This window comes from Battus philenor, unplaced genomic scaffold (assembly GCF_028537555.1).
Source record: "Battus philenor isolate CCGP_79_NKW_IND1 unplaced genomic scaffold, ilBatPhil1.0.hap1 SCAF_3, whole genome shotgun sequence".
Classification (NCBI taxonomy): Eukaryota; Metazoa; Arthropoda; class Insecta; order Lepidoptera; family Papilionidae; genus Battus; species Battus philenor.
Window position 1 is genome coordinate 6822688 of NW_027181693.1, and position 119493 is coordinate 6942180.

At 31.8% G+C, this 119493-nt stretch overlaps 11 protein-coding genes across 18 annotated transcripts in view; 7 read left to right on the forward strand and 4 right to left on the reverse strand.

Moving 5' to 3' along the window:
* The window catches only part of LOC137926548 (facilitated trehalose transporter Tret1-like), an 18247-nt gene extending 14115 nt beyond the window's left edge, over nucleotides 1-4132 (forward strand). Inside the window, exons 3-4 of the mRNA XM_068770182.1 lie at nucleotides 754-1010; nucleotides 2372-4132. Of these exons, the coding sequence (XP_068626283.1) occupies nucleotides 754-1010; nucleotides 2372-3340 (1226 nt within the window). The 3' untranslated portion in view covers nucleotides 3341-4132. The remainder of the gene's footprint in view (nucleotides 1-753; nucleotides 1011-2371) is intronic.
* A 7371-nt stretch (nucleotides 4133-11503) lies between these two features.
* Nucleotides 11504-26245, forward strand: LOC137927137 (facilitated trehalose transporter Tret1-2 homolog). The gene is made up of 4 exons (XM_068770953.1): nucleotides 11504-11958; nucleotides 23224-23621; nucleotides 24445-25206; nucleotides 25658-26245. The coding sequence occupies exons 1-4, from the start codon at nucleotides 11907-11909 to the stop codon at nucleotides 25844-25846; spliced, it is 1401 nt and encodes a 466-aa protein (XP_068627054.1). The 5' UTR covers nucleotides 11504-11906; the 3' UTR covers nucleotides 25847-26245.
* Nucleotides 25432-42404, reverse strand: LOC137927136 (myrosinase 1-like). The gene is made up of 7 exons (XM_068770952.1): nucleotides 42138-42404; nucleotides 35828-35946; nucleotides 34629-35204; nucleotides 34291-34385; nucleotides 31015-31320; nucleotides 29578-29819; nucleotides 25432-26187 (listed from the first exon to the last, which is right to left on the reverse strand). Exons 1-7 carry the CDS (start codon nucleotides 42185-42187, stop codon nucleotides 25980-25982), a joined length of 1596 nt encoding a protein of 531 aa, XP_068627053.1. The 5' UTR covers nucleotides 42188-42404; the 3' UTR covers nucleotides 25432-25979.
* A 10775-nt stretch (nucleotides 42405-53179) lies between these two features.
* On the forward strand, nucleotides 53180-67186 carry Nhe3 (Na[+]/H[+] hydrogen exchanger 3). Its single transcript, XM_068770528.1, has 16 exons — nucleotides 53180-53511; nucleotides 53581-53736; nucleotides 53914-54074; nucleotides 55049-55264; nucleotides 55346-55419; nucleotides 56039-56180; nucleotides 56719-56824; nucleotides 57665-57867; nucleotides 58549-58660; nucleotides 59282-59441; nucleotides 60003-60054; nucleotides 62350-62379; nucleotides 63389-63463; nucleotides 64197-64385; nucleotides 65816-65899; nucleotides 66251-67186. The coding sequence occupies exons 1-16, from the start codon at nucleotides 53286-53288 to the stop codon at nucleotides 66314-66316; spliced, it is 2052 nt and encodes a 683-aa protein (XP_068626629.1). The 5' UTR covers nucleotides 53180-53285; the 3' UTR covers nucleotides 66317-67186.
* A 2070-nt stretch (nucleotides 67187-69256) lies between these two features.
* On the reverse strand, nucleotides 69257-72305 carry LOC137926991 (metallo-beta-lactamase domain-containing protein 1). Its single transcript, XM_068770755.1, has 4 exons — nucleotides 72086-72305; nucleotides 70874-71038; nucleotides 70695-70808; nucleotides 69257-69496 (listed from the first exon to the last, which is right to left on the reverse strand). The coding sequence occupies exons 1-4, from the start codon at nucleotides 72234-72236 to the stop codon at nucleotides 69303-69305; spliced, it is 624 nt and encodes a 207-aa protein (XP_068626856.1). The 5' UTR covers nucleotides 72237-72305; the 3' UTR covers nucleotides 69257-69302.
* A 621-nt stretch (nucleotides 72306-72926) lies between these two features.
* On the forward strand, nucleotides 72927-85405 carry Asph (Aspartyl beta-hydroxylase). 6 transcript variants are annotated; one of them, XM_068770875.1, is made up of 17 exons: nucleotides 72927-73025; nucleotides 73153-73264; nucleotides 73338-73526; nucleotides 74038-74147; nucleotides 74310-74585; nucleotides 74730-74975; nucleotides 75567-75699; nucleotides 76119-76234; nucleotides 76317-76428; nucleotides 78545-78622; nucleotides 79187-79410; nucleotides 79506-79830; nucleotides 80219-80316; nucleotides 81723-81957; nucleotides 83057-83162; nucleotides 83677-84387; nucleotides 84793-85405. In XM_068770875.1, the coding sequence occupies exons 2-17, from the start codon at nucleotides 73213-73215 to the stop codon at nucleotides 84941-84943; spliced, it is 3162 nt and encodes a 1053-aa protein (XP_068626976.1). In that variant the 5' UTR covers nucleotides 72927-73025; nucleotides 73153-73212; the 3' UTR covers nucleotides 84944-85405. The 6 variants fall into 6 exon arrangements, with proteins under 6 accessions (XP_068626976.1, XP_068626978.1, XP_068626977.1 ...); XM_068770877.1 differs by having other exon boundaries at nucleotides 74820-74975; XM_068770876.1 differs by lacking the exon at nucleotides 78545-78622.
* Nucleotides 85406-85598: 193 nt separating this feature from the next.
* NKAIN (Sodium/potassium-transporting ATPase subunit beta-1-interacting protein) lies at nucleotides 85599-92982 on the reverse strand. The gene is made up of 5 exons (XM_068770881.1): nucleotides 92835-92982; nucleotides 92480-92617; nucleotides 91841-91921; nucleotides 87680-87932; nucleotides 85599-87450 (listed from the first exon to the last, which is right to left on the reverse strand). Exons 1-5 carry the CDS (start codon nucleotides 92886-92888, stop codon nucleotides 86720-86722), a joined length of 1257 nt encoding a protein of 418 aa, XP_068626982.1. The 5' UTR covers nucleotides 92889-92982; the 3' UTR covers nucleotides 85599-86719.
* A 441-nt stretch (nucleotides 92983-93423) lies between these two features.
* Uch (Ubiquitin carboxyl-terminal hydrolase) lies at nucleotides 93424-94508 on the forward strand. Its single transcript, XM_068770668.1, has 2 exons — nucleotides 93424-93555; nucleotides 93642-94508. The coding sequence occupies exon 2, from the start codon at nucleotides 93648-93650 to the stop codon at nucleotides 94338-94340; it is 693 nt and encodes a 230-aa protein (XP_068626769.1). The 5' UTR covers nucleotides 93424-93555; nucleotides 93642-93647; the 3' UTR covers nucleotides 94341-94508.
* A 2614-nt stretch (nucleotides 94509-97122) lies between these two features.
* On the reverse strand, nucleotides 97123-102022 carry LOC137926528 (major facilitator superfamily domain-containing protein 12-like). The gene is made up of 8 exons (XM_068770150.1): nucleotides 101621-102022; nucleotides 101338-101545; nucleotides 100937-101021; nucleotides 100522-100716; nucleotides 99394-99691; nucleotides 98956-99106; nucleotides 98237-98364; nucleotides 97123-98066 (listed from the first exon to the last, which is right to left on the reverse strand). Exons 1-8 carry the CDS (start codon nucleotides 101898-101900, stop codon nucleotides 98008-98010), a joined length of 1404 nt encoding a protein of 467 aa, XP_068626251.1. The 5' UTR covers nucleotides 101901-102022; the 3' UTR covers nucleotides 97123-98007.
* A 468-nt stretch (nucleotides 102023-102490) lies between these two features.
* Nucleotides 102491-104529, forward strand: PIG-T (phosphatidylinositol glycan anchor biosynthesis class T). Its single transcript, XM_068770571.1, has 3 exons — nucleotides 102491-102789; nucleotides 102863-104149; nucleotides 104231-104529. Exons 1-3 carry the CDS (start codon nucleotides 102642-102644, stop codon nucleotides 104449-104451), a joined length of 1656 nt encoding a protein of 551 aa, XP_068626672.1. The 5' UTR covers nucleotides 102491-102641; the 3' UTR covers nucleotides 104452-104529.
* Nucleotides 104530-107191: 2662 nt separating this feature from the next.
* On the forward strand, nucleotides 107192-117952 carry LOC137927133 (probable DNA double-strand break repair Rad50 ATPase). 3 transcript variants are annotated; one of them, XM_068770946.1, is made up of 10 exons: nucleotides 107192-107262; nucleotides 107336-107594; nucleotides 107682-107813; nucleotides 108046-108129; nucleotides 108216-109401; nucleotides 111314-111841; nucleotides 114506-114607; nucleotides 115706-115883; nucleotides 116517-116655; nucleotides 116971-117952. In XM_068770946.1, the coding sequence occupies exons 2-10, from the start codon at nucleotides 107470-107472 to the stop codon at nucleotides 117656-117658; spliced, it is 3162 nt and encodes a 1053-aa protein (XP_068627047.1). In that variant the 5' UTR covers nucleotides 107192-107262; nucleotides 107336-107469; the 3' UTR covers nucleotides 117659-117952. The 3 variants fall into 3 exon arrangements, with proteins under 3 accessions (XP_068627047.1, XP_068627049.1, XP_068627048.1); XM_068770948.1 differs by lacking the exon at nucleotides 111314-111841; XM_068770947.1 differs by lacking the exons at nucleotides 107192-107262; nucleotides 107336-107594 and having other exon boundaries at nucleotides 107746-107838; nucleotides 108197-109401.
* Nucleotides 117953-119493: the final 1541 nt, after the last annotated feature.

Below are 119493 nucleotides of genomic sequence, written 5' to 3' on the forward strand. Positions count from 1 at the left end.
TCAGTTGGAATTCCACTATCATGGCATTCCTTCCTCTTAAGGCTACAATGGTTCCAAACCTTAACAAAGTAGTAGAGCAACTCATTCTGATGATTTATTATTACTTAAAAAATCCTTTAATAACATTTATTACAAGTTTTCGTTTATTATACTATTTAAATTTATAATTATTTATATACACATAGACCAAATGGTCATACATATTTTGACTATGTAATGTAACTTATATAACATACAGTTAATATTTAATTAACTAAAGTTCTCTCTATGAGAGAACATTAACATTACACAACATTACGGGGAAGAGTATATTTAACAGCTGTAAGTTCAATAATGGTATCAAGATTTCTTCTTTCTATTAATAATTATATTCTTATAATTTACGTCCTTTGCTCATTTAATAGAAAAAAGCCATGGTATATCAGGCTATTCAGTAATAACCAGAATTATATCTATTTAAACCGTTTTCTCTATTCTAAACTAAAACTTTGGTTGCATGTTACTTGATTATTCAGACGTGATATTCTTTTTTATTTCAAATGTAAAATATCCTCTGCTGGACATGGCATTCCTCAGAGATTTCCAATAGAATGGGTTAGAAGCGTCTCGCGTCTTCTAATAACCTTAAAAAGATCTGTCTTTTTGGTTGTGTTATATATATATATATATATGTGTATATATATATATATATATATATATATAGTGCTATTCGATAGCCAATCGTCACTAGATCATAAAATATCTCTATTTCAGCTGCAAGCCCGATCCCCGCTTCGTATCTCGCTGATAGAATAGGTACGAAGAAAACTCTTCTGTTAGCCGCGTTACCTTACATCATTGGATGGATAATGGTGATGCTCGCTGGCAATGTACCGACTATCTACGTGTCGCGGCTCATCTCAGGACTCGGATACGGCATCGCTTACACGGCCGCGCCTATGTACCTGGGAGAGATTGCATCAAACGAGGTCCGAGGAGCGATGGCAACATTGATAACTGTGATGTCAAAGGTGAGCGTACATACAATAAAACACAATGAGTATTGACAAAAATTTACTAATACAAAATATATTCATATGTATAAAAATTAAGAACAAAGAACATTGGCCGGTTTGGATATATTTTATTGTAATATTGCTTAAACTAAAGTTATTCACAGTCATAACATTAATTACTTACCAGTAAGTTAAAACAGAATGCTTGATTGCTATATTTGAATAATTGCTTAAAAATTGTAGACTGCATTTATTCACCTTTTTTTTAAAGCCACTCCCAATACCACTTTACTAAAGTTTCAATTATTCTGGATAGAAGATGTCATAAGCGTCTTCGTCTCATAGAAGACTACCATAGATACCACAAATGACAATTTTTTAATTGCTTAAAGGCTCTAATCCCAACGAGGGGCCAATGCCCCACAGAGGGGCAATTTGATTGTTAAGTGGGGCAATTCGAAAATGGATTTTAATCCTTTCGCTCTAATATAAAAATTATATATGATACACAGGGGGGCGCACGAATTTAAAAAAGGGTTAAGTAGGGCATGGCACAAATAAGGTTAGGAAACACTGCTCTAATCTCTTCAAAGCAAACAGTTGGAAAATTTAGGATTTTTTTTCTAATGAAAGAATAAATCATACGATAAAAAAAATAAACGCGCTTCCTGAGAAAGTGGTAATGGTTAAGCACTATTTACTATCTAAAACTGCATAATATTAAAAAAATATGAGTTAATAATGCAGCGTTAGCGTCTTCGTTCGTTCGTTATTTATCCAAAAATAAAAAATACATAAACACATCGCATTGATGATATTGCTACGGGTGTTTATTTTCTAATTTATCCTAATATACGTAGAGATAAATTTAATTAACCTTTATGTGAAAGAAGTAATAAACTATATAGTATAAGCCGCCTTATATAAGCAGCTTATTTTATAACATGGGGAAGTTATTATAGGGAATTTGCGTTTTATCATTTTATTCATTACTTTAAAATAACTGAGCGACCAGAACGAGATGTGGTTATGAGATCAAAATTCATGGACTGAAAACTCTTAATTCAACCTTGCGCTAGTCTTACTGACACTGCATTATTTCTATGGAAGTGTATGTAGTTTTTTTTGCCACTACTGTTGAATTTTTTCCTTTTTTATGTATAATTTTAAAATTTGTCTTCACAAGATTAGACTGTTTTGACAGTAACAAAAACTGATAAAAATTTGCTTGAAAACAAATTTTAGTAACTTAATTTTTAAAGCCAAGATACAAATAGAGATGATATTTTATTACAAGTTTCTACATACTTTTTGCAAAATGTCTATTATATTTACGTAATATAAAAATCGTTTAATTTACATATTTTCAATTTCAGTTCGGAATCCTCTCACAGTATTGCATCGGGCCGTACGTGTCGATGCTCGGACTGGCGAGCTTCAATATCGCGATACCTATACTTTTCGTTGTAACGTTCAGTGCAATGCCGGAATCTCCATACTATTATCTGAAATCGGGACAGCAAAATTTAGCTGAAATATCGTTAAAGAAACTCCGAGGCAAAGGATACATAAGAGAAGAGTTAGATAGTATGACGCACTTAGTTAATGAAAATATGAAAGAGAAAAGCAGATGGAAAGATCTTGTCGCAGTTGGTGGAAACAAAAAAGGACTAATTATTTTGTTAGGTATATACTTCACGCAACAGTTTTGCGGGAGCACGGCTGTAATAGCTTACGCTCAACAAATATTCGGAGCTGCCGAAGGCGGATTAGGACCTAAAGAATCTTGTATTTTATTTGGGACGGTACAATTATTAACATCTGCAATATCTTCACAGCTAGTCGATAGATTAGGGAGAAAACCATTACTACTAGTTTCATCGTGTGGTGTTGGCCTGGCCAATATTATAATAGGAGCATATTTTTTTATGAAACATGAAAATAATGATTATGTAGTAAATTTAAGCTTTATACCTATTGTTGTGATACCTATTTTTATATTTTCTTATACTATAGGATTAGCTACAGTGCCATTCGCAATAACTTCAGAAATATTTCCTACTAATATTAAATCAAAAGCTACTTGTGTAATACAAATTTTTGTCGCCTTGATGACATTTGCCGTTACAAAATTATATCAAGTGATCGCAGATAATTTAGGAAACTACGTTGCGTTCTGGTGTTTCGGTGTGTTATCTGTGGGTGGCGTAATATTTATACTGGTGTTATTACCGGAAACAAAAGGACAATCATTTGCCGCAATTCAAGATAAACTTTACTCAAACGAAAAAGTTTTGTACGAAAAACAGGACGATCATATGAGCAGGGTACGAATTAATATTTAATAACTATGTAAGTAACTTAAGTCCATCGAATTCTAAATAGGAAATTTTATAACAAAAATATTATAATTAATATTTTGTGATTTCTGTACTTAAATTTATGTACTCAATATTTATACATTCCGTGACCACGATTATTGCCGATATTTACTTCAATATATTAAATCAAATTGCAAAATACTTTTACAAATCGAATATTGAAAAGGTTTTAATTTTTTTTTCTTATTTGTTTTTTACCGATTTTATGGCATCTAATACCGTTGTATAATTATTAAGGTATTAATATATATTATTGTAAAATTAACTCCAGTCAATTTCTAAAGCCTACTTTAAAAATAATATCTTAACTTAAACCCCCAATCTTTCAAACATAATCATAAAGATACGAGAATACAAAATTGTTATTTAGTTTTCCAGTAATTACATTTACACTTTTTCAAAGTTCGAATCTCCCGTATCTTTTATAGGGAAATTAGTAAAAATAATTATTGAAAAATATTGATAAAAATACCAAATAATAAATAACATCACAGTAATGTTAAGTAATTATTTCTACTTTTAATAGAAGCGAAAGCGCCTTGTTATAAATCAAATGTAATTATATATTCATTAACAAAAACTAATTAAATAATAATTCACAACTCGCTTAGCGAATGTATACATGTAAACTATGAATGTTTTATATTATATTGTGATAAGCGCTAACATTCCGAGTGCCTTAACTTGTCTTATGCTATCGATTGATTATTGGCAATTTGTCATAGAATGCTAGTTTTGTAAACATATATTACTTAGTACAAGATTTAAATTGTTTTATTTATATTAATAATTGCTTAGGTTATATTTGCTCTAACCTTCTGTTATTTTAAAACAATTACAATATTACTTGAAGAAATAAAAAAACCAACTATCCTAAAATGATGTCTGCTCAATTGAAAATTATTCGAAATTTAATAAATACTGGTTCAAGTGACGTACTAAAATATGAAAAAAATTACAAAATTAGTGCGGGATTTTAATGCAATTCCTTATTAACAGAGAACAGAAATTTAATTTTTGCTCCTTTTGGATATGACACTTTAAAAAATCTATGTAATCCTCAAAAATTTTTTTTCCAATTTAAGTTAAAAATCGATGTTTATAAATCAATGTATTAACCATCCTTCCTGCATGCTTTCACTGTTCCGATTTGATAAATGTAATGTTTTTATACAGATACGTGTGTATAGCGTTAAAAGATTAAAAAATACATCTTTTAAAAATGGAACACATTATAATGCAACAGAATTTCAAGTAAGTTTTTAAAACTCTTCTATTGTTATTAACTATAAGTATAACTGGTGCTAGCGTTTCTTATTTAATAGTTTTAGTTGAAGTATTAACTAATATTTGATTTAATACACATAATTTTTGATTTAAATAAATATTCCAATAGAAATTGATTCCATAAACCATTAAAAACACTTCAAAAACCTAGAGGAAACGATTTCTTGCTTAAAATTAAACCCCGAAACGCTCTCACATTTCCAATTCTTTTATAATAGGCAAACTAGACATTACAGTTTATATATTTCAATGAGGATCGCTTTTCAAAAACATAGGTTATTTAATTTTTACAAACATTAAACTAAAAGGAGAATAATAATAGTCTGTGGTCTATAAAATCAAATAAAACTTGTATTTGTTTTTAATTCAAGTCTAACGGAAAATTTAATCACAACAACCCATCTTTTTGTCTTGTTAGGAAATTCTAGGTAGCATAGACTTCCGTTGCAGGATCAACGAGGTGGGTATACTAGACTCCTTTCGGAGAAAACTCGTCTTTGTGGCCTTTTGACAAAACTACAGAAACGCCTTCGCATGTCACCGTAATTTAAACTGCGGTGGCCTAGTGCCTCAATGTCTTAAAAAAATGTAGCGACCCTGGTCTCGTTATCATGAAAATGTGAGGTGAATTAGCTCGCGCGTCCTCACGGCGCCAGATCATATGTGCGGCTTATCTCCCCGAATCCGAAGCTAAAGCCTTTTTATGGGGATTGAAGGAGGGGGTGGTATAACCTCCTCCGACGTCAAAGTCTCTGGCTGCGGTGAGGAGCTTTGACGATCTTTCTCCCTCCTTCTCCGCAACGTCTTTCTGTCAGGTTCAGGCAGTTTTTCGTAGAAGGTTATTCCAGCATTAGTCAAAAGATCAGGCAGTTTTTAGTAGGTTATTCCAGCTTTAGCTGTCGTTCTGCACTATGGCCTTAGAAATGGATAACAAAAAAAACTGCCTGATCTTTAGTGATCTTAAATTTTTAGATATCTTAAACAAATTAGAACATACAGGTACAGGTGAGACAAGAGGTCTCAGATACGAGCTGCAGTATTCAGGATTTACGGCGCCAGCTAGTGTGTATTTTATTATTTTTAATTGCTTTTAATTATACGTAACTGAGCTATAAATCTCATGTTCTAACCATCCATATTTACCATCAGATGAACGCTGAGGTCGCTTTATCTCGTCTGGTATAAATAAAATTAAGTCTTTGGTGCTATTAACATTATTTTTTAGATAAATCAGATTATGATACATTATCAAAAAAACATATGACATTAAGATTATAGAACTAAATAGAAATATTAAATAAAAAAAATGTTTTAATTAGTCGTCTTTTATGAAGATCATTAATTATTTGGAAAAAAAATAATTGCAGCTGTCTGTAAATACCCATAAGACGAAATAATAAGATATAATATAATTAAATAAAAATTTGCGAAAAGCGAAATGACGAATCATTGTCTTTTCAATAAATATAGTATATGTGTGTGTAAGACAATACTTTCACATATCTTTCTTTAATTTGACTGTACAACTTTCAAGAAAATTTAAAGTTGGTGACTGAATACGCCTGACAACTTCATGTTAACCTTGGTGCCTCAATTCAATACTAAAATACAACAACAACCTTTAAATTTACGTCTTATCACTGCGGGTGTGTACATACGCGTCAGTAATATTTTTACACGCACCTACATACTCTTTTATCACGACACAAACATCGTAAACATTAATGGACAAGAAAATCAACAATCATTGAAGTTTTGTCAACTCCGTTAGCACATTTTTAGCACATAACCTGTAGTCAAAGAAATATCAATTTAAATTTGATATCCTTTAACATCGAAAACTATAAATGGTTTTAACTAATAATTGTGATAAAAAAGGCGAATTACGGGGTAACCACAATTTTTAACAAATAGTTACAAGAAGAACTGAGACGTCTTTTTATCCATACGAACTTATATATCTTTTGGAAAGATTTTTACTAAACAACTTCTTTTCTTACAATATATCGAAGTATGATGCGTTCATTTGTAACCGAGTGTGACTTTTAGAAATAAGTTTGGTAAACCTTTGCTAATGTTTAAAATGCTTAAATTGTTAAGTTATTTTTAGTAATGTTATCGAAATTTCTAACAAAATATAGGAGATTTCATAGTAAGCCGTTATATATCACATGTAGATAGTTACGAAAACACTCACAACGACTTGCCAATATCAATGATTATGGCTATACTGCACACATGCTCATATATCGCTGTGTGCGTACAAACATACTTCACGCGTTGGACGCCTGATCACGTGTCCACATTCCGACTTGATTGTAAATGAAGTGAAAAAGAACGCAGTGTCTTTTAAACCGACTTTATCACGAGATAACATTTACAGCTTGACCTACATTCTAATTTGATTTTAGAAGAAAATCTTGTTGACTTTAAAGTAAATAATTATGGAGCCGAATAATAAATGTAACACGTTTGTTGCCGTTTCACACATGGATTAAAATATCTAGCAATGTCGCGGTAAATCTTAAGTGCGGTCTATGAACCAAGCCAAACGTTTGCGTAACTTCTAACTCGATAGTTATTATGATAACTATTTGATATTTAATTTTAATTAGTACAGTATCGTTACACTCATGCAAATAGTTATACATCCTGCCCAATAGAAATCAGTCGCTGCAACCCATCATTGCCTTCATGCCGAGATATATTACAATTATCGAATCAAAGAAAACTTTTTAAACTCATTGACAATACCTGTGCTTGTATAGTTAATTTAATGCAAGCATCCTTGACATTAAAATTTGCTTAACGTACAAGTTGCCTTCTTTTTTAAATATTAATCACACTATAATTTAATAAAACTAATCTTAGTATAATATACGCAGTGATGCCATTTAGAAATAACTTGATTTCGTTGTTTTCAAACTCAGAAAGCTAATATCATTTTCAAAGTTAATTACAAACAGAAACTATGAAATTAAATGTATATGTCACCGTCTAATTGTAATTTTTTTAATGTTATATCAACAAAATTATGTAAGTCACTTCAAAATACACTCATATTAACATTGACTTGACCACAAACTTAGTACCACACAAAGTAACTATGAAAAACTTTCTTGTAAATTCGGCGCTTTATGACGTCTCTTCATTAAATAATTTGACTGTGCAACTTTTCTTTTAGTTCCATGTAGTTTCCTAATTTATAAAACCATAAACTTTTTTCTAATTTGTATTACAGTGTTCAAGCGCCAGAGCTTCACAAATTTTGCACGGATTTTTACAAAAATAAATAAAATCGATATTGAAAATAACAGTTAAATTTTAATAAGTAGATTTGGCTTGGGGTCATTCAGCATTACTCACTGAATTTTAAAAAAAGGAATTATTCTAATATCACAATTTTAAGTTTTTGTTTCCAATTCGGACTTCTATATTAATTGGTATGACTTGATTTGAATTAAAATATTTCATAATCTTACTAGATCAATATATAGTATGTCAATGACAGCTAGATGACATTTTAATCAATAGTTTTTAAAACTATATACTAATGTGGTCTAATCATATCATCAGGAAATTATAGGTTATTATCAAAAATACAAGTTAATATGAAAAACTTATTAACGTGACAGATAAATTAAAGTGGCAGATAAGCAAACAATTTGTAAAAAACACAAATTATAGAAATGAGCGCACGCTAATGTTTTCAGAGTCGCTGTTATTTCTTAAATCATCCTTGTAATTAATATAATACAAATAATTGTTCTAGCATTCATATCAACAAGCAATTATGAAACTGTTACAGTTTTGAAATTTTTATTTTTTTTCTAAAGCAATATATCAAAGAATATACTCAAATATTGTGTAACTATTTAGTATTTAACTGCGCAGCGTACTATATATAATATATAATATATATATAATACTGTAAAAAATATTCTCACTTCAAGTTTATTCCATCGAACAAACAAGTCAACCTGCTTTGTACTTAAAATAGACAAGTCTTATTTTAAACGGCGTTCTATGCGACGTAATCGTATCAGCAGGAAATCGCATTCACTTAAGTATGAAACGAAATATACGTCTTAATTATTTAAAAAACCATATACATTTATGAATTTTTTTTCTTATGATAGATCATAAAAAAATTGACAATCACTTATTACTTATTAAAAAACCATTTAAACCAAGCATTTATCTGCTTTTTATTTATGCAATTGCAATTGCAATGGCAAAGTTATTTCTTAATACAAACGAGCATTTAATAAAAGATTGTTTACAATGCTACAATCCCGCCTTAAAACGTCGTGCCATGCATCAGTTGATTATTAATTGTTAATAATTTATTACCAAAGTTGTAAACAACTTTCAATTTAAATAACAAAAGATAATAATACACATTAATGATATACTGACATCGATTTTATAAAACGATGGTAAATACTATTGAATAGGGTTTCAATTAATAAAGTCTAAAGTAGCAAATCACGATTTATATTCGTGAAGCGGGCCTCCATAATTTGATAGTGACATTCGCATAATTTTATAATTTCTTTATCCTCTCCAAGTATTAAGTAATTTTATGAGAAAAACTTAAATAATATGTAATGTAAATTTTTTCTCTACGATTTAAACATTCATGTTCATTTACTCTCCCCATCCTTAACGGTCAATGATTCCTGTGCTTAAACATTCATGTACTAAATTTCAATGACAGTTTAAAAGTATATATACAACACTGAGTGAAAGAATGTTAGAAACGTGTCACTATCAGACGAATAGCATAATCAATAAGTTTTTTTCGATTTAAAAAAATAAACAAAATTTTTAAAAAGCTTTCGATGTCTAATTTGTAACCTGAATTAATTATTGGAAATCTTAACCACGACTAAAATTACAATGATTAAAACCTGATAGAAATATATGAATGTGCCCATTAAGCCTTCCATTTTATTAGAACATTGTCGATGCATAAGGCCATGTATGTCCCATCGCAGCGTCTGTTCACATCGCGATTCTTATTTAAAGCTATCTCCAATACTACGCTTTGATATTAAAGCTAGTTCCGATAATATGCTATCGTTGGTTATTATCTTGTATCTCAAGTGAAGGGATGTAAAAAATATTTGTAATCAACTTTTTCAACAAAAGAATAGAATATAGTATAGTTTTATAATAAAATTACCACGTGTTTTGTACCATTTTGCTATGGAAGCATTGTCTTTTATAACAAAACGTGATTATCAACTTCATATAACAATAACTACGTGTTATTAGAGTAAACTAATTATTGACGCGTTTTATTTCACACCCAATTTGCCACTGAAGCTCATCTAATCAATTCAACCGTATTTTGCTTACAGTAATTTTATGCCCGAGATATTTGTTTTTCCGTAAAATAATATATATACACATAGTACTTTAAATCATCAATACCGTCATCATTATCATCATGTCAGTCGATTAACGCCCGTTGCAAAGCATAGGCTTTCCCCAAAGATTGCCACAATGGCAAGTCCTGCGCTTCCCACACCCTGGACTTCCCATGACCTTGACCATATCGTCTGTCCACAGTTTAAATCCTAAAGTGTATTGCAATGTCGTTTAAACCTAACAATATATCATCTCATAAAATGTTTATCCTTTAAAACACTTTATTACATTGCATAACAATTTCTTAGCGTTGTAAAGATAAGGGTTGAATCGTCGCTGTAAACACGTCGTCTTCAAATGTTATACGATGACTAACACTTTAACGATTAAAATTCGCTTAAATTTTAATTTGTCCTTCGGTCCTATTACTAATTCGCGATGATTAAGAAAAACTGAAGCGAATTATTACGGGGAAAGTTTACTATAAAACAGAACTCAATTACAAATAATTTAAAGTAATTTAAACCATTTTATAACAATTATTTATTAAATTATAAAACAGGTTTCAAATTACGAGATCAAACTACAATCAAACGTTTGTTAATTCTAATAAATAAATAAAAAATATTTATACACGACTTCTTTTAAGAATGTTCCAAAATATTTTGGGCTTTTCCTTTAAATCTTTTATTCAAAACCTCTCTTTGAAAAACCTTATTTTTTTGTTATTTACGCAGTGACTATGAAAATAATAATCAAAACGTTTTATTTTATTCCTACGCGCTAACGTCAACTCATTAGCCCGTTTTTTAGTTTTGGACTGTGAATACCTGTAGGGTACAGGCGCGTACCTATGACACTTTACTTCATAAAATTTTGATTAATTTCATATTACGGCTATCATGACTCATACATTTATAAATATTGCTGTGAACACATACAAAAATGCTACGAATTTCTGTTGCAACGCAATCATTTTTATGGAGGTGTAAATACGCCACTAAGTCGAAACAAACTGAGATTTTGTCCAATATTTAATAACTTATATAAACAATATTATGTTTTGTGTTCTATAATTGCAACGTAATGTATAATAACACTTTTCCTAAAAATTGATGTTTGAAAACGTGTGTGAAACAAATGAATAAATTGTTAAAATCATTGAATGCAAATGACATATTCAGCGAAGCAAAGTTCAATTCACTGTCCTTCTTATTTTTAGCAATACATGGGCTAAAAATACAAATGTCTCCTTAGATTTTTAGGAGAACAACAGCGCCATCACTTTGGTATTCTCAATAGCAGCGGATAACGCGTGGCTGAAGCACACATGTGCAACGTAAGCGTAACCGCATGCATTCTCTTAAATGTAACAACCTTATTTTCACTACAATAAGAACTACTTGATGTGACGCCGAACTAATCTAACCGATAAACACAGAGCAAAAGCGTGCGCCCGCGCCGTTTTGCGTCATTCCATTCCGCTCCGAGTGTGCTCAATAGTTCGTTCGCCTCGATTCGTTCAGCGTTTCGTTCAGTTCTTCACTCGCTGCCGTCGCGTTAATACTTCTCGCACGCGTCACCTCGCATTATGTACCAGCAAACCAACAACACATAAATCTTCCAAAATGAAGCCGAATCGGTTATAACATTATTATTAAAAACCCATTAAATTTTAGATCGAATATTATTATTTTTGTGATATTTAGTTAGTATCCGCTGTTATTATTTATATTATTACCATGGGTTCGAATTTTGTTATATAGTTTCTGTAATTATTAAAATAAAGCTGTGCTCAATATAATCTCATTCCAAGACATCTGTAATTAAATTTTAGTCTGAATATAAAGATATTTTATCGTTTGCAATGACAGCCAAAACTCGCTCACATTGGAAGGAATATGGAACAGCACTATGTGGTAAGTTAATTTCTAACCTATCTGTAACATTAGCGAACCATGCGTCAACCTAATATCCATTATAACATTAATTTTCTCTTTACGCATTTCAACGCGCATTTAAGGTAAAATAATTTGCACATGATAAATGCTTGTTTAAATATTAAATGATAAAGTGTATTTCCTGAAACGTGATCATGTCGTCGGTATGATTATAAGTTGTCATAAGTATTATCCAAGTTTTGACCCGAGCGGAAAAAACTTGCTTTTATTTTAGACACGCTTTCATTTTTACTCGCAAAACATAACCTATATTGCTTGACCTCTATACCGTTCTAAAACTTTTTGTAGACAAAATCCAGTAAAAACTCTTAAGCTATATATATATATATTTAGTTTATATTAGTTAAATTTAATTACTTGTGGGACTGTATTCCTTCCATATACATACTACGTGAAGGATAAAAATTTAATTATCATGTAAATATATTTTAGTGTTGTCCGGAATGCTCTAACATTTCAAATATAATTGACATATTTATACGTTAAATATTTTTATTGTAGTAATATTTGTATTGTAGTAATAATCAATTTTAGAAAATATTTATTCTGTCGAAGTCCTCTTTATAAAAATGTGAAAATATATTTAATTTCACAATCTTTCGACGGCAATAATAAAACTTTATCATTTTGCTTGATGCAATTAGTTATAATGACATGACGACTTACGCAAATACACAATACACACAATCAAGCCTTGTCATAAAACAGCCATATCTGCACCATTCTGTTTTAAGCATTAATAAATTCTTTTTATGAATTAAGTTGACTAGTAGAAAAAGCGCATAACGAATTAAGTTTGCCATTGCACATTAAAAAGTGCAAATGATAAGTCGCAAAGCTTCTCAACGTTATAACGTAGATCTATCATAATTCAATATACATTCATACATCAATTATGCAGTAAAAATACATATAAAAGGTTTTAATTACAGATAAAATAAAGTAAATTCGTTCAACTGACATAAACATAGTCAATGCTTTAAATAATCTAAGTCGATAGTTTCGTTTTATAAGCTCATAAAATATATATAGACTTTTCCTCATTTATTACTTAATATAAAAAAGAGACGATAACTGTTATTTCGCTTAACAAGGTCCAAGCTATTTTGAACAACACATCACCATTTTTCTAACCTCAAACATGTCGCCTATTATCTCGTTTTTAACGCCATGTTTAAAATTCGTGGTTGCATTATTCACGTTTGGAATAATTAAATAGATATATGTATGATTGTTCCTAAAGCATACCTAAAATAAAATGTTGGTAGTCCTCTATGAATTTTGATATTAGCTTAAACAGGACGAATATATTCCATAATTTACAAAAATAAAAAAAACTTAACATGATTTAAAAAGTATCTATTAACAAATAAATAACAAAACCCTTTCATTATAACTAAAAGACACAAAATATCACTATAATTTAAAGGATTTCAAATCCCTATTAAATCTATTGTTTTGAAATAAGACCCAAAAAGGCTTTCTCTCAGGTAAACAAGTATTAATAACCATATAGATAGATAGAATAGAACCATAGAACCTTTTTTCGGCAAACAAACCCGAAATGATACGATGTCATAGTACGAAGCATTGTCTTTCTAATTCTTTGTCAATGTATTCAAAAAAAAGGATAAACAAAATTATTTAAGATTTCTTGTTTGTTACTTTTTACAGTTAAGTTTTTGGAAAAAAAATATTTAAGAGTAAAAAAAACTTCTAAGTTACGCTCAAAGAAAAAAAATGTTTCCAGATTGGAGTAATGATTAGTAGAATTAATTAAAAAAAACTAGCTTCATCCATTATTTATAATTAACGTCAAATAGAGTTGTTTAAAAACATTTTAAATAGTAAAAACTATTTAGTGATTAAACTTATATGATCCTCGGTCCTCATTACTAAAAAACAAAACAAAAGCTTTTAGTAGTTTCCTTCGACTTTAACCACCTAACAATAATGTGTTGGTTAAAAATATTTGTTACAATCTTTTTGTCTAACAAATTATTGTTAATTTTATGTTATACAGACCAAGTATTTAAAACGCCGTGTATTATAAATAATGACATTAAAAATACAGAGTTGTTAGATAATTATAAGTTTTAACCTTTATTTCCATATCAGGCGGCGGCAGCACCGGACCATATTAGCTAGAAGTGTTGAAATAATTTCCTCTGTCATAATGATCGATTAAGTACTGTTCTGGATTCTCGGGCATACTCTCAACTAAATAGGTATCGAGAAACAGTCCAAGCCGTGGTTCCCACTCGAGGCCCTTCTGCCAAATCACTCCATGAAGCGCTTGCCTGAGCGATTTTAGATCTCAGCGGCCTTCTAACATAGCATAATAGTATATAGCGGCCTGAAGCGTTCATCTGATGGCAATTGATACTCATTATACCCAGCTACTTACTGTTTAATAATTACAAGATCTTGCTCAAAATATTAGCAAACTAACATTGCGGTGTAAATAAATTCCGCGGAGCGGGTTTTTGTCTGTTAATTGCTAACCGAGGTGGTGGTGAAATTAGCTGGAACAATTCTCCCGGTAATAAATAAAATCAGTTCAATGCTACCGGGCAACCGCGAATCGAAATGCTAAACACATACGTGACAGCCTAAGTCACTAGGCGGAGGATTCTCCTAAACGGCCTACAGCTAGGCGACCTCCTGTTCCTGTGATACCAACAACGTTACAAACTGACTCAATGCTCCGAGGAAGCACTGCAAATGTCAAGAAGTATTAATAAAATAAAAGCCACTGTATGTTATATAACTATAAACTTTTTTTTAATCTGTAGCACAGTGAATACAGATTCGGGCAGCACGGTTTTTAAAACATTTTTTTTTAATAAAAATAATATTATTTATCCTAACATTTAAATAAAGGAATTTCGGCTTAATGTCATTCATTATCATTCAGCGAATTTAATAAAGCAACATTTTAATATCAGATTTTTTATGTTTTGGTTTTCTTTTTTAATCATTTGTACGATGTTAATATTTATTAAAATGCTATATAATCTAAAATCAGTGTAAAAGTCGATACCATCCTGATAGTATCTTGATTAGTAGTTATTAAGACTAATCAAAAAATGTGATCTGTTCATATAGAAATTAAAAAACAAATGGTAGAAATATAAGCCAGGGTGACCACACGACCACTAGATAGAGTAATTCACACAAAAACTGAAGTTTGCAGATAGCTATCGTTTAGCCATTTCTTATACTTTCATAAAACAAATGTATGATGTAACGTTTGAATGACACGCGGTTATCCGTGTCCGGGTAGTCTTTGTAACATAAGAAGTTGGATAAACGGTGCTAGAAAGTATACTTTCCACCGAAAGATAAGTTGCAGGTTATAATAAAATATATCACAATAATCAATTGTTATTAAACTGACAATAATTACAAATCAATAGTCTTATCTAATTGATATAAACTTGATATATAGCTGGATAATATGATAAGTAAATATTAAACAGAAATGCAGAGAAATGACAACTATTACAGTGTTTATATTCATAATAAATTATAATTTATAACAAGACCAATTGTCTGCCCGATTTGCTTGGCCTGCGCTGCCTTTTGCGGATTAAGTTTCATTAGATCCATTCTTAAAAAATAAAAAGCAAAAAAAAATGTCGGGACTAGTTTAAGTTTAATGTACGTTTCCTCAACCGCCATGCAGGTAACAAGACGAATAGAATAATTCTTTCAAATTTCTATCGTCTAATCTTTTTGTTTCCAGAGATATATCATGACATACTACTTTAATCAGTAATATATGAACATATATTACTGATTGAATTAATATATAAACTTTGCAATAATTTTAATGAAAGTGTTCATTATAATAATCATAATAATGTTAAGTATAGATTCACGATAATTTATGTACCCATTTGTTTACTTGAGTTTTAACCAAAAATAATTGAAACTGTATAAAAAACGAACGTTACAATATTTATAACAAATTTTATCAGGCTATCAATTCGTTTTCATATTATGTTCATTTTTGTATTCATATTAAAGCATATCATTAATTACGTCACATTGGACATGGTATTGTCATAACGTAATGTAATGGAAAAATTGTTAATTACCTTTTATGTTATTACTTCATTGTTCACCATAGCGCGCCGTATATGTAAATCTTTAATGTTAAATACAACCATACAGGGAATTAAATAATTAACGGTTGTATTTAATAATCGTTTAATGATATAAACTCATTATGAAATATATTCACCAAAAAATAAAACTTGTCTATCAATCTCATTAACCAGGTGGTCATTTGCGCAATATTATTAAATTATTTAACTTCATTTCGTATACATTATTACGGGAGGGATTTTTCTGAGTAATCGTTTCTTTTTATAAAGTTTTACGTATTTAATCTATTTATATTTCGTAGTTTCAGTAAATAGACTCCCACTGCAAGGCATAGACTTCCCACAAAGATATCTATGGGGGGAATAACATAATCGCCACGTTTCGCAGGCGAGTTGGCGATCGCTGTATTGTATTGTGCAAATCTTCTGAAAACTTGTTTATAACCTGTGGCAATCCTTTACAAATATTGTACATAATGTGACTCAAACATAAGACTGTATCTCGAGAATCGAATCCGCAACCTACGATGCAAGTCTTAGTCCTCTGGGCTGCCACTGCTCGACTATTTGTATTTACTTACTTAAAATTTAAAATACAGTAGCAAATTTTTTTTACAACAAACATCTATAATAATAAGGAATAAGATATCTCTGTGATAACCCTTTAAACAAACGACCCGTCACATGGCTTTTTGCTCAAATAAAACGACATACAAATCTCATAAACCATTTATATTTATAGAAACTTCTGTATATTTATCTATATGTGGATCATGGGACATTTTTGACGACAAAACATGATAGTTTTTTAATTTTAATAAAAACAGGAAAAATAACAACACTCAATGGTTCATAATAAATCCAAGCCATAATACCTTTTTATTCAAGGCAATTGCAAAATTATTGTAGATTCTTAAGCTTATAATTAATTTAATTGTAGATCTATAGGGCTTTGCTTAATTCTATACACGAGAGAAAAAGAATTATAACAAGCCAGGTGATGTTTTTATTTCGAAATGTGTGTTAACTTTGGGTAAATAATGTATTTCTTATACATATTTATTATACATTTCCTAATATTTTACGATTAGCAGTCGTGAAACTTTGTCTTTGTATCAGATAAGTGGTGCGCGACAAACAGAGTAAATCTAATGTCAATGACATCTGATATAGTCGTGTGACGATTTTCTATACTCCGCCTGTTCGCACAAGAGAGAGCAGCTCATACGGTCGCAGTTTATAAACATCGCTCCTGCCTACATTGTTTACACTCCGACGGTTTGTTCGTGGAAACGTCAAGCTGTAAGACGGGCACAATTTTGCAAACACAACAAACATAATAAACTTTATTCTCTCTCGTTACAAACGCACATTATTGCTGGAAGTATCATATTAACACTGTTTTATGACCTCAGCGCAAAATATATACGATATAGTTGTGTCATTGATATACACATTCTGAAATATATAATGACAAGTATGTTTGGGCTGAAATGTATCAAGCGAGCCTGGTGGTAATAAAGGGGCTTCGCGTAATTATCAAAATTGTAATTAATGAAAACCACAATTTTCCTACGATCTACAAATTTACATTAATTAATAAAATATAAAAACGAACAAACGAAGAAGTCTGTGTTTTATATCGAAAGTTCATATCTATGACTTATGATTATTATTTGAAAAAATTTTAATAATAAAAACTGTTACATCCTACCTGAGACTGTAAGTACACACGTGTCGATATCTGCAGTCAAACGGTGCTCAATAAGCATTATCGTCTTTCTTTGATGACCGCAGATACTAAGTTCTAAGGCTTATAATACACCTCATGTTTCAAAGTGATAAGTGCCAATACGATATTACACAGGATATAACTACATTTTATTAGCTTTATAAAACACTAGTATTATTTATCATCTGGTTCTGTTCATTATTTAGTGGTATGGGAAAAAAGCAAGAAAATTGCAGCTAAGTGAGCGAAATTACTGTACCGCTTTTGTCGTCAAAGCAAATTTCGAAATTATTTTATTACCGTTTATTGTCAACGCGATTATCTTGTTAATCAATTGAACTACTCTCTTAGCTACTTTGACCTCAAGCCAAAGGGTAAAGAGCAAATACAACAGCTGTCCGTCTGAATACAATTATCTATCCGTTCAAGTCTGCCAATTTAATAGTCACTAAATATGTTATTAACTAGTAATGTAATGTTAACACTATAATAATATTTGATGTCAACTCTGCGATTATATCGAAAATTTCAAACGTACATGAATGTGTATAGTTCTTGACACGTCTCTTCTTACGTCTTTCATAATTAATTAAATATTTAACATGATAACATGCAACTTGAAGTAAGATTTACTTGAGTCATTCAGACTGCCAAGCCTTTATAATAAATAAGTTGCATTTAAATAAACATCAATGAGTAACTATAAATAATTAATAAAGACAATTAAATGACAAGAATAAATACACTTTATGTACAATATAAAATGATAGGCGTCAGTGGAATTGCAAGTTACAAATAAAGATTACGAATGCACGGGTATAATATCAATATTTTGCCGTCATGTCATCATCATTTCATTTGATGATATTTTTATCATGCTATTTTGTCCGTTGGCATTTACAGTCTTCTGTACTCGAGGTGGCATATCGTAAAAGAAAGCACCGATCTACACTTCTTTGCAGGAACTATGCTCGAGGACTCCTTCAGAAATCTTGGCACGAGTCGATACATCATTTATTTTATAGGAATTTAATTCAGGCGATGAATATTAACTAAATGAATGTAGAAATAAAATATCACTACAAGTCTTTTAGGAATTTCTTCAACACGTAGCCTTGCGCTATCTTAGTCTAGTAACGTCTTTATGTAATCTATTTGGTTGATGACGTTGCGTTTTTTAGTGCTTTCTTTCATTTACAAGCAATAAGGAGTTTTAGTCGAGAATGTAACGCTCTCCAATCGAAATGAAGTTAGCGATTAACTCTCTTAATTGGCTCCGAATAACTGAAGCAAACGTTGTCGAATTTAATTTATCGCAATTATTAGCAAAGTTACTCGACTTATTTATAACTTATTTATTATAGTTCAGCTTACAAACGTTATTTCATAGAAATGACCTAATACTATTCTATTTTCCAAATTAGTTATCGCCCTTTATAGTCTTTCTCCTGGGCCACCCTCTTCTGGTCACATGTCGTTTAAAATTTTAATTTCATATTCGAGTTCTAACTAGGTAAATAGTTGTAGTGTTCAATTCAACATATGTGCCATTTAGATCTGAAGCTCGAGGTTCAATTTGAATGTTATTATAAGGTGAATGCTACCAATTTCAGCCTGTTATGTTGTGTAGAGATATTGAATATTGCGCTATGTCAGTATCAGTCGATGTTATTGTAGATTAGTTCTACGTATATTAGAATATAAGTATATATAGTAAATAGATATTAAGGTCCATTTCCTGTATGATTTTCTCTTTCTGAGATTCTCAAGGGACTTCATACTTTTCCAAGAAATCTATCCGCATCTACCCCGTAATGTTGAAAAATGTTAGTAAGCCAAAGTAGGTTTTACATGACATTAAAAGATTAACCATAGTAATTAAAAAAAAATTTAACTTTACCCAATATTCAGTATGTTCCAAAATGAAAGTAAAATAATTTGTTGTTATTTATAATTACCCATAGTAATTTTAAAATAAATAATTTTATTTGTAATAGAAAATAAATATCCAAAAAATAAAATAAGAACATCTAAAGATAGTATTGTTAGCTTTCGTTAGCACATCGGCACGTGATCCTGGCACGTGCACAAGGTCTATTTATAAATCGTATTCCTTCAGCAATACCAAATTTACTTTTGTGCTTCGTAATTTCGTAAGATATATTGTTCTTAAAGTGAAATTACTTTCACAGCAGCAACTTTATTAGTTGCGCACGCTCAATATGTCTTTTATTATAAAAAAAACTGCATGCGCGTTTAATAACTAACGAAATCTTCTGTATTTAAGATTTTCTCTTTTATCATCATCGTCTAGTCAGCTGATACACGTCTACTGCATGGCATGGATCTCATATATATAATCATTCCCAAATAAAATTTCTTTTGAAAATATTTAAAGTTTAAATATATATCTTTACTAAATATAAACGTATTTAAATAGAAAAAAATTGATAAGGGAGTATAAATGGTACAAAAACGAGCGCATGTTAAGCCGGGCTGCTTGCGTCACCAACTCGCAACGCGCCATCACCTCTCCCCGTCGCGCGCGCACCCCTTTGTCGCCCACTCCAACGACCTAGCGCACAGGTCACATACAAACAATTTATTTGAATCTAGGGTTCCCAACTATGTATAAAAATTACAAAAAGAAAACAATTATAGTTTAATATTAGTAACATAATATAAATAATATTAAAAGTATTGTTTATTTTTTATATTAAAAAAATAATTATTGTATACAGGCTAGAATATTATGAGAGAATTTAACAAAAAATGTTTTACTACATAAATTTACATAGATATTAGTAGCCCTTGATAATTTATTACTTGTTTTACAACGAATACATAGGTATTTATTTATTACAATAATTATCACTGTGATGTTTCTAATATATTTTAAATAGTTACTGCTATTGTATATTTTTGAGCAACTTGTTGTATCCAATTCAGTATTTAATATATTCTGATTCATTAAGTTGATATCTTTGGACCAAATAATTAAAAAAAAATGTAAAAAGAATTACACATTGTAACAATTAGTAATTCGGAAAGAAAATTGTTCAAAACCTCTTTAGTCTTAACACTGGAGAAACTTTCAATATTATTTGTTTATCTGTGTGTTGTCTAAGTTTTCTAGTTTTTATTGCCACAAGATAATATAATAAATTAAAAAATATACAAAGGTAAAATGAATTTAAAAAAATGTAAAACCTAATATACCTAAAACGTAATATTTACTATACATAATACTATAACATATATTTTGTGGACAACAAATTGATTCAGTGCCAGTTGGCATCCATTGAAATTTACCTATGTTGTATCTGAAAGTAATCTGTACTATGTTATACATGATTTTCTGTGACATTATCAGAATTATTTTATTTAAGTCTAATAACAACAATTTATAATTCCAAATCATTAAAATTTATTGATATCTAGAAATAATTAATATTTACTTTAAATGGTAATACCTTATTAATATTAGTTATTCCAATATTATTTCGCCACATAAATATAAAGGCATTCCCTGTAAAATATCAACATATTTACTCTGCCAAATTTTTCACTTACAACAAAAATCATGTTTCAAAAATAATTTGTTACCTCGATTTTTCAAATAACTCAATTGTTCTGTGAAGACTTGCCGGTGTTAAAAAATTTAAGCGTTTACCACAATTACGTTTTAACTTCTTTGTGACATACTCGCATTTTTTCATTTTTACAGTTTCAACCTACATGTTTAATGCTTTAAACTATTCTACCGCCAAGACTGGCAAATAAAATAGCTTAAACGAATCTTGTTTTCCTCTTTCTAATGATCCATACGTCTTTATTTTTTATCATGACTTAATACGTATTTCCGCGTATCTACTTTGTTATTGTTCATAAAATAACTGGGGAATAATTCAACCGGAGTGGTTATGGTCAGAAGTTTCCGTAAGTGTAGAGATAAGAAGCCAACAAGATAACTATTCGATTTTAAAACGGTGCTAACAACGTCATGTTTTCAGTATACTTCAAAAACCTGTATATGTTGCGTAATGTTTTAATTTTATAAAAATAAAACACTATAATAGTATACGTCATGACACTACAAAATGATACAGTTATAACAGCATTCTGCTCTCCGGTATCATCAACATTTTAGCCGTAGGAAATCCATAGGCCTCTCCCATAGGTTTCCAATAGGACCGGTGATAAATGGTCTACATCCTAGCGTCTTCCGACGATCTTAACTGGGTAGTCAGTCCAACTCTCTTTCCAAGATATCAAATTTAAATCATATAAAGTTTTAGTTCATACCGCTAGATCGTCATTTACACACAAACCAGTAATATCAACAGTTACAGCACCATATTATCAATATCAGTCTTAATTAATAGTTCACACCATTTTCGCAGGATAAGAGTTGTCTACATTAAAAAAAAATAAAAACTACGATAACAACAGTTAAACATACGGTAAAAACTTTAAAAACCTCAAAATAGATGTTTTAGAACATAAATCGATGGGTGATCATTTTCCACTTGAAAATCGATTATGTATTTTATCTAAAGATAAACTAAGATAGACACGTTAAATAGTTACAAAAAAGTAAAGGATATTGCTCTTTAATTAATAATACGCTAAAACGTATTAGTGAGAGTGTAATTATTGCCCATTATTAAGTATCTAACATATTGTTAGACATTTTTTTTAAATTGCAATTTTTTACTTTATTTTGTTTTTACTTTTTAATAAAAGTAAAAACTTTAAACTTTTATAGATTTTTATTGGTTCAATTTATGTAGTGATCGAATGTACAAATATTATTTTTATTATTATTTCATATTTACGTAAAGTTACTTTTCGATCGTAAATTATGAACGCGTATTCAGTGAGAGATTGTTCAATAAACTAACTAAATAATGTACTACTGTTTTGGACAATGTCCATGCTGTTAGCCTTATACTCTTACAGCTTTATCTGAATACTTCAACAGTTAGCCAGATGCATAGCCGCGAGCAACTGTTTAGTCTGATGTCAAAGTGAAAGGTTAAGAACGGTTATGTTAATAGCCAAGAGCAAGTAGCGATGGTCGAAGAGGAGTATGGACCCTTCGACCACCCTCGCTAAGATCGGATAGAGAGATCCAAAAAATACATTTTCAAAAACAGTACTTGCTTGAGTAACTTGATGAATTCAACACTTGTGCAAGTGCAGTTTCTCGCTTTTTTGGATACTTAGGTGCTTTCCATAATAATCCAACACTTTCACTTTACATGAAATGATTAATAATTGACAATACTTATAAAATATAGAAAGTTCATTTTTTCGCCGACCTTCGCCTAAAATTAAATTGACTGAATAATAATGTTTAAATATTTTCTATTTCAGCAACACTCATTACCGCTACAGCTGGAACCTGCTACGGCTGGCCATCGCCGACCTTAGACTACTTACAATCATCGGCAAGTTCCATACCAACTTCACGGGACGAGGGATCATGGATAGTATCGATTATGATCCTCTGCTCAGCGCTCACGCCTATTCCATCTGCGTACTTCGCCGATCGATTTGGTCGCAAAACAACGTTGCTTCTGGGAGCGATCCCGTTCATCCTCGGCTGGGTATTGGTTATAGTAGCCAAGTCCGTCGCAGTGTTGTACGTCGCCAGAATGTTCTCAGGCTTGGGATACGGGATAGTATACACCGTCGCTCCCATGTACACTGGAGAGATAGCTACAAACGAAGTCAGAGGCGCCCTTTCCACTCTCATTACATTAATGAATAAGGTAATCAAACAACTGTTACTACAATTTAGGTTAAAGATACAACACCTGTACATACAATGTTGAATACGTCATTTGTCCGATTGCCTGTACTTGGTAAATGCAATATCAAATTACGTTTTAGCTACAGTTAAAAGGAAAATAGTAATAACAATTTTAATTATGAATTATTTAGACCCAAATTGTTGCGTTATATGTATTCTATTTCCTTGTTGTATGTATTTAAACTGAACAAATTTAAATAAGTTATACGCTATTATGCATATTATTTCACAGTCTTGTGAAAAGCGTGGCTAATTAAATTAATAATATCGAAGAGCATTTTATTACACAGACATCACGAAGTAACGTTACCATTCTGTCGATTAAACACGACCAATGTTTGTTTTTTTTTTTTTTCTGTCATTGAAATCATATTAGGGGTTCACCTTTTACTGAAGTGTCAGTGTCTAAGCCCCGTTATATTTACTCGTGCTCGATAATGTCGATAAAGCACTATCATTCTAGCGCAAACAAGCGAAATGGAAGAATTGAGAAAATATATAAAACCTCTTTTCGTTTACAAGCATTTGTAAAAAAACAAACCTGAGTTTTTAAAATATTTATTAGTAACAAAAATCTAATATAGCAGATTAAAAATACATCTTGTCTATTCTGTTGTATTGCCTAAAAGTTACTAAAAGCCTTAATGTACATTGAAATATTACATTACTTATCTGCATCAAAGACACTCTTCTAACGACTGTGGCTATTAATAGAATTTACCCACAGCATTGCTTGTAACGACTTGGGAGATTCGACTAATTAATTTCTTTTCTAATTTCAGGTCGGTATTCTCGCTCAATACTGCATTGGACCTTTCGTCACGATGCGAACTTTGGCCGCTATCAACTTGATCCTACCGATTTCTTTCGTACTCACCTTTATCTTTTTACCCGAATCGCCTTATTACTATTTGAAGTTTGAACGCACAGAGAGAGCTGAACGTTCTCTCAGAAGCCTCCGCTCTGGTGACATAAGGCTAGAACTTAAAAACATAGAAATAAACGTTCAAGAGGATATGAAGAATAAAGGTTCTTGGGGCGATCTAATTTTCGAAGCTACAAACAGGAAAGCTATGTGGATAAGCATAGGGGTATTCACCATACAACAACTGTGCGGCAGTGCCGCGGTCGTAGCGTACGCCCAAACAATATTTAAGAGCACAGACAGTAAGATCGAGCCATATCTAGAATCCATTATTATAGGAAGCGTACAAGTGGCAACATGTGTTCTCTCAGTGATACTAGTAGACCGTGTCGGAAGAAAACCTCTTTTGCTGTTGTCGGCACTTGGGGTGGGTTTAATGAATGGCACCATTGGAACCTACTTTTACTTCAGCACTTGGCATAAATCTGCAGTTGAGCATCTTCATTGGCTACCTTTAGCAGCAATTGTTATTTACATTGTGTGTTACGCTATCGGTCTATCTACGGTACCTTACGTCATCATTGGAGAAATGTTTCCCACTAACGTCAAACTGTACGCTTCCTGCGTCGCCCACATCTATACCGGCATTTCTATGTTTGCTGTTCAGAAATTATTTCAGGTAATTACTATATCACTAATTTTTCCACTTGAAATAATTAAATATCTCAATTAAATTCGGCAATGTTCCTGTAATTATTTTGCAAGTTCATGATAAAATTTTAATATTTGATCATTAAGAAATTCAGGCATTGTTACCATAACCAGACGAATTAGTGCATCTAATCTTCATGGTTTATGAAAGTCTGATTCAATTTTTTCTTACAAAAATAAAATAAAACAAATGTTAAAATTGAAATAATTTTAATACACACAATTATAAATAACCTAATGTCTATTCAAAAAATAATATTTTGGATACATGTAATCGTTTTTACCTTATCAATTATCACTAACAATACAACAACAGATTTTGTGTAATGCTGATAACTTGTTAGATGAGTCATATAAATGACTAAATGTGTAGTGTCGATTAGATCATTTCTTTATTTTGTGTTTGTGTCTCATTTCAGGTTGTGAAAGATTCCTGGGGTATTTACACTGCTTTTTGGGGATTTGCGGCATTCTCCCTCCTCGGCCTCGTATACATGCTCATAGCGTTGCCAGAGACGAAAGGAAAATCTTTTACGAACATCCAAGCCGGACTCAGAAGAGACGTTGCTCGCGACAACGCCAGCAAACTAATGACCGTCGAGTATTAGGCGATAGCAGCAAGATATAGGGATCAAGTTGAAAGTGTTAAGAATATTTGATACTTAAGATTTAATGATAGTTTTACGAACGTACTTAGCGTATTATATACAACAAAAAAAACTATAGCGCCGATAAGGAACGTTAAACAATCAGCCTGTAGAGTGATATCAGGGGTAGGGCGGTTGGAATAAGTAGGCTGGCGCCAGAAAAGGCAGTAAAGTCTTCTGGATCGTAATCAGCGGGCAGGCCCCGTGACGTCACCACGCTTGCATACAACTTAGCTGAGTTTTTCGCCGTCCTCGTCTTGTTCGGACTCTTAAAATCGACCAAGTAAAGACCAAAGCGGGACCTGCAAAATGCATTTACATTATCATGACGAGTGAAAATTATATCGCGGTTTTGACAGATCTTGTGTTTCATTTCATTATCCCGTTGTTGCTTATTGTTTAAAATTATTTAGTTATTAATAAACTGCTTGTTAACCATTAATATTAGTAAATAATATTATTCAACTTAATACGCCAATTAATAGCAAAGCGTATGAATTAGGCGAACTAACATTTTATTTCTCAAACGTTAAAGAATTAAGAAAATTCTTTCATCCTCTTGTATAAGAAATGTATATTCATTGTATGCAATTATTTTACTAAGGTGAAAGTTAATTATCTGACTAAAAACAGGGGTATTCGAGTATCAAAAAATAAATATCAAGATTGTGTAGGACAATTAACTGAAATAAACACTTTATCAATCAATGCCATAAAGTAAATTTCCATTGTTACATGACAACACTAAATTATTAATTAAACACATTGACAACGTTTTATGACTTCTGAGATTTTTATCTAACATGTGATGTAATACACATTTTATGAATATTTACACAAATTACATCTCATAACACATTCATCAAAATATATTTGAATGTGTTAAAAAATTAAACAACTGATTACGGAAGCTGTTTATAACATTATACCGTTAACAACTGTTTATCTTTAATAGATCACCAAATTGAAATTTGTCATTCAATAATTTTAAAAATTTAACGAATTATTTTAACGATAAATACAGCTTTTAAAATATATGTTTCGTTCTCTACTTTAATGTTCAAATATTGGAAAAAAATCTTTCATTTTCTCTTTACATCACTAGTTATCAATGATGATGATTTAAAAAAAATCTAGAACATCAGATCTCTCTTTTGAGTATATATGAAGTTTTTTTTTTATATACAGATCCTTAAATAAACAAGACATATTAGATCAAGGACGATAGCTAAATGACCTCTGCTTAAAATTATGGAGATAATAATACCAAGCAAAGTATTTTTTTTATTTATGTGAAGACAGAGAATTGAAAATATCAATGTCAGATTACACACGCACTATTTTGTGCTTCGAAAATCGAATTCGTAATTCAATACCTAACATCTATACTTTGCTTATCTATGTTCAAATTTCATTTCTCAGCATAAATAATGTCGCATAACTCAACGAGTGAAGAGAAATTATTAAGCAACTATACAATGGACCATTAATTCTGTACCATAATGAATGAAAACCACAGTTTTAATTTATAAGTATTCTTAAATAATAAACTAAATAAATAGTAACTTGAAAACTTCATGTTCAATTTATAAAGAAAACTAAGAAATAATATTTGTCAGATTTCCTTCCTGAAGTTTCTCAAGAATCTAATGGTTGGCATATAAAAGATATAATCTTAAATTTCAATTATGATACACCGCAGTAACGCGTGGATTTACTAACTATAAAATTCTTTCGAATAAATATCGGAATGTTTAAAATGCTCATTTTAAGGTATGAAAGTAAATCTGTGTTTATGTTGCATAAGATGAATATACAAGTACACTACCATATATCAACATCACGGAACATTGAGTGATATATGGAAGGTAGTATTAGATCATGATTAGTAGTACGATCAATGTCCCGTTCCAATTTTGAATTTGTGTTTTTGTTAACAGGATAGCATTTTGCGTTTCAGTCGGCGTTGTAGTTAAGACTGTCCTGTGGTTTTTAATATGTATATGATGATGGTTTGGTTTCAATTTTCTCTTTTACCATAACATTGCTGGTCATTATGTATTTATTCGTTAGTCACGAACCATGAGACATTTGTAATTATTCTCAGCGTGTTATTTTAATAGAGTTAGATATCTCTCTGTTGTAATTGGAAATCAATCCTCGTAATTGAATGCCGTAGATCGACACTGGTTTATTAAACATATAACAAATAAATGAACACAAAACAATGAGAGGTGTAGACCAAATATAAGGATTGGCCCGATCGCATTGCCTTGTGGAATACCCGCTGATATTTTACCGAATATAGTAAACACTTCATCATCATACTAAACCATAAATACGTTAAAAAAACCTTAATAGTGATGTGAAAAATAACATAGCAGACCCTCGTGCCATGCTGTCGAAAACTTAAGATGTAATACAAAATATTGAAGTGATTTTTGACTACAAATCTCTTTATAATATAAATTCGCTAGTTTTTCTGTAAATTTGATTCTGATCGAGTGCTTGTTTCGAATACAAATTCTCATTCTCATATCTATGATGTCTATCCTTTATTATTGGCGTCAATGATGCGATTTACAGAACTGATGTGTCTGTAAGACAGAGTTTTGTTCTGTTTATCAGGTTTATGCAAGTTAATTATTTTTGCCACCTCTCATTGAAGTGGAAAGGATTTTAACATGGCGTTAATTTCGTAGGCAAGAAATTTTATTCGCGACGGCTGTAGTCCTGAAGCATTTTTAAGATGACTTATTTTATTGCTTTTTATTCAAAAGACGTCTAAATTTAGGTATCCATTTCGAACTAATTCGTTTAGTTTGGAATTCGAAGATTTTCTTTTTGTGTTCAGGTAGATATTTATTGCCGTGGGGCTTAAAAACTGACAACAAATTTGTGAGTTTTGCACCGCCTTGTACAGGCCATCTCACAACTGGTTTTCACAATGGTGGCGCAGCAGATGTGGGACGTATTAATTTTCATGAAACCTTTCATGGATGCATTTGAAGTATTAGAAACACAGTGCTTAAGCAGGAATCCAAAGTTGTATTATGGTCTTGATTGAGCGTCTTAAGCTTTTTGTTGTTGTAATTTAGCTTTTTTAATGTTGTTTCTTGCTACCGCTTCCGCAGTTTTCTTTTCTTTCATTAATGATGGAGTATACTCCTAAGACGCTTATTCAACAATTCAATTGAAGAATTCTACAGTATTAATACTAGTATCAAGTTTCGGTTTCACGCTGACTATGAAAAAAGGGTGCGTACTTACTTCTACCTTGTGCTAGATAGTGAATGAAATTATGTCGAGAAAATATTAATCGTCAATGAGAAATAGCATATTCATGGCTAAAGTCCGTTACGTTAACAATGAACGGTCATAATTTGGTAAACGGCAGACAGAATAAATAGCAGAAAATTTGACGCTTATCTTTTGATTAGTAAAAGCCAAGGAATACACGCATGTAACGTTCACACTGTGCATTTACAGCAACTGCGAAGACGATAAAAAAATAAGTACTTAAAATTCCTTTCCGCATGTGTGTGTAAATGCATCTATAGAAATAAAAGGTAACGTGATAGAATTTATTACACTCCCTACAATCGTCTCATGCTTTCTCTTATTTACAAATGTGCGATTAATGAATATTGTAATATCTTTTCTGGCACATGAATTATAAAAAAAATACTTACACATAACCGTCATCCCATTCGAAATTGTCCATCAAACTCCAGGCGAAGTAACCGTGTACATTACTATGATCTTCATGTATAGCGTGTAGCAACGCGTTTAAATAATGATTGTAGTATGATACTCGGGCGACATCGTTTATGCCACTGAAATCCGCATAACCATTTTCTGTTACTATGATAGGTATATTGTTATAAGTTTTAGTAATCCATTTCAATAGTCGACGAAAACCAAACGGCACGACCTGAAATTTTTCAAAATATTAAAATTCAGTGCCTGAACTGTCTTATATGTTCAAAAAAAAAAGAAATAATATTTACATACAATATGAAATTATATGTTTGATGGCAAAATATACTATTGTTACCGTGCCGCGGCACTTAGTTCAGTGACCAACGGTAAAGTGCGTCGGTTGTTAAGCAGTGCCTGGCATTTTCGACTGATTTGTAGAGCACTGTACTTTTTTTCTCACATCCTTCACAAAATATTACATTCTTCACGGTCTGGTCTTCTTTCACACGTCACCTTTCTTCCCTCGTCTACATTCCTAATTACATCAATTCTTATTTCGTAGCATATATTCATTTGCTTTCTTTATTTGCAATTTCTGTGCCTATTTATTTATTCAATGGCACAGATAACGGATCTTACTATTTTTATTTTTATTACCATTTACGTTTTGTTTTCTTGTAGTCAGGCTTTATCCAATCCTTTATTTTATTTTTGTTTTTGTTCCCAGCAACGGTCTGCTGCACCATTTCTCTGGAGAACATTCGGACCTAACTCCGGAAAGTACGACGACATTTGTCGTCGCCCATGAGAGAGGCGACCCTTTCCTCTTCTACTTTCTTACCTGTCTCAACCTCGAGATCAAGGCGGTCTAGAGCGCTGGACTTAACGATTTTACTCGGCTAAGAGAATGTCACATCATCAACGTTTCAGAAATGTATCAGAATTAATATTCGTAAGTTTGAGCGGAATTCTGTATCCTAAAATCTGAACAGTATCGTACTAATGAAGGAAATCCGAATACTTCACTCATCATCAACCTAATGTCTGATGTCAAATATTTATAATATATAAACCAGAATAATAACACACGACAAAGTTATAACAAATTGTATATATAAGCAATATCTTCACCATTATCATTATTTCGACATCTACAGTCTACAGAAACGTAGGCCTAGGCTATAGCCTATAAGCTATAGCTTATATTTCCAAGAAGATCGGTTAAAAGCGGTTTGAATCCTATAACCAGTGATACAATAACATTTAGAGCTCGATACGTATAAAAAAAATATATACAGAAATTGAGTTCAAATTGTTTGACTTTTAACTCAAACTGAATACTGTTTAGAATACCTCACCTTTTACCATGGTGAAGATGACTTTGTCTGACTTTTAACTCAAACTGAATACTGTTTAGAATACCTCACCTTTAACCATGTTGAAGATGACTTTGAAGGCCATTTTGGGTCTTGAACTCTGACAATGCCTACATCATTTTCATGGGATGGGATCAAACCCACTTCTTTATCAGCCATACTAAGAAGGTACGTCGTATAATGGTTGAGTCCGAAGAAATCAGCTGTTCCTCTAATGTACGCAATTTCTTCAGGCGTAAATTTCGGTAATCGTGATCGTGTATAATTTTGCTGGCGACTTTTTTCATCCACAAGCTTAATAAGCTCAGGAGGATAGTTACCTTCTGCTGAATAAATCGGATGTGCGTACCAGCCCACCTATAACGTAAATATACAGTGTGATTATAGGCGTAAAAGCTTTAAAGGGAATGGATGTATTGCTGTTAATGAATGGCACACCCTATCCAAAAGGAAATGGTTTCGGAAATTATAAATAACGTAATGATAATATTGTAAGTAAAAGTTCTCAAAATTTTGATTACTACTATATATCATCATCATATTAAAATTTATTTCGCTATCTGTTCCTGCAGACTTTGTACTGACAGAAATTATTGGCTCGCCCCATTGCAATAGAAAAAAGAAATTAATGTAACATACTACAGAGCTATCACTTTATAAATTGTGATTGTAAGTAGGTGTTAAAGATTGAAGCTTTTTGCTGTCGAATGAGCTATACATTCACCCTTCAAAAGCTTTTAGACCCATAATCAATCAGCCATTTAAACACCACGTACATCCTATTGATTTATAAAAATTATATACAAATCAGAACTCTTACACATACATATAGGTATAATATTTTTATATGACAATATGCACAATATTTTTATTAACACAAGCGTCGCTGGGCAATAATTAACATTCCTACTCTCAATGTCGGCACGTAGCAAGCGTATAAATTGCGATTTCTAATGATTGCGAAACAATTAAAATGAACATAATTGCATAGAACACTTAAACTAGCATTAGGGAATTACAAATAACTTCTGCGACACTGGGTTGGTCTAAAAGATCTAAAAGGATGAAGATATAGTCCATTTGCAGTTTACTAATGTTTAATACAACCTGTACAAAAATCAATGGTTATGTGAAATAATAAATAACATGACGAATCACTGTTACATATTAAAATTAATTATTGTTAACTATCTGTTCTTGTAGACTTTGTCCTGCCAGAAGTTACTGGCCTGTCCCATTCCAATGGTTTCTGAGTAATTATGTTATACAGACTGCGCTTTTAATTTCATATCTTCAAAGCTTTTACACCTATATACCATTATATACCAATTACACTGTATAATTTTGTAAAAGATTTATGACATTTTTATCTTTCGTCAATAATCATTTGTCGATAATATGGAAACTTGTGCGAGTAATCAATAACTGTGGTCGGTTGTTAGTAACAAGGCTTTATAGATTTATTACACAAATTAAATGTATGAGTGTTTATTAATGCTTTGAAAAAATGGTATATATGTACATACATACATCTTTATGAACGTATTTACTAATTTTCAATTATGGCTAGCGTAAGAATCAACATCAATGAAATCAAATGTTATGTAAATTTAGGTTACTAACTGGTTTTTTTTTCCGATAAGCTTTTTCTTGATCTTTATTAATGAAATTATTCCTTCTTATGAGCGGTAGTCAACAATTTTCAAAGGAAGTTCGCGATGAAAAATTTTTACACTCATGTGTATTTTTTTCTTTGTAGATGGGTAAAAGAGTAAAAATAAATGTACATTAATGCTATAAAGTAAATTTAAAATTTAAGTGCATCGTAAATGATAATAATGTAATAAACTTGTAAAATTTTGTAATCTTGCAGCGGGCGCATAACAAATAAACCGAGAGCGTGAGATTGGCCGCTAAAGTTTTAAATGATACTAAAAAAGAAAAAATTTAGCGTAGATCCGGTGGCGTGCGATAAAGTCGAAGATTTCATCCACAATTTACGCCCGCCTAAGTGGCCAAACTCCTCTCGACTGACATATTCCTTATTCTAGCCCTTATTTTAAACGCAGCCATGACCTACAGATAATTCCTCAAACAGTGAAAGAATGCGAGTGTCATATGGTTCTTGAAGCCCTCCAAAACAGCAATCAATCCCACATCCTTTCGGCCTACTAGTCTCCTAAAATCTTTTGGGAAAAACTAGGAAAGATTAATCTTTGTTCTAATTATAACATTCACGGAGGCGAAAGAACTTCCTATTCCTGGACAGTTTGGTCGAAAACCAAAGCATTTATGCACTCATCAAGTGCAGCGTACCATGGAGCTCATACTCTCAAAGAGATCCAATACGAAAGTTATCTTTATCGATATGGCTAAAGCGTTCGACAAAATCTGGCATAATGGATTCGTGTACAACCGTCTCGTATGCACAATACGATCTGAGATCTGATTTTGAGCGATCGAACGTTTGAATATCGCGTCGAGTGAGTCTGCATCCGACCACGTCCGATTCAGTTGAGCGTGGCCCAATACGTAGTACTGTAGTAACACGTGCAGTTGCCATGTGGGTGCAACGTGGAATGGACAATGCGAAGTATCTCTAAGAAGTTTGATACTAAGATTTAACGATTTCTTCCAGATTACAAAGTAGTAATTGTAGTATTACATTGACTTTTTTTATTAGTATTAATGTTTTTTTTTAAATAACCGTCCGAATTCACGTGCATATATCTATTGACTTACTAACAAAACTACTATTTTTTATACTTTATATGTTAAATACCTTCATACCATACATTATATTAACGTTATCGACCCAAACAAAACGCATGAAATCAGTTAGAGGTCATGGCGTAAGTTGTTCACGATGCGGTAGTGATATAAATTGGAATCAGGTTTTGAAGTTACCTTTTAATTAATACAATCATCACTGTTTTATTATATATTACAAATTAAATAAAGACAAAGCAATGAGCATTGAAAAAAAATTCATAAAAATAAATTATCTGTACATTGTATGTGTACTTCAATGATATCTTTAACCACAAACAAATATTAGCTAGCAAAATACCATTTATTTTTTATAATACAAACATTTAATTCGCGTGTAAGGCATGCAAGGTGAATTCATATGATAAAACTATTATGATCGAACTATGCTTTGATTGATAGATTGTAGCTGCCAGTTTTTCAAGGATGTCAAGCTAATAATCAACCGTAAAAGGTAATTGTCTTTGCAGCTTTTTATTGTGTACAATATGATTAACGGACTTTAACCCACGCTGCAATCAATAAAACTATTACGGTTGTATCTATGATAAAACTTACATGAGTTTTCAAATACAATTCGGCGGCTTCACGATCCTTGGAAGTTTCGGTTTTTGGTTCTGCCCAATTTGAATCAAGCGACATTCCAATTTTGCCTGCAAAGTTAGTAAACATGTTTTCCTAATTGTTCAAATAGATTGCTTTTAATAGAACTTTATAAACCGAAACCGCTGTACCCCGCCTTAGGAAGCGCTTTAAGGTGGGGGCCGAGGAAAAAGGAATATAAGCTTTACCGCCGCGACTATTGATTACGCTATTGCCGTACGCATACCTAAGGCGTGGTGGAGTGGTTCTGACAGCACTGTAGTACTGAAACATTGTTTATATTTAACATTTACCTCCGGCAATTGATCGATAAGTAGTGTCGTATAAATGATAAACATTTGCATGGGCTTTTAGAAGATTATGTGTGCATAAATATTCTGCAATTCCGTGACGATTCAGCGCAGGTGCTCTATAAGTACCGCCGTAACCTTCTAAGCAAGTCTGCATCGGTTCATTGAAAGTCACCCAATATTTCACTTTATCACCAAAACTATCAAACAATATTTTAGCGTAATCTGTGTAGTAATCGACAATGTGGGCATTGGTCCACCCGCCAATATCTTGTAATTTCTGGGGTAAGTCCCAATGGTATATCGTAACCATGGGTGTAATATTGTATTTTAAAAGTTCGTCGATAAGATTTTTGTAATACTGAATACCCAAGGGATTTATGTAATTAGCAAGTCCATTAGGCAATATTCTTGACCACGATATTGAAAATCTGTATACATCCACGCCCAACTCGTGAACCATTTCAGCATCACGCTTATATAAATGATACGAATCGGCTGCAACATCGGCGTTGGATCCGTCCTTCACAAAACTTAAATTTGTATGTATTAAGTGGTCCCATATGCTCTCAGATCGCCCTGCAAAAATACAAGTCTGTGTTAATCCAAAAATATTCGAATTTATTTTTACTATTCACCACCTTTAGTTTGCATGCCTTTGTCTGATGCGTATTCTATTAAGATCAACATTGTAAACATCACCAATAAACAAGGAACATGATTTAATGGAATCAGGCGTTACCTTACGGAAGTCCATCCTAAGTAAGAAAATTACCAATATTTAGCCACTTCCGCACATGCAGTGCTGCATATGCGGAAGTGGCTAAATATTAGTCCTTTTCTTACTAAGGAACAAAGAGTATTTTATTCGTGTTCATATTTAAAAATAAATAACATTGATCCAAACAGGAAGTAACAATGATGTACATTGGTAAAATAACGTACAAATTTTAATCGTTTTGTAGATAATAGTACTTTAACTTGTTCGTGGTGAGTAGTTTTTAAGGTTAAGGCCATTTAAAGTTTAAAAAGGAATTAAAATAAATTTTATAAAACCAAAACAATGAGACAAAGTTCTTTAAGTTTTCATATAGTAAATCTGCAATATTTATCCCGTAGAACTATACCTACATTAAAATATATATAGTAACCTACGTACATAAGTAAGAAATAATATAAAACTAAATTAAAACTGATTTTACCGTCTTCATTCCAACCTCCTTCTATTTGACCAGCTGCAGTAGATACACCGAATATAAAGTTCAAAGGAAAGGTGTAATTCGACTTAGAACCTCCAGCTAAGTTGATTATTTCAGTATTTCTGAAAGAAAATTAACACAAACGTTAAAATTGCTAGCATACACTTAAAGACAATGGAAAATACGCAACGTTTAATGTTAAACAATATTTATCTTTATTTAAAATAAATTGTACGTTATTTACCAAAGCCATTTCGTAAATATCATTATTATTACAGCCATATTACGTTACTGCTGGACATTTGACATGAAAACGTTTACTTTGGTCCAATTTTTATTAAATTTTTAACGCCATTCATTATGGTTTGTAAAGGTAACTTGTGCGACATTTATGTCACTATAAGTAAAAAAAAGTGTTTTCAATGCGTATTATATATCCCTCATAACTTTATATTTAATACGCATTGGTCTGTAAGACTCTTTCTAGAGGCCGTTTTTGAATGTACAACGCAGTGCCGCAATACTGGTATTATACATAGGTGTCATTATTAGAACAACCTAACTAGTGAAATGGATAGGCTATTCAAACGTACATTATATCATTTCACGTCTCAAGGTAATAAGCAAAAATGTGGTGTTACAGGGTTTTTTTAACATTGACTAATACTCTTTGCTTTCGAAAACAAACCGATCTCATTTGAAACGAGGCTGGTTCTTCTTCTCCTAGCGCTACCGTTATTCGAAGTAGATGTATTAGAAGTAGTGCTATTGTTATTAGCCTGGTAATAACAACAGACCAATACTAATGCTCCTCTCTTTATATCGGAATGCTAAACGGGTATTATAGACGAGTGCCACTTCAAACCAAGGGCTCCTCGAGGAAGCCCTCCATGATGCCACTTGGGTTACAGTGCAAGGTTGGTCGAATAGCAGTTATACTCTTGGCCCGTTGGTATTTAAAGTTACAATGGGTTTACCACGGTTTCGCGCTGAACGCGAAGTTAAACTCCATGGCTTTGTCGGGAACTTCTAGGCTCAGATACAACACCGCGAAAGGCCTCTAAATTAAGTTCTTCGGAAAAAAGCTAAAGTAATGAGCCGTTATGTATGTGGTATGACCTCGCGGGCTCTAAGCTATTGATTATTTTCCATTTGGGAGGTAGGACGTTCCACGGTATGCATAAGTTGGGACTCTTGAATTTTTCCAACTGGACTGGTTTGTAAGCGGCTCCAAGAGCTAGTACAGAGTCCTACGCCTTAGATATATGTAGGTGCGAGACGGGAGAGAGTATCGGCCATTCCTATGTATTAGTCTGCTATCAATACTTGATGCAACGGCGCTCATGTTCTTTTATTCACGGTCCCCTAGTCGCCGCGATTTCCTAAGACTTGGTACAGCGGTCTCAATACAGCGGTCTCGATATCACTGTAGAATTATAGTTGTTATAGCTGAACCGTATTACTTAGCATCAAGTGCTCTTCTTATGTTATCAAATTCCGATTGAATGAACACGTTATTTATTTATTTATTTTATATATACCGCCCCTCTTTAATGCCAAGCGTTACTACATTATAACTTAACATGTTTAATGTTGCGATATCGGCCATCGAATTCAAATCACTGCCAATGACTTGCAGCGAGATTCAATTTACGTGTCTTCACTTCTATGTATGTATAACTTTTAAGCAATACGTTAAATAGATTCTTTGAATAAAATTACGAAACGTTATTAAGCAATCAAATATATGTTAGATATTAATAATGTGATATATCCTTGACCAAGATCAGTCACACGGAACAAGACGTTGAACTAGACCTGTTTTTAAAACGGAAACAATGTTCATGTCAGCCGAATAAGGAAACGACTCTAGTTTCTTCTCGTTTGCTTGAGTAAAATTGTATAAAAGGTGATACGTAGTTTAATATGTAAGGTAATATAAAAAAGGAAAACATTCCCATGTTTAAATGTAAGAAAAAGCTATAAAACTATGATATTAACTATGTATATAATGCTACTAAATATATAATGAATATTAATAGATGCTTTTATATGCAAAAAAACACAACAGTAACACCAGTAATTTTTATAGGATATGCATTTCCTGCTCTTTAAAAGAATTTATAAAATATATAAGAACAGCAATTTAAAATATTTTGCTAAGCATTTATACACATTTTATTGTAGCGTTTATTAAATGCACCATAAAAATGTAATTTAATTCCTTATTTGTCGATTTCCATTATTTTCCTTTACAATAGAACTTAATACATTATCAATTAACCGTGTAAGTGGCTCGAATATTATCACTGTACTCGAGAATTTCACCGTTCAGTGAACTACAGCGAAATATTATTATAGTAATTTAAGTTTCCAATTGATAAAGAAAATGCAAAATGTTATTCCGTATATTTATAAATCTCTCGAATCAATATTATAATAATGTATATTATCGATCTTTAAGAATTTTCGAGCATTTTGATCCTATTTCATCATTTTATGTAATATTTCATATTGACGTTGCACGGCTAATGTATGAAATTATACAATAGTTAATGGCGGAAAAATCCCGTGATCAATAAACGGGATTTTACGCGAACGGCATCTGCCATGCAATGTAGGAAACAAGGTATGTTTAAACTTTGTAAATGGTCACGACTTAAATTATAAATAAACCCAGCTATTGGAAAGTAAGAGATTCCTTCTTAGGCTCCAACATATTATACAGGGTGAGTGCTTACAAGTGGCTATTGCTTAATTAATGTATGGTATACTCTATCTAAAAATTAATATCTACAAAAATATAAACAACGTAATAATAATATTGTAAGGAAAAGCGGTTTCAAAATTTTGATTACTGCGTATTAAAATTGTTTTTTGTTTACTATCTGCTCCTGCGGATAGATATTATTGGCCTGGTGAGTTCCGATAGAAAAAAAAAATAGAATGAGACTTTATACAGGATAATCGGAAATAGCTGTAAAAGTTAATTACTGACAAATGAACTATACATTAACCACTTTAACGTTTTTACATCTATCACCAATCATATCATTTATAAATATATATGTAATCATTTATAAAGTAATAAGTCGCTGCAATAATTTAGTCAACTAAATATTATGATACCTTTTAGCGTTTAACCTTTACGTTAAAATGCAATATACTGTCATGACTTTCTTTGAAACTAGAGTAGATGCTCACAACAAAAGTTCATCTTGTGTTCAAAAATTAACAAAAAAATTATCAACGACAAATCATTAGAAGCGTCTACGTCAATGTAAAGTGTTAAATCAATCCGGAATAATTAGTTGCAAGGCATTCCAAGTCTATCATAAAATGAGTTATATAATTGCTATTGAGCCTGTGTCAGTTAAATGAGTAGAATTCGTTTTATTGCAGCGTCGTGACTTTAATTCTATAAGTCAACAAGATTCTTTAATTATTGTTACAGTTTGCCGTTTCTGTGTACAAAAGGTTTGAGATAACTGCTAAAACCTGTTTACTATAACATACATCATAATAAAACCAATTCACAATAATGTAGTTTAATTTACAGGATAAGCTATTATAAAGTTCGTGTATTGTAAATTAATCCCAATGGCGGACAGGTTAATTACCGCAAACATATTAAATTTATCACACTTTCATAGCACAAAAGGTAATTTTTATGATGGCAATACCATCAGAATGTACACTTTTCAAATGATTTTTTTCCTTGTCGTTTTCCTTTATAGCAAATAAGCATGTGGTTTATTCATCTGCATTCATATTGTCGCTTATTACTATACAATATAAATATAGGTATAGTATGCCTTATGTTTATATATTAACTTTATGTATTTAAACATTTAATTTTGGCTATCATTAGACAAACTTGATTTTAATTGTAACAAAATTACTTCTTTTGTATTTTGTCATACATTATTTTTATAGTAACACCATTATATTAAAATGTTACAACAAAAGATTTTACTTTTGATCAATGTATAAAAGTGATATAAGATAAACCTACCCAAAAATCAGTGGTTTTAGAAATTATAAATAACCTAATGATAACATAACAAGTAATAACGTATTCAAAATTTAAAAGTATTTGCCTGTCGCATTTCAATAGAAAAAATAAATATTCAAGAGTGATCACTTTATACAGTTAATTTGTTAATTGTAAATAAAACAAACAAGTTTATTGCAGACATACCCAACCATCCTATATATAAGTATTCTAACGGTCATGTTTTCTAAATAAACATGGGAAATCACATGAGAATATTGTAACAATAACTGTCACTGTTCAAGTTTGCGTAGGGCGTTGATATTTCCGCGAGGAAAACCTATCACGCATAACATAGACCTTTTACGAGGAACGAATATCGAAAATACCTAAACACCATATCGAATGAATTTTATCGACCGCATTCGTACCGCACAATTTTAGCACCATATTTTATATCTCGAACAAACATTTATAATTTTAACTTTACCCTTCTAATAAAAATGCCGTATTTTAATAACTTGTTGACAGAAATAAAATGTTTTGTAGCAACGTAAATGATCTTTAATAAAGACAAAATATTAATTGATTATGACGTTAATACGTGTCATACTTTAAACTAATGTAAAAAATAAATTTATCGCAGAAAGATTCATATATTATTAGTATTTCGAATCATAAATAAACGTTGCAATAAAAGTTTACATCAAATAAACTAATTAAATTCAAAATTGTGACTGTTATGTTATTTTAAAATAGATACAGTGATAAGGTTTATATCTTTTTCATGCGTTCTGATAACTAATTATCTGCGACTTCTCTTTACGACTTGCAATTACCTGATATGCATTTATTAATTAAGCTGTAACAATTATGTACGTGCATATGCATAATAGTGCAATGTATGAATGCATAAATAAACAGTGGCTTTAACCCTTATTCAGATTTATTATTATATAATAATATTTATACTTTTATCTGTACCGTTTACGATAACGATGTAATTTGCGGTCAATAAATTCTATATCAGCCGAATATATAGTCGATTTAATGACCATCACGAGTTTAAATTTAAAAACTGTTACTTTAAATAACAATGAGAATATCATATATTTATTTAATTATCTTCGACACGAGCCTTACGCGTAATAGGACGGATTAGACAAAGTTTTTGTAAATGCAACTTCTGCAGAATATTGCCTACAGGATCAACACCTTGAAACATAATACAATAATTTCTCTCTTCGAAACTGTAATACTTGTGTAATACTAGTTTGCAGTTATAACTATTAACTTTAATATATAACTGCTGTTAGAAATAGGCGTGACTCTCAAAGGTACGACGTAAGACCTGGATATATATAATGTCATCGTCGTCAGCGTTCAGCCCATAGACGCCCATTGTAAGTTATAGGCCTCCCTCAAAGATATCCGTGGGGGACGCAACAGTCACTAACTATAATCGCCACGCTTAGCAGTCGGGATGACGATCGTATTATAGGATTATGGTACACAGTGCACGCTGCTGCCCATCCTCTGGAAACTTGTTTGTGAGCAGTGGCAATCCTATTGCACAAAGTGTGAACTATGTATAAGACTCTTTTCAAGAATCGATCCCGCGACTTACGAGTAGTCGCAAGTCTCAATCCTCTACCTACTGCCACTACCTACCACTACTATTATTATACATTATTGTATATTATGTAACTCCTCAATTTTTATTTTAGTTAATGTGAACTAAGATTGTACCATTTCTTTATCCTCTGCCTCTTATTTTAATAACATGTAACTTTGTACTACATATTAGATCAAATCAGTATTAACTTAAATACTGGAATATAATAACTGACTACACATAAATCTGAAGTAAAACATCGAAATCTGAAGTTATACTCCGTGATCTGCGTAGATTACAAAAAAAAATAGTCTATAATAAATAAGAGAATTGGTTATTCATTATTCTTACAAAATTTGATAAGCTGTGTGGACATCTCTAAGATATCTAATTTTATCCTAATAAATAAGCACGTCTCAAATTATAACATGTTCCCATTTTTTCCTATCTCAAAATCCAGCAGTGTTATAGATTTAATCTGGACTCACCCAAACATCTCTCTGGTGCTCTTATTTTTACTTTGACTATAAGATTTTTTAACTCTATTACTATACCGTAAATAAAATACTAAATACATCCATTACAATATACAATTCAATGTGCATACCATTTTTTAACTGACAATGTTAATGACCTAATGTTTTACAAAAACATTTGCTCGATATATCATTTCACCACACAAATAAGCATGATCAGAAACTCACCCAGTATAAAGAACAGCTGCTAATACAAATGCAACTTTGTATAACTCCATTTTACTATTGTTTAAAGCAATCTTATATAGTTAATACTAATAAAAATATCACTTTCAAATATCACTGTTGATTATAAAATAAAAATTAAAAAATACTTTAAGTTCTTCGCATGGCTACGTAGTAATTTAAAAAGGACTATAATTATGCGAGTGACTGTCGTATTCAAACCCGAAGGTCGTTCGGTGAAGCAATTTTACGTGTAGCGCGCACGAGAAACGTTAGCGCACTGTGCTCTTAGAGCCTGAGACGTCTATTAAACACTAAATAGGCAAAAACACATAGTGACGCCGCGATTTGGAGTAACTCTGTCATAATGCTCATCACACATTAACATCCGCAGTTAAAGACTGATCACCTATATACAAATACCCTACTGTAATTTACTGAAAGCATTTCAATAGACTCATGCAACCAAGTAGACAATACAAAGGCATCACCTTAATTACATATGCTTTAGTTTAGGTAAGAACTAATGAATCGCAATTTTATTATTATTACACACAATTATTCTAAACACTTTCAAGGCTATGCATTTTAATTTTGAACAAATTTTTTTTACATCGACTACTATCATGGGATTTTAATGGGTTTTACCCTAAAATATGTTAGACTAGATAATAGTAAACTGTTGCATTTTTACATTTCAAAAAAGAAGCCTCGTATTAATTTTAACATAATCTCAAACAAATTATGGAAATAATTTATCAGAAAAATTATAAAAGGCTCTTTGAGATTGACTTGTTCGAAGTCTCATAAAAACATACACGTGAGAGAAAATAACTTGTATTTAAACAATGGTTTGGACCAGTGTCCAAAATCCGACACTTAATTAAACGACGTCTGCGTGGTAAAGTAAATTTTTTTAATTATTTTGCACATATCAGCCATATTAACAAAGGTGGTTTCCAGGTTAAAAACTAATTAAACGTCAACGTGAATCATTTCAGACATAAATCGTACAGCGCTGGACATAGGCCTCCCCGTGCTTATTCAACCATAATTAAAGATTTAATGACGTAAATGGAGCTATAAGATAGGTACTTCCCGGCAGAAAAATTGATATTCGTCATATTTAATTGAAAATGTAATTATTGAGGTTCTTGAATGTTAGTTAGTAATATCAACTCAAAATTCTATTCAAATATTTCCTCATATGGCTCAAAGCTTAGAGATCAAATACTTCCGGGACTTTTTCACTATGACGCAGAACGTCATACTATGCAACGGAATTTAGTTAAATTCGACAATTTAGATATTTCTAAATATATCCAAATGTGTCATATTTTACCTGTCCAAACCAAAAAAAATATAGCCACTACTTATTAAATATTTAAACATCTATCAAATCTAAAATATATTACATTTGTATACATAGCCTTGAAAGACATTTTCATATTTTGTGTTTTTTAATATGAAACGGTGAAAAACTCCGTAAGAAGACTCCGTTGAAAAATCATTAATAACTATTAGACTAACCCTTTTCAGTTTATAATTTTTTTTAAAATAAAATGTAGTAATAGCATATAAAGGATGGTCCTTAATAAATTTCATTTGTAAGTTTTTTTAATAAATTGAAATTTGAAATATTCCTATAAATAGTCATATCGAAGGATATCACTCACATTGGGCGGCCTTTACAAAATGCAGATATCTCGCCATAAGATTTTTTTTGAAGAAACATCAAGAGCAAACTCTTTTGTAACCCTCCGATAACACTTGCCGAATTAAGGCAAAACGTTCGAGAAGAAATGGCGGCGATTCCTCGACGATATCATTTTCAAAAAATAAATAACATCCCTCTCTTTTTTAAAAAACAATACAAATATATACGTCAAAGCTTAATATTTGTTTTTGTATTATTTTTATAAAGTGAAATTTATTATGAACCCACCTAATAAAACCGAACAGTATATTTATTACATCGGTTCTGCAAAAAATTCAACAATGATTGCCATCTCTTGTCGTATGTTTTCTTACGCTAGGAAGTTTGGTTTATTAGCGTAAACTTTCAAATGTAAATCCCCTAACAGGATAAACTACATTGGTGTTAAAACATAATAGGGATAGGGAAAATTTCACGAACGCAAAGCGAGGACGTAATGGTCATATGTAACAATACGACTTCCAGTAGCAGCATGTTCCTTCCAAAATTTTTAGTTAAAAACAAATCAGTTACTGAGCTAGATAAATATAAACTAAATTTTGAGGTAAAATATTTTAACAAATTACTTAATAAAAATCTAAAAATTAAATTATATAAACCGATTTTAGTATTTAATTTATACAGCTTAACGTAAATTTGAAGTCTTATTATTATTACATGGTCGCTTTATATATTAATAACATTAAAATACTTAATACTTAATTCAAAGAAATCAGCGTCTATACAATTTTTAACGTAGATGTTTGGTTGTCAAGTACTAATTAAAACCTTTTATATTTTACCGGTTTGAAGACGCGGTGCAGCTTTAAAAGAAACAACTGTATCCCTAGTATGTTCACTTTTATAATTTTAGAACTTGATATTTAACTACTAAAAAAAAAACATGAAAACCGGTTATCATGCTTTATTTTGCCTACAGTTTGTAGACATCCTTACAATCATTAGCCCTTGATAAACAATTACTTTTCTGATGTATTGATTCGCAATTACTCTTTACGTTGTAAAAAATTTTTGAAAATTAATTCTATTACAATGTTCAAACCTTTCTTCCATTTTACTACAAACTACAATCGGCATGTTCAAATTACAATCAAAAAATTATTAGTTAGCAATTGTAGTACTATTAACATTTAAATAAACCAAAATTATGATGACAGGATAGGCGTTGTTTTATGAACGACCTTTCATTTTATCCATATAGTTTTCCAAATTTCGTTAAGAGATGTAATAAAGACATGATGACATTGCATTATCTTTCTTACTCTGTTATAAAGTAGCTGCCTCCTACCCGCTCAATAAAATATAGAGAAATATCCGGATACATCAAAAATATTCTGCCAGATTTTTATACCTACAAGACCAAGAATAAATATCCTCGATATTATTTTTTTTAAATATACGCCCCATCAATCTCCTAGACAGTGGAGAAAATATATAGCTCAGGTTTTACTCCTATTTCTGCCAAAAAAAAGGCTGCTGGGATAGACAGCAAATGAGCTATACATTCCACCACCCCTTTGAGTCTTTTACAACTAAGGCTAATCGCCCTGTTTATGAATTTAACATTAATTGCATTGAACTTATACCTTAAGCAACAAGGTAACGCTAATTAACACCGCTTTTGCGGCTTATAATATTTGTTCGTAACGCGTTATCTCGTAACAATTGTAGGTGATTTTTAATTCGCTATCCAATATTACAACAACCTATTTAACATCAAAATGGTTATTATTAACATAATTATTGTTTGCTCCATTATTGTTGAGTGTGTGGGTTTTTTTTGTTTTTCAAATAAATACATTTAAAAAACTTTTAAGTTAAACGGTTTTTTGATACTCATATTGTGGTGGTTGTGGAAAAATATGTACCTAGTCCGCCATATTAGAACGGCGTCCATCTCGAATTTAAAATTTTGACATAATCATCGTGTTTTACTAGTGTAGCTCTTTCATTTGATACCCATATTGAGGGGGTTAAGGAAAAATATGTAATCCGCCATTTTGTATCGGCGGCCATCTTAGATTTATAATGTTATTGATTTTATTATATTGTATTGTCATCGAAATTAAATGTGTGTAACAAATTTCAAATCAATCTGGCATCGGGGAGGTGCTTAAATTTCAATTTCTAATTTTGATCCAAATAAATAAACAAATTCCGTACTGGTTGAACTAAATAAAACCGTTTAAAAATATGAAAAATTCTGACTATTAGAAAACTATTTTGTCTTAATTTATGCGTGTAATGAGCATGTACGATGATTGGTTTTGGTAAGGATAAGTTATAATGAGAATTATAAAATATCTGGAAAAACAATAACTAAATCTACAAAAAAATATCATACTGACATAAGTTTTATAAACAATAAGTAATCTATCAAATACTAGTACTCGCCACAAGTGCATTATAATTACTGCGGAATTATGACAAATCACAAGATACGTGACGTAGCTATAAAATACCAGGAATTCAATTATTCTCCATTGATTTACGTTTAATGGTTTCTTAAAAGACAATGAAAAAAAAAAACATATACGACCTATATTCTATCTATGCAGTTACCACTAGGTCAACTGTATACTGGCAACATTGATAAAATTTGCAGAGGTTTTTTTAGAACTGGACATAAATGCCAGTGATCAGTTATACCCAAGTGGCATTTGTAATTTCCATCGATTCGAAGATACAGAACGCTGAGGAAACCTAGTCTATGAGCAGGCGAAGCCCGAAGGCTCCCGGAGAAGCCTCGGCCCCAGCCGAATACGATTGCCTACTACTATTGTACCGGATTGAAAGGCCGCCGAACTCTTAGATCACCATGGCAGATGAAGGGACTTCGGCTTGAGTTATTTCTCGTTAATAATACCCGTTTAGCGTTCCAATACAGGGACGCCCGAAAGGGCCGAACCCCAAATTGGTGAAGAAGTGGGGGAAGAAACTCGACGCTTCTATCTAGTATGATCGGAGGTTGGCATCCCCTGTGATTTACGATCCGGCCTCGTTTCTTTTTCTCGACTGTTGCGAATTCTTTTAGCAGTAAGTTTTAGTACAGTTAATATCAAAAGCGGTTTACATTTTTATAACGACGCAATTTAAAAAAAAACGTCACTGACAATGATCTTATTGTTCACCGGAGTCAAAATTTTTCTTATTTTAAGAGCAGTAAGAATATCGTGTCCCGCCTTTTCTACAAAATGGAAATTTCATCTAAGTGATATCACCCACACGTCATTCATACTAGCACATGTTTGACGTATTTGAAAAATAACCATTTTTTGTAATTAAATCACTTTGTAGTCATAAAAATGTGACGTTACTAACTCTCGTGAAAATCTTTGTCATCGTAGCGCTATCGGACATACCGCTGATTTTAATAGTGTTAAAAAGCAATCAAGCTATTGAGACTGTTTCGGTTTAGTATTTTTTATTTCAACTTAAGGATTCCGAAATTGTGCACAGCTCTAGGTCTCCAAACATGTACATAAGATATACTAAACAGTGTGGTTGTTTTTCTTGTCTAATGAAATACTGTACAGACGCATTTTTATCATTTAAAATGTTTGTAGAAATTATTGTTAATATAAATTTATTAAATACTATAACAATTAATACAGTACACATTTGTTTTAACAATAATAAAAAGCAAGAAAAAAAAGCAATCAGAAGGAGCATTTCACTGGAAACTTAAATGCAAGTGATTAGAAGATTAAATTCTGGTTAACGTCTATATCAAATTGGTACAGCATTGAATTTGGCAACTTCAACATTACGGACAATGCTTAAGAAGAAAAAAAATACTGTTATCAACAACGGCAACTAAGTCAAACTCTGCGATTAAAATTACACCTAACACAACTTCCTAACCAATGGATCAAGGCGTTGTATCCAATTAAGGCTAATTACTTGTGGCGAACATTTAAGCAGATGTTACAACGAATGCTGTAGAAAACATCAACCTTTCTTGGAAGAAGATAACGGAAAGATTTTTGAATCCTTTCATTTACAACTTTTACGGAAGAACTTTTGGTCAAATTTAATTAGGAGCGAAGACATTAGACACTCTGTCGATATAGATGAAATAATAGAACATATAGTGAATTTAGGATTTAAACCGGTTTAGACGAGGTAAACGTAGAAGAAGTCGAAGAAATATTATAAAGTAACAGCGGCAAGTCTTACTAATGAGCTCAAGGAATTAACCAAACAACAAGAAAACAAAAATATTCATGGAAGTGATTTCGAAGGAAAGCGAAAAGAATTTTTGATGGTATTTATAAAAAGAAGTTTATCTTCTACAACTGAAATAGGAAATAGCTACTAATAAGATTCAACTTTCGACAAGGGTATGAACTCTTGAAGCAAGACTTCAAATAGAACACAGAAGGAATGTAAAAACAACATTACATGCCTTCTTGACAAAAAGGCAGAAAATTTGAAACGCAGAATAGACTGAATGATCTGACTGACTTTAAATTTAGTTTGTACTTATTAGTATATTTGTTTCAATTGTTTTTATTTATGTCAAAAATAAATGTTTCGTTTTATTTTAAAAAAAAGTCATTAATGAATTTAACACCTAACCAATTATCTATGTATTTTCCCCTAACCCTATTACATACATATTAAGATAGCCTCGTTTAGGACTGCTTCGCATTACGGTCAAAGTATTGATGGAACGTATCTTACGCGTTAAGTAGGGTCTAACTATACTTGCATAAATAAACATCTACGCTTAACTTCTGCGTTTATTTATTTTACCATAGAATTCAAAAACTATTTGAACATCGATGTATTTTTAGATTCGTATAAAAAGTATTTTCGACCTTGTGGAAATAATTTCGATAATATAAGAATATCCATCGGCGTAAAACACAGATGAAATCGGCGAAAAAATTATAGGTCCAAAAATGCATACATGCATGAATTGTTTTCTATAGTCATATATATAAAATTAAGGTCACTTTTACATAAATGTCGGAGAAATAGCTACAGTAATGTTTTTAAAGAAGTCGATGTCAGCTTTGCCGACATCATTACTAAAATTTTGGAGATTCAAAAAAAACACACCAACACTGCACAGTTTCTTGAGTATCTGCTTGTATTCAACTAACAGCGTAACAATGTCTTTGAAGATTTAAACTCACCTATAATTCAAATGACAATCCTTCCATCTTTGTACCGTCGGTGCGTCGCTATTTATTTTTTATTTACCAACAATAATGTCACAGTCCCACAATATATTCGTTAGCCCAAAAATAATTACATTTTAACAACCAGGTGGGAGAACAGATGGCCTGACCTTAAGGTTGTAGAGTGGAGATCACGAACCAGCAACGGCAGCTTAGGACTTTATTAATAAAATGAACTGACAACGTTTTTATGGTTTTCGGAAGACGCTGGATGCAGGTCGCTTCTAGCTGGTCCCATTGAAAATCTAAGGAACAGACTTATCTTCAGCAGTGACGGTTCAACGCCTGAAATTATCAAGGATCATGTGGTTGTGTGTTCGAGTCACAAGAATTATTTGTTATATACTAATCGATTTTACTACGCAGTCACGCCTAATAATAAAGGTTTTGGCTTCTATAAGACAATACAGAAATATGAAGGACGATTGTACTATAATAGTAATATTATTCATGTCCATTTAAATAATTAATCCTCGTCTATTGTTATCCAAGGTAGCAATTCATTTAGACGACTTGTTATAGATTATTTACTGCTGGTTTTAATTAGAGAAGATATGGATTATTTACAATGATAAACAACCTGAATACTAAAACATTTCTGCATAAAACTAAAATTGTTAGACCTAAAAACAATACAAAGTTGTTCGTAAATAAGATAATAATTGCATTATATTATTGTCCTTAAACATATTTCTTATAACGACTTAATGACCTGAAATAAGTCAGTCAAGGTCAATGCTAGTATTTCAAAGTCTATTACATTGATACTAGACTTGACGCAATCATTTAATCAGATTTCACCAGTTCTTATAATTTTACAGTTTTTTTAATCATTCCATAGACCACTAAAAACAATTAAACATCATATATATCGTACAACAAAAAACCTGCCTCACTTTTACTAATTCTTATGTCATTTTTATCATTTTAAAGAAATACAATCAAAAATAACTGATGCCGAAAATATTTATGTACTAGTTAAATCATTTTGGCAAATTGAACCGCAACAATAAAAGTGAAACACTATTTTTATACTTTTATCCAGTCTTGGGCCTCCTGAGCACGATTCCGCTTGTTATCACGCAGCCAAGGGGTTTTACGTAAGCATTATGTTGTTCAGATTTAAAAGCCATGGTGATGTTACTAAGGTAATGGAAATTACTAAATTGTCTGATTACGGAAATAATAAAGAACTCGGCGTGATTTGAGACACGTCGTTTGATGTGGCAAATCAGGCAGAAGAGTTACAGCGTAGATCAGCTAGATTAGGTTTTAGTTTTTCTTTTTTTTTTTTTGCTAGGTTATGTTTTATAATGCTTTACTATTATACAATACTTGATGAGTATACAAAATGATTGGTTATAGGTGTAAAAACGATAAAGAAATGAAGCGTTTTCACAATTCGGATTACAAGATGTGAAACTTAATTATTGTTCACTGGTTTAAACCTTTTATACCTATAACTAATCACCCTGTATAAAGTAATTAAACTGATTGTGTTTATAATTGATATTGCCGACTTGTTGAATCAATTTATGGGTATAGTACCCATAAGTTTACCGCCTTTTTATCCATTTCTATAATACGTATACCAGCCGTTAACCTCTATTTAACATATTATAGAAACGCATCACTAGGCGCGCTGTAAATGTATAACAGCCAGGAAACTACTAAATATAGTGTAGAGACGCAATTATTAATTATTTTTTTAAATAATTATCTGGACTAAAGACTCTGTTTTTTATAAAAAAATATGTTAAAACATACATTGATTAAATATATTAAAAAAAACGTCACTACGTTTAATATATAATACACGAATTTTTGTTGTTTAGTTTTTTACTCTATACATTTAAGATAAATTCGATAATCATTTACACATCAGACATATCATATACGTATCAGACAAATTGACTGGTACATTAATTTGCTCATTTCCTACTTCAGTTCCGGTTGTTTTAAGCCTCTGACCCAATTAACCTTGGGTAATGTAATAATAAAATGATTGCGCGAGTTGCTTGATCAATCTTGGTAACACCGAGTTGTATTAGCACGTCTATTTTTAATTTATTAAAACAGGAAAAACTGACAAGTAAGCTCGGAATAAATATTTGTAACCTGCAATTATTTTAACAGCAAAAATGATTATAATTAGTTATAATTTATTCGTATAAGTTAAAAATGGGATTCTTTTTGAATCAATTATAATTTACAAAAAATATTTTTAAACTATAACAATTATTTAGACCGTCAAAAATAGAAAAGTGTTCACCTACATATATTTTTTAAAATTAAAGGTTGAGGTAAAAACCATACAGAATATTTATTGAATTGTTGATTACCCATTTAAACAAAACAAGAAAATAAAACTCCGTAAGCTGATTGTTAATGTAACTTTCGCAGAATTTTTAATTAGTGCATAAATAACCTTCGCCATTGTCAAAGCTTCCGCCCTTCACTTTACTTAACGTTGTTATCACAAAGTTGAATTAACTACTAGACAACAACAAAGAGATTAATTTCAATCTTTTTGATATCGAATGAAATTTTTTATTTAATCAATAAATATGCAATAAAATTTTAACAAATAGTGACAGTTTGTGTAAAGTTAAAGGATATACAAGCTTATTCATAAAGTTCGTGTAAGGATTTGAGACATGTTATTCCTGTCTTTGCACATTTCACAAAATCGGACTTGTTCTACGCCTATTTAATGGAATCAGGCGTTACCTCGCGGAAGTCCATCCTAAGTAAGAAAAGGACCAATATTTAGCAACTTCCGCACATGCAGTGGTAGTCGTGCAATAAAATGCACCGCCCGCCAGCCCGCTGATAAACGCATATGTGGCAAACAATGCGAATCACACAACCGCCACCGCAGAGTATTTTGACTTTTGATTGATTGACTCTGTGTTTGGCACTAATCGGTGTAACATAACTCCTGAAGATGCCCCGTGGAGGGGTGAAACACGTGTTGAGTAATTTGGCGGTGGCAGTTGTGTGATTCGCATTGTTTGCCGCATACGCATTTATCAGAGGGCTGGCGGGCGGTGCATTTTATTACACGACTACCACTGCATGTGCGGAAGTGGCTAAATATTGGTCCTTTTCTTACTTGTTCTACGCCCACTTAAAAGAATTTATTATATAATTGAGTCTTCATATAAAAATACATTAATGTACTAAAATGTACGAAAAATGGAACTTTTAAACAAAGATTCACTTTTCTACATGATACCTGTTTTATCGTGTAATTGGTAACCAACATCTTTAACTTATCTTTATGGTAAAAACTATTCACAGAGGTAACGAATTCAAAAGCTTTTACGTTTTTATTTATATCAATTATAAAACCAAAAAAAATTGACAATGTAAGTATATAAATACGAAAACTGTTTTAATAACATTCTTTAAAGTGATACGTTACTTAACAGGACAAAAAATGAAATTACATATAATAGGTAAAAACAAATTAAATACAAATACGGTCAAATCGTGAAATGCGATTTCTTGACAGAGCAAGCGATGATCAAGCGATAGGTTTTGAAAATGGAATAGATTCCATCTAGAGCACTCTTGATATAATAATATGATACTAAATTAATAATAAATGTGTCTTAAACTACATAAATATCTTACATTAACTTAAATTCATATGTTAAAAGATGTAACGCAATGTTTCCCTTTATAATCTGTGAATACTTTCATAAAAAAATTAATATTCTTAAAATACTAAAGGAAGTAAATTCTAAATTTAAACTAAGTCCAATTTTTTTTTAAAATAATTTAATGCACCCTGGCAACATTGTATTAAATAGTGCGAAAATGGGGAATTTGTCCTAAATAATTTTATTCACATGTGTTACTTAAACTTAAAGTTTATCTCTAATTTTATTTGAAATAAACTTACCTGTGACCAAAATCTTATTACACCTGCAATTACATTTGTTCAACGAACTTTTATTTTGAAATTTATTTGTTTTGACATTGGCAAAAAGCTTATATCTCTTGGCTACATTTTTGATGGTCGTTGTTTATTTGTCAAAATTGTCACAAGGTAATATTTCGGATCAGTTGATTCCAGTTTTTTCTATAAACGAATTGAATAAAAATACGTTAAAGAAGATTTATGATATTATATTGCCATTAGTGTTTATCGTTTTAGTTACGCGTTTTTTAAAATAAAAACCCGTTATATTATTATTTATGTAATGTGATATATTTTTTAATTATTGTGTAAGCAAAATGAATTTACTTTTTGGCATTTGTCTTTACATCTGCTTTATAGCAGAATGCTTTGGATCTGGAGAGGACATAGCCCTTGATGCAAAAGCTACTCTTTTACATCGAATAGACAGCTTAAATCTTCTTATTTATACTTGTCTACTTACCTTGACTGTTCTTACTATTTGGGTATTTAAACACCGCCGTGTGAGTTGGCTCCACGAAACTGGATTGGCTGTTATATATGGTAAGATTAATGCTTATAAGAATGTAAGTACTTATCTACAATTATTAACTCTCGTCTTTATTATTAAAGGTCTGATAGTAGGAGCAATCATACGCTATGGTGCCAGTACAAATCAAGTCACATATATTGACGCATTGCCAGCACCAGAAACAGCTTACAATTTGTCTGTACCTCCAGATGTTGTACGCTTTCATTTTCCTAATAAAATGCAAATATCTGCAGAAGGTTTGTAAATCATTTATGTTATCATCTTTTCTTGGGATATGTGTTATTCAAATCTATAATTCTCTTAAAAATTATTTAAAGATGTTTATTATAAATTAGGGATGGTAATATTCATTGTCTTTTATGTTTATCTTAACTCAATAATCACATTTCAAGTAATGCCACATTATATTACAGGAATACCGGTACCTAATAAGACATATGCCTATAGCTTTAGAGGTGAGATAGTAAATATGGAGCAAAATGAAATAGATCTGAAAGCAACTTTTGATCCTGAAATATTTTTTAACATTATTTTACCTCCTATTATTTTTCATGCTGGATACTGTTTGAAAAGAGTAAGTGTTCTTTTGCCACAGGATTACATTGTTTTCATTAAGATGTCTTTTAATAGATGATTTTTAAAATTGGACACTCATTTAGCATGTACATGCAAAAATAGTTGTTAGTATTTTACATAGTATATTTAATCTTATCTACATTTCTTATAACTAATTAAATTAGTGTATAACACACTAGATAACTTCATTTCAGCCATAGGATGTCCACTGCTGGACATAGACCTCCCCATGAAACAGGTATATCATCCTATAATATATAAATATATAATAATTAATGTATAAATTATGTTAATAAAGGCCCAGAAAGATAAAAATGTTTTGTTGTTATTTTAAGATAACAAAATACCAGTACATTACTCATCAATAATATTTACAACACTTCATTTTATAATTTTCTTTTATTAAAGAATCTACAAAAATAATATGAAAGATATTTATTTGTATTCTTAGTTATTACCAAGAAATGATTTCATAATTATATAATAATATAAAATCAAAAATTTATTTTTAAATAGTGTCAACCTTCCAATTATTGAAAAGTATCCAAACCAAAGAGAATTCATTGATTATAAAATCATTGTTATCATGATTTTAGTTTCTAGACATATGTAAATAGACTATCTCAATAAAGTCCAAATTAAACAGTGTTTTTAAACAAAAACACTTGTTATTTATGGAAAATATAAGTAAATCTATATGGACATCAACTTACCAATAAAATTTAGCAATGCAATACTCTTTTCTGGATTTAAAAACACTAAATAAAAGTACAACTATCTATTTATAACACATTCAACTTTCCTTTCATGATCACCGAATGAATAAAAGCAATGAATAAGTATGTTTGAGATTAAAAATAATGATAATAATTGTTACAAACTCTAAACTTTATGAATGACCTATTCTATTTTTATATCTTTTTAGATGTGACATATAATTTTTGCAGGCAATTTTTTTTGCTATGTTTACAGAAATATTTTTTTCGAAATCTGGGTGCAATTCTGACATTTGCCATGGTAGGCACAGCATTATCCGCTCTAGTCATAGGCTCTCTGATGTATGGATGTGTGCAACTTATGCCAGCCTCTTTGGCAGCAAGTTTTACATTCTTGGATACTTTGTACTTTGGTGCATTGATCTCGCCAACGGATCCACTAACTGTGCTTGCTATTTTTTCACAGCTTAAGGTAAAATTTCATATTTCTGCACAATGATTAACAATATGGAGTAACAACAGCAAATTGAACTAAAACAATTATTTTTTTTAGGTTGATGTTAATTTGTATGCTATGATATTTGGAGAAAGTGTTCTCAATGACGCAGTTGCTTTAGTTCTAAGCGGGTAATAAATATTTTATTATTATATTTATCCATTATGGTTAAAAACTTCAACTTTTTGTACATGCATAACTTTGAGTACAACATGAAACTTATTGTCTGCCAAGAAATCAGAAAAGCAAGCGTCACCCACTAATGTCATCTATGTGTGGCCTACACAGTGCTTCATAAGTTCTACCCTTTTTCTGAATTAAATCTTGTGTACCAAGTAATATATGTACATATATGACATAAAATGTCTGCTACTGGGTATGGGCTCCCACATAGATTTCAAGGACCTGTTTGAATAGGCTTGCATCCGAAAAATATTAGAAAGCTGATGAATCCAATTTACAAAAACTTTTTGAAACCTTACAAAAACATAGCATCGCCTCTTATCATTAATCATTATTTTAACTATGGAACATCTACTGCTCAACATAGATCTCACTGACTGTAGTTGGATATGTAGCCTGTCCACTGCTGCTTGAACTTGCCAATCTACTGGACTATGTTACATCAGTTACTTTTGTTATGTATAATATTTATGATGAAATAAAAACTCTTTAAAATCATTAAAATAAAGAATACCTCAAGCTAATCTTAAATTAATTAAATTTAATTTTTCCTATTTAATCCTACAGAGCCATTCAGAACTATGAGAAAAGGTATTCAAACGATGGTGGATTTGAGATCACAGCCTTCCTCGGAGCTATAGGAGATTTCATTGGAATATTCAGCCTCTCACTTCTCGTTGGAGCATTTATGGGCTGTTTAACGGCTTTGATATCCTTTTAAAAACAAATTGAATGCTATCTTATTTAAATGAAATAATCAAGTTCTTTTTTATATATATGGAATGTTTACCTAAGTTGTGTTTTATCTATAATATTCATAGATCTTTCTAAAAACAAATGTTAATTTTGAACATATGCCGGTGATCGGTTATAGGTGCAAAAACTTTAAATGTATAGCTCATTTGCCTGCTAAAAGTTTTAAAGATTTTATGACTATTTACAATCATCCTTTATAAAGTGTTCACTATGAAATATGTTACATTAATATATTTTTATTGGAATGCGATAGGCCAATAACTTCTGGCAATAGAAAGTGAAGGCACCGATAGTTAACAATAATTGATTTATAATATGTATTACGCTGAATTTTAAAAACGCTTGTTCTTACTATATTATCATTACGTTAGTTATTATTTATTAAACCATTGAATTTTGAATAGAGTATACCATACAATTAACAAACATATAAAGATATTAGTGTGGGTGCAATAATTTAAAAAAATGTTGTTTTCCTTGACCTTGCACACATGACTAAGTTCACGCACGTGCGCGACTGGCCTCTGCTCGAATCGGCGCTGTTCGTACTTATGTCCTACGCCGCTTTCCTTATCGCGGAAGTCTGCGAGCTTACAGGTATGTAATCTTTTTAATTGAAACTTGATAGTAATGTAACGTTACAAATAACCTTGTTATTTCACTATGAATTTACGATTTCAAACAAATATCTAAAGGCCGATAGCAACATATTGTATAGGTGCAGACGATTATATACAGACCTGGTGAAATATTAATATGTAGTGAGCAGAGCCGAGGATCTTTCGAAAACCTTCAGGTCTTAAAAGAGATCTTAGACTAGACGCTGCTCTCTCAGGAATCAGGAAATGCTATTTGGGTAGCAGCGAGAGTTCGGTCAAAAAAAATTATGCACCAGTCTCCCATAAATCATGGTCAAATTTGATAAATCCCAGATTATACTTATATTAATAAATTCATAAAAATAATTTACGGATTTTTAAAATGTATAAAAGTAAAGTACATAATATTGAAAGAATGAACTGATAATTGTGTCATTTTCTTTCGAAGTCAGACTAGACTAGTAGTATTAACTTTCATCTGTCGTTTACAGAAGGGTTATTCAAAATAACATATAAGTAAAGAATAACAGAAAAGTAAGGATATAATCATAAAAATAAGTAAAAATTTGGTGTATAAAATTCAATTACTTTTGAATGGCCGTAATTTTGAAAATGTGTGACATAGATTTTTATATAATAAATAGTTAGATCACTTAGGTTATTTATACCCAGGTGCATGTATAATTACCAAACTTGATAATTTTTTGTGTTTAGGGTAGAAAGATAGAATAGGTGTAAAAGTAGAAGTAAGAACAATATATTTACCACTTTAAAACTTTAACACCTATAACTCGTCATCCTGTATATGAGTATGCTGTATAAAACAATATTTCTGCAGGTGTCGTGGCGGTACTGTTCTGCGGTATATGTCAGGCGCACTACACGTATAACAATCTCTCAGCGGACTCTCGTAACCGCACTAAGCAGTTATTCGAACTGCTCAACTTCCTTGCTGAGAACTTCATCTTCACCTACATCGGAGTTTCAATGTTCACCTTCCCGAAACATCATTTTGATCCATGGTTTATCATCGCTGGATTCGTATCCTTTTCTTTTATTATTTACAATGTTTAACGTTTAATTTAACTCTAAGAATGATTTTTATTGTACATAAATCCGTACGTGAGACCAATTTTAGAACAAGGTTTTTAATTATGGAATTCTGTTGTAAAATAGGACTTTGAGATTGTGGAAAACGTTCACGCAGCTCAACATATCGGATAAAAACCTCTGATATCAGGTCCAAAACAGCCCTCACTAACGTTTTTTCAGTAATAGACCAGTAGAAATATTGAAAAAGTTACCTATAGATGTATTTTTTGTAATGTTTAAGAACAGACTCGTAAGATAATTAGCTAATTAAAAAAAAGAATTCATTTAACGGAGTTGCAGGAAACAGGCGCTTATCAATCCTCTTTGTGACTGTGACTCGCTCGATTGTATAATGTGTAATATCATTTCCGTAAGATCCTTTAGCGATGAGAAGAATGCCACAAAGCCCAATTTTTTTGAAACTGGAATCGTATCGAGTTCCCCTGTGTTGCTGTACTTCTACTTAAAACTAAGAGTTCCCGAATATTCAAGAAAATAAAACATTGGGAAATCGATAAACAAAAAACATTCTTTTTAAATATAATCGATTTTTAGGGTGTGCTTATCATATAACAGTTGCTATTAATTTCATTTTACTTTTACATAGAACACCTTAATCAAGTGAAACAGATTACATCAACCCTAGGCCGAGCAATAAATATTTATCCACTATCGTTCCTGCTGAATCTTGGCCGAAAACCACCTATACCGATGAACTTTCAACACATGTTGTTCTTTTCTGGTAAATATATATTTGCTATGAAGTACACCCAACTATTTTTTTACACGGATGATACGTTTTTTAGAAAAAACGTAGAAAAAAAATCGTGTAATAAATACATGTGTCATATGATTAAATTTGGGGAAATTTTCCACATATTTAAAAATCATGCAATATAAAAAGTCAAATGTTTTCCCGAAAACTCGCGCAAAAGAAGTAATGATGATATTCACATTACTATACAGTCGGATCCAATCTATGAGTAAAAAATTAAAAAACATACTAATTTAAATTAGGAATAAAATCAATCTTGTAATTATTCATAGATACTTGAAACTAGCTAACACGTTAACAACGGTCTGGACCAAAAATACTATTACCAGTAGATACGTCAGATGTCTAGTTACGCTACTGTTGGGTTTGAAGAACTTTGCATTCCACCAATTGTCTTTTGGTCCTATATAGATAAATTTTTGTAAGCGCTGCCAAAATTACAATAAAAAAATTACACGGATTCGTGATAGAATAAAAAATTCGTTTAAAAAAAGTTGGATGTTTGTGCTTATGTGCTTCGCATAAATATAAAAGATAATGGTTCATGTTCAATGAGATAATAATATATAATTATATGTCTGGTGGCAGGTCTGCGTGGGGCAATGTCATTCGCTTTGGCAATACGTAACACGGTGTCGGAAGCTAGGCAGGCCATGTTGACGACAACTTCCCTGATCGTTATCGCAACTGTTGTACTGCAAGGTGGAGCAGCCACTCACGCACTCGCATATTTGCGAATACCTACCGGGTAAAATAATCAATCTATATGTTGTACACACTCAAACGTGTTTTTGATCGGCGAATAGTGACCTCATAAAAATTCGCATCATAATTCAAAAGTATTTTTAATCGTTGAATTGCTTAAGCGGTCCCTATAAGGAATAGCTGAAAAAAATTCAAAACCTCACGAAATAACTAGGAAATGCTAAACCGTATAAGAATAATGGATCCTTCGTAGTCTGACAATTCGCGAAGTTTTTTGTGTTAAACCAGTCCAAAATAGCTTTATCACTAGAAAATACTACATCGAGTTGATTCTTATTCAGTATCCCTGAAGTCGGTGATCAATCTTTACGACGACTGTTGTTTTACTAGACGTTTGTAAGTTTCAGTAGATATACAAGATACTAGATACTATATTTTTTTATTTGATAACTTAGTCAATTACGATATGTTATTATTTGGTACAATCTTTTATATACCACAAAAAAAATCACACTAACAAAGACCGCACAAAAACAGTTTGATTGTACACGTAAATTAAAATGGATATATAATACATAGTAATTAATATTTGTGTGTTCTTTAGGCAAGGACAAAACGAAGAGAGCGAAGCCTTGCCGTATCGGGATGTAAGAAGTGTAAGTATTTTTGATAAATCGCTATACTTGTTTCCATCTAAACTTTCATTCTAATAATTTATAATTACTTTAGAATACTTCTCCGCTAGTCACCATTGATGCAATTCGTTAAATATTCTGTATTACGAACTTTAACGGAACGAATGGAACACATTAACGGTTTGAAAGTGGAAAAAATTAAATAGTCTTTTTAGTACGCAGTGATTTGAAAATTATTTATAAATAGAGACTTTGAACTTTTAGTACGAATATTTAAAATGTCTATTATTCTCCGTTCTATTTTATATTAAATATATATGCCTTTTTAGTTACTTTTATAATGAATATTTTTAAGTGGATTGTTATTGGTCTAATTACCCTACTATTTTATATTTCTATTTCTTATATCATATTTCAGTGGGACACTAATAGTGATGTAAGTTAAACTATTCATTCTTAAATTATGATTGCACAAATATATTGAATTATTTATTTTTAATATAAACCAGCAATAAAACGTATAGTTGAATTTACATTGGTTTACATTCTCTCATAATGACATTCTCTCGTAATATAGGTGACATTTACAAGAAACATACTTTTTAATCACCAATAGTTGTAAACAGTGCAACATTTTTAAGTAATTGTAACAAGTAGTTCATACACAAGACGAATAATAATAGATCAGTTATACTAAACCTTCATACCACTTAACCAAGCATAAAGACAGCTGTATGCATTTTAACCAACTATATATATATATATGTAAGCACAAGCTTAAAAGTTACAAGTTAAGGCTACATTAGTAAGGGCTGGCCGTCACTTGTACAATAATTGCACTCACAGTTTAATATTGTAAATTATACACAGATTAAGATAAACTCAGTCGTCTTGTAATACGAAAACACTTATTATTTTTCTATTTTCAAGAATTAAAACTCAAAGAGGTCAAAACTGTCTAAAACGTTTTAATATTCAATTGATTTATTATTAAAAACTTTAGTCATAAATGCAAAATTCAATAGTTAGTTATTTTAAAATTATTAGAAAGTCAGTGTAGTCAGTCCTAGAGTAAGCTATCATCGGATCTGAATGTTGATCTGCTGAAAAGAACCGGCCAATTGCAGAATTTCAAAACTCATGTGTTCATTTTAAATTAAATTTAACACATGTACATTAAATTATATTAATAATATTTAATTACATTAAAATCAACTAAATACTCTTGAGCAGTTTTAGCCCAGCCGTAGAGGACTGAGTCTCGTGATCGTAGGGTTCGATTACCGAGATATACACTTGCATAATTCAGACTTTGTGCATTAATTATGTAGGATTTTCACTGCCCACAAATAATTTTCCAGAGGATGGGCAGCAGCGTCCTCTGTGTACCATAATTCCACACTGCGATCATTAACCCGCCTGCCAAGCGAGTCGATTATGGTACATCCCCCCATGGATATCTTTGGGAAAGGCCCTACGCTTTGCAGCGGGCGTCTATGAGCTGAAACCACGACGAAATATTCTTGAATGCTGTTAGGAGATTGTTTTAATAATACATTTTTATTTTAAGTTTAAAATTAATAAAAGGAAATTCTAAGATATCTTGTGCAGCTTTTTATATGCATATACTTTCAGTCTCATGAAGGATTTACTAATTCTCTTATGAAACCAAAAATAACTCATTTAAATTTACTGCTCCACTGGTGTAGACAGCACACTGTGACCATTCAGTGCTAACACTCTCTGTATTCGCTTCTTTGTTTCTTCTTTTGCTTTTCCTTAAATTTTAAAACATAACACGAATTCAACAATATAGTATTTTAGAGGCTTACTTGCCGTAGAGCTTTATAAAACTACGCACAAAATAATACATAGCACCACAAGTTAAATAGTATATAGCCAGTATGTAAATCCATTATTTGTGCTGTATAAGAACATCTTTATATAAATAGCAGGTACTCGGTTTATTAAAATAAATACAACTCATAGAGATTCTTAACTTTATTGAGAAAAATATGAAACATGCAAAAAACAGCTTGTTGATTTTATTAAAAAAACTTTAGTACATGGAATGCTTTTGAGTTTTTGGCTTCAATTATTTTCATTTCAATTTAAAAAATTCATACGTATATAAAAATCTTATTCGAAGGTTTTTATATAACATTTTTTTAAGTAGCCGATATTTCTGAAAGGCCATTTTAAATAGTTCATAGTAGAATAAATTAAACATTAAAATGTCTTCCTTGTGCTCTAAATACACATGTTGTTTCGTATGTTTGGGTCATGCATGTTATTAATAAGACGTTATTGTGGCAGTTGTACCAGGCCACGGACACTGGCGGACCGGTACGTACTTGTCCATTCACCACTACGCTTAGGGCTTTATCGTTAAACATCAACATGCTTCCGCCTTCCGCCGCAATACCTGGAACCTGTCTAAAAATGTCCTCATTGCTGATGCTGCATTTTAAGATTGGTTCTGTAAAAACGTACATGTGCCATTTATTTTGCACATCTATAATTACTTTTACATATAAATTTGTCGTAACTAAATAATGCTTTTAATGTTTACGAAAGCTTCACAAATATTACTCATTGCATCATTACTCATGGTCACAATAATTACACTATTTTCCTTCCTCGTGTCTTACCCAACCTGGCCGATTAACGTTTGTATCTAGTAATATACGCGCGATATTAAATTAAATATGCAAACACACGTCATATATATCATACATTGAAAGACCTCTATGTTAATTTACAGATATATTTGTTAGGAATTTATTCTTCATACTTCGGTACGATAATCTAATTAGTGTTAATAAAAATTTTGTAAGTCTGTCTACGTGTGAATTATAATTTATAACATATAACATAAATTTTAATAGAAAGTACACTTTCATTGTAACCCAAATAAACCGTATAATTAATAGACATATTTAATTTACTTGCAGTTTATATTTTAACACCTACTTGTTATTTGATTAAATGTAAAATTTCTTGTCTAGCCGGCTGACTTAGGTTTCGGCCTTCAAAATTTGGAAACTACGCAATCAGCCAGTTGCGACAGGGTCACAGTAAGACTAATGAAAAATGCATGCATTTCAATTAAATTAACAACATATATACTGTCCCATTAACACTTTAAATACTACAAACATTACCAAAAAAATTCTTTGTTTTTCTTTTATCACAAGCCTTTAATCCGATACAATAGGACACATAAATCTATGGAATTGAGTTTTAAGAATTATTTAAAAATATTAAATGGTCCATATTAAGTCTATGTGTTCTGTTCTATTGCCTTTTAATTTTTGCATGTTGTTTTACTGTTTTGAATTGTTTAAATATCTAGAATGGCAGCATGGTAGTTAAATGGGGCAAAGGAGACAATGGAGTGATAATGCCTTGGCAACTAAATACACTCGCAGTATGTAAATTATTCTTTCTCTTTGAATCATATTCGCGTTAGGTAAACCACACATTACTGCGTGGGTAAACGATTTATAATCAACAACTTATTTTACTCTCTGTTTTATGTTTTATTTATATTAACACATAAATAAAAGCAGAAAGATAGCTTTAATGGTTTTTACTTTTTAGATACAAATAGCTCGTTGATAAAAAAAGATACTAACATTTTAATGTAATTTGTATGTAAATATGCATGTACATAATAAATAATAATTAAAATCCATTCCATTCTTTATAAGAAATTACTAGAACACATGAGTACAACTTAAAAATAAAGGTTTAATATTTCCATAAAGCGAACTAAAATCTAAGTATATTGCAACGTATTTTGTTAACAAGACAGTTGCTGATTGTAAATCGTAATTTTCATTCGAAAAAACCAATGTCATTATGTAAATACAAAAAATGTAATAACCTTCACAATCCTTTTTTAAAAATATTTTACTATGCGAGTAAATTTTAAAATTACATATTTTGTTTTTTTTTTATCTAAAAATGTAAAAAAACTTTTTTTTCACATTTAACAGCACATTCTCAGTTCTATTAATATAGGCTTATAAATAATTTCTTTTCCCTCGAATATTATTTATAAAACAGGTTTTACCGAGGTAACCTTTACCTTTATACAAGCCGGCATGTGAGAACAGCCATCAGAATTTTTGAACGAATATAAAAAAAATGTTCTGCAGGAAACGCCACGTGGCAGTGGCGATGGAGGTGGTGAAAAGGCTCGATTGGCGCGTCTTTGGGGTGCAGTGGACTCCAAATTGCTGAAACCTCTATTGACGCATGCGCGCCCACCTCTCACGGAGACGTTGCCAGGCTTCCTTAGACCGTTGGCTCGCGTCCTTACCACCACGAGACAATACACCCAAGGAGTAAGTTAATTTTATTACATTAATTAGAGGCAAGTGATACAATGACGTAATTATTGACTAATCAATATTAATGATACAGTTCATTGGCCTTAGACTTTTTGTTCATTGCTATTGTCAGCAAAAAAAAAACAACTGTCGCGCATATACATATAAAAGAAATTTTAACGTAAAATTAACATTTAATAGTATCAACAATATTGAACACATTTTAATTCCATTGTTAATTTTTCTTGGGCTTGTCAAATGGCTTCTGTTTCCGATCGTGTAAGCAAGCCGTAAGGTCCGTGAGCACTTCCGTTCAACGTAATCTTCGTTATATATTATGATAAGAGTGGATTTTGTATTACTTTATACCTATAAATGTATTTGATCAAATTTAACGTATGTTTATAACTATATTATCTATATATAATTATATATGTAGTTTTAAGTTCCTAACATTAACAGAGAATAAATTCCACGGGGCATTAAGTCCACCTGTCACATGTTATTGTGCAGACTTTTAATTTGAACAAAATAAATAAGTTAAAAAAACTGCTATTTAAAGCAGCAAAATAAAAGTAAAATTGCCTGTTATATCGGAGATATATGAAAATCATATGCCTATATGAAAATCATGTACTAATTCAATTGAAATATAATAAAATTCATTTATCGCGTGTCTTGATGTTTGTGTTCAGTAAGTTATTTATTAGGGTACTAAATAATAACATTAGATGCGAGATTTAGTGTAGTTATTGGAGACGGTTTTGACATAGCGGGTATTGAATTTCCTTGCAAAGAGTTACCTAAATTGCGAAGAAAGTGGTAATCTGTTGGTAACAGTCGGTAAGATCTGGAGAGTATGGTGAGTGGCGCTGACTTGCCAGATCATTTAATTTAGCAACCATCTGTTGCGCAGGGCCAAACGTTACACAAACTCAGCTTAGCCGATTGAATCTTTCATGTGCTGTTTAAATAAGATTTCATTCATTATTATTTACGTATTTCAGTTGAAGTTCGTTCACTATTGAACATAGATCTCCTTCAAAGGTTTCCTAAAAACGGCGCGTATCCAGCGTCTTTCGTCGATTGTTTCCACCAAAAACGTCACGTGGACAGACGACATTATGGATGGCCTTCTTACGCTGCGTTTGCAAATCTGTGGTCACCGCTCAGCAACTTTAAGGGCGCAACTGCGCCACTTGCTGTGCGCACTAAGTAGTCTGCCCGCTGCCACTTCAACTTACCTATTCTTTGGCTACAGCGGTTACATACGTCCGTCTACGGATCTCCTCGTTCCTGGTTCGATATCGTAGAGAAATGCTGATCATAGCTCTCGTTCTCTCGTTGACTGTGAGTTTGCCAACGAGGCCCGAAGTCAGACATCATATTTCAGCGTATGTGTGTGAATATAAATGTTACTATTGTAGTAAATATTTGCTTTACAGGAAAACAATCTTCAAAGGACCGATTCCGACTCCGATCTGTGTATCGATGAACCGCAGCCAGTGCCGACTAGTATCGATCCGCAGGTACATTACTCACCATTGCTGTCGTAATTGTCTTACAATTTTCACTTTAATTATGATTTTGTTATACGTTATCTAATTTCTACGTTTCTTTTCACCAAGTTTTTTTCTTCTCCCTTTTTACTTCCGCTGAATTAGCACCAGTTTGCTTATGTTATAAAGTTAACTAAATTTTAAATTCATTCAAATATGCATTTCTTCTCTTTTGGTTGCAGCTATCTTATAATATTCGGAATGGATTTGGAAATGTCTAAGCTTTGTAGCGATATAATCCGCGGCTGTGATTAAAGGTCTAGATATAAATAAATGTAATAGTATTTTAATAGGAAAATTATTTTAAATTATTGCACGCAGCAATTATGGCCTGGACTTGTGGACACACGGATCTCGGTAGAAGGTATCACTGGAAGCAACATTTAGACGTGTTACAATATTGTTTCCAAACTACTACTTAATCTCTACCCTTGTGTGTCACAGACACGTCACGCTAATAAGGCTATGTGGTGTGGTGCGGATTATTTTCTACTTAAGATAACTTATAAAATCTGATCACTTTCAATCACCTTTATATATTCTATATGCAAAAGTTAATAAACCTGAATTAGATAATAAGAATTGAGACGTATGGATAATCTAGAAGTACCAAATTCATACAGGTTTTTGAGTAACATATAGTTTGTAAAGTTGATTGATCACATTTTTATATATATACTTTGCGTGCTCTCACTGGTAATCGCTGCCAGGATTTAAATGAAAGCACTTCTTAGGCTCATGTTATCTCGCTGTAGCACTGTTTTGATTCTGTGTATTAAGCCATAAACATTGGTCGCCAACGTTATTTTGTTAATTGTGATATGTATGTGTATGAAATACATTTGATAAGTCCTATGAGCGACAAAACATATTTTTCCATTCATGAAGCACTGTTCTTTGTTCATACATGTGACAACATATATATATTTTCATTTATTCTAGTCGAAGCCAGTTTATTCGATAAAAAAAGTTATTATTTTAATTTTAAATTTCATGAAACTGTCCATAAAATGGGAAATTGTGAAATAATTAGTTACTGATTATGGGTTGTAACGTATTTATAATGTTAAAATATTTTAAAGCTTATTTCCAATGTAAATACATCTTAATATATAGCTGTTTCGTATATAGTAAAATTTTGTCATAATCATCCCTTTATAATGTTAAACTTTGTATTTTAGAATAATATTAAGCATTAAACACGCTGTATGGTTTTTAATAAGCTTCAGTGTTTGCCAAATAAATTGATTAGTATCATCATGCTGAACGTCATCAGGTTTAATGAGTTTGAAAAATATTTATCCAAATTTTAATTAGAAGCTAAACCTGTATGTGTAATAAAAATTAAATTATAAACTTTGATGTCTTTTACTAACCCCTTAACTCCACACTACGACATTATTCGTATAAGCAATCTGCTTAAATACTTCTAAAAAAGTTCCTTCCTTAAAGTTCCTTAGAAGCCAATGTAAATCTAGTTAACCTAACTTTTTTATATGGTAAGTTAGGAAGAAAGAAAAAAATCAATATCAATTTTGCAACTATTTATCATTAAAAATGCTATCATTAAAAATACTGAAAATCGAAATGTTGTATTTAAATTGAAGCACTACAATAAATAAAATCGGGTATTCCACAAAAAATAAAAATGCCATGAAGTAGACCAAGTCAATAATAAATAATCTATGGGCATAAACCAACGGACCCTTAAAGATTCTCCAATTGTATTTCATTCCTGTTTAGATAACTTTCTGCGAGCACTGTCAAAATAGGAATTTAAAAAGTATGGTTTCGTAGAACAAAATTCTTGTAAAAAAGAGAAAAAAGATTCTTATTGGCGTATAGCGTTATTTCAAAAGCGTGTAAAAAAAAAAGTTGAATATATTTAAAAAGAGTTGTTTAGTTTAAGACTCAGTTCAAGATACATTTCACAATAAGAGATCGTAATCTTAATATAAGAATACGTATTTTTTTGACCGAAACTAGATAGATCATAGGCCGGAACTAGATAGTAAATCCTAGGCCGAAACTAGATAGTAGATCCTAGGCCGAAACTAGATAGTAGATCCTAGGCCGAAACTATATAGTAGATCCTAGGCCGAAACTAGATAGTAGATCCTAGGCCGAAACTAGATAGTAGATCCTAGGCCGAAACTAGATAGTAGATCCTAGGCCGAAACTAGATAGTAGATCCTAGGCCGAAACTAGATAGTAGATCCTAGGCCGAAACTAGATAGTAGATCCTAGGCCGAAACTAGATAGTAGATCCTAGGCCGAAACTAGATAGTAGATCCTAGGCCGAAACTAGATAGTAGATCCTAGGCCGAAACTAGATAGTAGATCCTAGGCCGAAACTAGATAGTAGATCCTAGGCCGAAACTAGATAGTAGATCCTAGGCCGAAACTAGATAGTAGATCCTAGGCCGAAACTAGATAGTAGATCCTAGGCCGAAACTAGATAGTAGATCCTAGGCCGAAACTAGATAGTAGATCCTAGGCCGAAACTAGATAGTAGATCCTAGGCCGAAACTAGATAGTAGATCCTAGGCCGAAACTAGATAGTAGATCCTAGGCCGAAACTAGATAGTAGACCCCTTATGAATTAACTACTATATAATAGTGGAAGGCACGCTGTTTTGGCAATCGATTGAATCCACGACGGCGTTAATATTTCGGCTTATGTAACCTATATAGGTTGTAAATTCACTGATACACGATATTAGACGTTGAATTTCAGTTGTGTTGATGATCTTGTTGAAAGCGGAGATTCATGTTGTTGAGACTATTGGTCACGTGGGAGTGACAGAGCGGCTACGAGAATAGCGCCGGCAAGTTTCTCCAGTTGTGATTACGAGACGCTCTGACGGTAACAACTTCAAGCGTTAATTACAACAATTACCACAGCTGCGAAATGCCTTATAATCGAGACGCTGATTATTAGATGGTTGTTCGATCTCTGCGTGAAGATACTGTTTCGTCGGCTGCCCATCAGGGAGTAACCACTAGCGGCCATCACGTCGGGCTCATCACCGTTTGACTAGAGAAATTCTCTATGCTAACTGAAATAAAATTATTGACCAGACGAAATGCTTGCATTTGCCTGGTTTCAGTTGATGTAAATTCTATTAGGCATACGGATTTGATAACTTGAACGAAACAGCAAAAAATAAAATAAACTTTACGCTTGAATATATTTCAATCAAAAAGGTTATTAAATAAATAGTGGTTTTACGCAATTTTTAACTAGTGTAATTAAATTAAAGAGGTTCAAAATTAATTAACCAATTTATATATTTATTTACTGATATTCAGATATACGAGAAAGGTTTAATTGAACCTGAAATAATTTTTTCACGATATGTACGGTAATTTTTCAAACGACCTGTTTCCGTACTATTTGTCTCATATCATTAGTAACTTTAAATTTTGGACCGTGTCCAGGTATTATCCAATCTGCGATATCAATTATTTTTGACCTATTTCTTAACTGCCGAATATTGTCCTCACTCCCTGCTTCCAGCCATATACTTGAATCTTCAATGTCCTCATATTTTTCGAACAAATCACCTGAAATAAATGCAAATTTTATTAAGCCGAATATGTAATCTCTATCAATTGTCACCTGAATCAGATCTTTATTAGTATTTACGAAATGTTGCGCGAAGGCAATTTCCTATAGTAATTATATTGGTATGCTATGGGGTAGACCTTGGTGCAGCAGCGGACGACTTACGTCTAAAATACAAACATATTAATCTGTATGATACAGTCTAAAGCAAATTATTTGATGTTAAATAAATATATGCTTTAGACGTAACCATCTCAGCCAATTGAAAAATAAATATCTGACCAATTCTAACATACACAACCGTTGTCTCTACCCCATCCGCGAATCCTGCTTAGATTTCGGTTCATACAGAATAAAATCATTTATATGGCCACAGATTGTTACACAAATAATGAAGACTTTCATGTTAAATTTGCCTACCTCCAATCGCCTAATTAATTAAACTGGCATCTAAGCATTATTACAACTCTGCCGTATCACACCAAAATGACTGTAGGTGCCACACAGCCTACCATCTGTCTCGCTTTAAATAATAACGAAAACACGAATAAACATATTCCATCCTCATGTGGACAGCTATCATACAAAAACTACAGCCACGTATTGATCAAGTTTTCTCAAACTACAAAAAATTAGGCGGCCAGGATGGTTAGAAATATACAGGGAGAAAACACCTGATCATCCAGCATAGAAGCGTAACTAGACTTTAACCTAGAACTAACGCTTATCGAAGACGAAGTAATGTTAACAGGCAGTAGAAGCCGATCAAATCGAGGATCGGCTCTCTTAGACACCTTCGAAATTCGATCCAAGGGATTATAAAGACATTTAAATAAAAGCCCAATCTAAGTTCCCCTCTTCATAACCTTTGCTTCTGGTAATTTCATGAAGCGCTCCAACGAATTATGAGATTGATGGCTCCCAATTCGCTAAAAAATCAATGTAACGGCTCATGCCAGTTTTTAACCAAAGCGTCCTGTCGCCTTGTGATGAAAACTTGCCACTAAGGAATAAATTCAAAATATATTTAAGAAGGCATTTACACGCACTTTTAAATTATTATAATTAATAAGCTACCGCCAAGTCGATACAAGCTCTGCTGAGAAAAACTGGCCAGAAACACAACTGTTGCTCTTTTTAAACAGTGAGCAGTCAGAGAAAAAATTGAACAGATAACATCTAATTAATAAAACTAACCTGTTATAGCAATATTTTCATTTTGTAGTGATTTAACTAAAACAGTGACATCAGATAATGTATGGCCGGGGGTGGGTATAACTTTTACTGAATCATTAATAGCATACTCCTCGCCTGCAAGCATTATTAAATTTAAAAAAAAAATTACTACAAATATTTTAATGTATTTCACTGCTTACCTTTTTCAAAAGGAAAAATATAATATTTATCCTTAAAGGATATACTAAAACCAACTATATGTTTGGCCTTAAGAAATAGGTTATTGTTTCCTATGTGATCAGAGTGCCCATGAGTTGACACAACATAATTTATGTCTTCAGGTGCGAGTCCATGTGTTTTAAGTCCTAAAAATTTATTAAGCCTTTGTTAGCTCTTAGTGGCTAAAAGTAATGTTCATCTCCCACACTGAAGAAGAAAATGTACCAATGATTAACTACTAAAACTCTGTTTATATTGATTGTTTTTATTATACAGACCAGTTCTTTTACATGTAGGTTTCCCTAATATGTTTTCAGAAATGTAGCTATCTTACATATATCACTTAAGTGATTTCCAAAAATATAATTAATGTTAGTATTCAGGACAAATACAGTATCATGTAATTAGAACAATATACAATTTAAATTTCAATCTGAACTAAATTTCAATCAATCTCTAGCAACTATTAAAGGAAATAACAAAAATCATATAATTTGCATATTATTATCATTATAAATTTATACAGATGAGCAGAGGACTCCTCCACTTTTTCTAGCTTATGCAATCTTGTGTATGATCTAGTAATAAAGATTGATTTAATGTCGATGAATTCAACAAATGTATTCAGTCCACAAACACTCCATAAATGTAAGTGCCTATCAAAGGCACAATATTTACCACATAAACATGTAGTTTAAGAAAAATTATGGTTAACCCATATTAACTATTGATTTACTTATAGACAAGCTGATAGATATATATTAAAAATAATAAAATTTGTGACATTACATGTTTTTTTTTAAATAATAACCTTAACCAAGATCATTTAACAATAAATTGGTCAAAATTAAATTTATTAGCTTTATTAAAACAATTTTTTTTCTAAAATGCTCATTTTCAAAATTTTAATAAGTTCTTGATTTATTCTACAGTTTAAAATTATGATATAAAAAAGGCTGAACTTTTTCGATATTTAGTTATCAATATTTATTCACTTTTTATGAGTATTATAAGAACAGATTCTAATGCCTTTTATTAGACCGTAGAATATGCTAATTCTGCGAAAATTGAATTCATTTTTTTCTGTGTAACTGTAGTCGTTAACCAAGATATTCGTCGGGAATGAAATATAGTTCATAAATGAAAGACTCATTTAAAAACAACAGTAGAGTATTTAAATTATTCTCAATTACCGCTGATAATTTTATCAGAATCCCATGCTGTCATAGAGTCTACTATTATATTATCAATGCCTTTAATTAAACTACAAGTACAATTAGCCGTCATCTCGTTACTTGAACTCATCTTTGAATATCCGTCATAAAGAACTATAACTTCACTCATTTTTTCTCAAAAATCTTAAGTGTAAAAAATGTCTATTTAGATAATATGACAAACAACTCATCAGCTGTTTATCATTGACAACCACTGCTGACATCCAAAAGAAATACAGAGACTTGTATCCATGGCGTTAAAACAATGATAAATAACATTAAAATAATTTTGTTGATAAAATATGATATTAGTTTTAAAACGGAATGTATAATATATTTTACTAGAAAGATTTTTGAACAAATATATCAAACTAAATACGTAGAATACTTTGAACTATAAGGACCAACAGAACTCAATTGTTTTAGAAAACGCTTTATTAATGAGAGCTAATTATTCGATTACACTACTAATCTATCGGCTTAGATGAATAAAACAATTTCATGTTTCGAAATTAATTAATACTATGAAATTTGAAGGCATTACCAAGAAACATTGTAAGCGCTAACTACTGGTTTTAATCAAGATAAAGAAACATTTGTTTGTATGTTTGCGTGTGTATGTGTGTATGTGAATCCAATAGAAAAAAATTAAAATATATTTTCTAACAATAAATTTTCATTTAAAAACAAAATGACATCCACTTGATTCTTTGATTACCTAATTTTAAATAATAGTTTAAGTGTTTTTAACTTTTATTGTATTATGATTATTTTACATGTAAGACATAATAACGAAGACAGTCGTAGATAATGTGACAGGTTGTAAGTATATCTTTCTCTGTCTTCAGCTGTCTTTGCCGGTTATTTTTAGGTTAAAATCTAAAATAAATTCTTGAAACTACAAGTGGTACAGTGTTAGGTAGGTTATTTTAAATTCTACATGTGCGTCGTTTTTATGTTATGTGAATTGCGCATTTAAATCGTTTATATAATGCGCAATTATCCAAGCTTTGCGCTAGTTCAACTTTTATCCTTTGTTTACACAGGGTTATGAAACATTAAAAGAGACTATCTGTCGCTGTAAGGGCGCCAGACAAAAACTAATTATGTCAGGGGATGTACAGCCGAGAAAACGTAAAGAAAAGAGAAGAAAAAAAGGTAAGAATGCTTTTCTTTAAAAAAAAGGTTTTTTTTTGGTTATTAAATACATTAACGATTCGTGTAATACCAGATGAGCTGGGAGTGGAAGAGCTGCGTGGAACAGCTGCAGTTTTCGGCGAAGGCGACGTGTTAATGCATTCTCAACATGAACATGGCACTGGTGGACATTGGTGTGCTAAAATCATCTTTTTTTCTCTATTGGCTGTTCTGATTACATTAATTGGTTTAATTATACTTGAAAATAGAGGTCTGTCAGAATGTAAGTATTTTTATTACTCTTATCATAAATGCATATCAAATAGAAGTAAAATAGTAGAACCATAAAACAGTTACAAAATCAGTTTTTAATTTTTTATGTTAACAAAATATATGACTTATTCTTGATAATCTTAATAGAAATATCACCCTTCTAAAGGGAATACAGTTACAGATGTTGATCTCCATAGAGAAATTGCTAGCTGCTTGCGCAGAAGAAAGATGAATTAGTAGTAAATACACCTGTTTGATGTATATGACATCCATGATTGCTAAAATACATCCATTCTCAAACAACTACTTTCAATAATACATTCATCCTTAAACATAGCTACAAAAAATATTTTCTCAAAGAAAGATCAGGTTGTATAAAATAGGCTTTCTGCCGACACTATCCAACAAACATAGGGTTATAAGTTTAATAATGTATTTTTTGTTCTATTAGGATAAAGAAATTTGTGTCCTTTCATAAGTCATATTTAAATTATTTTAGAGCAGTCTTTTTCTTTTATCAGTGGAAGCTAATGCAGTAGAATCACGCTACTCTGGTGTTTTAGAAGGCTGGATAGAAGATGCACCTGATGATGATCATCATGATGAACATACTTTAGAATTAAGAGATCATGTAAGTGACATTAATGCATTATTTAACATAAATTTAAATTTTCTCATTGAATTTTTTCATTATTCATTAATATTTTTTAGAATAAAGTTCAATTACATCAAAGCATATCAAATTTAATCTTTATTCTCATATATATATAATTATTCTAAATGTAATAATTAGAGCTATGAAGATATTCCTGATCATGGTGATGATGAAGAATCAATTGCATTGGAAGACAATGATACAGATGATGACCACAATGAAGACTTCCATGATAATGAAGACATCCATGACGATGAAGACAATGATGAGGAGGACAATCACTCTGAAGAAGATAACAATAATGAGGATGAAGATAATGAAAGTGATGAAGAGGAAAATTATGGTAGTGAAGAAAATATTTTAGAGGATGATGAAGATGTTAGTGCAGAACAAAATGTAGAAGAGGATAATGAGGTGTGACAAAAATTACGAAAATCACAATTTTCATTTGAATACTACTAAAAATTTAACATTACTTATAAGTTATAGTTTGGTTTTTTAATTAATTTATTTGAATAGATAAAACTTGTTTCTCATGTCTACATTCAATTTAAACAGGATGATGAAAAATTGGAATACAACAAATATTACAAATATGATGATCAGAGTGAAGATGATCCTGATGGTGATGATAATAATAATTCACAGGAGGAACAAGATAATGATAATTCTGAAGAGTATGTAAATAATGAGGAAGTTAATGATGATGAAAGCAATGAATATAATGATGACAATGAAAATAATAATGATGAACAAGATTCTAAAGAAAATTATGATACTGGGAGCAAGGATGATAATAATGAGGTGCAGAAAGAAATAACACTAAAATGAGATGTGTCAATTGTGGAATAGAGATATGATTTACATTTGCACTAACATCAGCTAACGTGATATTCTCCAAGAGATATTTTATCTTGGTTAACAGAAAACAGCTATTGGCTGGGAGAATGTGTATTTCTACTAATAGATATTTTAGGTACCTGAATTGCGCATTAACATTTAAAAATTACTGTTTGAATAATGTGTTTGATAGAATGTATCACTTTAGTATATTAATAAAAAAAGTTTTAACATAAAAACCAATATGAAATTAAATTGTACTATTGTTAAAGATAGCAACCGCTTACTACTAGTTAAAATAAATGCTGAAATAAAATTAATATTTTGATATGTACAACAATATATTACTATTAAAATATGCAATTAATATTTGACCTTTAATATGAATATTGTCTTTAAGCATGAATAAATGTAATTAATCTGTGTAAAATTTGACATGCATGGGATTTTAGCAAATTAAACAATCTACTTCAAATCAAAGCGTAATTTCGCTTCTTAATTCATATGCTCCTTTCAATAAAGTATGTAGTGATGAAATGATTATGCCCTTCACAGTATTCCCAAGAGAATGAAGAAGAAGACTTGTCTGATGAAGAAATAGAAAGGATAGAGAGAGAGTTTGAAGATGAAGAAGTTATTGCCGCCCAAGTTTCGAATTTAGAAGATGATTTGATAAATGATAAACAAGGTAAAATATTTTTTTTTTAGTTATCGAATTCAATGTTAGTAAACTACAACTGCCTCATTTTATGTTTCAAAACATTGCGTCGATTTTTGATTATACATAGTGTTATTGATTAGTCTGATAATCTCTGAGAGGTGCATAACATATATATATATATATATATATATTAGCTTTCAAGATTTTACAAACTTTACATGATAGATCGATATTTAATGTACATATTTTATAACATAGACTTCATGTTCCATATTACTATATGACATATTTTGAAGAAAGTAATAAATGTACATAAATAGAATAATGTGTCCAAAGTATTAAAATTTGTAAATTAAAAGTTTCATTTCATTTCATCATGATTTCATTTCTCACAAAGAAAATGTACCAAACATAATTTTTTTTACTTTTTGTAATATTTTCCATAGATCATGATGAAATAAAGGACGAAGATGATGATGACGATGAAGAGGAAGATCCAGATGCAATTGAACCACCTATTGTTGAACAAATTCCAGTTCTCTCTGGAAAGCCTTTTGTTGAGGTAAATAAACAAAAATTTCTTTAGGATTCTTACAAATAATTATCTGGCTAATGTTAATTTTAATCGATATTTTCATTCACAGTTTGAAGATGAAACTTCTTCAGAGAAGCCAACTGACACTTTAGCTGAGGAGGAGGAATATGAAAAGCGACAAGAACAGATCCGTCACGAAAAAGAAGAAGCTTCATCACAAAGTAAGTAGTGAAATATTGATTGTTTACAATTAAGCTATTTCTGTCAGAAAATTTATATACATAAATCAATATTGTTAAACTTATATTTGAGACCTTTGTTGTTGTGGAGTTCGTTCCTGTTTCTTCTCCACAACTATAACACCTTAGAAGCAGGTAAAAATCAAAATACAGTAAAATAACAAGTTGATGATGAGCCCTGTTAATAATTCCAATATTGAACAAATTAATTTTATCTTTATCTTTGAATACTTACTACCAACATTGATCTGTAGCGCTTTTGCTGAACAACTTGCTTACTAAGAGACCATAAATGCTTCGCACTTATTTGCTAAACTTACATTTGCTTTGAGTAATGAGTGTGTCTAACATGTTTTTATTAACCATTAACTTGCTTGATAAAATGTTTTAAATACCGCCATCTTTCATTTCCAATTTTTTATTGGATATTTTTTAAGGAGGAAAAAGTAAAAATGAGCATATTTAAAATAGCACTTTTGTAATTTTTTTGACATGGCTTGCACTGCTGTCCACGTGGCATTTGTAGCTTCCGCGAGTACAGGGCCCTGAGGGTACTTAGCCGAAACCTCTTTTAAGGTAGCGAAACTCAGGGGCGCCCGGAGGGTCTGGCCGCCATATACTACCGGATTGGAGGGCCGCTGAGTTCTGGGATCCCTTTGGATGATGTTCCATGGAATGACTAAAGTCTAGAGCCCACAGAAGAAAACTTCAGCTTGAGCTGCCATTAATAGTAATACCCGATTAGAATTCCGTTTCAAAAGCGCCCGAGAAGTGCTAATGTTATTACCGCTGTTGAAAACTTTAGCGTGGGAAGAAAAAGAGGCGAAAGAAATTCTAGCAACACTTCCATCTAAAGTACCACTTTTGTAAAACCTGCGTGCAATTCTAAAGAAAACGTCATACTGGTCTGTGATATTAAACACCTAAATAAAATTTATTACTACTACAATATTTAAATAAAATTATATTAAAACATCTCATTAGTACTTGAAAGTGTAACTGTACTCTTTAATAGTATCCCATGTAATTTTAGCTTAATTCTTTTAATGTTGTGTTTTTTTTTCTTTAATAACTAAAAATACCACACAAGACCTATATAATTTTGGGAATTTTTATTTTAAACCATATATGTTTTTGGGCTTATTTTATACAGTTACAGAAAAAATATAAATACTAATCATTTCAAAACATTTGAACTGACACAGTTGATCTGAACAGATCAAGAAGAAAAATAAAAGATTTGCTTAACAAAATGGAAAATGAAGAAGAAAGATAAAGAAATTTACCCAAATCACTGATAAAGTAAACAAAATAAAGCAAATTCTCAACCCAACATATATCAGGCACGCGGTTCGCGGCTCGCTGTGCTGCCAAACGAGTGAGCCGAGACGGGCCATGAACCTAACAAAGCGGTTGAAACTCTGAGGAACTTGCGCATCGAATTTAAAGTACTTTAGCTGATAAGCCAGCGTATTTGGTCGCCGAGCTACAAGTACGTGTACTTCTTCGAAAGTCTGTGACCGGGATTACGAAACTACTTGAAAAATTCATAATATTTCATCTTCATATCAGACAACAGAACCTCAGTGCCTGGCATAGAATGCCCCAAAGGCCGCGATGATCGGTCTTGTGCTGCACGTATCGATCGACTTCCCGCGACCTTGATTATATTTACGGCCCTTGTAGTGTACCTACCCACGCTGCGTCTACGGGCTTATGATAGCCACTCTAGCAACTTTCGGTCCCAACCGTCATCGACTGAATATGCAACGTGTCTCGCTGCGCACTGCGCTTCAGACGAGCAGTCCTTCAAGAAGACCGGTTCTTCTGCGAATCTCATTTCTATTTCCATCTCGCAGCATAGCTTCGAGTATAGCCCTCTCCATTGCTCTGTGGGAAGCCGTCGTATATAGCCCATGTAAATGACTACATCTCAAATTCATAAGTCATCACTGGCAACATAAACTGGTCAAAAATTTTTCGTCTTTAGACATTTTGTGGCGAGATATTTGGAAGCTGAAACTGGACAATATACGTCTCAATTTAGAACAGTTGTTATTATATAGTATTATGGTCTAAAGTCGCACGTGTGTTGCAGTGTGGCTGAAGGCGGTGGTGGGTGGCGCGCTCCTGCTGGCCACACACGCCGTCGTCCGCCGCTGCACAGCGCCGCGCGGTGCGTATACACAGCAACCTCACTTGCTTCCTTAAAAAAAAAAAAGTACCTAAAATATAAAGAAATATTAAAATGTTGCTGTCAAACATACCATAACACTAAATAATAACAGATATTATTTATTTCAAATCGGCACGCTAGCTATACATAAGTTTTGTTCAGCAACGTACGAAATTATTATTATCTATTTGCCTATTAGACGTATTTATCTCTGGTCATAATTATGCTAGCTTATATTTTAACGTTAATAATAACATAAAACAAAGATAAACGGCTCTCTATTAATAAAATAAGCCTCGATCACTCTACCGTAGGGTAAATTAATTATAGCCAAGAATTTATATTTTTGCTATTAGGGTGATACTACAGGACAAAAGTTAATGATTTACGAAAACTGTTTATGCATTCTATAATTCAAACTTAACATTTCCAGATTTATCCATTCGTTGCTTTATGAAAGCAATTTCATATTGTCAAAACTGTAAATTCCTAAAATCCCTCATTTTATTTACAAATAACAATTCGTTCACACGCGAAAAAATCATGCGTTTTATTTCATAACAGATATACCTCAAAACGAAGACGTTTCACGAGAAGAAAGTCCTTCTCTTGTTGATAGACGTATGACTCTTATTCCGGAAAGGTCGGAGCCACCGTCTCCTGAAGAGGTCTATAAACCTACGTATATTGAACCCGTGGAAACGCCCGTGTCATACCCAACGGTATCTCGTTCAGTTGCAATACAGGAAAAGAAAGTTGACGAAGAAGTGGAAATAAATGCAAATACGGTAAGTAAAATATAAACGTTACACGTTTATGTTGTATGTTAGTAAAATGAATGAAAAATTATAAATGTATAGACGGTCATTTTATTTGAAAACAGGAAGATACTTCAATAAGAAAGGAGGTAGACAAGGAACTATATAGTGATGACGATGATGAAGAAGTTGAAGACGAGGAAGAAATAGAGGAACGAAATGAAAACCCGGCAGAAGATAAACCTGCGATTGAGAACGAAGCAGAATCGGAAACCGAGGAAATTCCGGATGACGTTGAAATTATTGACGACGACCAAATTGAGGAGGAGATTGAAGAAGAGGACGAAGATGAAGAGGAGATTTCGGATGTCGATGACGCTGAATTACTAAGTCGCCTTGAAGCAAAATACGGCCGCTTGCCTGAACCGCACAGACCTGGACAGAAACACAGTAAACATGTGCTTGAATGTGTCCGCTTCATTACTAAGTCGTCGCTACATGCACTGACCCTGCATTAACCAATTAACCTTCTTAGTTGGCATGATTAACAAAAATGTGAGTTATATTAACGTTCGTTACATTTTTCTAGATATTGTTACTTGTGCGAAAAATCGACTTCTTTTGTGTCGTTTTTACAATTTTTAACAATATACTCTTTTTAGTTAACTAGAGAATCTAATACAACTTTAGTTTTTTATAGGCAGATTTTAAAAGATTACAAGTAGGTTCTCTTTAACTTTACTCGAGAACAAGCTCCACTGTAATTTTAAACATTGAAAATATAAATATTGACATACGAATTTATAAGAAGATATGAAATGATGTTATTGCATTTTAGATGACGGTGGAAATAACGTAGAAGACGAGTGGCCCGGCGAGCCGAGCGACCCGTACTGGCGTCAGCAACTCGACGATGCCGAACAAGAAATCCGCCAGGTAACTTGATTTTTATTAAATTACTTTTGTACATTTGCATAGTTACTTCGTCTATATATATGACAGACATCTTACAATTAAGAATTACAAAGGTTCAAACCTCAAAGGTAATTGACTTTTTAATGTATTTAAAGGAATCAGGAGTGTTTGATTAAAAAACAACAATAACTTGTACTCCACTACATTAATATTTTACTTAACAGAAAAGTAAAAGGTAATCCTAAAATAAAAGAACAAAACAAACTAATTTTAAATCATATACCCTTTTCAAATGAACGGAGATTCCGTTAGTAACAGTTTGATATTGAATTATGTCCCTGTAACATAACGTCTTTTATCAGTGATGTCTCCATCGCTACCACTTTCAAAACTTTTGCGTAGTTTTGGACTTTCAATAATTTATATATAAATAGTATCTAAGTATTTTTGTAAAACTTAAAAAGTGTAAGGCGACGTTTTGCTATGTTTGTATTCTTACTACTTATTGTTCTTTTTGCTATAATTCTCTTAACCATAATAATGCATGAGTGGAATGCATTAATATGAATGAAATTTTGAAGCAAGACGAAACTTGCACGATGTTATGCATCAAAAAACAGTTGTTGATATGTCGCAAAAATATGACATAAGATCTAAATTATTATTTTCGTATAATTTTTTTTTGAACCATTATTATAACATGAATTGTTTTGCAAAGGGTTTACAATATGTTAACAATGTGCTTTGGCTATGAACAAGTACTAATACTAATTATTTAGTAAGAATACATTTACTTGGTTCGCCTTTTAAGAAATTCTTTTTAGATAATTTGATAAGCGCTCCTATTTTAATTATTTCGCACGTCTCAATTCCAGGATTGGCTGGATTAACAGATTTTTTGCAATTAATTTTCCCTTAACTTCTTCCCCTGCTCGTTGTGCCATTTTTTTTCATTTGTCTCGTGAGTGGCGTGTCAGGTTGCGTGTTGTGCCCGCACCCCGCATGGCCCGCCCCTGGTACGCTTCGTACGATGTTGCATAAGTCATGTTACCCTAGTATCTTGTAAAAAACAGTTATATTGATGTTAGTGCAATATATTGAAAATGATCCAACAACATCATATCAGCCGATAGACGCCCACTCTTGCATAGGCCGCCACCAAAAATCGCACCGATGACTTGACTACGTCGTCGGCCCAACTGGTGGAGGTCTACCCGTGCCGTGTCTTGTGATTAGTTTCATTATTTTGAAAAATAATCAGAGTGCGATGACATTGCGTAAATTTGTTGCAAAAAAGTGACGCTAAGGTTTTTATTTAATGTTAATAATGTAGTAAAATAATTGGTAAGCTCTAGTAGGTATGTAGCTAGGTATGCCGAAAATGTGTTGTGTGGAATTTGTGTGTGAGTGTGTACTAACATGCGGAGGGCACGTGGGCGGCGGTTAATGAACGGCTGTCGGTCGCCGCGCTGGCGGGGAGCGCGCGTGCGCTATGGCTGTCAGCGCGCTCGCTGGATCTCGCGGCGGAGCAACGCCGCGATAACAAACTGCTATCCCGCGCAATCGTCGCCTACCTACAGTTACTCAAGATGAGCGACCGTCTCTCTGACACTAAACTTCTTGAAGTCACCACCAGGACGTTAGATAGAATACAATTTAGAGGTAAGTTCAGTCGAAATTCATTACGAGATTTTAAACAATACTCATCTTCTATCTTCCCTCCCCTATCTAAATATATATAAAAGAGATTTCCACCTAATGAGACACGATATCTGGAACCATACGGCTTAGAGATTTTAAATTTAGTAGAAATATTCCTCTTGCCGAGAAGAAGTTAGTAAAGAGCCAATTTTATGAAACTCCAACCACAAAGAGGGATGCGAGGACATTCTCTAAGTCTGCGAAGCAGGCGGGGGGACTAGATTTGAAATTTCCACCAATCACCACCAACAGACTTATCACAATATCTCTGGAACCGTGAGACTTGGAGACTTCAAATTTTTTAACGAATATTCTTTTCATTGGGTAGAGGTCAGATAAGAATCAAAGTTGTACTTCACGCACAAGGCGAGTTCAGAAAATGTTCATTATTTTCTAACGCTATAAAACATATTGTTTTGGCACGTTAAAAATTACCAGGAAGGAATATTATGAAATTATATATTTATATTACATATTTGCGGACAACGCGAAGCGAGAGTGTGGGACATTTAATAATTCTACATATAATTTTATGAACATTAATACATAGTTATTTAATTTTCATCGTGAATTGGTTATTAGAACAATGTTTGATTAATAAAACTGTTTAATGATTAAATTAGGACATAGTAATCAAGTCATTCCGAAGAAGCACAAATAGCTTATAAAATAAGCTGAAATAGGGATTGTTTCAGTCAGCCAAGATGAAGCCCCAAAGTTTCCATTTACTCATTAAAATTAAACAAACTTATCTTAGCTCGTAAGATCTAAGGTAAACATTTTCTAAGGATCCTCGTTTTGATAAATACTACTAATCGGCTACGAAACTTTTGTCACAGCCAAACCAAACCCTACAGATACAGAGTGTGCCTCTCCGCGAGGACGGTACAATTTTTATCTGCACTAGTAATAAACAAATATACCAGAAACAATAAAACACAGCTAAATAAACAGACGAATAGCAACGTACACGTGTAATTACAGTATTCGGTGCTCGTATCAAAATGGTTAGTACTAATTTAATAATATTATAAATAATAATTTAAATATTACTTTTCAGGAAATTACTTGAGCGCTGAACCTGTGTACAGAGTGTTGATCCGCCGGTTTCCCAATGAAGTTTCATATCGAAACAATTTAACCGTCTCGTTTCTTATGGCCAACAGGTATGTTTATATACAATAAATTTGAAGTGATTTTGTCAGTGCACAGTGGAATTTTTGTGTCATTACTTCCGATTCTATTTATATAGTATGTACGTGTAGGTATTTTGTGAGAAAAAATTTTTCTCAATTGCACGAGAGATATGCTACATATGTAAGAATATTAAAGAATTACTTTCGGAATTAAACGGGGTATATATATATATAAAATTATATATATATATATATATATATATATATATATATATATATATATATATATATATATATATATAAAATTATATCTCCCGTTATTCTTTGTTTGTTCTATATTGAAAAATATCAAAAATTATGTTACCGACCGCTATGAAATTTAATACTACTTTATGTATATAACTAGATACTACAAATAGTTTCTGGTGTAATCTAATTGTGTATCTGAAAAGTAATAATAGAAAATTTGTGTCTTCTACCAATATTGAACTTCAATTGAATTGCAATATTCAAGAAGGCCTTTAACGTCTATTCATTGTTCCAGGGCTGATTTAGCACATGATGTACTAAAAGAAACACTTAAGTTGTGGCCGAACGATCGAACAGCATTAGCTCACCATGGCTTCGTTTTAAAAACTCATTTCAATAAATTGGAAGAATCCGTCGGTTTATTTTACAAAGCTCTGGAGAATGACATCGGGCCCGCATGCGAGCCGCGGTTCTACTACCATTTAGGCGATGCTCTGTTGCTGCTAGGTCGGTTTAAAGAGGCGCACGAAGTTCATAAACGCGGCGCCAAACATGGGCATTTCCTTTCTCCGGCGCAACGGTCATTGTATAATGTAAAGAGGCTAAAAAGTCGACCTTGGTGGCAAATTGAACAAACACCTTACATTAAATTAGCTCAAGCGTTAGAAAACTCATGGAGAGACATATTAAAAGAAGGCGAAGCTGCAAGAGCGTTGTATGAGAAAGAGAAAGAAGGTCTAAAAGAAAAAGGAGAGTGGACGCAGTTAGACATATTTGTTAGAGGTCAAGAGATCCCCGGGCGTTGTAAGAGAGCGCCCGTCACTTGTTCCATTGTTAAAGCTGAAGTTGCAGCCGCTCGTTGCCGGAGGGGACAGATAAAATTCAGTTCCATGGAGCCCGGGACACATGTTCGACCACACGTCGGCCCCACGAACTGTAGATTACGAATGCACTTGGGGTTAAGCAATACCAAAGATACTTACATACGAGTTGACCAAGAAACCAGGTAGATGTTTATCCTCTGTTAAACGCTTTCAAAAATATTCTTCAAGTTTAAAATATGTATCACACTTTTATATTGAATGATTCAAATTCGTTAGAGTTAGTTCCCTTTTATGAATTGACCAATCAGCAAAACGGAATAGTACATTGAAGCCTCTAACTCTTTATTTATATCTTTCAATGAGAGTTTAGCTTTTTAATTTCGCTCAAAAACTCGAGAATTCCAAGTGTCAATCAACCTTAATTATTTACTACATGTAAGGTCCAACCTCATTTGAATTTAATATTCTTATTTGTATACCTATGTAAAATACATATGAAACAATGTACAGTTTCAGAATGACATCACGATTTTCTGTAACAATAAACAAATACAACTTGTGCGTCATCATTTTTACCATTGTTATAGGCAGTGGCAGTTGGGCAAGGTGTTGTTATTCGACGATAGCTTCGAGCACGAGGTTTGGCACAATGGCACCGGCACTCGCCTTGTACTCATCGTGGACGTGTGGCATCCCGACCTCACGCCTAACGAACGTCGACAGCTGCCCGCCATATGATGATAGTAAATATAACAAGAAATCTCAATGTGGAAGTATCTAGACATTTTGTAAAAACTTTAATTAAATAATAAAACTAGCAAAGCTATTGTTACATGCTTTCAAACTATTTTTTCCGTGTGTAAGTAATCTTTAATCTAGTCTGCATCCAAAACAAATCTCAAATATCATTACAATTTCTTTTGTTAACGCTGAACTAACTTCGTATAGTTATAAGTCATCAAATAAATAAGTAAAAGTGACGGCAACGACTTCTGATAGAACAGAGTCTGCGGGTATGGAAAGTAAAACAATAATTAGTTTTAATATTTAGTACCCTCCATTTTGAAATCACTTGTTCTTAATATATTGTAAAGGTTCAAATGTTTAATGCGCACGATTATGTTTATGTAATCCCTCTGAATGCTTTTAAAAAGTTCTATGTTACAAGTTATTATTTTGTAAATATACTTCAATGCCCGATATTGTCTTTTATTTATTACAATAATTTTTGTCTGATTGGTCATGGAGCAAATTAAAATATTTAGAAAATATAAAACAACATGTTGAGAGTTGACAATTGTATATTTGGTACAGTTTACCCAAAAAAGTTTGCCTAAAAATAATATCTTATACTAATAAAGCTCATTTCTTACATTCTAAAATTTTTAAAAAATATAAAAGATGATTGTTAAAATATGTTTCTAAATTGTAATGTAATACGGCAAGTGAATTAAAGTAATAATAAAACAGTAAATATATACCGCATAGTAAAGTAGTGTTTGTGATTTTCATAAAAATATTCTATGTGTATTACTATTAAATAATGTCAATATCACGTTTTGAACTATACAAATAATCAAACTGGGGTTGAAATCAAAATATAATATTTTGTACCATACAAACAACAACACTTTCCTATACATATGAACATATACTGGATAAATTTTTATAAAAAAATTAGCATTCTTTTTCTAAGGCTTTACAGTAAATGTCAACATAAATGAAGTCAATTTTATACAATAACTACATAGCAAAATTGTAAAAGAGTTGTATAATTAAAGAAAAGTAAACATTTTTAATATAAATTTATACAGAGGTAATTTTTTGTGGAGAAGACATTAATTGTTGATGAAATATTACTAAGATTTTGCAATTTTTTTCTTAGAAAAACTCTATAATAAGGCCACTTAATTTAGTTATACCACTACATTTTATGAAATTATAGACTTTTAGATTAATTGTAAAATATATTAAGCTATCATTTGTTTGAAAATATGTGATTTTCAAATATTGTGTTGGACGGAAAGTTTCTAAAATCGGTGGATCTCCATGTAGGAATGTTTGTCATATTAGACAAATATACAATAACTACAGAAATATTAAGTAAACTTATATACTATGTTGAGAATTGTGCTATAAGATTCCAAAATGTATATACCTAGTCTTCATAAACATTAATCGCTAAGAATTGTTTGAGATTACACTTTTAAATGTCAGAAAATCAATATTACATTTAATGCTTGTGCCTCGTCTTAACAACATTAAAGCTAAGTTTAAACGTAACAAATTAAGAAAAAAGGAATGTATTTCATACATCAACAATAATGACTAAATACTTAATATATATCAAATAGAAATTAATATTATCAGAAGAGATACAACAAATAATGCTATAAATTCGAAAATTTACACAGGTAATGAGATTGAATTAACTTCAATGCATAATCGCAAAAACCTAACATTTTAAGTAAAAAAAACTGAGCATCATCGGTATAAGGCACGGTTAGGATTGAGCTATGGCGCCACATTGTAGGCGTCGCTTGTGGGTTGGTATGCGGGAGGGCCAGGCGCTTGCGGGGTGGCGCGAGCGCTGTAAGGGGGCGCCGGTGGGGGAGGCGCTTCCCAGCCTTCTCCTCCCGGATAACCCATACCGTTATTATAATCATTAACGACATACGACGGAGACTCGGAACACGGACTCACCGTGTCTATCCGGGAATCGTAACTCTGCGCGGCGACGTCGTATCCGCGGCCTATGTTATCGTACGTTACATTCGATTTGTAGTTTCGTTGCATTTCATATGGTCTAGGTTCGTTGTAAGGTCCAACTACGTCGTGGCCGATGTTGTGAGCGCTCCTGCGTGCTGTATTGAACCGATTAGTCATAATAGGCACAGATTCTGGAGGAGGCGGCGGCTCGTATACTTCCTGTGAGCGCGTCAGAGTATTCTTTTCTGGTGGGTGATAGGACGCCGGACGGGCCGCGTGGAAATTTGAATATGAAGAATGCGCGGAGGTCGGACGCGACGGCCGGGCGTCACGCGGCAGCGACGCGTTAGAAGACAAGTATCCCGCGTTTCTATAAGACCGACGAGATCTCCGTACTGAAGAGCTCGCGCCTCTTGAACCAGATCTTCGCTTAACACGCCTTGGCGTCATCGGTTTTGACGTACTCTCACTTATGTTTGTTTCAGTGGGACTTAATTCTATCGTGTAAGCTGGTCGACGGGGCAAGGTGCTTTTATCTGTAAATTATATTGTTATTTTAACAACAATTATATCCAAAAATATCTGCATTTTGGTAATTTTATGATCATAGTCCTAAACCTTTATATTTATTTCTGACAACTAAATAAACTAGAGATAATATCTAACAATTAAAATCTTACTGAACAAACAAAACAACTTAAACAGATATGGTTATCTTATTCAAATATATTTAAAATTTCAATTTATTACGGCAAATTTACATACCGGATACAGATTTACGTTTTTTATAAGAACGATAAGCCAGTAAACATGTAAGTGGCAAGGCGGTGGCTGTAAGAAGTGCAGCAATAGCAGACTGTGCAAGTTCCACGTGGTGCCAATGCAGCAAACATCCGTCTACATGTGCAGGACGCCAAGTGCCGGGACCGTCTACTTCTCCCCAAACAGGTTGACACCCCCAACCATTACCTTCCCACCAACTAACACTTCCAGTTCCTAGTGATAACAACCCACTTTCCTGAAATGTGTATAATTTAGCATGAATTAATTAAAATTACATTACATTGTCTGTTATATCATTAATTACTATAATATTTTGGCAAAATTGAATGCAACTTATAGATAGGGTATAACCATATGTGCCATTAATGAGTAATAATGTTATTTGAAATTAAATATGATACATATATTACTTCAAAAAAATCGAATTATTGATTCAATTGGGTATCAAAACCAGTGGCAATAGTTATCAAAGAATGAGAGACAAGGGGACAACGCCAGGATAGACTTTCAGGGAGGAAAATGTGAATGTAGGTCCAGTCCGACCGACAACAACTGTATCGCGCGTAAGAAAAGCAAGCATACCTAACGAACGGCACAACGGTTCTGGTTGGACTGGGATGAACCGACGTAAAAACTAACGGTAGCAACTACACGACTAAATAAGTCTACATCTAATCTGACACCAAGTCGTTGTGGAAAAGCAAACGACGATGACGAACGATACCGTTCCCAGCGATGACATTTAACTCGGCAGTGGCAATTTGAAGGAATACCAAAACCTACCACAAAAACACTCAAAAGTACCACATTATTCGTTAGACCTTGCAAGGTCATTAAGCAAAGAGGATAAATTGGAGGAGCTGCACCATAATAAATGGCACAAGGACTGTCAGAAGTTAGACTACCTGGCGAAAGGTTCCTAAGTGATGTAAAATGGTTATTGACCATTACCATACTGAACTTATCACATCCACTAAGTAACTATTTGCAGACCTGGTGTCCATCAGCGAAATTATGTGCCTGACCTTAATGATCAACTTGATAGTTGATCTCTGATGAGAACTAATCAGACACAAAAAGGGAAGGGTTGTCTTGAGCAAAATATCGACAATCTAGATGAAGAGAAACATCTCCATTGCAAGCAAAGTTATATTATGTTCTATATTTGTATATTATGGCTGTGTGTCATGGTTAATTAGTGCAGAAAAAGAAAGTCTTGAAGTTAAGTAAAGGAAATAAATGTTGTTTGCAAGTCCATCCTCAACCAATTCAAAACTCCACAATATGGCTTCAATATCTTGACTTATTTTGTCTACATCGCCCACAGACAACCAGTTAACTTTAACAAGTTACTGGTAGTAGGGGAAATAGACGATACTCGTAAATGGATGATCACCTACCCACTGATCTGATCAAGTCAATTCAATAACTGGACTCTATTTTGCTAGTGTCTTGAGGATAGCAGAGGAAAGGATGGCATGGATAAAGTTCATCATTGATTTAGTCCAAGCATTTCAAGACAAATACAGCCTTAAGTACTGAAGTAACAATTGAAAAGAAGTTATATACAAATAATTTCAAAATAATCTGAATTAGGTATTTTGATTACGCATTTTAAAATTTTGTAACAACTGTGTTATCAACTATAAAAAAAGTATTTTTTTTTCGTTTTTATCTGCAATCAGTCTTAGAATATAAGCAGATTTTTCCCTTTTTTCTTTGTCTTTTTTAAGATGCACTTCACCAGGAGACACCTCATCCATCACCATCTGACACCAAGTTTTGATGTCCTGGCGTTTCAGTCGTTTAATTTAGCTGACGGTTGCTAATGCGGTCGTTGTATACATTTAACTCCTGGTTTTCTCTTCTTTAACAGTTCTAATGTTTAGTGCTTCATGGATCTCTGTGTTCTCAATAATCCATGACGCATTTGATATGGTTCTTGAGATACCATTTTGCAGTCATTGGATAATGTTAAGGTTGGAATAGCCAGCACTTCCTCAAAGTTGTGCACCGTACATCTATATTTATTTTAAGATTGTTATGTATGTTACGAGTAAAAGACCAGAATCGCATGCTCAGCTCATCTCATTTGAATTTTATGTAATCTTTTCAAATCAACCTTATGTCTAAGTGTAAACCGAGGTAACGAACATAACCCATCTGTGGCAGAATGTTGTCACACATTTTTACTAGACTACAGCTTCCTTCCCTCAAAGTAAATATAACATGTTCGAATTTAGTTGGATTGACTCGGCATTTGTGGATCCATTCATCAACATTATCAAGGCTTTATTGCAACACTGTTGATGCCATGGGTACTTATTGCTAGCAAGTGTTACAGTGTCTTCAGGAAATGTAGCCGTAGTTACACTTGTGTTTTTAGGAGATCGACCGTGTAGATGACAGCTCTCTACCCTCTCTCACCAAAAAGAGTCGGTCTGTGAGGTATGACTCCAATAACAGTAACTATGTGGTAGGGAAGACTTTATTTGATACAGAAAACCTTTGTGCCACACATGGTCCAAGGCTGCCTCTGGACATCTAAAAATACAAGTCAGCAGTATTTCTTTTTTCTGTCTTATTTTGTCACAAGCCCAATATACTCCAACATTTAGTAATAATAAAGGTATGTGGTTATTACCAGGCCTTTACTGATTAATGATATTCCGCTTAGAAGGATCCTGTCAAACATCTCGGAAAGCACAGGCAAAAGGCTCATGAGGTTATATGTAGATGCGTCTTCCGGGGGCTAACCTTGTGATGAGATCAAATCCAGGGGCTACTTGTTTTATAGCTCATTCATAGTCCTCTTCAGTTCTTTAATAGTGACTGGCCCTGGTGGACTGGACAGTTGTATGTTCTGTGCAGCGTGGACTCTACTTTGTTTTCAAGCCTTGTTTGTTATTATATAATAGAAGGTTTAAAGACAAAGGGTAGACGTTTTGCAAAAATGTTGCCTTTTTTTTAGTTGTCCTAGTTCAGCCAGATTGTTTTCTAATGGAAAATTTGTATTGTTGTGGCCAACGACTTTGTAAACTTCCAGAGAGAATTTTCTGTTTATTTTATGGCAGTTAACTTTTCAAGTTTATTTAGGAATGTTGCATTATTTAAAGTATCTATTGAGATTTTCAGCTGACTGGTAGCTTTATTAGGTGGAATTTCATCACTTGTATACCTAACTTGGTGCCATCTTTCGTAATCTTCTTTTATTTTGTAATTTTAACTTGATGTCAAGCGATATAATCCAACTGCTTGGCTACTAGTTTCCTTTTCTATAGGAATGTTTTCCCATCAAGCATTTTGTACCAAATTAGTAATGTATTTAGTTGCGTCATCTAGCTCATCAGGTATTTTAGAGAAACTTTCAACTCTATGCTATGAGATTATTGCACAAAGTATCTGGCTTTCACAGCTAATGATGGATATTTTTATTGTTAGTAAAGAAAAAAATTAAAATGATGAATCATTTTTAATAATAGTCCACTGCAAAACAAGCTCTGCACAAACTGTTTAAAGATGAATGAATGAATGGTGCAATTTTGTTTTTATTCATTTCTTTTTCATGAAATTTTGGTCCAAAGGAATTTGCAACACAATACAAATCGGTGACAAAAAAATACATATAAATAGTTTTTTAACTAACCCCATAAACATCCAAAGAAGCAAGTTGATAATATAGAACAAAAAATTCAGAAAAGAAAAAGTGATCTATATTAAACCAGTGAAGGGTTATTGTATCATTGAAAGTTAAGGGTAAGTATATCATTAACAATGGTAAATTTCAATTAAATTATTGTATGATTTTCTTAATTATAATGAACATAAAACTGCAATTTCGTAATTATATGCCTATTAAATATAATTTATTGGCATACCTTATAAAATAATAATAAAGAAACTTTGCACTGTACCTTCATTAATAAAAATATAGGTTCATGAAACACTAATGTCACTGAATCATTGTTTTTCTCAGTAACAAATATTTAGTTTTTACATGTTAAGTGCAACAAACAAATTTAATTCTTCACATTAATTTTAATTCTACACATTAAAACTGACCTCATGTACATAAAGATGTAAGGAGTCATTGCATAAAATTTAGCAAATAATATAAATATTAGAAGTTTTGTTTTAACTCACCCTGTTTAAACCACCTAAATTCATGTAGTAACATATTAAAAATATGTTCCATGTTAACCACAAAAAACTCCATATTCCATACTGCAATGTTATAAAATATCACTTATTATTATAAATAATCAAGCCTTACAAAGGAGTTATTTTAACAATTTGTATATAAAATCCCCTGTTTTTTGAAACATTGTAAAAGAAAATTTCGAAAAATTTGACAATTAAAGACAATTTGTAACAAACCTTAAATTTGATAAAGTAATAAAGACCAAAGAAGCAGCACTTGATCTTCAAAAATGACACAAAATTTAATCAAATTCTATCATCTAAACCAATCGAAAATTACTTAACAGGTAAGGTTACAAAACATTTTTAAGTAGTATACAAGTAACAAAAAATCTGATGATTAATTATTTCCTTGTTATTAAGTGATTATGTAGTCAGTTTATTCCAACAGATTCAGTGTTTAAAGCTATAGTTTGTAGTATGCCTTATTGTTAAACACCATTAATTGAAATAAAATGGTTAAGTATAAATTTACAAGTTGATTTTACAAAAAGATTAAAAGATTTAAAATATTTTTTTTCAGATATCCTTAAAAAACCACTGTAGAAACATTTTAAAATTTAAAAAATGAGGTTTACTTACAGCCAATAAGTATTTTGTTATGTACTGTACAGCTCCAAAAGATCCGAAAATTATTAAAAGAATGTTAATGAAATTTGATATTATAGGAAGCCACATATAGCCTAAAAAATCAAAAACCTGTCGCTGTATCGTAATGATCTGAAAAGAAAAAAAAATATTTGTAAAAATTTAACCTTGCTGGAAAATCATTTGGCCTAAATAAAAGTATAATTACTAAATGAATGAACAAAATTATTTTTATCCTTAAGAATATGTGTAGTTGAAGCCGAAACAATTACAAAAACATTTCATTCCATTAAATATAGAAGTATATACCCTTTATATAAACATTTACGATGGAATATATCACACTTACCAACTCTAGTATGCATACTATTAGCAACACAGTTCGTAAACCACAAACAGCCATTTCGATGTTTTATTTTCATTACTTAATTTCACTACAAAACAATAAAATACAGTTAATAATAAATTCCATTGTATCAACTATTTGATTACATAGTTCATTCCATCGAAAGGCTTGAGCATACGCCACGAACCACAGAATGTAATTGGTCATCAAAAACTTTTAAGTCAAATTTCAAAATCAGTGAATCTACACAAATTTACGGTAATAGCCATGTAAGGAATATTATTAAAATTATTACATTTTAAACAATATAGGAAATATAAATTAAAATATATATTTCGTTTATACTTATATAATCGGGACATCATCCTTTTCTTAGATATTAAAATTACAAAAGAAGTCAGACCTTACTTTTACTTTTATTATTCTTATATAAAAATGTTTAATAAGTAACTTTAGCATAACTAAAATTATAACAATCGTTAATTAAACTAATACTCATAATATTAAAAAATATATATTGTTAAAACAATGACCTCTTTCAAGCAACACTTGGTTTCACTGTCATTACTTTTCAATTTCCAGTCTAGATTGTTTCATTCTGTTCGTTTCGCTCCGATTGGACCGTTTAAACTCTAGGTATTGATCGATTACTGTTGCAATTTTTCCAAACGCTTAATATCTTATTAATTTGGTCTCTACTTATTGTATTTGCCTAAACTTTTACGTGAGTATTTACTTATACTTGGTAATTTACTAAATATCAATAATAATCTAGACCGGTAACCTAGAATTTTGAATTCTTTATTCCAGAACGAAATGGCGTCGGAAACTTTAATTCCACTAGAATCGAATCCTGAAGTAATGAATAAATTTCTTCAGAAATTAGGTGTTCCAGATAAATGGAATATTGTAGATGTAATGGGTTTAGAACCTGAAATGCTATCCTGGGTCCCACGACCCGTACTTTCTGTTATGTTGCTTTTTCCAGTTTCGAATGCCTACGAAGAATATAAGCAAAAGGAAGAAAATGAAATTCTGTCTAAGGGTCAAGAAGTGACCAACAATATATTTTATATGAAGCAAAACATCAGTAATGCTTGTGGCACGGTTGCTCTTGTGCATAGCATTGCAAATAATATCGATAAGATTTCACTTTCTGATGGCCACTTGAAAAAATTCTTAGAAGAAGCCAAAGGATTAGATGCTTCTGCACGTGGAACTTTGCTTGAAAAATCAGAAGGTATCATAAATGCCCATAAAGAATTGGCCCGTGAGGGTCAGACTAATACACCCAGTGCTGAGGATCCTGTTAATCACCATTTCATTACCTTTGTTCATGTGGATGGGGCACTGTATGAGCTAGATGGACGTAAAGCATTTCCTATTAATCATGGACCTACTTCTCCTGATAGTCTCTTGGAAGATGCAGCTGCTATTTGTAAACAGTTTATAGCACGTGATCCCAATGAAGTTCGCTTCACTGTTGTTGCATTGACTGAGGCAAATTAAAATTTTTGTAATGTTTCTAAAATGATAAGTCATGCCCAAATGTTTTCTAAACATGCTTTGATTTGATTGCTTTAATGTTTTGATAATTTAAACCAAACTTAAGCATTGCAAGCTAATGTGATATTCTTACACAAGTGATTAGTATTAAATTATTTATTTTGAAAAATATCATTTAGTTTTATTTAAACCATAAACTATTCCCCCTTGTCTTGTACAAATATAAATATTTAATAATAAGTAAATATTTAATTTTAAATAAGAATGGTAAATAACAGTGGCGTAGCTAGAATATTTGGGGCCCCTGGCAAAATTGTGGTCAGGTGCCCCCCCCCCCCAGTTTTTTTTACTGAGTTTCAAAATTTTTAGATTTCAGAAACCAATGGCCTTATCTTTTCACGCACATAAGACCATATGGTGTTCTCTTGGGGTGTTTTTTTAAAACTTCATATGGTGTTTTCTTCAAATGAATCTTTTTTTTTGAAAACGCCATATGGTGCTATCTTGAAGGTCAAAATTTACAAAAAAATATAAGGTGCTATCTTGAAGGAAAAACTTTTAACAAACACATATTTAGTTATCTTAAAGGATTAAAAAAACGGGCGTTGGTAGCTTTGGGGATAGGGTCCCAAAAATAAAACAAAAAAATTACCTTGTAAAAAGAAATTAGCCGAAATTTTAAAAATATCATAAACCGAACAGGATGCATTTGAACCTGATGACCAACTCCGACTAGTAAATGTTTCTGTAAAATATTGTGAATGCGGCTGACCCACGCATATTAAAAAGGGAAGATTCGCCACGCTATTGACGAACGAATGAGGTGTTCACAGAAAACATATAGAAAAAGACTTCTTTATTTTATAACACAATTTCGAAAATTAACATATGGCGATTTCGGCTACTATGCGCATTTTATGTATGAATTGTTTAGGCATGAAAATGAAGTATATTTCGGATGAAACAGATGTTAGCAGGTCTGCGATTTATGGTATAATTCATGGCTTCTCAAATTATTTATCCAAATAGTGACTTATTATTAGAGGTGATACAATCAATTAAGTTCAAACGTTTACGTCGCGAAACAGTCACCACAATCTACACTTTGTTGACCCTAACGATTTAATAATTCATACACAAAATATCGAATGTTTATGGAAAGTATTCAAGACTGTTTGCGTTAAAACCAAAGGTCTATTGAAATAGCTGCAAACCGTTTCGTTTTCAATAAAAATATGCGGCTAGTTTCCTATTTTAATAAATTCTTGGCCTATTTCATTAAATTCTTGATTTTTAATTTTGGGGCCACAAAAGATACCAACTCCCAAAAAAAATTAAATAATAAAAATCTCTGACTAACGAACCGAACCAGTTCCGGCATATATTAAATTTGTAAATGTTCTTAGGGCCCCACTAATCTGTTGAATATGTCATTTTTGGCAAAAAAGGTCCCACTGGAGATCTGAACTCTGACATCGCTAGTTAAAATCGTGGTTTTCCTTTTGTCTTTTAACATTTTTTTGTTCATCAAAAAAAATATTTTCAATTTGGGTGCCCCCCTTGCTCGTGGTGCCCTAGGGCGACCGCCCCTCTTGCCACCCCCTAGCTACGCCACTGGTAAATAATGCAATTTTTTGGAAATCTAAGCATTCAAACCAACTTAATTGTTTGGTTGTTCAGTAATGACAACTTTAGTCAAATAAAAAAAAATGTTTTGGTTATGTATATTTTAGAAATCAGTTTTACATTTTACCTTAGCTGTGTCCTTTACAGTAGTGATGAGTTTTCAATTTACATAAATGATATAGTTCCATTTTAATATCTAATTGCTCAAATTACTAAACTAAAAACTGGATTAATTTCTGTAAAATTTTCTGCCTTATATAAATAATAATCTGTCATGTAACTTTTGATTTTAAAATGGTAGGGAGTATAATATGAAAAATCATGACCAAAAAAGAAATCTGAAAAGTTCCTGAGACTTCTGTTTTCTTAATGATCAAGATATTAATCTGTATTTATGTACAAATTGTTTTTTTATGCTGTTATTTAATTGATATGAAACAAATTTGTTACAGAAATTTAAATAGGTTTAAAAATATAACAAATTAAATGCAGATATTTATTTTGTGAAATGAATGGTAACAAGGTTTAACTATGTGTAATGGTATTCTCCTTGGCTTTGATTGTGTATAAAATTTGAACTGTAATTTTTAAAAAATGTCTTAATTTAAAAAATAAAAAAAACTGACCTTCACATATTTTATTTAATACCAATAACATTAATATTTATTTTAATCGTATATATTTATATATTATAATCATCATCTCATAAACCAGAAATACCTTTGATTCATCACCGGATTTGGAATTGCGTGAATTCTTATTCTTTAAAATTAAAAATTTACTCAATGGCCATTAAACTGATACAGTTAATTGCGTTTGAGAAGATCTAATGAAATTAAAACATTTAATAAAAGTATAATCTATGGAACATTTTCCCTATTTTTTTTTCAACTTTCCGAGCCTTCTAAGTATTTATATGAAAATATATGTATAAATAGTGACATAATATATATAGTATATAGTAATACTCTAACAGAGAGCCTGTTCATGCAATACTATTATTAGAAAATATGATAATATTCACATTGAGCTGTTATGTATCAAATGTAATTAAAAAAACTCAGTGGCTTATCAAGATTTTTGTTTTAATTTTTTTAACATTTGCATGTCGCTTGAATTAGCACATCAACCAGTTAAAATTTTGTTGGTTAACTTTAAGTAACTTTTTGGTTTTCTTTCAAAATATTTATCCAGTTCAGTGCACAACCAGAAACCATTCATTATTTTTAAAATGGAATGTATCAACACTACCATTGTGAATAAAATATCTTTAATTTTATTAAAATTTTGAAACTACTAATAAGAATGGCCAGGAGCGGCTCTAGCTCGTGTAGCACCCATGTACAAACAAACCCTTGCGCCCCTTAAGCTTGATCCCCCCGCGGCTATACCTAATAATTTTACCGTCGTAACAAGAAAGTTTTTTCATATTCCAACGAGCTATTTTACAAGTAGGTAAAGCTTACAGTATGGTATTAGTTACGGCCGTTCTTCTTGCGATGGCAGAGTAACATTCATTGTTTTTATGCCTGTATCACGTCTCTGTTGCGAAACTGAGCGGCGAACCACGATAGATTCCAAGACGATGCACACCCTGCACTATACGTTAAGCCGCCCCTAAGAATGGCTTAATATTTAATAAATTTAATGTGTTAATCAAGCCAAATTTTGGTCAACACAAAATTTAAATACAATGTTTTTATTTCGTTACTGTCAAATTTAACTTATTTGTAGTTATGAATATTATCAATTGTACACTGAACACAACATATAAAAACAAAATTTTTATGTTGTTACTGTATAATTTAAGTACCTACATACAATAGATAAAACATTAAAAAAAATTTCCAGTCTAATATAAAGTATATACTTAATCAAATTGTGAAAAGGGTTTCATTATTTATAAACTTATTTGCTTTAATTAAACATAACAAATGTTAGTAATACATTATAATCATTATATATTATTCTACGCACTAAATATACAGAATAGGAATGTGATTTTATCACTGCACAGTAATTATTCTAGAGAAATTTAAGGTTTTTATAATAAATCAGGCGGAGATTGGGTCTCTTCTTCAATTGCATTGATCGTGGGATTATCTGTAAAAAAAATATTGTTTATCAGTAGCTCATATTTATGCATTAAAGCTTATTTAATACTTATCACTTAATAATATTCAAATCAAGATTCATGTTGTATTACATTATTACCCCAGTTAAAGTTTGTATTATATATGTAGATGATACACAAAGTAAATCATATAACTTACCATAAGTTACTTGCACATTTGATGTAGACTTGGGCAATATCAAAGTGCAAATAAGTCCCATAAGGCAGGCTCCTCCGCAAACCCATGATATAATGCTGCGATAGTAATTCATGCTGGCATCATCCGCACTGAAAAGTGTGAACAGAAATAGTAAGATAGATAAGATAGACTTTATTCACACCACTTATGCAGAGAGAAAATTGCCTGTACACTAAAACACTTGAACAACATATTTCCAGTTTAATACTGGGTGGTTACTAAGAGTGAACCCTTTGAAACTATTATAGGAAGAAATCACTATTGTAGAAACTGCTAATATTTATGAAGTGAAAATTGATAAAATGTAAATTAGCCTGCATTAAGATAGAATGTGAACACTTGTCGCTTAAAATTGCTCAGTAATGGGTAATGGGTCTTGGTAATAATTTTTTAAGGCTGCTTTACCCACATCTACATAACTAGCAGTGGATGTCTTATGGCTGCAATGAAGTATAAAATTCTTAGTTTCTTTGGGCTATACTTTAAGCAATATTTTAGCTTTGAAAAACTTATCAAAATTTGCTTCCCATTATAGTCAGCTAGTTAAGGGCAATACTAGATATTGACTCTTATAAAAATCACCTTATAAGGACAGGTCAAAAAATTGTGAAAGCAGTAATGATATTCATTGAAAGAATTTTCTATATCCTACAGATATTAAAAAGTAAAAGTATACCCACTACATTTGAATTAAAGCAATGACCACCCCACAGCTGAGTTTATCTGTGAAACTCATTAGACCATAGACAAATGCTGATGCCTCAGTTCTGTCGCCAACTAAATCTGCAGTAAGAGCCAGGCCTGTTACGAGCATTTGAGATCCACCAAAACCTATAATAAAAGTATATATAAAGTTATTTTCGTGTAGAATAGGTATATACCTAATATGAAATTGTATCTAACTACATTCTTTTTTTGATTTCAAGTCCAAACTTTACCGTACTAAATAAATATTATTTTGTTTTACCTAACACAGAATAAGGACTATCAGAACTGCATTATTAACACCAATAAGCAGGATTGATATGTAATTTAAACATAGCTGAGTTGTTATGTGTGGAAATATATATTTAATATATAATTAATACTAATGAATAATAAATAAAATGTTTACTAACCTATTAGCACACCAACTACGTAAATATAATACACTTTGTAGTTATAATCAGTTCCAAGATATATCCAAATAAATCCAATAAGGGAACATACAGAACCAATTAAGTAATTAAGTTTGTGAGTAAATGATCTAGGTGCAAATCTCTGAGTTGTAGCAGCCAACATGCTGCCTAGGTACATGGACAAAGGTATAACAGCAAGAGCTCGAGCTGCCAAACCTAATGTTTTATGTAGATATAATGGAATAAATACTTGAGATATGTTGACTACAATTCTAGTACTCATGTATACTCCGGCCACCTAAAATTAAAATAAAATATATTTAGATGAGCTAAAATTTATAATGCAATAATAACAAGCATATAAATCAAAATGTCAGACATACCATCTATAGAACATTTTCCGGCAAACAAAATCAATTGTGAAAATTGTAAGTTAATGCAGCCTACTTAACATGTTAAAAACTCTTTTTGAAAAACAAAATTCATATGATAATGTACATATGACTTTGGTCATTTACAGTAAATTCATGTGCCGGCCTAGATGGGATGGTGGTTCATGCTTTTTTATCTTGGGTCATCTAAAAACAGTATTACACTGCTTCACATGTAAATCCTTTAATTACAGATTCTGCCATAAAACAATCCCTCCAGGGACATTTAAACCTTCTGACACTGAGATACTACCTGTTTTCCACATGATTCCAACAACAATGACTAAGAGAAAAATTAAATAAACTTACAGCTTGATGATGCCATCCTTGCTGGCAAGGATGTACATGAAATACCACCATTACCAAGCTAGTTTTCTTCAACAATACAGAAGTATCAAAGAAGTTTCTGCTACATCTTTTCCTAGTACTAAACACTTTCCAAAGTGAAAGTAAGTCTGAGTTTAGCCAACCTATCAAATCAAGATTCTGCATGCTCTATGACAGCTGAGGAAGCCTTTGCATTTGGTCACTCTATAAAAAGCCAAAGGTACCTAAACTCAGCAATTCCCTAATCAAGTGAAACATTTTTGTAATGGTCCAACTGTGATGTAAATGTACACTATCAGAAAAAAATGTCTTATGTGTAAGTCCTTATATTTTATTGTAGAATAATATTTATCAAAGAAATCCACTTTACCTGATAAAGTAAAAGTTTACGGAATATACTAAAATGGACTCTGTTGTTGTCATTGTAATCAATCAATGGCTGTTGATCTCTATGACCTCTTCTTTCTGAAACACATGCATGGAACAGCACAGAAGTTATAGTACCAACGCCTAATACTATATAAACAATGTGCCGAAACTTCCAAGCATCTGCAGGTCCCACTTGCTGAAATAATACCAATCACAGTGTTACTATATATAATAATATTTTTCAATGTTATTACATAAGCTGAATATAAAGGTAATTATTTTAAATTATGTGAAAATCTTATTTTTGTATACATGTAAATTACAATATATATAGGTATTTTTTAACTACAAGTCACTTATTATTAAAATTTGTAAAATTATCTAAAAAAGTACAACAATTTTTTTTGAGGTCATACCTCCTTATCACATTCACCAGTAATATGTAAAATGATCCATGTGATAATGTATACAAACAGGTTAGAGAATACTGTGAAACCAAATCTGAAAAAAGAATGAAGTTTTGAAAGTATTTTTCAATATTATTTGAAGCAGTCTGTCTTTGTTAAATCAATATTTTATATATACAAAAAGTATTTAAAGAGAACATCCTCAAGATATATTTTAAAAAGCTAATATGTACCATTCATGACATTTTTTAGCGGCCACATTTCATGACCCGTCTTTATAAATGAAAAATTATTCAGTAGGCTAGTATGGACACAATAATAAAAAACCCAAATTACCGAAAAGCACATACTGATTTATTAATAATAAAGTATAACACCAGCCAATTTATAAAAAAATAAAAATTTCATACCTAATTGCTGTAAGATGTGTTCTAACATGGGAGTCTTCAGTCAGTTCTGGTATTAAGCTTAAATGTGAAATTTGAACTGCAGCCCAACCAATTTGAAAGATTAATATAAATGAGGCATAGTAGTACATCTGTGCCCATTTATGTGACAAAGAACATCCAACACAAGTCATAAATATAAAAGGAAATGATGACAGAACACATACAGTTCCTTAAAAAAATGAACATTTACTTATTATGTTTATATGGAGAAAAGCAATGATAATGAATGTATATTTAAACTTACCAAACAAATGCCACAATTTCCTTTTTCCGTAGCGAGCACTGATAAAGTTATCTGTATGGTCTGAATGATACCCAACAAATGGAGTTGCTAAAGCATCAACTATTTGCCCTATCAACATTAAATTTCCAGATTGTGTGGAACTAAATTCAAGAACCAAGTGAAAAAAAACTAAAAAGTAAGTGAACCACAAGCTTGCACAAACATCATTCAAGACATGGCCTATTCCATAGCCTAGTTGAAGACTTAAAGTAATTGATCTACCATTAAATTCATTATCCATTTTAAAATTATACCACAAAGGCACACTACAAAAATAAAGGTATGGAAACTAACACAACGTCAGCAATTATTTACATTAAAAAGATAAACTAATTTAATTTTCCCCGAAAACTCATTACATTTTATTATATGTATACAAATTGAGAGAGTCATTTAAGCCTACCAAAAAGTAAATAAATATTGACATGAGATGTCAATTATTAATCACTTTCATCATAATTTTCAAAGACAGAGTTTTAGCTTGTTCGTCATCTAATTCCTTACAAATATATAACAAAAGAAAAAAAATCAATAAGAAAATCTAAAATTCCATTTGAATATTAAATCTATAGCGAGAAGACTTCTTAGCTTTTAAATGCTCGCTGCTTTTTTTAATATTTTTGACTGGGCTATGATATATTCAACATTTTCATAATACATAATACTAAATAATTTTGAGAATTTTCCACTTTAAATTGTATATATATTTTTTAAAATAATAACAAAAGAATATACATAGCATATTATCTGTGACCGTTGCTGTTTAAAAAGCACAGATTGCGTGCATATTGACTATAATTATCTTTTTAACACTTTGAGTATGTCGTGCACTTCAAATGCAGCTTTATTTTCTTTTTGCCAAATAAATTTACGTTCAGTGACCTCGTTAATACGACTTTAATAATTAATTAAAAATAGTAATCGAGTATAATACGCACCCAAAAATATAAGTTTTAATATTATTACATTATTAGGTTTTATAATGTTCCGAGTAATATGCTTGCTATTGTTTACCAATATTTTTTATGTTAGTGGAGATGATTTCAAAGAAGAAATTTATATCAAACCATTACCACCAACTCATCTCTATGTTTATTTCCAATTCATTACTCAAAACGAAGAAACATCATGTACGAAATATTTTGTAATGATTTAGTTTTTTAAGAGAAGCAGGAGATTCATGGCATGTTCTTATTTTTTCAGTTGAACATTCACATTTCGCTTCACGATCCTTGGGGGAAATAATGGCACGTTTTCAAGTTGACGAACTACACTTGTCTTTAACTGAAGGCCAGTGGAAACATAATAAATGGGGCTATCCAATATTAGATGCACCTCCGGGAGCTGAACTTTATGCATGGTTTTCCCCTGATGTTCAAGACGTTGATACTCAGTGGCGAAAGTTAAGTGCTACACTCTCTGGACTGTTCTGTGCTTCTCTTAATTTTATTGATAGTTTTAATACTGTGCTACCGCAAATGGCTATATCGCCAATGGGTGCTCTAAAGAATAATAAAAATATTACATCTTATTTAAGATATGCAACATTACCTAGAGAAATTGTATGCACTGAAAATTTAACTCCTTGGAAAAAATTATTACCATGTGAATCGAGCCATGGGTTTTCATCATTATTAAACTCGAGGATGATTCATAATACAAACTACCATTCCATAGGTGTACATGTAAGAAAAATATGTAAAGTTGAAAATTGTTCTGAAATAAACCTAGAAATAAAGCAAACAGTTGCATTGGTTTATGATTATAAGATTATAGACAGTATTGACTGGTCATTCAGGAAGCTTTTTGGTCAGGGTTTACCTGGAGCTTGCCCATTGTCTTCATCAAGTAAAGTGTATGTTGACATTTCTTCTAATGATACCTTTCCATTTACATTAAGTCCCCTACCCAATAGTATAGTGCTATCACAAAGAGGTGGTAGTGAAACAATCTTGGCTGTCTATGATATAACAAAGAATCAAATGATAAATATTGGAGCAAAATATAGTGTCAGAGATAAATTCCCAATTACAATCCCACCACCATTGTGTTTTACTCGCTATGTGCTTGGTTATGGCAAGGAGTTTGGAGGTATTGTTACTGAAATTACAAATAACTATTGGGCTCCAATTGATGTTGTTTTACTAGAAAATGCTCCTTGGTGGTTGCCAATACAGCTGAGTTCCCTTCGAGTTAATGGAGAGGCACAAAGCAAACTTATCAAATCTCAGTATTATTCGCCAGGCAGAAGTCGCCAAAAACCATACCATTTAGAACTTCTTATGAGTTTACCACCTAAATCTACTACAACAATAACAATTAATTTTGAATTTGTGTTCTTAAAATGGCAAGAATATCCTCCAGATGCTAATCATGGCTTTTACATTGGCTCAGCATTAATTTTTGCAAATTTACCTACTGCAAGAAACTACACCAGTTTACCCATAACTGGAAGCACTATAGATTCCATGATAAATGCATCAAAACCATGTAAGTATCTTTAAAATTTTATTTGTAAATGTTGTTATTAGGTAAAGATGTATACCATACGACAATTTTTTTGTTTTGCAGGGTACCCAGCACTTTTTAGGACGAATGGTGCAATGGTTTCTTTGCCAACTCCTGACTTCAGTATGCCATATAATGTTATATGTCTTGCATGTACAGTAGTAGCTTTGGCCTTTGGGCCTTTGCATAACATTTGCACTAAAGAACTAGTACTAAAACCTGTAGGGAGTCCTATATCTTTACGTCAAAAAATAATGAATATATTTAAAAGAAAAAAAGATTAATAATGGTGATGTAATATTTATTATTAATTATGTAATAAATTCAATATGTAAAAAGTTGTTGTTATTTATAATAAATGTTTTGTGGTACTGTTAAAGTTTATTCATATAATATATAAAACCTTAGTACTATTACAGGCAGATGAACACCAGAGCAGAATGTTGGAGTATTTAATATTTTTATTGGGCCTTAAGTGGGCCTCGGCTTGTGGTGTCATTCGTCGATATTCCTTTAGCATTTTGACTCGAAGGCGCCCAAGAGAGCCGAACATCAACCATTACTATCGCTTTTGAAAGCGTTAGCGAGGGGATAATAAATGGCGGAAGAGAGTCTAACAAAGCTTTCTCAGATGAGAAAGCTTTGTTAGACTCTCTTGTAGATACACTGATGTCTCTCTATAGATACACTGAACGTGGGTTATGATCTCTATGATACACAGGCCTACTGCGGTTCCGACGATGCCGGTTAATTTTTTTTACTATCTCTGTCTAAGGTTGTTACGTCACCCGAAGACACGAGCACATGTTAGGGGGAATCCCGCAGTAGAATGCGGAAGGCAGGCTGTGACTTGCCGTGGGATAAGTATAGGTACATGCAAAATCTCGTCCACCCTGCTACGTGGGTAGCGCGACTATAACTGTGTATCCCTACAAAATATGCCACCTCATATTTCGGTGCACCAAAGGAATGCTGCAGTATCTAAGCGACTAGTTTGAATTGACAGGTGGTAAAATCCTCTGCATTTCATCCCGTTATGTGAAGGCGGTGTGTAAAAATTGTTTAGACCGGGTTGCTATAGTTTGTAGGAGCTACATTACGTCATTTGAACATGCAACTTTTATATCTATAAGAGATATGTTTGTAAATTACGCATTTTTGATCAGTCCCTTTGCAGGTAGAATTTTAAAAAATCCGTTCTTAGCTGACCTTTACTTGCCGAAGTGCATGCTCATACCAAATTTTAAGTATGTAAACCTTGACAGTTCCTGATATATAGGGATGAGTCAGTATATATCTCTTCTATACGTAAAGAACACAGATAAAAAAATATTTTTTGTAGTATTTTTTAATCTTATCATGCAAAACGTCTTAACTGTCATGTGCTTTTAAATACGTGGTATATTGAATTGAAATTTGTGAAAAACGTTACGATATTAACAAAGAAATTGTTGCATAATGTTTTTTGGGTAAGTATATTTAAAATGGCCTAAACGTAGCTAATAGTAAAAAGCTCTTCCATACTCTTAAGTGGTGCAAATTTTATGTTTACATCGAAGTACAGTTAATAAAATTTTAAACAAAGAATTATTCTTTAGGATTATGTATTTTTTAATAGGCTGGGAAGGAATTAAGGAAAAATTGGTGTATCTTTTTAATATCTTATTATACATCTAAAGTATTATTTGACAAAAACTTTAATTATCTAGTATTCAACAATTTAACAACAAGAGCATATACATTAGACCTATTAGAAGAAGAAAAAGATTGTAAAAAAACATGTTTGCGCGACATTGCTCCTGACTAGGTAATGCCTCAAACGTATGCTTGGGAATACAAGTTTAACCTTTGACAATGTAACATTTTAATTAAAAAAAATATAAATGCGATCAACCATATATAGTAAAGGTAAAGGCGACAATCACAAATTAGAATCAATTATAATCATTGGTCAAATCAAAAGTCGTTGTTAAGTCTACTTCAGTTATTAAAGTATAAATTGAAATAATAATTATTATTAAAGCACATAAATCACAGATGTCCATCCATCTGGGGTTTATATGTACATAAAGCATGAGCTCATACTCCACAAATGGTGCAGCGATACCACAACTGATTACATTTTCGACATCCACATTTATTTCGTCATCGCTGTCACCATTTCATTACTCTTCATCTTCACTCTCTGAAGAAATTTCTGGAACAGCTTTTCTCTTGTAAGATTTTTGTTTCATATTTTTTGTTTTCATTTTCTGTGATTACTTTCTAGATCTTGATTTTTGTCCTCTTTTCGAGTCGCGGTAATACCGTTCCTATGTGGACTTTTATCCCAAAGGGTCGAATTGTAATTAATTTTGAAAAAAAGCATTCATAATGGTTAAAAATTGAAAGTAATAACAATATTTTTTCCAAATGTGACAAAAGACACCTTTTGGTCGAAATAAGTTTAAACAAAATCAGGTGTACACACATTTATAATACGTCAATTTTGGTCGACCAATAAGTTAGTTAAAGAAGTTTTACCAAATCAAAATAGATATTTAGATCTAGTTATTAAGTACTACTTATAACTTTGGAGAACGAATAACTAGAAAATAATATTTTCAACGTAATTTTAATAATTTTCGTTAATATACACAGAAAACAATGCCTTTGTTGCAAAAACTGTTTCGATTGTCAAGAGTTAAAACAGATCATATCACAAACAGGATTTGAGATTTATTTCTATGTAGAAGAACCTCGAGATGTAAGTTTTAACTCATATTAATCAATTTAGTTTATTTTATAATCCAATTTCTATATCTTATTGTCCAAATTTTGCAGAGTCCAAACTTGAGCAGTTTAATCATGTACACTATACTAAACTGGCTATTCATGCCGTTGTCTTATTCAGAAGACAACAAAAAGAATTGTTTTAGGTCTTATTGATCGCAAGAGTGTACTTTATAGAATTTGATTCATTGACTTAATAAAATATGTTTTATGCTTAATTTTGCAGACAATCATTAATTATGATTTATTGGAACTTCAAGGTTTTGTGCTTAAAAACTCTCAAGGTTTAATAATTAAATCCAGCGATTTAATAAGGAAAATCGGTAAAATACTTTCATTAATAATATAAATAATAATTATTAAGCCAAGTAATGTGCAAATATTCTGATGTTTCAGATACTAGTAAAATAAATTGTCCACGATGTAAAACATTACTTCAACGAATCAGTAATGCATTGAAAGGCATAACCGTTAGGAAAAACGAAATATTCGTTATTTGTGGCTGTTGTATTGAAAAAACAAGTCACGAAATGAAATGTAAATGTTGCCATAATATATACAATAAATTTGTAACGGGTGATACATTACAAGATGTACCAGACGTACACACTGAAACCTGGCTATCTAAAGTTCGCCAGTTGTTAACTAGCAAAAGGTATTCAAACAGACTATAATTAATTACTCGATTTTAATTAAGACAGAAATTTATCATGCAATGAATATTGTATTTATCAATTCGCAGGGGAACACGAACTTCTCCTAAAGAATATCGGAAGATTATCAAAGACAAGCCTTCGTCGCCATATTTGCCGCCACAGCGAATTCCTATGAAAAAAAGATCAAAAACAATATTAGACATTTTGAAGTCAATTAAGTTAATAATATTTTAGTGTACTTAGGTAGATAAAAAACTGTAACTTATTACAGTAGTTCTAAAATACTCTTTTAAAGCGTACTTAATTTTAAGTACGTTTAGACATTTGATAAAATATTTTAAGACAATTTTTGTGGGGCGTTCTTAAACTAGCGTCATGATTTTACGATTATAGTTTTTGTTTGATGTTATAAAATTAGTATTGCGTTAATTTGAATTTTGTTTTGTTTAGTGACACGGAGCAATTATTGAGTTTAAAAACAGCCGAAGATTTGGCGCATTTGTCACGTCCATTATGGCAACAAATTGATGAGAAGTATAAAGAAATAATTATAAAAAAATTAAAAATCAGTGAAGTATTATGCTAAGATAATGTACTTTAGTGTTATTTTTTATTGACAGAAACATACGAGACATAACAAATTTAAAAAAGGATTTACAAAATATTGACCAAGATGATATTTACAATTCACACAGGCCCAAAACATTAACAGACATTTTAAAAACTGTTTCTGAAGAAGCATTCAAATTTGTGTTTCCGGCAAAAGCAAAAGAAACAAGTAATTTAAAAGAATACATAAGTTCAAGAGAACTACTTACGCAGATAAAAGAAAAAGTAAATTTATTAAAAGAAAGAAAAAAAGAAATATATGAAGAAAAGAAAAGTAAGGTACCGAAGAAAAGAGCTTTGTTGCGTGAAACCGAAAGTGAAAAGCACGAGATTATAGAACATAAACATGTTGAAAGCAAGAAAAATAAAGTGTTAAAAACTATTGTAGAGACTGAAATAGATAAGTCTGACAAAAAGAAAAAAAAACCTGAATTTATTCCTAAATCTAAAAAGGAAAATTTGACAGAGGGCGAAAAAAATAAAAAAGAAATTAAGGAAACCAAAGTAGTGAAAGATGCGAGTATTAAAAAGAAAGAAAAAGTACAAAAACCCCCGAAAACGAAAGAATCAGAAGAAAGTGGTGATGGTTTTAGAAAAATTAAGCAAGATAAACAAGAAGCTCTGCCAAAATCGAAGAAAATTGCTCAAGACAAAAATAAAATCACTGAAAAAGATTCATTAACTAAAGCTATTGAAGAAGCAAGAAATAAATTAAAAACGCAAAAAGAATCTAAAAAACAAGAATTTAGTAAAAAACCTACACCACCTAAAGCTATAAATTTAAGTCGTGTACAAGTTAGAAATGACTCTATCGACGAAGAACATATTGGAATGATAAAAATTAAACAAAGCCCTGAACAAAAAATTCCGCAACTCCCAGAGCAGGATACTTTACTCTCAACCCTACAAAAGCGCCATACTGGTGTTACTCGTGAGGAATCGGATATAGAATTGATGGAAGATGATAAATTATTTCAAAAAAGCAAATTAACAGAAGCTTATGAAATAATAATTGGTCAAAAAATTTTTAAATTTAAAACACCCTTTGTTTACAAATTGGACCAAAAAAAAGAAATTCAGCCTCTATTATTTAATTCAACATTTAACGAAAACGATGCTGAAGATATAAATTTTTCTAAAACGGATAAGAACATAAAACAAGGAATAATTGAAGATAAACAGCAGCCACCTAAACCCGTAAGTTTCATGTGTTGTTATTGTTCGATGTACAATTTATCAGTCAATCAGCTAATTATTAGTTTCGTCTTTAGTTGTTATTAAAGTGTAATAACAATGTTGATAAATACCCTTATTAATTTAAATACCTTACTCAAATGCTACTAACTATTTATAATGTTACATTTGTTTGAAAGGTCGATATATAATAATTCTTTAAATATTCTGAATAAACATTTAGCTGTGAATGTCAATTTATCGTAATGTTTGTAGTGATTAGTACATAAAAATCAATATGCTAGTATAGTCCAAAATATTCCGAATCAAATTGACTTCCTCAGTCAACATTTTCTATGAGATTCAGATTATACAAATGATATAAATGATGCAATGATAAGTATTAAATAACAAATTTTAGTTTTCCACTTCGCGTAGTAGGCTTACCAAAAGCGTACAAGATAGAACACAATCATACAAATTGTTTTGTTTGTCAAACTCCAGAGATTTTCAAAAAGCTTATGAGATGTTTTTCGGATTGTTTGTAATATTTTTTTACATCTCATAGAAAATAATTTTATTAATGTGTAATACCAAGTAGATACCTATAGTTTGTGTAAGGCAATTTAAACACCTCTAGTAAGCTCCTCCCCGCGACTTAAACAATAATGCTTACACATTATGATATAATAAAGGACAGAAGCTATGAAAGTCTTGGTAAGTCCAAATAAATGGCCTACCACCATTTTTCTGGTCCGGACAAATGATGCATTTTGAAAATTAAAGGGTTTTGGCTTCGGAACTCTAGGATTTGTAAGAAAGGCTACTTTTTTTGTTCTTACTCCTATTATAGTGGCGGGTCGTGGGAGAAAATGACCCTCCAGAGCAGCCTCGACTGAATATTCTGAACAAGTATTTAATGACAGATCAGTAGTAGGCAGCTTCCCATTTAAATTATTAAAAATGAAAATTATGGAAAGCCCCATCGGCGCTTTGCCACTTTCATACGGCTAATATTGTCAATTCAAACAACACGCAGCGACCTTTCGTTACAAAAAAAAAACATAATTTTTACTCTGCTAGAAAGCGATTATTAAAAATTCTCTATCACCTGTGTTAATATAAACACGGTAAACAATAATAATCAAAATATAGATTTTTAGACGTAAGTAGAATTTTTATTAACACTACTCCGTACACATCAAAATTTAAAGTATTTTTTAATTCCTTAAACTACGAGAGCGTATCATTTAGGATATATTTGTAGAATTTGTAACTATATAACAGAAAGCACGCTTGGTTACACAAATTTTTTTTTATCGTTAAAACTTCACAAAATAATTGAAATATTTCCAAATAATGCTTAAAACACTTTTAAATTTAATTACTAATTACATATTAAGATTACAATAAATATATATTCTAAAACTTTATCGCAGTTAAATTTTATTTTCTAGCAATTTTTCTTCCTTGAAATCATACCACCCTAGGTGAATGTAAAATGATAAAAATTGTTTGATATGGTATGTTGTTAAGAAAGAGTTCGAAAAACGATATTTTTTTTGGAATTTGTGATGTGACAATTTACGTCATATGATCATGTGTCATAAGCTTTTTTAGATATTTATTTTGTGAGAAATATTTTTATAAAATTTTATTATACAATTTATATTGTTTTGATATTATATTTATCAGATGTCTAAGAAAAAAACTAGAAATACTGATGTAAGTAATTTAATGTTAAACTTCTTCTGTTGCCTGAAATAATCTTTTCCCCACTTCCTATCGTAGTTTGTAAATTTAACATTACGAAAAGTTTCTGTGTTTAAACAGGTTTATTACACATGTAAAAGCCTCTTTTCTACATTGTCGATTATTTCCAATATGACACCACTATGCCTCTACCTTAAATTCCTATTGTTATTGTTATTCTTAGACCACGTTGACGGCTTTTGGTCAACCTAAAAATTATGTCGACAAAGTTGAAAACCTTCATAAAGAGAAAGAATTGGAAAAAAATTATGCACCTGTAGAAAATGTAAGTTTCAGTCGTGTACGAATAAGAAATGCTTCAATCGACGAAGAACACATTAAAATGATTAAAATTAAACAATCGGTTCAAGAGCCCGGAAAAAGACTAACATATATGGAACAAAATGTGTTGCCCCAATCACTTCAGAGACGTCAAACTAATGCTATTAGCGAGGAATCTGAACTGGGAATTGCTGCCGATGAGTTGTTAAAAAAATCTAGAACTTCGGAACATTATGAAGTAATATTAGGAGACAAAATATTGAAATCTGCAACGACTTTAATCAACATAATGGAGGGGAACAAAAAAGTGCAACCAATTTTTTTTGAAACGACGTTTGATGAAATAACTCCAGATGTTTTGGAAATGGAGAAAAAAACTGAAAACTCTGTATTAGCAACGGAAACAATGCTACAACCAACTCATAATTCAGTAAGTTTTAGTTTTTCCGCTAATTTTATTTTACACGTGCGTTTTTGGGGAGGTTGAGGATGGCTAGGTATCTATCGGAAACGTTTGTCGTACTTATACTATGATTGTTCTAAGTCTTTTTTACATTAATAAAGCAAATTTAAAAAAGAAATAACAAAATCGTTGGTTAGTGGATCGTTTTACCAAGTGTATTAATATGTTCCAGTTAACTAAGAAATGGTACCAACTTGAGTCCACTAAAACTACTGTCATTATTTTATTATTCTGCGATCATGACAAGTTCTGTACCAGGAAAAAACATTTGAAGCGTGCATTGCTTTTCTTTTTTGTCAAAAGGTAGAAAGAAAAGAAGAAAGGTTGTTGAATGTCATAGTTTGCTGGTAGAAATATATGATGACCCCGCTACGTCGATTAGAACACGTGAGACTTGATTTTGACAATTTAGAAGTATTTGAAAGACACGGAGCGCTTTTGATAGACCAGAAAAACCCTATATAATTGCATCCAAAAGATTAATAATTAATTAATCTAAACCAAGCTTTAATCGTAAATCGACCGGATTGGACCCGAAGAAATAACAGTGATTTTTTTCACTAGACAACGTTTCCTCTCGCACAGCAAAACTAAGGAAAGATATTTTAAGAGTATAGAGAGGTAACCAGATGACTATTCCATACGGAACGCCGTTACATAATGCTTGGATTCGTCAAAGTTACATGGTCATTTATACATCTGTGGGAATAATATCAACCAATGTACACAGACGTGCTGAGTATAATTTAAGTCTTGTTTCACTTCCGACATTGCTTGAAGTCTGTCATGTGTCAACGGAACTATTATTTTCGCGACAATTGGGACTTGCTGATTAGCAAGCAGTTATGTTAATTATATGAAATCGTTTTAATGTGACATCCTGCCGTACTCGCAGTACTCACCAGATCTGGCGCCATCTGACTATCATCAAATCTTCGTATTAATGGGGCACGAACCTGCAGAGTAGCACTTCAGCAATCTCTTAGAATTACTAAAATAGCTCGACGAATTTCCGCAAATGCGAAGCAGTTTTTCAGACATGGTTTATAAATTACATCAAAAATACGCGAAATGTGCACACGGTTTATACACATTTCGCCTATTTTTGAAGTCGAAATTTTATATAAAAAAATTATTTTCCTTAAAAATAACGTCAATATTTCATTTATTAAATACAAAAAATGTATCAGAGTCAGAGTTTCTGCGAATTCAATCATATCGAAAATGAGAATATTGATTTGTAACATATATTTATTCGCGAAGAAAATAATACTTTGAGAGTTACGCGAATATTACTCATGAAATAAAATCAAAGAATTATATCGCAGCTTAAGAATAAAAAAATGTTTTGAAAATTAAATAACTACTAACACAAAAAACTGATTAATTATTACGAGGAGTTAATATTATAAATATTTGCATGGGACTTGCTGTTTTTACGAGGGGCGCATATTTTATATTAACTTTTAAGTTTTTTAAATAAGCCACGTGAATGTTAGTAAAAAACAAGATTTTTTTAAAAATTTGAAAACGAAATCTGCGGCATTGTTTGGGTACTGCTTATTAAGCAACAGAAAAGACAAGGATCATTACCGATTTAACCATAAATTAGTTATACATTTAAGCGTTGAGTAGCTAATCTTAATCAATGAGGAAAAACTATTATGGGAAAAAAAACTTGAGATGTTTTTAAACCTGACCAAACCATTTTATAAATGTTAAAAAACTAAATATTATATATTTAGACGTTACGGATATTCCATTTTTGGCTAATCAACGAAATTTTGTACATTTTTTCACTGTGTTGCACCACTAGTGATACAAGTTGAAAGGCACCGCAGAAATTGAACTCACTCAGCTTATAAGAAGAAATATTTATTGAAAAGGAAGGGAAGTATACGCAGTGTTAATGTATTTTTCAGATTATTTAATTACACACTAAGGTTATCATACCACTAAAGGTAATATTTAAAGAATTATCATGATTTATACTATTTGTGTAAAGTATTCATTTTAATTATCCCTTTTTTACTTAAAACGACGAAGTAGTTAATTATTATAAAAATGGTTAATTTTTTAATATTATGTTAGCACAACGATTTAAAATAATCTATAACCTTAAAAATTAAACTTTTTGGTGAACTGTACACTAAGTTTTTTATAGTCTAATATTTTACATAAATATTAGACTAAAAGCTTCGATTCGAAGTTTAATTTTAGATTTTAGAGCGAGCACTTCATTTTTTAATACGTGATGTTTTATCAGATACGGTTAAGATGATACTTGATAAATTATATTATATATATAATCAACTAACGTTCTAGATTGTATATCAAAAGAGGTTATGATTGACAGGATTTTATATGTGACGTACTTTTTCTTAATGATTTGACAATTTACACAGTGTCAAGCTTTGTGGAAATTTTGTAACTTATTTTATTGAATATATTATTGGTAATTTTATAATTTTGAAGAATTAATTTACTATTTTATATAGATTCTTAAGAAAAAATCTGAAACTATCAGCGTAAGCCTGAAATATTATAAAGAAAATTTGTACACTATTAAATCACTACGCTTCATATAAAAATTTTGATTTAAATATTACTAATGAAGAAGTTACATTTTAGACCGAACCAGAAGCAAAAGGGACGGTGCGTTACGCTTTATCAAATCGTTCTTTCATCGACAAAGGCTGGACTATGCTACCAACAGAAAAAATAGTTCGAAAGGTATGTTACAATTACTACTGCTGTTATATTATTTCAATTTATTTCAGATTATTCTTTAACAGCCTGCAAGGTTAAGAATAATGCCGTCGATAGCTTAGTTTTTGTGTTTCCATTTCAAATTTTATTAGTGTTAATTCATTTGTCCGGGGATATATACTGATATCGATAATACTTTAAATAGTGAAAATTAATGTTAAAAGTTAACGTAATTTACTTTTGAAAAAATAAGCAACTTTTTATACTTCACTTAAAAGAGCCAAGAGAATTGAAAATGCAACCAGCGGCCATTGGGGCCGAAAGATTCTTGTAGGCGACCATGAGCTGGTTGACGCGGCGCAGGTAGGCCGGGCATTAGGTGGACCGACGGCACAGTTAACGTTGAGGGAAATCGCTGAATGCGGGCACCGGAATACTGCACATCATGAAGATTGTTGCAGTGGGCGTTTATTGACGGAAAACAAGGAAAAAATGGAATTGACATGTTATAACCACTATTGTACTTACTAAGCGACAACTACTAGTTACGTTTGATTTTACATCAGAAAACATCATTTTCGAGCAGGGTTATATTGTTGGAACTATAACAGTTTCATTTTACATAGCTTTTTGACGCTCATGTGAAGTTGCCTGCGTTCGTCATCTTACGACAATATAAATCTTATGTATCAAAAAATACCTATTATCGAAAAAGGTTATAATTAATACCATCATAATTTTAGCTTTACGACGTCCATTGTAGGTCATAGCGTCCCCCATAGATCAAATAGAACCAAACACAAGTAGGCCTGCATATGGCGTCTTCCGTCCACTAGAACGAGTTGATTGAATGAAGTTGATTATAAATGAAGGCAATTGACCTTATTTATAACGTTTTTTATTTTTATAGAGATAATAATACTAGATAGATTCAGAATAAATATTGAAAACAGACTTATTAAGACTGCACCAATGTCAAAAAATATTCAGGGAGTAAATGAAGTACCCCTGCATGATTTAATTTAGACGAAAGTACATGCTTGTCCTTAATTCTACGTTAATCTTATGTAGTTCCTTATAATTTTTTTTTTAAATTAGAAGACTTTAATTTGTGAATATTAGATGAATGTATACCGCATGCGACCGTCGCATCCAGAATTTGATTGGTTCGAACATAATAAGAACAAAAAGCACATGCATTATGAATCGGGAGAGACACTGGCGGATTTTCAAGAAGATGGAAGAGGACGGTTGTACTATCGAAATGGCAGATTAGCACTCGACTATTATAATGCTGAAGGTTAGCTTTGCTTATTGTCGAACGTTTTGAAGATCTTTTGTACATATACGTATTAACTATAGTAATGAATAAGTTATACACGCGTTGGGGAAAGTAATCTTATAAGAAATATTCACTTCATTCGGGCACTACTGAAAATTTACCCGTTTGTTTAGTGATACTCCGCATTCGCGCCGCTTACGTTGGGTTGTACTTTCAATAACGTACTATTTTAAATTTTTATTTAACTCATGCTAATTAAATTACTTTATTAAAAAACTAATGTCCTATTTTGTTAAAGATAATGCGTTATTTTATCTATACAGACTTCTATAGATATTTTAATAGCACGTAAATGCGCCAACCTTAGGGTTAAAAGCTTTTAGTCCTTATTTTTTAATTGATCTTACCATACATAATTAATGAGCATAATAAAGTTTATAGGACTTTCCATTACCCTTTACTACAATAAGAGTTGACATCAGTTTTAAACGTAATGTTACTTACCACAATCGTGAATTGTCATGTGCTATAGTTTGAACATAAAGCCCAGTTCCTCTTCTCTCCTCTATTGTGCCTAGATGAAGATTGTAAATTTTTTAAGAAACTTTTAAGTTATAATTATTAAATATATTTTTTTTATCAAAATTGTAGAAATGAATGCTGGCCAACGGTATGTAGTCTATAGCAATGGAGAGCCTGACGAGAAAGGTCGCCCTCGACCAGTGACGGTCCTTGCCACATTCGACTATCTTGGAAATGGCATTGTCTTCGATCATACTGGTAAAGTAAGGTATAAACATTTAGTTATAAAAATCGTGGTGGTGTAGTGTTATAATAATCAACATGTCAGCCTAGCCACGGTGACAGGTCTTGTGCTACCCGCATCCAGCTAATTCCCGACCTTGACTATGTCGACAGCCCACCTAGATGGGGGGCCTACCCGCGCCACATCCACCAGCTCGTCATCACTCGAGGTCCTCAACGGCCGACCAACACGAATTGGCGAATTCTTTTAGTCTAAATTTTTTTTGGGTGTAGAATTATTTGCTTACCTATAGAAATATTGTCAAAAAATTAAGGTAATATTTTTCTTTTTTTTGTTCAGACTCAAATACAATCAAACGGAAGGTGTTGTGCTTGACCGTGAAATAGGGCCAGTATCACATTGGAAATGGCATGAACTCAACGATCCTCCTGTGTTGCAAAAAATAATGATAGATACACAAATGGCTGTGAAAGATCCCGAAATTGTAAAACTCGGAGGAACTGGAGGCAATACGCCGAGAGTGGATAACGAAGAAATGCTAGCAATAGAGTTTGATAATTTTATAAAAGAAAAGAGTAAGAAATTATCACAGAAATTTAAACCGTTCCAAATAAAAATGAAGGCCTTAAAAATTAACGAACATTTTTCACTAAGAGTGTTAGATCAGGCGAGTGTATGTCTCTTGTTCAGAGACGGAACAACGAATTTGAAATTAAATCTGGGTATGATTTTGGACCATAAAGAAATTGTAGACACAGATACGGCCGAATTAGGTGAGGTAACTTGTAATTTGGAACGGTTTCCCGCTCGTACGGACAGCCTAGCCATGCTGCAACGTAGCGTGGCCCATGCGCAGCACGTTGAAAAGTTACGAATGGACCATGAACGCCGCGTTAAAGTTCCCGAAGAAAATCCAAGCATCGATCGTTTAACGGCTGCGATATCTCGCCCTTTGCAACCTCCTGTGCGTAACTTGCCACGGGCTAAATGCCTTTGTAACTCTGTTAAACCTCCGGTATGTTCATAATATGAATAATAACATTTTATAATTAGCGGATAAAGGATGCTTATTTTAAACGATTTGGAAATTTTTATCTATTATTTATACAAATCCAGATCGAATTAACAAATCTTTTATTATTACAAAATATACAATGTATAATATTGTATAATTAATATGTTTAGAATGTCTTATTTATAAATGTTTTAATGTAATTTATGTAACTATTACAATCAATTATTGTCAATTGATATATTGTACATGAAAACTGCTTGTACAAAATGTATGTTATGATTATTGTTCTCGCTTTGTAAAGAAATGTTATTGTTGTATACGTATGTAGACTTGCAGGCTTTTTGAAAATTATAGTACGTCAACTATACTTTGTTTGATTATTAAGTATTAAAGTTTTTCAATGTTTTGTCATTATTTTTATTTTGAATAACATATTTACGACCCTATCTTCTTATGTCTCTCACTCGAAAACTATTAGGGAATATGACTCTCATCATTATTACAGCAGCTGGACGTCCACTGCAAGTCTCCCGTATATTTTCAATATGGAAGCGACCTGAATCTAGTTTTTCCCAACGACATTAAAAATGTGGTTGCTGTGCTTGTCAGTTATAACCTTAAAGGCTCTGCGGCCATCTGTTCTGAACGCGTCTGTAAGCTATAAGAGTTGCTTTTTGATGCCATTATCAAACTGTAAAAGAAGTACCAAGTATCTTTTTTCCGCAGAATTGAATGTTTCAATTCTGCGTAATTGAAAATACAGAGCGTAATAGATGATACATAGTATACAGAGCTATTCTTCGTCGAACAAACATAGGTTGGTGAATTGTTTCTTCTGGGCTGAATTATTCATTAGAGACCATGACTACCTAGACTTCCCACGGCAATAATTTATTTTTGCGACGATTTTAATCAGATAAGGAAGTTTATTTTATTTCTAATTTAAACTGATTTCAGTTTTTGGTTTTTATTTCCAAATGTACAGATGAGTTCACCTGTTTGTGCGAATAAAGCAAAATTACAATGTAGTTTCGAAACATTTGAGTATTGCTGACGGTGTCTTGAGTGGTATTTTTTGAGTTTTTGTTTTTTTTTTTTATTATCATCAATTCAGCCGTAGGATATTCAATACTAGAAATGGACCTCCCCCTTGGATTTCCAATAGAACTTGTTGAATGCGGCTTGCATCAATCCACTTCCGATGACCTAAAGTTCGTCTGTCCATATTATGGATGACCGTTCTGTGCTGCGCTTGTAGGTCTGTGGTCCCATTCTTTTTTTTGTAATGGCTCCCGCTATTACGGGCCTCTCGTACCCCTAACTGATTTATGGGTTAGGGACTTTTATTTTTTCAATTTATTTTTCATATTTTATCTTTGCGGTCTTCTTCCATGCATCTCAAGATCTTTCATTCTTTACTTTACTTTCTACATTTCTTCCGTCTTACCCTTCCGTTTTCCCTCTTTTCCAATACCTTTCATCCATCGCCTCGTTCTTTAGTTTTTGCAATTTTGATTTTTTTTAATTTTACTTCATTTAATTTATGTATATATTTTTTTATTTACAATTTTTTTACTTTTAACTTTTATTCCTATTTATTATATGTGCAGCAACTCTCTTACAAAGCCTCAGGAATTCAGGACGTGTCTCTTCTTCCCTGATAAGCGAGGCCATTGAGTCCTCGCTAACCTTAATGCCTAACCGGCATTCGAAGTCCACACGGAGTCCTGCGAATGCGGGACATTGGGCTACAAGGTGGACCACGGTCTGGTCCACACCCGGTTCACAGAATCACGAGGGGTCCTCCTTGAACTGGAACTTATGAAGGTACTCAGAGAACCCCCCGT

Coding starts and splice junctions, on each gene's coding strand:
- PIG-T (XM_068770571.1), top strand. CDS start 102,642: ATGTTCCGAGTAATATGCTTGCTATTGTTTACCAATATTTTTTATGTT. Junction 102,790..102,862: donor TCAAAACGAAGAAACATCAT/GTACGAAATATT, acceptor TTATTTTTTCAG/TTGAACATTCACATTTCGCT. Junction 104,150..104,230: donor GATAAATGCATCAAAACCAT/GTAAGTATCTTT, acceptor TTTGTTTTGCAG/GGTACCCAGCACTTTTTAGG.
- LOC137927136 (XM_068770952.1), bottom strand. CDS start 42,187: ATGGAGTTATACAAAGTTGCATTTGTATTAGCAGCTGTTCTTTATACT. Junction 35,205..35,827: donor AGGAGGTTGGAATGAAGACG/GTAAAATCAGTT, acceptor GTATTTTTGCAG/GGCGATCTGAGAGCATATGG. Junction 26,188..29,577: donor GAATGGGATGACGGTTATGT/GTAAGTATTTTT, acceptor TGCATTTTGCAG/GTCCCGCTTTGGTCTTTACT.
- NKAIN (XM_068770881.1), bottom strand. CDS start 92,888: ATGGCTGTTTGTGGTTTACGAACTGTGTTGCTAATAGTATGCATACTA. Junction 87,933..91,840: donor ATTTAGGTGGTTTAAACAGG/GTGAGTTAAAAC, acceptor TACACATTTCAG/GAAAGTGGGTTGTTATCACT. Junction 87,451..87,679: donor AAAACGTAAATCTGTATCCG/GTATGTAAATTT, acceptor TATAATTTACAG/ATAAAAGCACCTTGCCCCGT.
- LOC137926528 (XM_068770150.1), bottom strand. CDS start 101,900: ATGGATAATGAATTTAATGGTAGATCAATTACTTTAAGTCTTCAACTA. Junction 101,546..101,620: donor GAAATTGTGGCATTTGTTTG/GTAAGTTTAAAT, acceptor CATTTTTTTAAG/GAACTGTATGTGTTCTGTCA. Junction 100,717..100,936: donor CTGGTGAATGTGATAAGGAG/GTATGACCTCAA, acceptor GTATTATTTCAG/CAAGTGGGACCTGCAGATGC.
- LOC137927137 (XM_068770953.1), top strand. CDS start 11,907: ATGACAGCCAAAACTCGCTCACATTGGAAGGAATATGGAACAGCACTA. Junction 11,959..23,223: donor ATATGGAACAGCACTATGTG/GTAAGTTAATTT, acceptor TTTCTATTTCAG/CAACACTCATTACCGCTACA. Junction 25,207..25,657: donor CTGTTCAGAAATTATTTCAG/GTAATTACTATA, acceptor GTCTCATTTCAG/GTTGTGAAAGATTCCTGGGG.
- Uch (XM_068770668.1), top strand. CDS start 93,648: ATGGCGTCGGAAACTTTAATTCCACTAGAATCGAATCCTGAAGTAATG.
- Nhe3 (XM_068770528.1), top strand. CDS start 53,286: ATGAATTTACTTTTTGGCATTTGTCTTTACATCTGCTTTATAGCAGAA. Junction 55,265..55,345: donor CTATTTTTTCACAGCTTAAG/GTAAAATTTCAT, acceptor TATTTTTTTTAG/GTTGATGTTAATTTGTATGC. Junction 57,868..58,548: donor GGTTTATCATCGCTGGATTC/GTATCCTTTTCT, acceptor CAAGTGAAACAG/ATTACATCAACCCTAGGCCG.
- LOC137927133 (XM_068770946.1), top strand. CDS start 107,470: ATGAAATGTAAATGTTGCCATAATATATACAATAAATTTGTAACGGGT. Junction 109,402..111,313: donor AACAGCAGCCACCTAAACCC/GTAAGTTTCATG, acceptor TGTTATTCTTAG/ACCACGTTGACGGCTTTTGG. Junction 116,656..116,970: donor GATCATACTGGTAAAGTAAG/GTATAAACATTT, acceptor TTTTTTGTTCAG/ACTCAAATACAATCAAACGG.
- Asph (XM_068770875.1), top strand. CDS start 73,213: ATGTCAGGGGATGTACAGCCGAGAAAACGTAAAGAAAAGAGAAGAAAA. Junction 74,586..74,729: donor ATGTAGAAGAGGATAATGAG/GTGTGACAAAAA, acceptor CAATTTAAACAG/GATGATGAAAAATTGGAATA. Junction 84,388..84,792: donor CGAGTTGACCAAGAAACCAG/GTAGATGTTTAT, acceptor CCATTGTTATAG/GCAGTGGCAGTTGGGCAAGG.
- LOC137926991 (XM_068770755.1), bottom strand. CDS start 72,236: ATGAGTGAAGTTATAGTTCTTTATGACGGATATTCAAAGATGAGTTCA. Junction 71,039..72,085: donor TTCTGATAAAATTATCAGCG/GTAATTGAGAAT, acceptor ATAAATTTTTAG/GACTTAAAACACATGGACTC. Junction 69,497..70,694: donor TGAAAATATTGCTATAACAG/GTTAGTTTTATT, acceptor CATTTATTTCAG/GTGATTTGTTCGAAAAATAT.